This window comes from Eurosta solidaginis, chromosome 5 (assembly GCF_040869045.1).
Source record: "Eurosta solidaginis isolate ZX-2024a chromosome 5, ASM4086904v1, whole genome shotgun sequence".
Classification (NCBI taxonomy): Eukaryota; Metazoa; Arthropoda; class Insecta; order Diptera; family Tephritidae; genus Eurosta; species Eurosta solidaginis.
This window is the reverse complement of record NC_090323.1, coordinates 40,292,469-40,432,806: the sequence shown is the minus strand read 5'-3', so window position 1 is coordinate 40,432,806 and position 140,338 is coordinate 40,292,469. Positions and strand designations below refer to the sequence as shown.

Genomic DNA, 140,338 nt, shown 5'->3' with positions numbered 1-140,338 from the left:
GCGCAAAAATACTATGGATCCCACCCCCGGTTTCGGAAGTACCCGCGGGTCTTTTTTTGGTTTTTCGTTAATATCTTTTGAACGGGTAAAAAAAGTTAACTTCCGCTTTCGCATTCTTGATCTAGACGTGAATACGCGTGTTTTGATACCTCACTCAAAAAGAGGCCCAGTTTTAGGGTGGGGCCCCTAAACTGCACAATTACCGTTATTTAGATCCACAAATTGTCCACTAAACAAAAAATTAACTCAATACAAATTGTAAATAAACAGCTGTCAAAAATATAGGGATCGTATTTTTTATCGATATCACGTCGACATCAATAGATTGCCTTAGTAAATACCATGATACAAAAAAGAAGGTAGTTCCACTCAAAATTTTCTGACGTATTTGGGGATTTTTGAAGTTTCATAATGTTTGTTGTTTTGCCAGAAGCGTTGCCATACCGTTACTGTTTAAGGCGAAATTGTGTTTTTTCGTGATGGAAATTTCCTTTAGGATGAAAACGCAATGGTCATTTCAGACAATGATAATGTGCTTTAGCACGATTTATTTATTTATTTATTTATTTCAAAGTAAATCTAGGACAAATTAAAATATCCTTACAGACTATTTACAAATTATTAGCTTAAATATTATCTACCATATCAAGTCATTTAGTATAAGTTTAAACTTTCATTTATTTACTGAAAAATCAATTTCCGTGGCATTAGTAAGAAGATTGAATTCCTTCAATGCCCTAGCAATAGGCGAATTAGCGACATATGTCGTTCTGGCTCTATCCAGGTTGAGAATAAAGTAAAACATGCAATTTTATTGAAAAATAGTGGATAATGACTCATACATTGGTTAATGACTCATATATTTATGGCTGCATGACCCGTAGACAGAAAAAAAAAATACACGAAAAATCCTGGCGTTCTAGCATGGCCCTATTATCATGCCCCTACAGTAAATATTTCTGAAAGCATGTTGATAAAAAGTGTACCTCCAGAGTCTGCACATCTATGTCAACGAGAAAAGGGCACAGAATGTGTATAGGCGGGGCTGCCCCCTGGTACAACTGGCAAAAACACTCTCATAACTAGTGGCTAACCTGCAGAGCTACAGGGTAATGTTCTCCCTAAAAATGGTTTGACAATTCTTTCCTAAAGCGAAACGCTTGAATTATACAATAAATAAAAAAAATAAAAATTGTGGACTTGTAGCCAATTTATCAAGACATTGCGGTGTCGGTTTATAAAGACCTCCTTTGAGCAAGCAATTGACAAACGTGTATGTTTTGTCAAAATGTTCTGAGCAAACGTGCGGACACTTAAGAAGGCTATATTCACTTGCTTTACATACTTGGATCCATGTTTCTTCCACCAAAACAATTTTCAGGAGCTCGAAAAACTTATTAAAAACATTCGTTTCTAGGCTGATATTTTGTATTGAAATGTTTCCAAGATTCATTTTTTTCTTTTTTTATTTAAAATAACTATGAAAGTAATTTAGTCGTCTTCGTTAAAATGAAATCCATCAAAATTAGAAAAATTCGTAACATTTTTCAATCTGGTAGCTTGTTTTTGTGATATTGTCATAGTCCCCTCAAAAGTCAAGTGGCTAATGACACACTAGATGGAACTACCTCCTTTTTTTGTATCATGAGTAAATACCAATTATGCATTGACGTGACATTGATCCTTATACGACGTGATGTCGACGACGATACGAAGTGATGGTTGACGTTGACAACCGTAATAGGAGTGAATATTAACTAATGCCGTCTTTCAGTGAGTTTTACAGCTCCGGCTCACGCTCAATTCTCACGGGAATGCTCTGGATCATTGAGAGACTTGAGAAGCAGATGTCGTGAAATTTTCGCACACATGAAATGTGATAGGCAGATGTCGCCGCTGTTTTTCATTTAACTCATACTGTGAAAGGCTAAGCAGCGACATCTATTTTTTTAAAAGTAGGTATATTAAAGGCCGCGTTGCCAACCTAAAAAGAAGTAATTAACAAATTATCTGGCTCACAAATTGAACCAGACTTCTATCTGGATTTATCTGGCTCAAATCTTTGCTGTTGCATTTACATGCAAAATTATTTCTGGCTCATGATTTTGCCACCGGATGATAGCTTAAGTGTAGAGAGTACTCGTGTACTGGGTCTGGCGACCATTGTGTAGAGCTGGATTTCGATTCGATTCTTAAACGATTTAATCGATTTTTTTACTATCTACTTTACGGATGCTGGAGGAAAAATATTGTAACGAATTTGCTGCAAATCCTCTTATTTGCAATCCTCTGCTAAGTTCGAATCACTAAACTGTTGAATAAATAACTCCAATATTGAATAATGGAAAAATGGCCTTTATAAAGTACTTCACAATAACACTTATACTTTGCTACTCGCTGGCTTAATAATCAAACTGATTGATAGCTCAACTCAAACTGAATTCTTCTTACTCGCTCGCCGCGCTTTTATAGTTTACGCTGCATACTTTTAGGCTCTTCGATTTCCAGAACTTACTAGTTGTTTCGGCTACAGCCACAACTACGTGCACAAATTATTGCTCTCTCTTGTGACAACTCAGATAAGATATATGCATGTGTTTGTGCATTGCCGCTCCGCTGCTCGTATACGTACATATGTGTAGACGCAATTATTTATTCGTTTATGTAGATACATAAAGATTGAATTATTGATGTGAATGTTTGTAGTTTACAGTCTCTCGCGCGCACATAGGCATATAAGTAAATGCATCTGTGTGTGACATCTCTCTGGGCTGCCTTATATATGTGTATACTTGATTTAATTATTAACGTAAATACTGCTTGGCATGGCCTTAGCATCGCCTTAGTGATGGGATAATTTAGTGATGCTAATATCCGTGACAATATATTCTGTAATTTTTTTGACTTTATAAATTTAACTTTATTGTGTTGGTGGCTTCGAGAGAAAGGAGAAAGATGAAGAAATTTCTTCGCACTTCTACCAAGCAATATATTGAACATGTGTTTATCTATTTTGTGGCATGACATTGTGTTCAGTACGAAATTAATTCCACAGTTTTAGATTCTAGTAAGTCAATTGAAAGTGACTGAAGGGGAATTCAATCTTATAAGTAATCCAAAGATTCGCAGATCTGTTGTTTGGAAGTATTTTAGTGTGCAGGGCGATTCTGCGAAATGCAAATCGTACGGAAAAAAATGCAAAACAGGTGGAAATACAACCAATTTGTTAAATCACTTGAAGCGGTTACATTCAACGTTGATGGAAATGTCTTCATCAACAGCTCTTATAGAATCCTTTTTTGAACCTAATAACAACAACATAAGGAAGTCTCAGTTTGTAGATGAGCGAAAAAAGCAGCTGGATTGTGCTTTAATTAGAATGATTGCCACAGATATGCAACCCTTTAGGATTGTCGAAGATAACGGATTCAGATATTTTACACAATGCTTAGATCCTCGGCACGTTTTGCCTTAACGAGTAATATTAAGAAACACACTTTTAACAAATATATAAAATCAATACTTTTTATGACTTTGACAGCAGCAAACACGAAAACAGAAGTGGCAGTTTTTATGAAATTTCGTCAATTAAATTCCTTATTCCTTTTTATTTCCAATAAGCTTAGAAAATACTTCCATAAAGTTTGTAACTGAAACTACGTAAACCATGACACAAATTGAATTATGTTGTCAATTGAAGGTTCCGTATACCTCATTGGTTAAAAAGCTGCAGACGTATACTGAGACCATGTTACCTTACGTATGTAATAAATACTTCCTTTTTATATGACGCTGAACATAGATCGATTCTAATGCAGTAAACGAAGCGAGAACATTATACATATTGTAATAATAAGTATTAAAGAAGAAAGTATATTGGTTAATGTTCCCAAGGTTGGCTTCCCTACATTTTGAAATAAGATTAAAAAAAGAGCTAAAAGTATGACATTTCGGTAAAGACTATACTAATTATCTCACTCCGATGAAAGGATCAAGTGAAGATCCATGTGGCATTTCTTGATGTTTCCAATTTAGTCGGCAGGCAACGAAACGAGAGAGAAACTGTCTAGCTTGACTTCTTTCTGACAGGCACTCGCAGTGTTGCCATTTTGGTGCTTATGGAGCCAGATCTCTTTTTTTACGTTTAGCTCCAAAAATTCCGATTTAACCCCTAGCTCTTTTTTTGGACCTCTTCAAAATGTTTGCCCCTTTTTGGCTTTAAAACTATTTCGGCAACTCGTATTGTGAAATTTGTAATGTGTTTTACGTGTGCCGAAGTTTTATTTTATTTGTCTCGTTAAGTATGATGTGGCAACTCGGTACTAACTGATAACCAATACCTTCACCGATAAACTGTGTCAAGTACCATCCCTATCTCAGGCTGGACTGGGTCGAGAGCGATGGAGCCTCGAAGCGCCAGCGGTCTATGGATGAATCCGACCCTACGGCACCGAAAAGGGCCAAGACGCAGGGAGGCTGGACGCGGTCTTTCGCCGAAATAGCCAAGGATCGCCAGATCATTGGCGTTATAGATGAGAGCAGCGAAGATGGCAGAATCCCGAAACAGCAGTGGAGGTGGATTGAGGCAGCGCTCGCTACTGTGGCCGTTAAGGTCAAAAAAGACAACCCTGGTCCACCGCCTTCTTATACCGATGCGGGGTGGTTCAAGGGCAATATTAAACTAATTGCATGTGACGACGCCAGGTCGGTGAAGCTTTACAAAGCCGCCGTCTCGCTGATAGGTGAGGTGTATCCGGGCGCGCGCCTCAAGGTAGTGGAGGCGTGTGATATCCCCTCACGACCAAGGGCGAGAGCCTGGGTTCCAGTGACGCCAACTGACCCAGGTGATATCCTGGAGCTTCTCCAGGAGTACAACCCGGGTCTAACGACTCAAAACTGGAAGGTGGTTAACGTGAAGAAGACTGAACGGGCCACGATGCAGATAGTCCTGCTGCTCGACAGCGCAATCGTCGAAGCGCTGAAAAGGCAGGATTTCAGGGTAAGCTACGGCTTCAAGAATATAAGCCTTAAGGTTTATAAGGCTGACGTTGAAGCCTTGGTAAACCTTGCGTCTCGTACGGAGATGGTTGAACTCCCCCCCAGTGAAGACGAGATGGAGGTAGACGAGGGCGAAGAAGCTGGTGGCTACGCTTCGTCAGGCTCGAGCGGAAGCTTGGCTCTCAGAGGGTTGTACTCTGAGGGTCAGCTTCTGTAGGATGGCGATTCGGACGCGACGCTCACGGAGGAGAGCGCGAACAAACAGTGATTCGGGTCCTCCAAATAAACCTGCATCACTGCAAAGCAGCATCAGCTGCACTCCTACTGCACCTTTCTTCAGGTGCGGTAGACATCGTACTAGTCCAGGAGCCGTGGATCACTGGCAATAGGATCTGTGGCCTGCGGACATCAACGTATAAGCTTTATAGCGCTCAGGAAAGGGGTAAGCCTCGCACATGTATATTGGGTAAGTCTACTCTTAATGTTTTTCTTCTACCCAATTTATCGATGGAGATCTAACAGCGGTTAGCGTCGAGGTGCTAGGGAGGAGCTTTAAACTTGCTTCTTTCTACCTAGCGCACGATCACCAAGGCTCATTACCACCGGATAATTTCAGGGAGTTCGTGAGAGCAGCAAATCCACGAAATTATTTCATCCTACTCGGAGGCGATGCCAATGCTCACCACGCCCAGTGGGGCAGCAGTGATACAAATGACCGAGGTGAGTCTTTACTTAACTATCTTTTGGGCACTAATCTAAGTATATGTAATAGGGGAAATGGCCCCACTTTCATAACGAGGAACCGCGAAGAGGTCCTTGACATAACCCTGCCCAACAAACATTTAGGTTAGAAAACGATTAGAAGACGAATCGAGTTCTAATGTATTTCTCAAAGGTAGAAGGTTAGAGGACGATTTGCGAAACTGTCGCGAATTATAGCATTCTCGACAAAAAGGGGACTTCGTTCTCGCTATCGAGAAAAGGGTTAGAATTCTAATCGAATTCTAACGTCAAATTCTACTGGGTTTCTAATGAGAATTTTGAAGTGATGCGCAATTAAGTTCAATTATTTAAAATCAGCGAAATTTTCATTGTTTCATTATATCAAATACGTTTATTTGGTTATAATCTTATGTATTAAGAATGAACATATTTCAAAGGCTTTTTCAGTTATAATAAATTAAAACCGTACCTAAAGATTGAGGTCAGCGTTGGCTTGAGGTACGGATCAGGAAGCGTTTTCTTCATGCCATTCAAATAGCACTTCAATAATCTGCTCGCTTTCCTTTTTTAACCTTTTTTGATTCATTTTCCCTTACTAGTATTTATTATTATAAATAAAAAAACTTATTTCGCAACTTGTAATATTTCCACTATTTTTATTTTGTTTGTATAGCACTAAGAATGAGTGATCATGGCATGCAAATAATCGATAACTGTGACAATAATCATAACATCGCAGTTCTAGTGGTATTCGAATCGTTTCACAGTCGACTTCTAACCTAGTCCTCTAACCTAGTTTTCGATTCGAATTGCATTAGAGAACTACATTAGAATTCTAATGTAAAATTACAATATTTCTCTAACGTGAGAAACTATGTTTGCTGGGTGGTCACAGACTCTTTCAGTGACCTGATCGTTTCATGGAGAGTTCTAAAGGAGCACTCCTTTTCTGACCATAGATATATAAGCTTTTCTATATCACAGGCGCACACAAGTCCTAAGTACATACAAAATATTCGAAGAACGAACTGGGGCTTATATAAGAAGATAAAAGGTAAAAATCTATCTGAAGAGGTGCGTGCCCCAGAAAGCGAGGAGGAGCTAGACGTGTTTGTAAATAATTTCAGTCAAAAATGTCGGAATGCTTTAGATAGGGCTTGCCCGACTAAAAAGGTTTTGGAACCTCACAAACCACCATGGTGATCGTCCGATCTTGATAAGCTTAGGAAGTCATGTAGGGCGGCCTTTAATAAAGCAAAGCATAATGGACATGAATCCACATGAGCTGCTTGTAGGGTTATATTTATATTCAACTTTAACATACTTTAAATAAATTGAATTTTTGGTTCTTGTTACGGCAGTAATAACGAGCGAACGAAAATAAAAACAACGTATATCATAACATGCCATTTATTGTGTACAGCAAAGTTTTAATATCTATAAGATAACATATGGTATAATAAAGAAAAGGTTTTGGCAAAACTAGAAAACTTATTCTTCGTTTGATTCCTTCGCACGTTCGTTATAAAATGAAATTAAATTTATGGAATACATATGTATAAGTGATGCTTCGTTAAATTGTATACATTAACGAAACTAACTATAGTGATGCCATCTTAAAATAATCAAAGTTTTCAAAGTATACTATCTTAGCAAATATCGATAGAGAAATGTATAATAAAATGTAAGTGTAAGTTTAATCGGCAACATCCCGGCCCCCGTGAATCGATCGGGCTACCGAAGATTCACGAACCACGTCTAAAACAGCTAACTTGGAAGCCGGTCTCCGCAAATTGCCCGTACTTGTCGTTACGACAGCTGAACGCACTTGGCCATCTGGTGCTGGAAATACCTCCACTATGATGCCTCGTTTCCATTCTCCTCGACGTTCATTCTCATCGCAGATGAGCACTACATCGCCCACTTTTATTGGTTTTTCCTTTTGACACCATTTGCTCCGTCTCGTAAGCGTTGGAAGATACTCTAACACCCACCTTTTCCAAAAAGTCTGTTTCATTTGCTGCAGGATGTGCCATTGCTTACGTAAGCATATACGTTCATCTACGCTCGGCGTCTGAACATCGTTTGCACAACCCAAAATAAAATGGTTTGGAGTCAAGGGCTCCGCACCATCGTTTTCTAAGGCCAGATAAGTCAATGGTCGGGAATTGACCAGATTCTCTGCTTCAATTAATAAGCTTTGCAATGTATCTACTTGTGGCACCTTTGTCTTAAGCGTGAAGGACAGCACGTTCTTTACGCAGCGCACCATGCGCTCCCATGCCCCTCCCGCCGATGGATCACCAGGTGAATTGAATATCCATTCAATACCCTGCCGTGTACCTTCTTCGACCAGCCCTTTCTGTACCAACACCAAATCCTCCTTACTAGCTCCCACGAAATTTGTACCCCTGTCGCTGCGGATCCTCAGAGGTACTCCTCGCCGGTTTATGAAATTTCTTAGGCATAGTATAAAAGCGTCTGCAGATAAATCCCTGGCCAACTCAATGTGTATTGCCCTCACTGTTAAGCATGTAAAAAGGCAACCCCATCTCTTTTCTTGACGGCGACCGACTGCTACCAAGTACGGTCCGAAAAAATCGACTCCCGTATAGCTGAACACTCGAACGTAGGCAGTGAGGCGATCCCTTGGGAGTTGTCCCATTAGCGGCGGCTTTGGTTCTGATTTTCGATTTTTACACAACTGGCACTCCCTCGCAGCGGAAGTGACTATACGACGTATATTGGAAATCCAGAACTTTCTCCTAATGGCACATATTATTGAATCCTGGTTCTGATGTTTATATTTCTCGTGGTAGTAACGTGCAATCATGATGGATATTGGATGTTTACTCGGCAAAATAATCGGTCTTTTCGTATTCATGGGTACGCATTCAGCGTTATCAATCCTCCCGGAGTGTCTCAAAACTCCGTCTTCATCGATCGTTGGTGTGAGATTATATAAGGAACTGTTTTTTGAAACATGTCCTCCGTTCGTCAAATCACGTATTTCATCATGGTACATTTTACTCTGAACAAAACGACAGACAAATATTTCTGTTTCATTAACGTCTTTCGCTTTAAGCTGTAGAGTTGATATCGAACACACTTTCTTTCCTTCTTTTCTTATAAAAGTGTTAAACTTTAATATGGCCAGCCTTACCCAACTCATAACCCTGAGCAACTTATAGTAATTCGAAAATTTGTCTAAGTTTATTACTGTAGAATCAAAGTTGACCGCCACTACATATTTTGAACGTCTTTCAATATCGCAAACCTTTTCAACATTGGCCTCTGATAAGACTGGCCAAGTTCCTTCAGGATCCTTTAGGAATTTTGGACCACTTATCCATCGAGAATTGGCAGAAACTTTTGCTTGTAGTTGTTGTTGTTGTAGCGATTAGTTACTCCCCGAAGGTTTTGGGGAGTGTTATCGATGTGATGGTCCTTTGTCGGATACAGATCCGATACGCTCCGGTAACACAGCACCATTAAGGTGCTGGCCCGACCATCTCGGGAACGATTTATATGGCCACATTAAACCTTCAGGCCATCCCTCCCTCCCCACCACCAAGTTCCATGAGGAGCTTGGGGTCGCCAGAGCCTCGTCTGTTAGTGAAACGGGATTCGCCGCTCGAAGGTGAGGTTGACAATTGGGTTGGAGAAGCTATATATTGCGCTACACAACCCCTTGAATCCCTTGCTTGTAGTCTTGTTGCGTCGTCGGCGGGATTATGTTTCCCGGCTACCCAACGCCACTGATTAATATCAGATGAGTCCAAAATCTCGGCAATTCTGTGCCCTACGAATTGTTTATAGCAACGGCTGTCTGATCCGATCCAACTCAATACGGTCTTTGAATCAGACCAAAATGTTACGTTCTGCGGCTTCACTTCATGACCAATTAATATTGACTCCTTTAAACGGACACCCAGTACTTCGGCTAAGAGTTCCAGTCTAGGTACAGACAAGGCTTTAATTGGGCTACAGCGTGATTTTCCCGCTACAAATACTAAATGGACATCGTCATTAATAACTATACGCCAATAACCTACGGCGGCATATGCAAGTTCGCTGGCATCGACAAAGACATGCAAGTCTACCTTATCTTTAGTAAAGCTTTCGTGATAACAACGAGGGATTTTAAAACTCCTGGCCTGGTCTAGATCCTTATACCAGTCATACCACTCTGAATAAATACGCTCTGGAATGGGTGACTTCCAGTCTATATTTAAACGCCATAACTGTTGTAATATAATTTTTGACTTAATCGTTACATTTGAAAGATAGCCAAATGGATCAAATATTGACATGGTAAGACTTAAAACCTCAGATTTCGTTGGGCGTCGGCTTCCAGACAAAACAGCTTGTGGCGTTCCAAACAATGGAAGCCTTCTTCTTCGTACGCCTTTACAACGCTCCTTCATTTTTGGGAGGACGCCGCCTCCAAACTGTTGCCATTTTTTTTGGTTTTGGCAATTAAATCCACCGAGGGGGCCTTCTTTTGAAAAGCATCAAATATTTGTCACTTTCAATAAAATGAAAGAACTTAAAAATGTTCTTTTTTAATTTTTAATTTATTCACGAAAAGTTTCAGCTATACACGATGTCGGTCAAAATTGGAATGGCCGCTCGTATTTTATTTTTTTTTATTTTTCTTTTGTGTGACGTTGGCTGCAGTTGTACTTGCCATGCGTGTTGCCACTGCGTGCGCCTGTCAAGTACAACTACCCTACAAGAAACGCTGATAGTTTACGAATACACTCACACTTGTAATTGACAATGCTGATCCTGCGATGACGTAAACATTGATAGTCAAATTTATGTATGTTCCTTTGTTCGCTCACGCATGTCCGCATGTTCCCAACGACAGCCTATAATCATGAAAAAGGACTCAAACTGAAAGCTTCGGACACCTGGTACAGAACAAAAGAACATACAGCAGATACCATTATGCATGTGAGACAGATACATAACTCTCAACGGAATTTTATGTATGCGAGAACAGTTTATCCGATTTAATCATGTTGTCAATACTGACTGTCATATGACAATTAAATGATTATCACGGTTGTTTTGTTATTTTTTAAATTCCGTAATTTTCAACCGACGAAAACCATATAAAAAATAAGTTTAAAAAATGAAAAAGAGACCATTTCAAAGCTCCATGCTAAAAGAAAAAAAATCGAAAATAATATTAAAAAATACCAAAAGCTGTCGGAATGTATGGGGCGCACTCAAAAAATTGATACGCGAAAAATAATAGTGGTTAGTGGTGAATCATTTTTAAATGTGTTTCCGCATGAGGAAAGCGCTCTTCTGTTGTTTTGTTATTTTCTGAATTTAAATTGAACATTCTGAACTCGGATTCTTATAAAACTATTTATTTTAAACAAATAAGAAACACGTATGCTTTTATCACGTACAAGATTAAAAACGTAATGAAATAAAGTAAATAAAAAGCATTGTTTCATTTTTGGTGGAATATAAGAATGGTCATTTATGATAGTATAACAGTCAAACCTGATATCTACAGTAAACTATCATTTATGACACTTTTTGATAGTTAGAGTGTCAGCATTAATCCAGGAAAAGGAATGAGAGTGAGCAGTACGGCTATATACTTAATCAGTAGGCCATGTTGGTGTATAAGAAGGAGACAAAAACTCACACGTACACAGTTGTTTACATCACATTTGCGCAATTCCCCTTAAGTTTGTGATAGAAAGTTTGTATGAGGCGCTGATCGTTAGGTTGACATTGCTGACAATCAGATGATGGTCATATGAAAGTCAGTATTCTTGTAGGGTAAAGCCCCAACCACATAAGATACCTTACTATAATGTTGCTAATGCTATATCACCCTTCCTTTGAAAAAAGAGGAATTTGGCAAATTGATTATTTTTGCCACATTCTTCTTTTTGCATTCTATAAGTTAATTGGTTCCAATGAACGAATATATTAGGGTGCACCTTCCTTTTGAATTCGTTCATTAGAAGCAATTTTAAATTTTTATTGTTATCTAAACTTTACATTAGAGTTTTTGAATTTTCGTTTTGTTTTTTTGTTTTTTTTTTGTACATATATAAATCTTTTTGTATGAATTTCCTCTTCTTACATTTATATTAACATATATATTGGAAAAATTTTACAAATTGTACATATTCAATTTAGTATAACGATTTGGTTCATATTAAATATTTCATTTTCATAGGAAATAAATTTTTTAGATACTATTTAAATAGTTACCATTACATTATACATTAGTGATTATTTTTTTGTTCTGTCATTTTTGTTAATACAATTTAACTTTGAATTTTCATTTTCTTGATTTTACATTAGAAAAATATAAGTATATACATTTTAAATTAGTTTTGTTTTGTGCCTTCTTGGCTATTTAACAGTGCTTATTTACCTAACAATTAAATTATTAGAATATTTTGGATTTTTTTTTTTTTTTATAAAATATTACTTTATTTTTATAAGTCGGTTTTTGTGTACTTCTTTTTCCTTTTTATTTGTTTCATCAAAAATTGTTGCATTAGGCCCGTCTATTTTAGTTACCGTAAATGGACCTTGATATATATTTTCGTGTTTTTGATGAGGCTCTTTTTGTAAAAGAACCTTGTTGCCTACTTGGATAGATAACGGACGTGCCGTTTTATCAAAATGTGTTTTAGTTTGAATTTTATGCTTATTTATTAAATGTTTTGCCAATTCATGTGATTTTTGCATTCTAAATTTGACTTCTTTACTATAGTTTTCCACGTTATAAATGGGATCTATTTGTTCTTTTTTTAATTCGTGTGGCAATGTAGCCTTTTTCCCAAATACTAACTCAAAGGGAGTAAATTGGTTATTGAAAGCTGTATGTGTTGTTGTGTTATGGAAAAATGTGAAGTATTTCAGGTATGTGTCCCAATCGGAAAATGTTTCATCTAGGTATGCCCTTAAATATTCATTAAAAACTCTATGATTTCTTTCAATTGAACCAACCGTTTCATGGTGGTAGGCCGTTGAAAAATCATGTTTAATATTTAAAAGTTTGGTTAATTCGAAAAATACTTCATTTTTGAACTCTGTTCCTAAATCAGATCTAATGGATTTCATTATTCCGTAATTTAAAATGAAAATCTGCGAACCTGTTACCATATTTGGATTCTGGTAAAGGTCCTATTGTGTCTATTATTAAAATATCAAACGGTTTGCAAGGTGTAGGTGTAATAACTAATTGTTCCTTTGTTTTAGGTTTCGCTTTATTTAAAAGACATTTATTGCAATTTTTTACGAATTTAGCTATATCACGACTCATATATTTCCAATAGTATTTAGTTCTCAATTTTGCATATAGTTTTTTCGTACCGCAGTGTCCGCCTAGAAGTGGGTCATCGTGAAAAATTGTCATCAGTTTCTGTTTTTTGTCGTTCTCTGTTACTGTTTCTACTGGGTCTGTTAGTATAATTTGTAAACTTTTTAAAATTTGATTTCCTCTATCTTTTAAATTTGTGATTGTGAAATATTTGAAAAATATATCATTTTTTGGCCATTCTAACTGCTTAATCTTGTGAATGTCGGCTACTTTTTCAAGCCTCAAAAGTAACTCATCTAAATTCGTTATTTCGTTGGCATTCGCAAAATTAAGTAACTCAATTTTTTTGTGTTTTAAATGTGCACATAGTTGAAAATTTGAAATTTGGTCGCTTTTATCGTAGGTTATTTGTGTTTTCACTCGCGGTATTTTCTTCGAAAAGTCGTACGAAAATTTGTCGTAAACCTGTACTGCTTGTGTTTCACTACTTTCGTCTGTCTTGGGTTTGTCGTAATTTTGTGGTTTTGTCTGTCTTGACTTTGACCTTGTTGTAACCGCTAAAACATGTTTCGTCGAGTCTTTTATTTCGCCTATCGTTATTCGTGAAAGCGCGTCAGCCACAACGTTCGATTTGCCTTTAACGTATACTATTGTAAAATTATATTCTGCAAGTTCTAATCTTATTCTTGTAAGTTTGGATGACGGATCCTTCATATTAAAAAGATAAACTAATGGTCGATGGTCGGACTTTACTATAAAATGTGTACCGTAAACGTACGGACGAAATTGTTTAATTGCGAAATATATTGCTAAAAGCTCTAACTCAATGATAGGTTTTTTCTGTTCTGCTTTGTTGAAAGATTTTGAAGCGAAACAGATTGGTAAGCCAGCGTCTTCATGCTTTTGACTTAATATAGCACCGCATCCAACTTTTGAAGCATCAACTGTAATTATGAACTCTTTACTAAAATCAGGATACTGTAAAATTTGAGGAGACATTAGAGCTGATTTTAATTTCGAAAAAGCAACTTCACAAGCTTCGTCCCAAACAAAGTCCACTTTTTTTTTACTTAAACGATTGAGAGGTGCTGCCAGCAATGCGAAATTCGGAATAAATCGTCTATAATAGTTTGCAAAGGCGACAAAGCGCCGAACGGCATCTTTGTCAGTAGGCTTTGTATATTTATTAATCGCATTTATTTTAGAATCGTCTGGCAACAATCCTTTCGAGGAACATTTGTGTCCTAGGAAAGTTACCTCGGAACGAAGAAAATTACATTTGTTGGGATTCAGCTTTAAGTTGAATTTTCTACAAGTTTCAAAAACTTTCTCTAAATTTTTACAATGATGTGTTTCGCTACACCCTATGACGATAATATCGTCGATATACATGAATGCTTGATTAGGCGCGTTGCCTGAAAATGCTAGTGACATCATACGCGAAAATGAATTGGGTGCTACATTTAAACCGAAAGGTAAGACTTTCCACCGAAAAGCTCCTCTATCCGTACTAAAAGATGTTACGTCCCTGGAGTTAGGATGCAATGGAATTTGATGGAAACCAGAAAAAAGATCTAAAGTTGAAAAATATTTTGCCCTACCAAGGTTGTCAAGTATATCGTCCACGCGTGCTAACGGAAATTTGTCAGCGATAAGCTTTTTATTAACCGCTCTAAAATCTACGCACATACGATATGCCTTTTGACCTGTGGGATCTTTTTTTGGAACTAAAATTAGTGGGCTATTGTAATTTGAAAAACTTGGCTCTATTAAATCGTTCAGCAGTAAATTATCAACCTGTCTATTTATTTCTTCCCGTTGTGAATAAGGCAAACGATAGTTTTTAATGTAAACCGGATTTTTGTCAGTCAATCTAAGTTTCTGTTCGTAAAAGTTGTTAAGACTCATACGGTCCGTTTTTAAAGCAAATACATCGGCATATTTTAGGCATAAATCAAGCAATTGGCATTGGTCATATTTTGGCATTTGTTTTTGTAGAACACTTTTTAATTCTTCCAGACGTTTTGTATTTTCTGAAGTTTCACTGATTTTGTATACGTTGAAGTTGGTAATTTCTTCGGTTACTATATTGCCTTTGTTGACATATTTTACCTCATCGGTTATATTTAAAACTTTTAAAATTGGGTTATTTGTGTCAACAATGCACTTTGCGGTAAAAACACCACTACAAATTTCTTGCGCGTCTACAAAAACATGATTTTTAGATTTCTTCAAATTAAACAACCGATAAACTTCACATCTTGGAGGAATCACTAAAGTGTCTGTGGTCATACCATGTAAAATTTTTATACTATGAGTTTCTGTGCCAATGCTAATTGTTATGCTATTGTTGGCGTAGTCGATTATGCACTTATATGTTTTTAGAAAATCCTTGCCGAGTATGCCGTCCGAAGGTATGTTAAAATTGTCACTTACTACGTGTAATTTATGCGGAATGAAAAAATTTGATGCAATTAAATTTGTATTTACTGTACCTAACGTTGAAACCGAATCTGTTGTTACACCTGTTATGTTAATAATATCTTTTCCGTTGATTTGAACTCTATTTGTTAAACTTGAAAATTTAATTAAGGAAATATCAGCTTGAGAATCTACGAGAAAAGTGCATGGCTGATGAGAATCACTACATTTTAATTCGATGAAATCGGAATAGTTGAGATTCAAACAGTAAACAGCGTTTTTAGGAAAGTTTTCATCTAGTATTCTAGCTCTTGCTCCCCCAGTGTTCGCTCCTGAGGGGCATCCGCGTTTAAAGCACGCACATGAGCATTATTACTCGCATTTCCACGTCTGTTACTATTGTTTCCCCGAGAACTAGATCGATTGCCCGAATTATTGTTATTAGAATTATTACTGTGGCCTCTTCTACTATTGTTATTAAACCTATAACTGTTTCCATTATTATTGTATCTGCTGCTATTTTTATTGAAACGGCTGTTATTATTATTGAAACGACTGCTATTGTTATTGAACCTATTACTGTAATTATGTCCCCTAAATCCGCCTCGAAAACTATTTGGCCTATTAATACGCGACTGAAACGCTAGCACTTGACGTTCTTTAACTTCATTATTACGCTCAACTATCATCTTTGCAACTACGTCCTTTGAGTCGCTGAAAGTAGTTGATGCTAAAATTTACTTAACTAATTCTGAACGAGTGTTCAGCCTACATACGTTAACTGTTTGCTCTACCGCCATTTCGTGAGCTTTCGCTTGCGTCATACCTTCAATGATCAGGGAACGTTCTAATGAGTCTGACAATTCTTCAACACGCTTGGCAAATTCCGAGTAGTTATTGTTTACCACATGTAAAGACGCGATTTTACCCGCGACAACTTTTGAATTGTCGGGTTTAATTCTACTTCGTAACGCGGCTTTAATTTGACTAACGGAATTTACCTCAGTTGGAATTGCTTCGCGTGCTTTACCCTCCAGTTTCGATTTTAGAAATGATATGAAAGTACCAGTTAAATTTTCATCAGCGAACTCTTCAAGTAATTCAATTTTGTCTATAAAGGACTCAAGCGCTAACGGATCGCCGCTGTAGTTTTCTCTAATAGAAGTAGCACACATGATAATGAAAGATCTCTTTTGCTCGAGTGTTGCCATGATTTGATCGTTAAGATCTGAAGCTGAATTAGAAGAAGTTGAGGCAATGTTTGGACTAATTGGATCGTTAAGATCTGGGTTTAAGTTAGAAGAAGTTGAAGTTAATTTTGCACTATTGGAATCGTTGAGATTTGACTCTAAATTAGAAGTTACATTTTTGTTAGGAGAATCTTCGAAGCCTTGGAAATCTGCTGATAAAGATAATTTATTTTCCTGTCTTGTCAATTTTTCGGTCGACGATGAAGTTAAGCTTTCCGAGCTTGACGTTAATTTGTTGGAATCTGTTTCTGAGTCTGAAGTTTTGTGGGCTCGCTTCCTATCTTAAGGTTGTACATGTAGTTATAAGAAGAGCAAAAGAATTAAGTTTTAGCTACTATGAAATTAATGAAGGATGTACACTTGAAGTTGAAATCTCGAAAGGAGAGAAAAAAAAAAAATTGCAAAGGGAACTGGTTTACAGTGAATTGTCGCTAACGAAGTATTTGTAATTTACTGGAGAATCTAATTGAAACAAAAATATTGATACTAGAAAGCTGAAAGAAGAAATTGAATTTAGAATGGGCTCAAAAATTTAAAAGTATGAATGGCAAAAAAAAAAAAATCTCGGTAATGTGGTAATCACGGACGCACCGCTTTGTAAAAAAAAATCTCATTTGGTTTTTTACGGGACCACCGTTTTTAAAAAAAAATCTGAATTAATTTTCCACAAACAAATGTTTATATCAAAATTCCAAAATTTATGGATTACACATGAACTTAACCAGTTCACTTATATAGTGAAAAATAATTTTGGATAATGTAAGTATTAAAAAACTGAAGTATAATGAAAATTTGAAAAATGGAAATATATACATGTGCAACTTTGAAAGCAAAATGTGTGAAATGATTTGAAAATTTGAAATTAAAATTGAAGCTTGAGAGTATGGGAATTTGTGAAATGTGTTGAGAATCTTTTAAATTAGAAATTTGAAGAAAATGTGAATTCGTAAAATGAGTTGAAACTTGAGAGAAAAATTTAAATGTAAATTTGCAAATGTTGAATTTTATAAAATGGTTCGAAAATTTTAGAATTGTTGAATAAATGAAAAAGTATTAATTGTTAAATTTAGACGGACGCACCGCTTTAATCAAAAATGTATTTGGTTGTTCAACAGTACCACCGTTTTAATCGAAATCCAAAATATTTTATGTATATACGTAAGTGTGTGTATGTCGAAAAAAAATTTTTTCACAAAAACTACATATACATATGAAATTGATATACTTAAATGCTGCTTCCGAGGTTCTGTTTAGCCGCCGCTGCTTCCTCTGCTGCGCTGCTGCCCCGCTGCTGCTACTGCGCTGCCAGTATTATGCGCTGCTGTTGTATAAATTTTATATGGCGTCGTTTTCGCGCCGTTATGCGTCTATATGTATGTATGTATATGGCGTGGTTTTTGTGCCGCTATGTGAGCAAGTGGAGGAGTGCCGTTATGAATTTTGGTGACTGGTGGTACAGTTTGCGAATTAATTCCGCACTTTAAATTATTTTCGTATTCGTAAATTAATATTGAAAATTTTTCTGCTTTTCTTAATTTTGTATTATCTCTGTTTGTTTTATTTGGTTTTATTATATCGATGATTTTGTGTTATTTCCGTATCAATTAAAATTTTGTATTATGGTTTTACTCTTTTGTTAAATTTTGTTACCTCCTTTCTCATTAAAGATTTCGTTTATAATTGTCTTATTTCTGCCGTACTTAAATTTTGTACTTTAATTTTTAAAGTTTTGATTATCTCCGTAGAATTTAGGTTTTTTGTATATTACAAATTAATTTATATTCTTTTATTTCTGTAAAATTTAGTCGTTGGTATTATTATTTTTGATTATCTACGTAGAATTTAGATTTTTATATTACAGGTTAATTTATATTCTTTTATTTCTGTAAAATTTAGTACTTGGTGTTATTATTTTTAATTATCTCCGTAGAATTTAGATTTTTATATTACAGGTTAATTTATATTCTTTTATTTCTGTAAAATTTAGTATTTGACGTTATTACTTTGATTATTTTAAATTTATTAAGTTGTGTTAAATTTGGTTGTATTTCACTGCACCACCACTTTTCACTTCCTCACTCCACTGTACTCACTTTTTGACTGCCAAAATAAAATTACCGAGGCTCCAGCCTCACGGTCGCCATGTGGCGTTCCAAACAATGGAAGCCTTCTTCTTCGTACGCCTTTACAACGCTCCTTCATTTTTGGGAGGACGCCGCCTCCAAACTGTTGCCATTTTTTTGGTTTTGGCAATTAAATCCACCGAGGGGGCCTTCTTTTGAAAAGCATCAAATATTTGTCACTTTCAATAAAATGAAAGAACTTAAAAATGTTCTTTTTTAATTTTTAATTTATTCACGAAAAGTTTCAGCTATACACGATGTCGGTCAAAATTGGAATGGCAGCTCGTATTTTATTTTTTCTTTCTTTTTCTTTTGTGTGACGTTGGCTGCAGTTGTACTTGCCATGCGTGTTGCCACTGCGTGCGCCTGTCAAGTACAACTAAAGCCCCAACCACATAAGATACCTTACTATAATGTTGCTAATGCTATAAGCCTTTGGTACTCTCGAAAACTGTAATTTGAAACAAAATGTGTCATCCATGGAACGCCAGTACATCCCAAGCACCTTCTCAGTCATAGATTCACTGGCGCATAAATTAATCATATCGGTAGATGGTTGCGGTGAGGATTCATCTGAAAGAGCTAAGCGGACATCCGCAGAGTTAGATAGAAACCCACGTAGTTCGAATCCAGCAGCATCATTAATTCGTTTTACCGCTCTTGAAACCTCTATCGCCTCTTCTATAGTGTCGAAGCTATCTACGTAATCGTCAACGTAATGACAATCGATAACCGCGCGGGCAGCCCTCGGATACTCGGGTTCAAATTTTTTTGCATTCAAATTTTTAACATATTGTGCTGAACATGGTGAACACGCCAAGCCGAATATCATGGCTGTCATAATGTAAACCTCCGGTACCCTAGTTGTATCTCCATCCCTCCATATAAAGCGTTGCGCTTCTTGGTCTGTTTCACGGATTTTAACGCGGTGAAACATTTCACGTATGTCAGCACATACACCTATTTGACCTTGTCGGAACTTAAATAAAATAAATAAAAGGGGTTTCGGCTGATAAGTTTCAGGGCCCTTCATCAACCTTGAATTAAAGGAGACTCCATTAATAGAAGCAGCGGCATCGAATACTAGGCGCCGCTTATTGCCTTTGTTCACATTAGACACGGCGAAATGTGGCAGATACCACTTTTGGGGTGTAACTTTTGCTGCTGCCGAGTCCGACAATTTTCGTGCATAAGATTTGTTTATATATTCGGCTATTTTGTTTTTATACCAATCCGACAGTGTCTTGTCTTTTTCCATTTTTGTCTCAATTATTTCTAGCCGTCTCAGTGCCATCTGATAACTGTCGACGTGTTTAACATTGTCATGCCTCCATAATAACCCCGTTTCATACTAAGTACCTACTTGCTTTGTCGTTTCCGAAAGAATTCTTTCAGCTCTCTTATCAGCTCCGCTTACGACTGGTGGCAATGGTTTGATCCCAAAATTTTCTATACTAAAATACTCGGTGACTTGTTGTTGTATGTCCCTAATAGCATTATCCTCTAAATCTATGCTACAAACTACTTCATCAGCACTATCCTCATTTGACCCAAACAATATGAAGCCTAAATTAGATTTATGAATGGAGAAGCAATCGTCTAGATTGATTACTTCCAATGGTCGGACTAAGTTTGTATGGGGCATGCCGATAAGCATTTGTGGAAAGGCATTTACATAGTCGTCGAGTGGCACATTCTTCGCCACCTCGTATTTGGACTTAAAACTCTCGAAATTTAAAGTCTGTGCCGGCAATTGTAACTTTTTCGTTGTTCGTACGTTTCGCATTTGATAACTTCTTCCGTTATCCCTAACACCAGAGACTTCAACCTCTAAACGCTGTGACATTTCACTTGTTGTTTTTCCTCCTATCCATCTTAGTGATAACAAATCTTGTGGTCCTTTAGAACCAACGGCTTTGGCAACATTCTCTTCGATTAAAGATATTTTCGGCCCGTCATCAATAAATGCCATGATTTTACAATTACCTCTTGGTCCTTTTATTTCAACAGGTATAAACTTAAATAATGTTTTTTTTATTAAATTCCTTCTTATAAATTGCGTTGACATTAATGGTTTCATCTACCATCTGCGGTTGAGCATCCTCATCCTTATTCGAAGTTACCCTTTCAGCTACAACTCTATAATTTTCATGTAGTAATCGATTATGGAATCTTTTGCACGAGTTAATACTGCATTCGCGACGACTTCCACAGTTTGCAGCGCTGTGTCCTGAGCGCATACAACTAAAACATAAATGATTTTCTTTCACAAACTTCCATCTTAGATCGCAATCAACATCTTTGAACTTCGAGCACTGATTTAAGGGATGATTACCTTTACAATACCCGCACTTTGTTTCTGTTATTACCAACACTGGCTTTACAGACCGGTTCGACTTTGAAATCAGCTGTTCATTCGAGTTAAAATTCTTATGTGGAATTACATCTGCTGCTATTGAAATAAACATTGATATTTCTTTCAACCAATTGCTAAAGTGTCGAATGCTTGGATACGCTAAATTCATGGAAAAGGTGTGGCGAGCCCATTCCTCGCGTTTAATCATTGGCAGCTTCCTCACAAGCTCATCGACAAGAGTTGAATTTGTCAAATGGGCGGCTGCGCCAGCATTTTCCAAAAAGGCAGTCAAGTTGTTTACCATCGTGCTGAAAGCTATGATATTAGTCAGTTTTCCACCACTAATAATCGTTGGAAATGCTCGCGCCTTAGTTATTTGACTACGAATTAACAGCTGCGGTCGTCCAAAGTGAAATTCCAGTGTAGATATCACAGCGTTCACACTTGATGGATGAATAAGCAATGATTCCACTCCTTGTCTAGCTGGTCCCTTCAACGCCTTTTGTAGGCGAAACAAATTCTCCAAATCAGTGTACATATACATGGCTGTCGTTTCTTTGAATGCCGCAAAGAACATTGGCCATTCTTCCGGCGATCCACTAAATTCTGGTAAGTCCAAAAGTTTTCGTATGTATGGCTGTGGCGTAGTTGTCGATTGTACAAGCTGGTTCGGTTGCGATCCAGGTAATCGTGTTGTAACATGGCTGGAGGCGAACGGTGGGTAAAATCCATAAACATTTGGTGAATTATTGTTAGCTGCTATGTAGCCATTACTTGCAACGTTTTGAAAATGTTTCCGGTTAGCATAATGAACGCTCCTAGGATTTGTAGTCTCGGTGTGGCTGATGTAGTTCGGTGGTAATACTGAACATGCAACATTCGAAGGCTGGTAACTATTGTGATTGGCGAAAATAACATTAGTGTTGGGAGTTATATTTGAGAAGTTACCAATAGTTGATGTAACGTTGGCGATGTTACGACTAGTAGAAAGAACGTTGGCATTGGTGACGTTGGCAGGGTTAATGTCGGCAGAACTGAAGTTGGCAAAGACGGCATTAGAACTAGTTATGTTGGCAGAATTTGTGTTAATGGAGGCTGTATAAGGAAATTGGCTGTTTATATCTACTACATATGGCGAACTTAAATTGGCAAAAGCTGCGTTGACAGCGGCGGCGTTGGTATAGTCAGGGCTGGCAGAGGCAACGTCGGCAGAGCTGACGTGGGCAAAGGCTATATTAGCACAACTAGTGCTGGCAGAGGTAACGTCGGCAGTGTTGACGTAGGCAGAGGGTGTATTAGCACAACGAGTGCTGGCAGAGTTAACGTCGGCAGTATTGACGGATGTATTTGTATTTGCCAACTGGGAGTTGGTAAAGGCTGCGTCGGCAGAATTAACGCTTATGGTACTAATCTTTGACTGAAAAGCAATTGATTGCTTCAAATCTAGCTTTTATTCTTCAGACTTTGCTAATGAGCGCTGTAAATCTTTAATTTGTTTTTTTAACTCACGTATACACTTGTCTACTTTGGTGGGTGTTGAGTTCATCTCTCCTTCGCTGGCAGATTCCATCTCGGTGCTTCCTTGTGAAGTATCCATTACATTATTTCCCACTTCGGTAGACATATTCGTTTTCGGTCTTCGAAGATTGTAGCGTCCCATTTGTTTCTTCGTATATTGTGAGAAGAATATTAAAAAATGTTACGGCAGTAATAACGAGCGAACGAAAATAAAAACAACGTATATCATAACATGCCATTTATTGTGTACAGCAAAGTTTTAATATCTATAAGATAACATATGGTATATTAAAGAAAAGGTTTTGGCAAAACTAGAAAACTTACTCTTCGTTTGATTCCTTCGCACGTTCGTTATAAAATGAAATTAAATTTATGGAATACATATGTATAAATGATGCTTCGTTAAATTTTATACATCAACGAAACTTACTATAGTGATGCCATTTTAAAATAATCAAAGTTTTCAAAGTATACTATCTTAGCAAATATCGATAGAGAAATGTATAATAAAATGTAAGTGTAAGTTTAATCGGCAACAGTTCTTGTTAATTTTTTATATTTCAATTTTGAAATTATTGTTTCAAAAATTTTCATTCTGATATAAATTTTTAAAACGAATTGTTAGCATACATTTAGGAGTGATTATAATAAAGGTATTTTATAAAAATAAAACGGTGTGTGTATAATTTAATAGTGGTATATTTATCGGCTACCACATTGGCGATCCTGCCAGTCACAACAGTCGTGAATCGTGGAAATAACTTAATTTATTCGAAGAAAATGCGTGATTGAAAAATTATATAATCTACTAATTATTTAAATAATTAGATAATAGTAAAATAAAACAAGAAACCTTTTTCGTGTGTGTGTGCTAAATTATCATATGGAGTAGCACTGCAGTTGAGCAACAAATCACAAGATAATAAGATACCATCAGTATCCATTGATTCACCAGCTGGATTACATAGTTTACTTAACATTCTAAAGCCGTATACGCAACCGATCGAATGTGATTTGAATCAACTACTACATTGAGAATTTGGAGCGTCAAAATTCGTTCCATCCAGTATTTTTGAATTATTTCAAAACAACATTATATCATCGTACCTTGAATACTATATTAAGTGCAAAACAAAATGATGGTTTAAATGAAGTATTGCAAATTATTGAGGAATTAAAGTCAGAGAATAAGGGCAGATTTATTTGACAGTTAGTTCGATCCAAGAAAAACGACTATTAAACTAAAACGTGATATCAACAAATTCCACTGCGGGATTATCAACAACCAACACAATAAAAAGTACTCAAGTGGCGCCAACACGTTATCATCGCACCAACTTCAAACAATTGCTACCTTACATCATCATCGTTCAGAGGAAGAGATTTCAAACGTTAAAATAAACAAAAGCAATATCGAATAACTTAAAGGAGCAGCAGCAGCAACTACAACAACTAGAATAGAAAGCCGGAACACACAACAACAACAAATGTAATAGAAACAACAGCTGGCCCGTGAGTACAGAGAACGTGTGGGAAGGCTCTGAGGAAATTTGTTACGAAGTTTTGGGTCTTCTGGACAAACACCTTATTTCAAAATCAGTAAAAATATACAATTGCGACAACTATCAACAACAAATAAAGGAATTTGGTGAGCTGTATCTAACATTTAGTTTATTTAAATTTATATTATTTATATGTATATTAAATAGATTAAACATTTTTGTTTTGTAAACGCTCCTTTCCGGACATTTTTTATTTCTTCATATAATATAATTTTTGTAATTATTTTTATTAACAATGTTTCATTCACCACCAAATAATACACATACATCTACACCACCAAATCAAGTAAACGATTCGCTTATTGATTTGGATAATGAAAATTATCAAAATGATTTACCAAATCCATATGCGAATCAAAATAACGAAATTTTTGCTACATCGATAAAACTTCCCCTATTTTGGACTAATTGCCCTGAAGCATGGTTCATCCATGCTGAAATGCAATTTAGTCGAAAGAACATTACTCAGGGACAAAATATGGATATGTCATAACTGCACTTACGCAGGATGTAATTATAACAATTCTTGATTTTATTCAAAATCCTCCTGAAGATGACAAAATTTCTGCATTAAAGAAAATTTTAATTGAACGGCATTCATTAAGTTAGAATGCCAAGTTAGATCGAGTGTTATCCGATTCAGAAATGGGAGAGCGTAAACCTTCTGAATTTTATCGGTCTCTAGTGCTACTCTCTGGAAACAATTTTAGCAAGGAAATTCTTAAAAAGCTTTGGATAAGGAAGTTGCCAAAAAATTTAAGTATTATCCTTGCTAGTTCGAATTCGACTGAAATAAGTGAATTATTTAAATTAGCCGATAATATTTGGGAAGCTTATAATAAAAATGAAATAGCTTCAGTTAGTAATTTTCCAAATTCTAAAAGCGAAAATACAACGTTTCAAATTTAGTTCAAACAACTAACATTATTTGCAAAAATTTTGAAAAATTATCATTAGAGATCAGTGAAATTAAAAATCATATGAGTCAAAATTATTCAAGGTCCCGATCTTTTAGTAGGAATCGCTTTAGAAGTCCCTCTAAATATAGATCAAAGTTTCGTGACAACCCAAATTGGCTCTGTAGGTATCATTATAAGTTTGGTAATCAGGCTATGAAGTGCGAACAACCATGCGCTTTTAAAATAGTTCGTCAAACTAAAGTCATCCGTTGTTGCGGCGGCAAACAACGGAAATTTAGACACCTTTACACGTTGATTATTTGTTTTTGATAAAACAAACAAATTGAGTTTTTTAATAGATAGTGGAGCAGAGATTTCAGTGCTTCCGGTTTCAAAATCTTCATGTTCCAAGAAGTCATCAGATATTATTTTAACGGCAGCTAACGGTTCAACGATTTCGACATACGGTAAGAAACTTTTAAATATAAATTTAGGACTGCGTCGCGAATTTCCGTTCACGTTTTTAATAGCAGATATAGCTAAACCAATTATGGGTGCTGATTTTCTGTGTAAATATGGTCTCTTAATTGATGTTAAACGCAAATGCTTAGTAGATCCGGTAACAAGTCTTTCAGTTAACACAATTTAATGTGTTTGTAATGTTTCGCTACCAAAAGTTTTCGCTGTTGATAATAAATTTACAAAGTTATTGAAAGAATTTCCTTCTTTATTTTCTGAACCAGATTATTCACAACCAGTTAGACATACAACAGTTCACAGACTTGTCACTGAAGGAAATTTGCCATTTTCTAAACCAAGGCGTTTAGACCCTATTAAATTCAAAGTAGCTACAACTGAATTCGATTTTTTAGTAAAGACAGGGATATGTAGGCCTTCTAATTCAGCGGTAGCATCTCCTTTGCATCTTGTACGAAGAAGGAGTTAAATGACTGGCGTCCTTGTGGAGATTTTAGAAGATTAAACGTTGTAACAGTCCCTGATCGTTATCCTTTGCCTCATGTTCATGACTTCAACATGAATCTCAGAAATAAGAAAGTATTTTCGAAGCTAGATTTGGTAAAAGCTTACCACCAAATTCCAATGGCAGAAGAGGATATCTATAAAACTGCAATTACTACGCCTTTTGGCATGTTTGAATTTGTACGAATGCCTTTCGGGCTTAGAAACTCCGCATAAACTTTTCAACGGTTTATTAATGAAGTAGTTAATGATTTAGACTTTGTTTTTACATATATTGATGATCTCTTAGTGGCAAGCGAAAATGAGGAACAACATTTTAAAGATCTTCGCGTACTACTTCAGCGCCTCATGGAGTACGGTTTAAATATAAAACCAAGTAAATGTACTTTTGCCGTAACAAATGATGACTTTTTAGGACATAATATTTCTGAAACGGGAATTAGGCCCTCGGAAGAAAAAGTTTTAGCCATTCGAAATTTTGATCGTCCAAAATCTATTCAGCAGGCACAAAAATGTATTGGTATGGTTAATTATTACCATCGATATATACCAAAATTAGCAGAGTTTAACTGTCGTAATGATGTCGTAGTGATTTAATTAATAGAACAAATAAGAAACAAGACAAGATTTTAATTTGGGACGATACATCTAATAAAGCTTTCGAATGCATTAAAGAAAAGTTAGCATCTGCGATATTGTTAAATCATTTTAAAAAAGATGCAAAACTTTCTTTAAATGTAGATACATCCAATACGGCAATAGGTGGTGTCATACATCAAAGGTTTAATAATAAATCAGAACCACTTGCATTCTTTTCAAAGAAATTGTCTCCATCCGAAATTAAATATAGTGCATTTGATAGGGAACTGTTAGCTATTTATTTGACCATTAAACATTTTCGTTACCTTCTAGAAGGACGTCTATTTACAGTTTTCACAGATCACAAGCCTCTAGTATTTGCCTTAAATTCAAAAACAGAACGCAGTCCAAGACAAACTAGACATATGGAATTCATTGCACAGTTTATGAATGACATTAGGTATATTAAAGGACAGGAAAATGTTGTAGCTGATACATTATCTCGTGCGTTTGAAGTAGAAGCGATTAATAATGCGGACATTAATATAAAAATTTTACAAAGTGAATAACAACAAGATAGTGAATTAGGCAAACTTACCTCACAGCAAACATTTTTAAATTTGAAACTAATAAAAATTCCTGTTCTTAACTTTAATATATGGTGCGAAGTGTCAGGAGAAAATCCTAGACCATTCATTCCAAACAATTTAAGAAAAGTAATATTTGATATGTTACATGGGATTTCACATCCTGGTAGTAGAGCTACACGTCGTTTGATAGTTAAGAAATATGTTTGGCCAAAAATGAATAAAGACATCAATACTTGGTCCAAAGAATGTATAAGTTGTCAAAAATCGAAAGTACATCGTCATACAAAATCTCAAGTTGTGAAAATTCCAATTCCAAAAGCTAGATTTGAACACATTCACTTAGATATTGTCGGACCCTTGCCTGTTTCAAAGGGATATCGTTACATATTAACTATAATTGATAGATTTACACGTTGGCCAGAGGCCTTCGCGCTAAGAGATATTTCTGCAGTTACCGTTGTAAATAAATTTTTTAAGGAATATATTTCACGTTTTGGGTTCCATTGGAAATAACAACGGATCAGGGATCTCAGTTTACTTCAAACTTGTTTTCAGAATTAATGAAACTTCTTAGAAGTCATCAAATAACGACTTCTTCCTATCATCCCCAAGCTAATGGAATGATAGAACGTTTCCATAGACAGCTTAATCTTCAATAATGGCTAGGAATGGGTCCAGAGATTGGTATGAAGAGTTACCAATAGTGCTTATGGGTTTGCGATCGATTTTTAAGGAAGATATTTCGGCAACACCAGCTGAAATGGTTTATGGCCAAAATTTAAGATTACCTGGTGAATTATTTGTTTCAACTACAGAGAATGTAACTTCAGCGGATGTTTTAAGTAGTTTGCGTGAACATTTTAAAAATTTTAAATCAAATTTGGAACATCATCAAAATTCTAGCGGTATTTTTGTTCCAAAAGATTTAAAAGATTGTCATTTTGGTTTGCTAAAATGAGCATTTGTGGCCATTTGTTCCCGACGCGTTTCGACGTTACCTTACGTCTTCTTCTTTGGGGATCTATTTAATGTTAAGTATATAAAATTAAATACATTAAACTTTATTTTAGGCTATCTAACAATAAACATAAAACTGACACATCACTTAACACTTATTTAGCTACTTGCATTAATATTCACATTAATAATTTTGTTTTTGTACGTGTAATAACAAACATTCCTTGCAGCATCCGTATGAGGGTCCTTATAGAATTATTGAAAAAGATATTAAAAACTTTAAAATTGAGATAAATAATGAAATTAAATCTATTCCTATTGATCGTTTAAAACCAGCAATGATTGATAAAATACAGATACCTAACACAAAAACAAAAAAGAAAGTTACTTTTAATTTATTTAACGTTAAATCTCCGGAAGGGGGAGTATTGTAGGGTTATATTTATATTCAACTTTAAATGTATCTACTTTAAATAAATTGAATTTTTGGTTCTTGTTAATTTTTTATATTTCAATTTTGAAATTATTGTTTCAAAAATTTTCATTCTGGTATAAATTTTTAAAACGAATTGTTAGCATACATTTAGGAGTGATTATAATAAAGGTATTTTATACAAATAAAACAGTGTGTGTATAATTTAATAGTGGTATATTTATCGGCTACCACACTGCTTATAAAACGAAAATAAATATATATATAAAAGCAATCCGAAATGGAAAGCGATCCTCCTGGAGGGATTTCTGCGGCAGGATTGAATCTACATCCGCGGCCTCCCGGGTAAGGAAGGTGCTATCGAAATCTCCAACTCAGCTAAGTTACGTCCAAAAGCCGGATGGGCACTGGACGGACTCCAGCGCTGAAACCATAAACTTGCTAATGGATACACACTTCCCAGCAAGTGCGGGCGTGTCTTCAAGTATTATCAGCGGAGAGTCACCTAATGATCAGCTAATAAGCGAAATCACAGATGATAAAAGGATAGATTGGGCTTTACAGACCTTCAAGCCCTATAAATCGCCGGGCCGGATGGAATTTTTCCAGCTCAGCTACAGTATACTGCCGAACTTATAAGGCCCTGGATAAAAGGAATGTTTATAGGTTGTCTTAGGCTCAATTACGTACCAGTATCGTGGAGGGAAGTCAAAGTGGTCTTTATCTCCAAGGCAGGGAAACCCTCCCACTCTAAACCAAATGATTATAGGCCTATAAGCTTATCTTCTTTTCTGCTTAAAGCACTCGAAAGACTCCTAGAGGACTACATCAGGAGGAGGATTGAGCCGTCGCTTCTTTCGCAGGCTCAATATGCCTATACTAAGGGCAGGTCAACTGACACGTCCTTGCACTCACAGGTATCCGTTATCGAAAGGTCACTAGATCTCAAGGAATACACATTGGTGGCATTTCTAGATATAGCGAGTGCCTTCAACAACGTTCTCCCGGAGGCCATCACCTCGGCGCTGACCGATCTGGGGGTGGACGCGTGCCGGGTGGACTTTATATACAATCAGCTTACGCGTAGCCAGATTAAAACTGAGTCAGGTGGATGAGTAATCCGCAGACCGGTCGGCAGAGGCACTCCGCAGGAAGGTGTTCTCTCTCCGCTACTTTGGGTGGTTAGCGTCAACCAACTACTACGCCTCATGGAATCAGAAGGTCACCAAGTGATCGCGTATGCAGATGACATCTGCGTCACCATGCGGGGGAAATTTCCGCAAACTCTTTGCAACCTAATGGAAGGGGCATTATCCAAAATTTCGCACTGGGCCACAGCCACATGTTTGGAAGTCAACCCGGATAAAACCGAGCTTGTCCTCTTCACGAGGAGGTACAAAGTACCAAATCTAACAACGCCAATAATTGGGGGTACGTTTTTAGCGTTTAGCGATCAAGTCAAGTATTTGGGAGTCATTCTAGATAGGAAGCTATTATGGAGTGACCATATAGTGGAGCGATGCAAGAACGCAGCAGCAGCGCTGTTTACCTGCAAGAGGGCAATTGGCACCTCCTGGAGATTCTCCCCTAAGGTGGCCTACTGGATTTATACAGCCATTGTGCGCCCGATTCTTCTTTATGGTGCCTTAGTCTGGTGGCCTGCACTAGCTAAAACTACCTATCTTAAAATGCTTCAAAAGGGCAACGGAGTTCGGAGCTCTGCTTCACCGGGGCTCTCGGCTCCACTCCATCTGAAGCAATAAACACAATGCTATACCTTCCACCTCTTGACCTGGTGGCGAAGGAAACAGCGGTCATCGCCGCTCTACGCATAAGGGAAACAGGTCTCTGGTCAAATGGATCTAGTAGACACGCAACAATCCTGGGCACGAACGCCCCAGTCCCAATACCGGTGCGCTCTGACTACTGCACGCCAAAGAACGTCTTCGTTAAAAACTATAGTATATATATACCGGCCACCGTGTTGTGATAGTAGCGTGCTCCGCCTATCACACCGTATGCCCTGGGTTCAACTCCCGGCAAAGCAACATCAAAATTTTAGAAATAAGGTTTTTCAATTAGAAGAAAATTTTTCTAAGCGGGGTCGCCCCTCGGCAGTGACTGGCAAGCGCTCAGAGTATATTTTTGGCATGAAAAGCTCTCAGTGAAAACTCATCTGCCTTGCAGCTGCCGTTCGGAGTCGGCATAAAACATGTAGGTCCCGTCCGGCCAATTTGTAGGAAAAATCAAGAGGAGCACGACGCAAATTGGAAGAGAAGCTCGGCCTTAGATCTCTTCGGAGGTTATCGCGCCTTACATTTATTTATATACATACCATCGCGACAGGACTGGTATGCCAGACAACATACGGTACCGGGTGCCATTAACATATTCACGGATGGTTCTAAGCTTGACGGGAAGGTGGGAGCAGGCCTCTTTTCACCGGATCTGGGTCTAGAGGTCTCTTTTCGCCTACCAGATCACTGTAGTGTTTACCAAGCGGAAATGCTGGCAATACACAGGGCTGTGAACCATCTCGGGTCTATGCCTAAGGATGGTAAACGGGTGTTTATTTTCTCAGACAGCCAGGCCTCATTGAAGGCCCTGCACTCATTCGTCGACAACGCAAAGTCGGCCACTGAATGCCGCAGATCTCTTAACGAGATGGCTCAGCACTTAAGTATCAGCCTTATATGGGTACCTGGGCACAGGGATATTGAAGGCAAGTGCAGAGCAGACGAGCTGGCCAGAAGAGGCACCACCGACCATATCCTTCCGGGAAATGATTCGGTAGGTATACCCATGGCCACTTTCAGGCTTCGTGTGAACACAAGCTCTATAAGAATTGCAAATGGACTATTGTCAGCCATATCATCGTGTGAGACATCCAGGCAAACCTGGCCCTCATATGATAAGGGGCGCACAGGAGCGCTTCTGATTTTAAACAAATCAGTTCTATCGTCTCTGATAAGGGTTCTAACAGGGCATTGTTTAGTAGGCACGCATGGTGCTAGAATGGGGGCAACGACCTTCGACTATTGTCGCAGCTGCAGATGTACAGAAGAGGAGGAGAGTGTCCAGCCTTTCTCTGTCATTGTCCAGCGCTTAGTAGGCGTAGGTTGGCCATCCTTGGTAAACCTTTTCTACATGACCTCGCTGAGGACTCTAGCTATGAAGTAAAGGCTCTAGCAAAGTTTATAATTTCCATGAGGTGGTTTGACCCGCTTTAGGCAGGGTAGGGGTCCTCTTTGAGACCGTATAGGGTATTACAATGGGCCCATTGGTAGCCTAAGTAGTGAGCTGTTACCATAGTGTCCAGCTCAGCCCTTGCAACCTAACCTAACCTAAACATCCCTGTCATGACTTTGAAATAAACATCAATTTCTTAAAGTTAATGAACACAAAAATATTTATGAATATGACAATAATAACAATTCATCTTCTGAGGACGAAATCATAGAATTTGAAGCCTAAGGCCCTTTATATATATCTCGTCCCAACATAAACATGAATATCGCACACGTGTATTTTAAAGGCGATTCGTACACCCGTAGGACGTTAAAAATTTAATAAAAAAAATTGGAAAAAATGTAAATTAATTTTCATCGGCCGACATTTTAGCACGTCGTATTTTTGACGAACCTACAATAATCGTGCCGTCATCGTAGCAGTGTGAAAAATACTGCTTACTTTTTAACAATACCCTATCGCCAAATGTCAAAACAAGAGTTGAAAAAGTTGAAAAATATACATACATAAACTTTTAGTTCTTTTTGTAACAGATTTTGGATTTTCTTTCTTTTTTCTAGATTCTAGCCCCTAAGAAATGTTTCTTCTGGCAACACTGGGCACTGTTGTTGTTATAGCAATGCTCGCCCCACCTAATAGCCGTGACCGATCACAAATTGTCATCAATATCCTCTAACGGGAGTCCAAGGAAACTTGCCGTTTCAACAGGGGTGGACCATAAGGAAAGGGGTGTTAGAGGCGTTGGTTCCACATTACAATTGAAGAGATGGTTGGTGTCATGTGGGGACACATTGCAAGCGGGGCATACATTTTGTATGTCGGGGTTGATTCTGGATAGGTAAGAGTTTAACCTGTTACAGTATCCAGAACGAAGTTGAGCAAGAGTGACACGCGTTTCCCTGGGGAGTATGCGTTCCTCTTCCGCAAGTTTTGGATAATTTTCGTTAAGCACTGGATTCACCGGGCAATTCACGGCATAAAGGTCCGACGCCTGTTTATGGAGTTCACCAAGGACCTGCTTGTGTTTTTCCACTTCATACGGCTGGGTTCTCAGGTGCCGTATTTCCTCAAAATGCTTACGGAGATGACTCCTTAAGTCCCTAGGCGGTGCTGGTTCATCAATCAGATGTCTGTTGGGATGCCCAGGTTTCTGGGTATTCAACAGGAACTGTTTGGTCAGCATCTCATTTCTCTCCCTGATGGGGAGTATTCTCGCCTCATTATTTTGGCAGGCCTGTAGTTTCTTCCAGTGGGTGATTTTTAGGCTTGGCGACCATATGGGTGACGCGTAGCACGTAATCGGCTAGCTAATTGCTTTGTATGTAGTCATGAGCGTTTCTTTATCTTTTCCCCAAGTACTGCCAGCGAGGGATTTGAGGATTTTGTTACGGCTCTGAATTCTCGGAACAATCTTTGAACAACACTGGGCACTCGCTTAAGTTAGCATAACGGGAAAATCTGGGTTGCTATTGTTCTTTAGGTTGAAAACGATCAATTAGGGTTCTGTGCAGGGACGTAAAAGATTGAAACAGGGTTTATGTAGTCACAAAAGTGTTACACAGCATTTTAATTTCTTTTTCATGCGAAAATTGTTCAGTTCAGAGTTATTGATTTTCATTGAAAATTTAATTTATTACGTGAGGTTACTCCTCTCAGTGTGTAAAAAGCGTAGAAAACGTAGTTTTTTTAATTATTGTGAAAAACTTTTTAAACACAACAAAGAATATCGGTAAAATATTTTCTATGATTTCTAAATTTCTGTACCTAAGTTCATTATATTTGTATGATACAATAATCTGGTAAATGAAAAAACAGCAATGTTACACGTGTGGCGCTTTATATTTTGTTAGGTTTTCTAGACTTTTTTTGACTCTAATTTAAATAAATTTTGCTATATCCGTATGTTTCCGCATTGTTGGTGGCTATTATTTATATTTCCGTGGATATATATGCAACTATTTCAACTGTAAATACTACAAAGTTTTATTAAACTATCAAATGCAACTCAGCGTAAAGTACTCGTACGTACCAAAAATGCAAATATAGACCTGAGATTTGCATCAGGTGAGCGAGGCTGTTTGTAATTTTGACGTTTATCGATTAGTTGACACACTTGGTATTGTACACTATGAATGAGAATGGCAAATATGAACATGTATGAAATGGAATGTCAAAACGTATATGCACATGGTTGTATTTATATGCACAAAAATGCTTTAAAAACGCATGAAATTCTTAAAATTGAAAAAAATGAAAAGTTTAATATAAATAATAGCCGTGTTTTTTAACACGCGTATATCCGTTTACGCTTAAACTTTATATTAGCCGTGTTTTTTAACACAAGTATATCCGTTTACGCTTAAACTTTATATTGACTGCTAAGCGACAAACTATAAATACACCTCTGAAATTGCTGCGCATAAATTTTGTCCTACTAAATTTCAATACGCATTATACTCAGATGTAACTGAAATATGTGTCTTTGTTTCACCCTCTACACTAATTCTATGTATTCTATGTGTGTCCACAATACTTGGTAAGATTTACAATAGCCGTGTTTTTTAACACGCGCGTATACGTTTCGTTTGCGCGTGTAAAAAAACGCCTATCTTCGCTTAGATAATGCTTAGGAGACCCATCTAGCGGCTGTGGTTAAACAACTAGCTTCAGCAACAGGGTGTACCGAAAAGCGGAGACGCAACGCTCTGATGGCCATAGGGTATAACATATAGCTGAATCAGTTGCGATGAATTGTGGACACATATAGAATACATAGAATTAGTGTAGAGGGTGAAACAAAGACACATATTTCAGTTACACCTGAGTATAATGCGTATTGAATTTTAGTAGGACAAAATTTATGAGCGGCAATTTCAGAGGTGTATTTAAAGTTTGTCGCTCAGCATTCCATATCAAGTTTAAGCGTAAACGGATATACGCGTGTTAAAAAACACGGCTAATACATTCAAGTCTCTTTTCCGCAGAACACTTTTATGCATAAAATTTAAAAAATTTTTTTCTTTCAAATATCTTTTGGCATCAGTGAAATCTTTCAGGTTATTGATGCCGAAGTAAAAACTTGTCTTTTGACACCTCTGCCGACATTTTTGGTCGGTTATAAGCATCGACCGACCACTGTCCTATAATATTACGAGCAAAATTTATGCGTTAAAAATAAATTTATATGCTGCAAACGTTTCAAAATTTAACAAGTAAGGAAGGCTATGTTGGTGTGTAATTGAACATTACATACTCAGCTGCCAAATTACAGCTTGCTCAATATATTTTTTTCGGTCGGGTCCTGGTCCACTTCCCAGAAAAAAATTTCTCTAAATATTATGCTTGCTGGCAACGGACAAAAAATGCTGCTGGTAACCATGGCGGAACGATACAAAGTGGCAGCATGGTGACATACCTGCAAACATAAATACAATTTCCATGTACTTTGTTTTTGTAAATTCGATGGTCAAAATCGTACTGCGTCGGAAGTTGATGTATCAAATCAAAAAATGTATAATCAGCTGTTCCATGCTGCCACCTTGTATCGTTCCGCCATGCTGGTGACCATAGCAACGGGCGATCGGCGCACAGTGTAACTTTTTTCACTTTTAGGATGCCAAAAGTCCAAAAAACAATGTTCTCCAATCTCAAAAATGTTTTGACATGCAACAGATTAATAACCAACTGTTAAGAAAATGTATACACAGCAAAGTAAAAAACCCACGATCACCATGATAAGCATTATGAAACTTTGATAATTGAAACAAGTGTAAAAATCATTTCACAGTCCAAAATTGTTGACCAATTTTGTGGCCACGTGGTGGATTTTTCGATAACTGACTTCAAACTATTTTAGTTAACATACTTGGGTAATTTATAACAGTATTGGTAAGTTTGAACCACGTAGGCATTTTTTTTTTAATTTTATTTTATTTTTTTCTTTTAGACAGCCACTAAAAGTTTGGTAAGCTTGAAAATTTTTCGTTTTCAATAGAATAAAACTTGCCTGATTCCGTCCAATTCCATTGAACGAATACATACACATTAAGGGAATTTCATATATTTTCAGATAAAAAAACAAACCATTGCGAAATTTTGCGTTTTTCTTTGTAATCGCCAACTAAAGGTCTCTATGCCCTCGCTCGCGTATGAAGCGCAGTGACCTAACAATGGAATGTCCTCAATTCAAGTCTACAATACTAGATCCCAAAAAAGGCAGTTATACGTCAAATGGTAAAAACCAGAAAAAGGAAACTTGTGCACTGAATAGCCTTCATTGTTTGTCATATGAGTTTTCCCATAGTTAACGAGTTGTGCATTTATCCCATAAACTTGTTATGTATGCACGCCTACCTGAGGGTCGTCTATTATGGGTGATACTTCTAAGCAATTGAGTGCTTCCGAAATATACATATGTATGTATACATCACATAAACGTCTACCTAACGCTCTGTCGGCATATACATCATCGCAAAAGTGCTACATATGTGGGGCTTCTATAAAAGATATGAACAATATGCGAGCCCTGTCAGAGCGAAATGTTGAAAAAAGCATGCTTGCTTTCGGAATTTCCCCTTTACATTCTTAGATACGATGCATGGAATGTATGCTACACATCGCTTATCGAATGGAAATGAAGACCTGGTGTGTGCAGGGCAAAGAAAATAAGGAAAAGATGAAATCAGGAAAGAAGTTGGTCTTTTGATTGATATGCCAAAGCAAAAAACCTACAACACAAATGATGACAACACTGCGAGAAGATTCTTTGGAGATCCTGAAATAACATCCGACATAACCGGCATAAACATCAATCTTTTGGTTTCATACAATACTTTCATGCATAGGATGTGGGTTTCAAATAAATTCTGAAGCTTTTGACCACTATATGACAGAGACAAGGGTAATATATTTATCGGAATATGCTTGGTACAATACACCAGTGAGCGTACATAAAATTCTGTTTCATGGAAAGAGTATAATCGTGTCTGCTAGTCTTCCTATTGGTCAACTTTCGGAAGAAACTCAAGAGTCCAGAAACAAAGATGCACGACATTATCGTGAACTTTTCACCACAAAAAAGTCAAGAATTTGTGGTAAATTGGATTTGCTCCACAGATTGCTGATATCGTCAGACCCGTTCATAAAGAGTTTGCGAAAAAAAACCCCTAGGTCAAAGCGGCGAGCATTAACGAGTAAAGTTATTGGCTTATTATCTGAACCAGAGCATGTCGACGATATTGACTCCGACTAACTTTATACCAGTTAAAATATCACTTTTTATTTATAAGTATGTATTTCGATTCAGTTTTTACAAATATACATACTTATGTACCTATGTTGTTTGACTTTGAAAATACAATTTTTTAAATATTAATCAAAAGCTTCTAAGCTAAAGTTAAGAAATATAAACAATTTTTATTTATATTGGCACTGGAAAATGCGTTTAAAGTAGAAAATATGATTATGTGAAATTTCACCTTATATGAGGGCGAGGAGAAAAAGTGGGCCGATCACGCCCATTTTTATTCTCAAATCAGATTTAGGTATCTGCAACCACACTGAAAAAATTTCAAATGAATTGCTCCATTGGTTTGGCTGTTATTAATTTTGGCATCCTAAAAGTGAAAAAAAGTTACACTAAGCGGCGGTAGTTGTGCTCACACTTACTTGTTGTCGGCTTCGCGTTGATGGAAATCAAAATTTTTTGATTTTTTCGCTTGACAGCTGGTATATTTGCGTGGCCAACGTGATTGATATGCATTAGTGTGTTAGTTTTGTGAGAACGTGAAATGAGCAAGTTCGCAGAAGAAAAAGATTTTACGTTGCGGTTTATCGAAACCTACGAATGCAAAGGTCGGATGGAAAAAAAATTGCCAAAAATCAGGTAATTTTCTTAGTGGCTTAAGATTAGCATCTTATTGTATTAAAATTGACTAAGCTACAAAACTGCATACCTACTCTAAAAAATTCTTAGAAAAAAGTTCAAAATTTTTTTTAAAAAATCGTCATCCGATGACATGTATACCTCTGCACGCTACGAATTTTCAATACAAATGGCGCTTGATGCTTTCTTCTTGTGTGGTGGCCGAGCACGCGACAATCACCCGATATGCACACAACTACCGTTGCTATGCAAATTTGTGCGTTTCCCGGCAGCTTAAGCAAAAAGTTACCTATGGACCAAATTTCAACAAAATCACCAAACAAGTAAGCCTTCGCCATTCAAACTAAATAATACACAATTCGAGCTTCTCCAAGTATTTAATTTTTTTGCGTTTGATAACGTTCATCTTAATGTCGAATACTGCACAAAAGAATTATGTTGATGCACACTCTGATCCTTATAATATAGTAATTGAGGGCAGCTAATTATTATATTATTATTATTTTATTTATTTATTTACCAGGGGAAAAGAAGCGCCAATGCCTTCTTTACCAAAGATAAGGAGCACTAGTAAGAACACCTTCGGCTCGCTTTTATTTATGTTTTTTTTTTTTTTTTGTATACATTTGGTAGGAGTTAATTAGATTCACTTATAGATAATTAACACTATATTAATTTCTTAAGACTCGTTTATCTATGGAATTTATTAATTTTATCTATGGATGCAACATCTGGAGTTTTAACAATCTAGTAGGGCTCATTTTGTCGAATAGGTTTGCCCGGTTGCAGAGAAATGTTGACATCTGTCGAGAATATGGATCACAGTTTGCTTTCGTGTTACAGAAAGGGGCACTGTGTTTTGAACATACCTTTGAAAATTTGCTCATGTGAAATAATCGTGTGCCCTATGCGTAGTCGGATGAATGTTTTCAATTTGTTACAGCTGACTTCGAAAGGTCTTCCGTTAGTGTTTATGTTTGCGCAGTGATGTGTTTTTCAAGTTTTCCGGGTTTGTGTTTTGCAACTCGATTGTGCCAGCCTGACAATGTCTAATTTTGAGATTATGTTTTGTACCATGAGTGGCTCGTGTTTTTCCAGTTTTCCGATTTTGTGTTTTGCAACTCGATTGTGCCAGCCTGACGATATCTAATTTTGAGATTATGTTTTCTACCTGAGTGCCTCCTTAGCTGCTAATTTTACTCTTTGGTCTGCGACTTCATTTCCAGGTATTGATACGTGGTTTAGACCCATATAATCTTTATGAGGTTATTTCCTTCTAAAAATGTTTTACGTATTGATAATACCAAATAAATTAGCTAAGTTGCGATTGGCATTTGGAATGGATACAAGTTTCTGAAAACCGTAATGTGAGCTTGCATAGTTTCCATAATTCAAGTTATTTCCAACGTCTTTATTCGTCATCACTCCCTTCGCTTGCCAATTCATACTCTTTGGCATTTGCATCCTTTTGCAGGTTTTCATAGAACTGACGATGTTCGGGACCAATAAATTCCATCAATTTCATTAAATCACTGAATTTTGCATCGGTAATTGGCCTTCCTAAGGGAAACAGTAATGGAGTCGAAGCCAATTTGAGTGCATCGTCGGAAACATTATTCCTATTTATCTCAATTTTTTTCATTACTTTAAAATCGTCGAAAGCAAAAATAGTCATCGGATGCCCACGGTGGCTTTGAATTTTTCTGATTTTTTCATTATTTAGGTCTTTTTTGACGTTTATTATCAATTTGTTTAGTTCTTCGGCAGATACAAAATCGTTCATTTCCATTTTTATTACGGTAAATTGCGGATGTGTCTGTTTTGCATTTCTTATAATATCAATCCACTTATCAGGCGTTTCAATACACTGGTATCTTTGAGATATTCGCTCTATTATTCCGAATTGTTTGTCACACATATTGTAACAGTGTCCAGAGAAGAAAAATTTTTGCTCAATTAAATCAATGTCACTATTCGCCAAAAAATGTTTGATTAAAAGCGTTATTTTTAGGCTTCGATTGAGACCACCACACGAATTGGAATATAATATAATATGTTTCACATCTCTCGATAAATGCATTCGGAAATGTTTTATAAGGCATGATGCGATTTCTTCGGCGCCACGACACGCTATGTTCTCGGACCAGACGTACATGTAAGCTTTATCATGCCCATCAGCTCCATTGACTATGCACAGGTTGTAAGTCCAAAGCTGGTGCTTGTCAAATGCAATGTTGCTTGAAAAGGACGGAGTTTCTAACGATTTCTGTAAACCAAAAACTAAAACCACCGTATTATCTTCAAGTTTTGATTTCTCGATATCTTCCGAAAACTCTTTCCGAATTTGTTGTGGAAGTTGATTGTGCAGCTTTTGATTTTCCTCAATACTGTTTCTTTCATTTGCAGTTAAATTCTCCTTTTTTAACATTAGATGAAACCTATTGCAAGTCATACATTTACCTGAACAAGAGTCTTTAAATGTCAAATTAAATTCATTTTTTAATATTCCAGAAATAAAATGTTTGGAAACAGGTTTTTGTTCTTCTGGTTGTCTGGAAGATGTTTCTATTTTCCATCTACGTGAATATTCGTTGTAAATTTTAATTAAACTCAATCCATCCTTAAGGTATTTCTTTTTGGTGGAAGACCGCCCAAAGCGTGACTCATAAGAGGGGAGCGATTTTATAAAATTTCTGACAAAATTTACTTTTTCATCGCTTGGCTTCAACCTAGGGCCGCGCTCTGGTTTATAGTACTTTTTAAAAGGGTCCTTTAGCCATTTATAAAAAGACCCTTCTATGATTTGATAAAGATTTATGATAAAATTGCGACATATTTCGTGAGAAATACCAAAGTTATCAGTTAAATGATACTTATAGGAACGATCAAAGTTGCTGTGTTTATTCTGTGTATGTCTCTTAGCTGTTGATGATATCATCAAAATTCGTTCTTTAAGGTTTGCATTGTTATATGTTTGGAATAACTCTTCTTGTCGTTGAGGTGTTATCTTGCTGCTACATTTAAATCTGCAGTGACATGAAACTTGCTTAAAGCTTTTTTTATTTGCCATCTTTACTTCGGTAGCTCCTTTTTGCACGTTTTTAAGGTTTTTATCCACTCGGGGGGGCGTATATGCTTCTTCGTCCGATAAAGCTAAAAATATATTATATACCATGTAATGGATGCAAATATTTGTTTTGTTGATTCAATTAAGTCAAATACCTTGAGAATTTGTAGAACTGTTAGTTGTATTTGATGAAATTTTAGCATCAAGTTCTCCATCATCTGAAAAATTATTCAATTCTTTATCAAACAATTTTGAAATACTTTATCATTATTTTTTAAAAAAGGCGCTCAACTTTACGACTTTTACATTCTCCCAATAAAGTTCTTTAATAATCTCTTCCCTTCGTGATAACTGACGACCAAATCATTCTCCAACTGTTTTCTTAAACGCAACAGGGACATTCTTTTACCCTACTGCCACCGGTGCGTGAAATCGGACAAACCCATATACACGAAACAGCATTGCTACAACAACATATAGACACATAGCATAAGCTTAATAAGGGGTAAGACCGTTATTTACTTAAAAGAAAGTTAAACTTACAGCTGAATTCATTAAGCCGTCTCTGGTTACCATCAGAGACGTTTTAAGATGAAAATATGTTTTGAGACAACAAAAACGGTCACTAATTTGTGAGCTGGGCAGATCACAAATATAAAAATTACAGCAAAGTATGAAAATTATTTGCCAAAACCGCTTTATAGATACTTATTTCATTTAAAAAATTTTAAATCGACAAAGAAAAGGTTAAAAAAAATTGTAAAAATCGATTTCAATGTGCCGCCGCTGAGTTTCGAAAAACTTGCCCTTTTCGAGGGGCACGCCAGGGACGACGATGACCAAACGTCAAGAAAGTGAAGAAGTATGCGGCCAACAAAATCCAGCACTACAGCGGGCATTGCACCACCAAGGCAGATAGCGGAGAAAAGCAACACCGCGGTATGTTGTGTTGTTGTTGTATAAACGATAAAGACACTCCCCGAAGGCTTTGAGGAGTATTATCGATTTTGATGGTCCTTTGCCGGATATAGATCCGCTACGTTCCGGTAACAAAGCACCATTAAGGTACTAGCCGAACCATCTCGGGAACGATTAATATGACCACACTAAACCTTGTAGGCCATCCCACCCTCCTCACTCCCTAGTTCCATGAGGAACTTGGGGTCGCCAGAGCTTCGCCTGCTAAATACGAGTATGATACATTCATATTTGTAACTGGATTCCCCTATCGTAGATGAGGTTGCCAATTGCGGAAGCTTTGAAGCTATAAAGCTTTGTATTGCACTTATCACCCCTTGAGTCCCCACCGCGGTGGGTCAATCACCACCGTGAAGAGAATACGGCCATCGAAACTCAACACCACAGTGGGCAAAGTACCACGAAAACGGAGAGCTGCGCCAAACCACACCAAGGTGGGTTGATCACCACTGGTTAGTTAGCTAGTTAGTTATTTTATTTATTACAGTCTTTAGACTTTAGACTTGGATTAAATCTATGAGTTCACATTTATACATTATACAGATTTTGCATAATTAGTTTTGAGTTATAAAATGTATTTCTTTTTTACCTAATAGGTACTCCTTTACAATATTCGTATAATGGCCTCTTGAACTCTTTCATATTTTTACAATCTTTTAAGTCCAGTTCATTGTATTCTCTTAATCCCTCAAAATATATACTCTTTTTATCAAATTCGGATTTTACAATTGGCAAGTGGATTTATTTTTGTTTCTTGTGTTATAGTTATGGACATCGTTGTTGTATTTTACACGATCATTTAGATAATTTGGTATGTTTCCTAATTTCATGTTGTGTATGAATTTCAAAGTATAATATAACACAAGCTGTTTTACACTAAGCCAGTTCAAGTTGTTTAGTAGCTCTTGTATGGGAGTATCAAAACGCTTCTTTAAAATAAATCGCATCACCGTATTTTGTTTATTCTGCAATGTATTTATCCTTGAATAAGCTATTGTAAATAGAATCGTTGGGCAATATATAAAATGAGGTTCAACGATAGACTTATAAACCATTATTTTATAGTATCGGCTTACGTGCTTGCACGTCCGTATCATAAAACCTATCTTCTTTGTCAAATGAAATTATGGTGAAATTACTTGAAATTGAATTGAAAAATAGGTTTTTCCACACCACCCGGAAGTTCCCCGTTGGCGCGCTACCGAAGTTAGTTTTGGGAGCTCGGTTCCCCCAGTAGGCCTAAATAACCCATATACATATATCGTACATTTACTTCAATAGTGTCATAATTCAAAAAACACGAACTTTTAGTTAAAAACGAAGAAATTTGCTAAAGGAATTTAGCCTATTTCACGCCACCCGTTTAATTTTGTATAAACACCTATATAATATGTAAGTGTGACACAAAACAAAAATTTCGAGTAGAATAGAGGATACCTTCATAAAAAATAAAATAAAAATATAAAAAAATTATGTAATGAGAAGAAAGCAGAGTTTACTAAAAAATGTTTAATTAAAGAAAATAATAAGGTACTTATATTGCGAAAAAATTAAGTGAAATGAACAAACAGTTCCATATAAAAACTCAATAAGTGCACTTAGACTTTTTCCGGGGTTTAATGTGATCATTGTGGAAATATGAAGATTCTAATGTTCGGATATTTAATGTTGGTATTTCCTATTACCCCACTTTCGAAGAAGAAGTTTAGACCCCAGTGAGGCTAAACCAGCGCGTTTGCCTAATGAAACGCAAGATGTCGTTTGGGTTTATAGATTCAAGCTCCGCAAGGCACCCAAAAGAGTGTCTGTGGAGGCATTGGTATCTGGTTTTTGACAGTGCGGGACAGTGGCACAGATAGTGCTCAACGCTTTCTATCTCCTCCTCGTCCCTACAGCTGCGGCAGAAATCATTTGTCTGCAGGCCCATATAGGCACCGTGAGTGCCCATGAGACAGTGACCTGTAAGAAGGCCCACTAGTGGGCTTATAGAGATACGGTTTAACAATATCACCGATCGCGATCTCTTTTCATCCAGCTTAGGCCAGATTTGCTTGGATATACTACATGTAGGTTCCCTCGCCCATCTGGCGTTTGCCTGATCCGTGAAAAGAGATCGCAGGTGGTATTTGCAAGTGTTTAGAGGAGGGCTGGCCCAACCAGCGGAGGTTGTTGTTTGCAAGTTGGTGCCTTCCCTAGCTAGCTCATCCGCGGCGCAGTTTCCAGAGATGTAACAGTGGCCAGGAACCCATATTAAGCTTAGGTTGCAATTTTCAGCTAGTTTGTTGAGGGTTTCTCTGCACTTCAATGCCACTAGTGACGAGGTGTTACTGCATTGCAGGGATTTTATGGCAGCTTGGCTGTTAGAGAAAATTGAAATAGAATTGGTAACCTGCAGGTTAGTAAGATAGCGGGCTGCTTCCCAGATAGCTATGAGTTCAGCCTGAAGAACACTGCAGTGATCAGGTAGGCGAAAGCTCTCGCTTAGATTGAGCTTCTCCGAGAATATCCCGCTGCCGACTCTGTTGTTTAGTTTAGAGCCATCTGTAAAAACGGAGATTTCGTGTGATCCCGGCTCCACGCCGTTTGCCCACTCGTTCCTCTCTGGGATTCTTGTGGAAAATTTGTTGTCCCAGCAAGGGGGCGATGTTGTATGGTCCAATTTCAAGAAGGTTTCGGCGACTTGCTTCAGGATCCGGGTGTGACCAAACCTGCAGTCCCTCCATGGTTCGATAGCGTTGAGTCTTGCCGCGTTGCAGGAGGCACAGTATCTACCATATAGATCAGTTGGGAGAAGCAATAATATGGTTGCTTTGGTGGGAGTGGAGGGAAGGGCACCGCTGGTGAGCATTGCCGCCATCCTCTGCACTCTCGTTACTTTACTCTTGTTAGATTCGATATCGAGTGCCGTCCACCATACGGTGACGGCGTAGAAGAGTATTGGTCTCACCACTGCCGTATAGATCCAATGGACTATGCGTGGCTGGAGACCCCACCTTTTTCCGATTGCCGACTTACAAGCGTAGAGAGCAATTGTGGCTTTCCTGGATCGTTCCTCCACATTTCGCTTCCAGTCAAGCTTCCTGTCTAGAATAACTCCGAGATATTTAACCTCGGTAGAGAGTTTGATATCCTTCCCGTTTAGGGACGGGAGGGTAAATTCCGGTATACTGCGTTTGCGGGTAAAAAGCACCATCTCAGTTTTTTCACTGCTGATGCTGAGTCCGCATTCCATAGACCACGTGTTTGTTAGATTAAGAGCATTTTGCAAGAGTTCGCCAAGCACCGGAAGGTGTTTGCCGGTAACTGTCAAGGCTATGTCATCGGCATATGCAATGACTTGGCATCCGGTGGGCTGTAGTATAGATAACAGAGCGTTCACCGCCAGGTTCCATAGTAGAGGAGAAAGAACGCCCCCCTGGGGGGTTCCTCTGTTGGTGTACCTTATTACCGATGAGCTGCCCAGCTCAGAGATAATGATTCTCTTGTTTAGAAGGAGCTCGACGAATTTCACAAGAGGCTCTTCCACCCCTAGTGAACGTAGAGATTTTGTGACCGCTGCTGGGAGAACGTTGTTGAAGGCCCTTCTATGTCGAGAAAGATACCCAGCGTAAATTCTTTAAAGGCAAGACCCTTCTCTATCTTAGTAGTGATAGCATGTAGAGCTGTCTCTACGGATTTGACCTTAGAGTAGGCGTGTTGGTTGTTAGAGATTAGTACCTTATTTACCGATCGTCTAATGTAGGCGTCCAGCAATCGTTCTAGAACTTTTAGGAGGAAAGAGGTCAGACTTGTTGGTCTTAAATCCTTCGGACTGTTGCCCGATATCCCGCTTCCTTTGGGTATGAAGACTACCTTTGCCTTGGTCCATTCCGTGGGGATATAGACCAGGTTGAGGCAAGCCTTGTAGATTTTAGCTAGCAGCGGGCTTATAAGATCGCTTGCAGCTTGCAATTCAGCGGGAAATATTCCATCCGTTCCCGGAGATTTGAAGGGTTTAAAGGACTTGATTGCCCAGATAACTCCTTTTTCGCTTACAATGTGGTCCAGGGGTTGAAATGGCCCTGAGTTAGATTGCGTGTTTAAGATGTATGGTTGAGATCTGCAGCCTGGAAAGTGAGTGCTGATCAGGGTTTCGAGAATTTCCGTACTAGAAGTGGCCCATTCTCCGCTCGTTGTGCGAATGCAGCTTGGAGGTATGGGGTTTTTGGAGAGGACCTTTCGTAGGCGATTGGCCTCTGAGACTTCTTCGATGTCATTGCTGAAGTTCTTCCAAGAGTCCCTTTTGGCATTCTGGATTAACTCCTTAAAACTTCTAACTATTATAGGTAAGTGGCAACAATGGGAAACCATGTTTTAATCTTTCACCGTGTAGCGCGTACGCTTATGTAGGTTTGTGTCTTAGAGCACTTACATAATTTGTCAAAAGATGGCGCGCTTTTGTGCAAGAAAGTAAATATCCATATTTGGAGAGACTGTTGGATTTACGAAAAAGTTTTCTATTAATTATAAACAAATAGAGTAATATTTGTTAACAAAAATAGGCCTATGCACTGCGGCTGATCTATACGAATCGATTCATATCACTTTTATATGATTTTACGTATGCTAACTATGCGAAACCGCCTGTCAATTGTTTGTATGGAAATTTTGTTAGCGTATTAATATATAGATTAGCGTATTAATATATAGATAGTGGGTAATATACTGCCTATGCAATACGGCCGCTATGATGCCGGTAACCGCTTTGACCTAAAATCAAAAACGTTTTTGGGACGTTTTTTTGTTTCGTTTAATATACAACGTGAAATTTTCCGATTCAGTCAAGTTGCATTTAAATATTAACAAACCAATTTGAAATAAGAGAATATATAATAAAATAAAATAAGAACTAAAATAAATTAGCATAAAAGGCAATATAAAAAATGTTATGTTATATTTTTGTAACTTTTTTTTTTTGTTCAGTATAAGACGTACTTTATCTAAAATGAGGATTAAATCTGCAAATTCAAAAATATTTTCGGGCAAATTTGCCAATAATTTTTATAAATAAATTAGTTAGTTTCAACAAAAGTTAACTCAGTATTTGTGATTTCATGTTTTTTTGAAAACAACTAAAATAAAAAACAAAGAATCTGTTAAATAAAGACTTATGTATTTACGTTTAAGTGAAATTTGCCACAAAAAATGGGCCGGTCAAAAATTAATTCTTTTTAAGATTTTTTGGTACGCTACAAATTACTTTGCAACAATTTTTTAGGATTTTGGTAGAGACTATTATAGGTAAGCGGCAACAATGGGGAACCATATTTGTATGTAGGTGAAACATTTGTGCTTTCGAATTTTGCGAGTATACATAAAATTTGAAATTCACATTAGAAAACTTAGATAATTGTTCCCAAAGACGGCGCGCTTGTGCATAAAGGTTTAGGTCTTTGAAATTCGCATTAAAACACTTAGATAATTGTTCCCAAAGATGGCGCGCTTGCGCACGAAAATGACTTACCATATTTGTATGAATTGTTCGAATTTACAAAAAACTTTTTCTATTAATTATAAACAAATAGAGCAATATTTGTTAACAAAAATAGGGCTATGCACTGCGGCTGATCAATACGAATCGATTCATATAACTTTTATATGATTTTACGTATGCTAAGTATGCGAAACAGCCTATCAATTGATTGTATGGAAATTTTGTTAGCGTATCAATATATAGATTGTGTCTTTTTATACGTAAAGAGTGATTAAAGTTGCTTGTATTATTGTGAAATGTGTCTTTTTTGATGAAATAATTGTGAATGTACGAGTAGTAAGTTTTCTTAGAAATAGTCATAATTCAAAACTGCTATATATTTTGTTCGTAAACAAATAATTACAACAAAATTTCGTCAATTCATTTTATAATGAAGGTATCCTTCTTTGTAAAACTGGACTTCAGTATAATATTACAGACGTTTTCAAATAAACCGTTTTTCTTCTCTCCTGAACATTTACATTTTTTCAAGTTGTGACTCTTTTGTAGTTAGTGTGCGATATGTTTATACGCGCGCTTACGTCGCTTTGATATAATGCGATTACACTCGAAAACGCATGCATAAACAGTTTTTCAAATCGCTTTGAAAACACGAAGCGGTTCGACTCGGCTTCGTTTTCAAATCGGTAGTTCATATCTCCAAACGGTTAGAATGACAGTATAAACACTTTACGGAGACAAAGCGTATTGAGAATTAGCTATTTACCACAATTTCTTCACTGGAATCTATATATTAATACGCTAACAAAATTTCCATACAATCAATTGACAGGCTGTTTCGCATACTCAGCATACGTAAAATCATATAAAAGTTATATAAATCGATTCGTATTGATCAGCCGCAGTGCATAGGCCTATTTTTGTTAACAAATATTACTCTATTTGTTTATAATTAATAGAAGAAGTTTTTTGTAAATTCGAACAATTCATACAAATATCGTAAGTCATTTTCGTGCACAAGCGCGACATCTTTAGGAACAATTGTCTAAATGTTCTAATGCGAATTTCAAAGACCTAAACCTTTATGCACAAGCGCGCCGTCTTTAGGAACAATTATCTAAGCTTTCTAATGTGAATTTAAAATTTTATGTATACTCGCTACATTCGAAAGCACAAATGATTCACCTACATACAAATATGGTTCCCCATTGTTGCCGCTTACCTATAATAGTCTATACCAAAATCCTAAAAAATTGTTCCAAAATAATTTTCGACTAAACTGAGATTTTATAACAATTAGTATGCAGAAGTTGGGTAAAGGGGATAGTGACCCGTTGAACCCCTTTAATACTTTTTTTACACACGCTACTACAATTCACTAACACTAACAAAGCCCGCGCATGCGCAGAACATACATTTGCACAGTTTCAGCAAATAATGATTGACAGAAATTTTGCACATTAGGAAGATAGGAAGGTACTGATATAGAAGTGTTATATATGTATATGCGAATAAATAAGTTAATATATATACATATGTATGTATAATTAACTTCAAAAAAAGTTAAAAATTTCGGAAGATCCAGGAAGTTAAAAGAGTACAGACACAAATTGTAAATATGAACTTTTCAAGTTTAATAAATGTAATAATTAGTTTCTTACAAAAGATGTTTTTCATAAATATATACACACATATCGCATAAGTGGTATCATCGACATTCGTGCTCACTGTGAATTTCTACGTATGTATGTATGAAACGAAATCGAAGATCTAGTTCACTTGTTCAGTTGAGAACAAAACGACCCAACTCTATACATTGCGCTTGCAAGTGCGAACGACCTCAAAAATATTTCGCTTTTGCTATTTTGTTTGTTGGTCAGGTGAAGGCGGCGAGGAAAAAGAAGATTTTTTTCTCCTAATTCGAAACTTCGAAATATCAGAAAAGAAATGGAAATATGAAGTTTTGTATGGTATAGCCTCATGCGTAAAAGGAATGGCATATGTGCGTACGAAAGCCAAAAAACAATTTTCATACATTTCACACACGCGCCAATTTTTATGAGTGCCTGGGCCCTATTCGCACCAAATTGGCAATTTATACTATTTGGGCAATTTATTACGCAATTTATCATATAATAAATTCTAATAACAAATTGCCAATTTAAAAAAAATTGCGTAATAAATTGTTTCAAACTGCAAATGCAACCTTGTATAGTGTGTTTATTGAGTAGATTTCAACGTCAGTTGCGCATGGCTGAACTATATGGTTGGCGCATCTCATCAGCAGATTTTATGTCTTTCATTTCACTGGAGTAGGGATTGTCAAAAGAAGATGGCAAACTCAAAATGAAACCTAAACATTGAACACATTTTCTTACAACACACAAAAATTTCAAAGTTTTATGTTTTCATTCCATTTCATTCGCCTAATACCAACACGCACATTTTGACAGTCTGAACAAAGGTATATTCTTGCTGTAGAGATGAGCCAACCAGCTATCAAATTACTATTGTGTAAGCTAAATCGAGTTGTATGAACAGCACTCAATTCAAATCGAAATTTCCTCAATTTATTTTTCTGTTTGAACATAGTATAACTGTGAGTTTTAAAGTGTACACAAGAAATTGTGTAAACTGTGAAATTCTGATTCTGTAAAGCAAAACTGTGAAAAAAAACTCACTGATAAAAACTTCGTGAGTTTTCTTGGCAGCCAGTGTACACTATTGTGACATTCAAAACTCATACGCACTGTTACAGAATGAATTTTTTGTTTTCATGGCGTTTGATGAATATTTTCTCACTGACATAAGACTTTTACATTCAGCGCTCATACAGCAAAACAATGTACACAATAATTTACAGAATCGCATGAAAATTTAAAGTGTAAATTATGTGTGCAAATGAGTTTTCAATGAGTGTACATTTTTCATTTTTTCACAGTTATGCAATTGACCCCCCCTGGTAACAAAAAGGATAAATATAATAAGAGCCGTCACTCGTTATTTTTTAGGCATTTACACGATGTAAACTGTGAGGTAGTCGCTACTTTTGTTTTATGAGGGACATTTTTGAATTGCCGTCCATTTATCCATGCGGTGTTGTCACGTTATGCAAACGTGTTTTTTGGAAAGAGAATTAAATAATTAATTTAATACAGTCGAAAAAATAAACACAAATACCCCATGAAAATGTATAGAAGACATTTATAAACATCTCGCCCAAAAAAAAGTAGCGACTACCTCACAGTTTACATCGAGTAAATGCCTAAAAAATAACGAGTGACGGCTCTTATTATATTTATCCTCGCTGCTGGTAACATAAAAATGTTTCTTGCCTAATGATTCTTCTTTCTTGAACTTTGAAGACAAGGCAACATAGGATTTTTCACAATGTCTTTGAAAAAATAAATTCTATAAGTTTGTTTTTGGACAAGGTGTAGTAGCCGGGAATGGAAGTTTTTCTTAGGTTATAGTAGTTTCGGCCTATATGTACGAGGCCAGACAAAAAATTTGAATGTGTTAGTAAGCGGAATCGAGTCGAAATAAAAATTTTGTCTGACTTCGATTTTTTGTTCTTCCTCTTATGTTTGTGATTTTGTTGATGAGACGTAGGCGGGAATTTAAGATTTCCTCGCCAAAATCTAAGGTTGTGTTAGTTTTGGCCTATATGTACGAGTCCGGACGAAATGTTTGAATGTGTTGGTAATAAGAATCGAGACAAAATTTAAAAAAAATTTAAGATTTTGTCTCTGGTTTGACTTTTGTGCTTGTGGATGAGGCGATGGCGGGTATGGAAGTTAGGAAAAATGTTTGGGTATTTTTAGCGACATTTGCTATTTTGTATGGTCGCCTATTACCATGTCAGCTTTCGATGGTCTTGAAATGCCCTTTTTAGCTTTGAGAACAATTTCTAACAATTGAAAGTAATTGTTTGAATTTGGTTAGCTTTTGATTTTGTCAAATGGTTTCAGCACATCATTATATTCTTGCAAACAATTTTGCTTTGATATTGTAAGAAAACGCGCTTATCGGCAAAATTTTTATATTTTGGCGCATTTTTCTAATTTCAACTAAAAAAAAAATAGAGAAGGTTTAAAACCATTGAGCGGGCTTCGAACCCACGAAATCATACAACAATGCAGTATCCTTACAGCTGTGCCATAATAGCTTATACCGTTTGATAGCCTAACAGGCAGTTATCAGCATGAGTTTCAATCTAGTGAGTGGGGAGTGAATGCGTGGGACATATATATAACTAACGGTAATTTTTGACTTGGAAACATATTTATATCTTGTACAAAGGAGATAGCTCTATTATCCTCTTTGGTTTGTATACTACTTTTTACTTAGCAGCATTCATTTAGTAATTGCGAAATGCGAAATGCAATTTATATTACTCCAGTAACCCTACAAATTTTTATGATGGCCTTGTGAATCGGGCTCTTTTTCAAATTTTCTCCTTCCTCTGTGGCTTATAAAAAACAACTTTTTATTGATTTTCAACCACCAAAGTTGAAAAAAATACAAAAATAAATAAAAATCATGGAGTCGACGCGGTAGTCAAACTCAGAGTTTATAAAAGCTGTGCGCACAGCATAAGGCACTTAGCCATATCCCCAGGGCCGTAGAGAGAAAATCCGGGCCCGGGACTAAGCAATTTACGGGCCTCCTATAAAAAATCCACTAATACATTTGATTAACTTGAATTAATGACGGCTCATTCATGAATCATTATTGATGGATTACATCAAAAAAAAATGTTTTCCACATCAACTAAATGATTTTTGGACTAAGAGCTAACAATAAAATTAACACAGAATATTTACTATTTATACTATTGTTACGAATATTAGCAAAACTAAGGGGTGCTGCCAACTCTAAGCCGATGCTAAACAGTGATATCATGCACGTCCATAGATCAATCATTACGTATCTACTACATAAACGAATCAATAATTGCGTCTACACATATGTACGTATACGAGCGGCGGAGAAACAATGCACAAACACATGCATATATCTATCTTATCTGAATTGCTCACAAGAGAGGGCAATAATTTGTGCAAGTATTACTCAAATGAGAAGTTATAAACGTAGTTGTGGCTGGCGATTTTGTAGCTAAAACTAACTAGTAAGTTCTGGAATGGAAAAGCCTGGAAGTATGCAATGAGAAATCAAAAAGTATAAAAGGCGCGACAGTAGAGGCGAAGAGTGAGTTTCATTTGAGCTATCAATCAGTTTGGTTGTTAAGCAAGCTAGTTGCAAAGTATAAGTGTATTGTGAAGTACTTTAATAAAGGCCATTTTTCCATTATTCAATATTGGAGTTATTTATTCAACAGTTTAGTGATTCGAACTTAGCAGAAGGGCAAATAAGAGGATTTGCAAGTAAATTCGTTACAATTGGTGCCAGAAGAGGAATTGTTGAATAAATTCAAGAGGACAACAAGGACATGGCAAAGTTCAGTGAATTGAAGATCCAGCAACTGAAGAAGGAGTTGGAGAGCCGTGGATTGAATACAACCGGCATTAAACTCGAACTTCAGGCACGACTACGAGAGGCAATGGAAGCAGAAGGAATTAACGTGGAAGAGTATGTCTTTCATCTTGATGTCGACGAGACAACAAAAATTGAAGAGAAAAACGAAACATCGCAGACAGTTACGAGCACAGACTTGAAAATGATATTGGCTGCAATATCTGCTCAAACATCGACAGTAACATCCAAGATGGAAGCACAAGAGACGCGTATTTCAGAAATGTCGACACAGATTACATCCAAGATGGAAACTCAACTGGAAGAACAGAAAACGTATATGACATCACAGATGGAATCACAGGAGACACGTATAGCATCTCAACTGGAATCGCAGGAGAACCGTATAACATCGAAGATTGAAGCACAAGAGGCACGAATATCCGAAATGTCGGCACAAATATCAGCGCAGATCTCTGCACAACTGGAAGAGCAAGAAGGACGTATTTCTTCGAAGATGGAGGCGCAAGACACACAAATTTTGCAACTTGAGAACAAAATCGATGCAGAGATTGAAACATTGCGAGGTCATATACAGGAGTTGCAACTAAATCGCCCAGTTGTTTCAGCAAGCAATACGAAGGTAAAAACTCCATCTTTTGACGGATCTGTTCCTTTCCAGGTGTTTAAGATTCAGTTTGAGAAGACCGCAGCAGTGAACAACTGGAGTGCTGAAGATAAAGTTGCTGCACTATTCGTGGCATTGAAAGGATCTGCTGCTGAAGTCCTACAGACTATTCCCGAGAGAGAGCGGATCAACTACGAAATATTGATGAGCGCTCTAGAGAGGCGATACGGAAGCGAACACAGGAAGCAGATACACCAAATAGAGTTGCAAAACCGCTACCAAAAAGCTAATGAAACTTTGCAGGAGTTTGCGTCAGATGTCGAAAGGCTTGCACATTTGGCGAATGCCGACGCACGTGGAATACACCGAAAGAGTAAAAATTCAGAGCCTTATAAATGGCATACGGGACGTCAAAACGAAGCGAGCCACATACGCAAACCCAAAGCCAACATTTGCAGAGACGGTATCACATGCATTGACTCAGGAAACTGCCTCACTATTGAGTAAACCAGCATACAAAGCTCATCGTGTGGAAGTGGAAAGACCAGATTGGGTAGACACAATTTTGGAAGCACTGAAGGGATCACACCAGCAAATGCCGGAGTTATTAAATGTTTCAAGTGCGGCAACCCAGGTCATATTGCACGACATTGCAACACCAACCCTAACAGTTCCAACAATGTGGGTGGTCGTAAACGCAGAGCTGAAGGAGATGAGCAAATTTCAAGTCCACTCAATCGTTAAACTAAAGAGAGTCAGCTGCAAGGGGCGACAGCTGGCTCCCTCAATTGAATGCCCCATAATCTCTATCTCGTAAATTGGAAGAAGGTCAAGCAATCTTACTGTCGGAGGACATGTGGATAGAAAGGAACGGTTACTGACTATAGATACGGGTGCATCCCATTCCATCATTCGATCAGATTTAGTCAACAAGAAGATAATACCACTGCTTGGAGCAAGATTATGTACAGCCACGGGAGAGGACACCCAGGTAATTGGAGAAGTAGAATGTGAAGTAGCAATTGGGAACGTCACGGTACTACACAATTTAGGAGCAACATTTCTTGTCACTACCGCCTCGAAAACTAGAAGAAACATAGCTGTCAACTTTGACTTCGCAGATTGAGCAGAAAAACAATCAAAAGCCATTGCATAAACATCAGTTACAGCAGCAAACGTTGATTTTCAGGCCATAACATTTCGTATATGTACAGGTATTAGACCATCTGAAGAACAAGTAATAGTTATTCAAAATTTTGAGCGCCCGAAGACAATTAAACAGACACAAAAAATTATTGGGATGGTTAACTACTACCACCGGTGCATACCAAAATTAGCGGAGCTTATGTCAAAATTATATGACTTAATAAATCAGACGAGTAAAAGACGTGACAAGACTTTAATTTGGGATGACATATCAAATAAGGCTTTCGAGAGCATTAAAGAAAAGTTTGCCTCTACGACATTGTTGAACCACTTCAACTAAGATGCAAAATTTCTTTGAATGTAGATGCTTCTAACACAGCAATTGGTGGTGTCATGCATCAAACGTTTAATGGGATTTCAGAACCTCTTGCTTTCTTTTCAAAAAAACTTTCTTCATCTCAAACTAAATACAACGCATTTGACAGAGAACTACTAGCTATTTATTTAAGGATTAAACATTTCAGAAACCTTTTAAAGGGCGAAATTTTACAACTTTCACTGAAACAAACCTTTAATATTTGCTTTAAGTGCAAAGACGGAAGGAAGCCCTATACAAACTAGACATATGGAGTTTATTGCACAGTTCACTACTGATATTCAGTATATAAAAGGTAAATAGAATGTTGTAGCTGACACATTACCTCGAGCTTTTGAAGTCGAAGCTATTAAAAATATAGAATTAAATTTCAAAATTTTGCAATTTGAACAAAGTTCAGACAAAGAATTTTAAATGAGTTAAAATCTTCAGATAAATCGCACAATCTTAAATTTCTTGAAGTTCGATTATTAAATTTTAATATTTGGTGCGAAATGACAGTTGAACGTCCTAAACCATTTGTACCGAATAATTTACGAAAGACCGTGTTTAATATGCTATATGGGATTACGCACCCTGGGGTCAGAGCTACACATCGTCTTATTATCAAAAAATATTTTTGACAAAAATGTGCAAGGAAATTAACATTTGATCGAGAGAATGTATAAATTGTCAAAAATCTAAAGTAAATCGTTATACCAAATCTCCAGTTACCAAAATTCCAGTACTTTACAAAAGATTTGAACATATCCATTTAGATATTGTCGGACCACTGCCTAGTTCGAAAGGACATCGTTATATTTTAACAATAATTGATAGATTTACAGGTTGGCCAAAGGCTTATGCATTAAGAGAAACATCATCAACAGTAGTTGCAAAAATCGTCTCAACGTGCTGTCGCACAGTGCATTATTTTCATGTTCTAGAGAATATTAATTAAAAAAAGTATATTATTGAATTTCAAAAATTCTTTTGAAATTCTATTTAGAAATGCGTAGTTAAGCGAAAAAATAAAAAACTAGGAAATTTTAACTAAGTTGAATCGACTAACGGAGCTTTATTTGGAAGCATATCAATTGAGAAAAAGTTTTAACTCGAATTTTTGCCATTGAATGTGAAAGTTTAAATTGCTGGCATGCTGTGAGTTATACTTCAATTGCTAAAATATTGTGACGAATATTAGCGACACTAAGGGATACTATCATCTCTAAGCCGATGCTAAGCAGTGACGTGTATGCACATCAATAAATCCATCATTATGTCTACATATATGTACGTACACGCAGCGGAGAAATGTCGCACAAACGCATGCATATATCTTATCTGAGCTGCTTCCAAAAGTAGGCAAATGTAATTGTGCAAGTATCAGTCACATCTACACGCGAATATGAGAAGCTATAAACGTATTAATTTTATAGCTGATAACTAACTAGTAAATAGAATAGCCTAGAAGTATGCAACGAGGGAACCAGACAGTATAAAAGGCAGCAACAGTAGAGGCACGACAATCAGTTTGATTTAAGCAAGCTATTGGTTGTGAAGTATCAGTGTTATTGTGAAGTACTTTAATAAAGGCCATTTTGCATTATTGAATATTAGAGTCATTTATTCAACAGTTTAGCGATACGAAAGTTAGTAGAAGGTTGCAAATAAGAGGAATGGCACTAAATTCGTTACAATTGGTGTCAGCAGAGGAATTGTTGAATAAATTCCGAAGACTTCGAATACAACTTGGACTTGGCAAAGTGGAGTGAATTGAATATCCAGCAACTGAAGAAGGAGTTGGAGAGCCGTGGATTGAATACAAACGGCAATAAACTCGAACTTCAGGCACGACTACGAAAGGCAATGGAATTAGAGGGAATTAACGTGGAAGAGTATGTCTTTCCTTTTGATGGCGAGGAGACAATAAAAATGGAACAGAAAAATGAAACATCGCAGACAGTTACGAGCACAGACTTGAACATGATTTTAGCTGCAATATCTGCTCAAACATCGACAGTGTCATCCCAACTGGCAGAACAGAAGACATATATGGCATTACAATTGGAAATACAGGAGGCACGCATTTCAGAAATTTCATCTCAACTGGCATCGCAAGAGACTCGCATAACATCCAGGATGGAATCATAAGAAGCGCGTATTTCAGAAATGTCGACACAGATTACATCTAAGATGGAAGCACAAGAGGAGCACTTATCATTGCAGGTGGCACAAATGTATTCGCAGTTAGAAGCACAGGGAGCAAGGGTAACATCAAAGCTGGAAGCACAGGATTCAAAAATTGTACAGCTCGAGGACAAAATTGATGCCGAGATAGAAGCTTTCAGAGGTCGTATACATGTCGCCGGTCCTTCCTACTAGCAACGGCGGAAACAAATATGTACTGGTAGTTATGGATTATTTCAGCAAATGGCCAGAGGTATACCCAATCCCAAATCAAGAAGCGGAAACAGTAGCAGAAGTGTTTATAAACAATTGGGTTGCAAGGTATGGTGTACCAATGGAGTTACATTCTGACCAAGGCAGGAATTTCGAATCAGCTGTGTTCCAGGAAATGTGTAAATCATTGGGCATTCGAAAAACACGGCAACTGCATTGCATCCTCAATCCGATGGTATGGTAGAACGATTCAATAGAACATTGGAGGAGCACTTAAGGAAAGTAGTAGACAAGTACCATAAAGAGTGGGATACCCGCATACCATTATTCTTGATGGCTTACCGATCAGCAGTGCATGAGACAACGGGCGAAACCCCTGCAAAAGTAATTTTTGGCAATGACCTTAGACTGCCAGCTGATTTTAAGTTTGGTATAGATGCCAATGCGGAGAGAAATGTCAAGAAATCCACTAGTGATTTGGAAGACGAGCTAAGAGAAATACATGATCTGATAAGGTAACGAACAAAGATTATGAGTGACAAGATGAAAGCCAGATACGATAAAGCAATTAATTCGGAAGGTTTTCAGGAAGGAGATTTGGTGCTGTTATACAACCCACAACGAAAAAAAGGTTTGTCCCCGAAATTTCAGTGTAATTGGGAAGGCCCATACAAAGTTGTAAAACGGATCAACGATGTAGTGTACCGCATACAAACCATCGGTAAACCACGAACCAAAATGAAAGTGGTCCATTTGGAAAGGCTGGCAACGTTAAGATCGGGAGATTTGTCTGATCGGGACGATCAGACTTAGGTGGAGGGCAGTGTTATGAATATTAGCAAAACTAAGGGGCGCTGCCAACTCTAAGCCGATGCTAAACAGTGATATCATGCACATCCATAGATCAATCAATATGTATCTACTACATAAACCAATCAATAATTGCGTCTACACATATGTACGTATACGAGCAGCGGAGAAACAATGCACAAACACATGCAAGATATATGATAAGATATATTCTGAATTGCTCACAAGAGAGGGCAATAATTTGTGCAAGTATTACTCAAATGAGAAGATATAAACGTATTTGTGGCTGACGATTTTGTAGCTGAAACTAACTAGTAAGTTCTGGAATAGAAAAGACTGGAAGTATGCAATGAGAAATCAAAAAGTATAAAAGGCGCGACAGTAGAGGCGAAGAGTGAGTTTCATTTGAGCTATCAATCAGTTTGGTTTTTAAGCAAGCTAGTTGCAAAGTATAAGTGTATTGTGAAGTACTTTAATAAAGGCCATTTTTCCATTATTCAATATTGGAGTTATTTATTCAACAGTTTAGTGATTCGAACTTAGCAGAAGGGCAAATAAGAGGATTTGCAAGTAAATTCGTTACACTATTTTATTGTAACGTAGAAATAAAATTCTCTTTTAACAGCCACATATTGTTTCAAATAATCATTTCTAGTTATTTGGTAACATTTTAATACATTTCTGATAAATTTAATGATGATTATTAATTTTAATTATTCAATATAGAAAGTTCGGATATCAAAGAGTGGCTTTACTTTCTTTTTTCGCTGCAAAATTTTTATAATAATATCAAAATTTAACTGTCTTGACAAAACGAATTCAACACAAAGCGTGGCAAGTCCTGAAACTCGCTCTTGAGATGAAAACGATCTATGACAGTTTTTGAACCGTTTAAACGGTTAAGCACCAATTAAGTAAGTTTTTATTGTCTCCTCAGGCGCAGGCAAAAATTTGCAGATGGAACAACTAAAAAAAACTCTCCTGAATTAAAAAAATGTGTTAGTAGCTCTAAATCGCGGGCCCCTGAGAAACACATTTTTGTTTGATGTTTTTATTGTCTTATCAGGCCCAGGCAAAACATCATTATCAATATTAGTTGCTTTTGAAATTCGGCTTAAAATTTGCACATGGAACAACTAAAGACTCTCCTGAATTAAAAAAAAATGTCTTAGCACCTCTAAATCGCGGGCCCCTGAGAAACCCCGGGCCCCCGCTCCTCCCCGCCCCTCTCGCCGGGCCTGCATATACCATATGATTTCGATAAATAAGATTAATGATGCGTTAGGGAGGAAGAGGGAAAAATAAAATTGTATGCAGATGAGGAAGATGACAAGACAATATGGCAATGAGGAAATTCGATATGAATAAAATTGTATCAGATTGTATGCAAATAAGTAAGACGGTAACATGAGTTGTCTGCAAGGGAGGAAGATGACAATATGGAAATTCGATATTCGAAAGTTAGTTGAAGATGGGGAATTTGTGGTAATATTATTCGAGCAAATATGTTGTTGCCTTTTTCTGATGGCCTGGTAAAATCGGCTGTTTTGGGAAAAATGGGGCACCTTTCCTGATTCATAGTAATGAATGGATGGGACAATATATAAATAAAAAACAACGAGCGGCATTTGAACCACAAGTTGAAAATAGAAAAAATAAATTGAACAAGTGCTGTACACCTGCACCAAACATACTATTGAATAATTGCCTCCTAAGACCCTACTTAATGGGGCAAGTCAATTTACAATGAAACAATACCAATCATCATAAATTATTTACAAAAACCACAGAATTAAAATTTGCAATAATATTTTCTCTGATCAGAGAATGTTTTGGTAACAGACGAACAGGGAAAATCGTTAAGAGAATTTGCTGTTACGTCTTGCTCCATGTTAAGTGTGGTACAATCGGTGCAATAACAACACCACCAACAACAAACGCCACATTCACAAATTGGTCGTGGTTTTCGTCATTCGAACTCGCAAGCGCAAATCTATCGCGTTATAGTGCGTCCAACAAAAATTTCTGAAAAGCGTCATTCGATTGTGCAGTTGTTTAGGTTGACCGTTATTTCTATCAGGCAAACAGAGTGAGAATAAGGAGCAACATTTCTTGTCACTACCGCCTCGAAAACTAGAAGAAACATAGCTGTCAACTTTGACTTCGCAGATTGAGCAGAAAAACAATCAAACGCAATTGCATAAACATCAGTTGCAGCAACAAACGTTGATTTTCTAGGCCATAACATTTCGTATATGTACAGGTATTAGACCATCTGAAGAACAAGTAATAGTTATTCAAAATTTTGAGCGCCCGAAGACAATTAAACAGACACAAAAAATTATTGGGATGGTTAACCACTACCATCGGTGCATACCAAAATTAGCGGAGCTTACGTCAAAATTATATGACTTAATAAATCAGACGAGTAAAAGACGTGACAAGACTTTAATTTGGGATGACATATCAAATAAGGCTTTCGAGAGCATTAAAGAAAAGTTTGCCTCTACGACATTGTTGAACCACTTCAACAAAGATGCAAAACTTTCTTTGAATGTAGATGCTTCTAACACAGCAATTGGTGGTGTCATGCATCAAACATTTAATGGGATTTCAGAACCTCTTGATTTCTTTTCAAAAAAACTTTCTTCATCTCAAACTAAATACAACGCATTTGACAGAGAACTACTAGCTATTTATTTAAGCATCAAACATTTCAGAAACCTTTTAAAGGGCGAAATTTTACAATTTTCACTGATCACAAACCTTTAATATTTGCTTTAAGTGCAAAGACGGAAGGAAGCCCTATACAAACTAGACATATGGAGTTTATTGCACAGTTCACTACTGATATTCAGTATATAAAAGGTAAATGAATGTTGTAGCTGACACATTACCTCGAGCTTTTGAAGTCGAAGCTATTAAAAATATAGAATTAAATTTCAAAATTTTGTTGAACAAAGTTCAGACAAAGAATTTTAAATGAGTTAAAATCTTCAGATAAATCGCACAATCTTAAATTTATTGAAGTTCCATTATTAAATTTTAATATTTGGTGCGAAATGACAGTTGAACGTCCTAAACCATTTGTACCGAATAATTTACGAAAGACCGTGTTTAATATGCTATATGGGATTACGCACCCTGGGGTCAGAGCTACACATCGTCTTATTATCAAAAAATATTTTTGACAAAAATGTGCAAGGAAATTAACATTTGATCGGGAGAATGTATAAATTGTCAAAAATCTAAAGTAAATCGTTATACCAAATCTCCAGTTACCACAATTCCAATACTTTACAAAAGATTTAAACATATCCATTTAGATATTGTCGGACCACTGCCTAGTTCGAAAGGACATCGTTATATTTTAACAATAATTGATAGATTTACAGGTTGGCCAAAGGCTTATGAATTAAGAGAAATATCATCAACAGTAGTTGCAAAAATCGTCTCAACGCACAGTGCATTATTTTCATGTTCTAGAAAATATTAATTAAAAAAAGTGTATTATTGAATTTCAAAAATTCCTTTGAAATTCTATTTAGAAATGCGTAGTTAAGCGAAAAAATAAAAAAACTAGGAAATTTTAACTAAGTTGAATCAACTAACGGAGCTTTATTTGGAAGCATATCAATTGAGAAAAAGTTTTAACTCGAATTTTTGCCATTGAATGTGAAAGTTTAAATTGCTGGCATGCTGTGAGTTATACTTCAACTAGCCTTTACCCGCGGCCCCGTCCGCAAGGAGAAATTTAAATATATGGGCTATTCGCGTTAGCCTGCTTATCAAGTTATCTGTTTAAAATTTTGTTTTCTGTCTAATGCATTTTATTTTTGTAATTGAGTAAAAAAAAGAAATAATGAGCTGATAACCTGATAGGATCCCAAATGATCCCGAAATTATCCAGAAAAAGCTACGAAATGAGCCCCACGCTATCGTGGACGGATCCCGAAAACCGTCCAGAAATGCCCCGAAAGGGTCTCCAAAAGTTCCCGGAATAGTCCCAAAAAACCAGAAATGACAACGACACGATTCTAGACGTATCCAGAGAACCACACAGAAATGATCCCTGAAGGTGTTCCAAAATGATCCCGAAAAGGTTCCGAAATTACCATGATGGGCTCCCGGGCGGAACTCAAAAACCATCCAGAAAATATCCAGGAAGGGTCCCTAAATTATCCCGACATACTCCACAAAAAGTTCCGAAATGGCTCCGAGGGGATCCACGACGGATCGCGAAAACCATACAGAAATGATTCCGGAAGGGTCCCAAAATGATCCCGAAATAGTCCGAAAATGACCCAAATGGGATCCCGCACAGATCCAGAAATGATCCCGGAAGGGTCCAAAAACTATCCCGGAAAAGTAACAAAAAATCCCGAAATGGCTCCTACGGCATCCCGGACAGATCCAGAAATGATCTCGGAAGGGTCCCCAAATGATCCAGAAATGACCCTGATGGATCCGGCAAACCATCAAGAAATTATGCCGGAACGGTCCCCAAATGATCCCGTATTAGCCCCGAAAAGGTACCGAAATAACCCCGACGGGATCCCGGACAAATCCCGAAAACCATCCAGAAATAATACCGGAAGGGATCCCAAATGATTCCGACAAAGTCCCGCATTGATTCCGACGGGATCCCGATATAGTCCCAAAGAAATCCCGAAATGACCCTGACGGGATCTCGAACGCATCCCTAAATGACCCTGACGGGATCCCGGACAAATCCCGAAATCCATCCAGAAATGATCTTGGGAGTGACCCCAAATGATCCCGAAAAAGTCCCGCGATGAAAACCATCCAGAAGTGATGCCGGAAAGGTCCTCAAATGATCACCTAATAGTCCCAAAATGACCCTGACGGCATCCCGGGCAGATCCCGAAATCCATCCAGAAATGATCTTGGGAAGGTTCCAAAATGATCCCGAAATAGTCTCGGAAAAGTCCAGAAATTACCCTGACGGGATCCCGGACGAATCCTGAAAACCAATCTTAAATGATGCCGAAAGTCCCGAAATGACCGTGACGGGATCCCGAAAGGATTCCGAAAACTATCCGGAAATGATGCCGGAAAGGCCCTCAAATAATCCCCTAATAGTCCCGAAATGACCGTGACGGGATCACGGACGGATCCCGAAAACCATCCAGAAATGATGCCGGAAGAGCCCCCAAATGATCTCGAAAAAGTCCCCAAATGACCCCGACGGATCCCGAAAACCATCCAGAAATGATGTCGGAAGAGCCCCCAAATGATCCCGAAAAAGTCCCCAAATTACCCCAACGAGATCCCGGACGGATCCCGAAACCCATTCAGAAATGATGCCGAAAGGGTCCCCAAATGATCCCGTATTAGTCGCGAAAAAGTCCCGAAATGACCCCGACGGGATGCCGGACGAATCCCGAAGACCATCCAGAAATGATGCCTAAAGGGACCTTAAATAACCCCGAAAAAGTCCCGTAATGATCCCGGGAACCATCAAGAATTTATCTTTCGAAGGTACGCAAATGATCCCGATATTACCCTGATGGGATCCCGGACGGATCCCGAAAACCATCCAGAAATGATCCCGGAAGGGTCCCAAAATGATCCCGAAATAGCCCCGAAAAATTCCCGAAATTATCCCGGCGGGATCCCGGACCGATCCCGAAAACCATCCAGAAATGATCCCGGAAGGGTCTCCATATGAGGTGAAGCTAATTATAAAACCATGTTAATAAGGCAGCAGGCGCATTGGAGCGAATGAAAAGTTACATAGAAACATACAGGTAAAACTAATAAAAGCGTGCTAATAAAAACAATTGAAGGAGGGCGGATGGCGGGAGTAACAGGAGAGGACCACTGATCGTTCCTCCAAAATTGTCTAGATCTCGATCTGTATGTGCCAGGTACCAAAAACTATTGATTTAGGAGAAAATTTATATTGAGTTATAACAAGCGGCGGAGGGTGTCACTGCTTACTTTGTAAGCCCTCGACTTATTTGACCCCTTGAGTCTGTGATAGTGGTGAAGGCCAGTATACGTAAAGTTATAATGTGTAAAAATTATTAAAAAGTAATTGCTCGAAGAGGTCGTGGGGCCCCCACCCCTCTTTCCATGTTCGAAAAAAATTTCGCTAGTAGACTACTGTCTGTGTCCCAAATTTCATCAAAATCCGTGTAGCCATTCTGGCGTGATTCAGTCGCAAAGACGAAAAAATATAATAATTAAATTATAACTGTTCCTAGGGGGCGGGGACCACGCCCCTTTCAAAAATATATAGTTAGTAGATCCTTCTAGACTATTGGCTATATGTGTGCAAAATTTCATCCAAATCGGTCCAGCCGTTCTTGCGTGATTGAGTCACAAAGACAAACGTCTGGACAAACATCCAAACATCTTAACATCCAAACTTAACTATTTATAATGTATATTAGATTAGATTAGATTAGATATTAGATTGCTAAAATATTGTGACGAATATTAGCGACACAAAGGGATACTATCATCTCTAAGCCGATGCTAAGCAGTGACGTGTATGCACATCAATAAATCCATCATTATGTCTACATATATGTACGTACACGCAGCGGAGAAATGTCGCACAAACACATGCATATATCTTATCTGAGATGCTCCCAAAAGTAGGCAATTGTAATTGTGCAAGTATCAGTCACATCTACACGCGAATATGAGAAGCTATAAACGTAGTAATTTTATAGCTGATAACTAACTAGTAAATAGAAAAGCCTAGAAGTATGCAACGAGGAAACCAGACAGTATAAAAGGCAGCAACAGTAGAGGCACGAAAATCAGTTTGATTTAAGCAAGCTATTGGTTGTGAAGTATCAGTGTTATTGTGAAGTACTTTAATAAAGGCAATTTTGCATTATTGAATATTAGAGTCATTTATTCAACAGTTTAGCGATACGAACGTTAGTAGAAGGTTGCAAATAAGAGGAATGGCACTAAATTCGTTACAATTGGTGTCAGCAGAGGAATTGTTGAATAAATTCCGAAGACTTCGAATACAACTTGGACTTGGCAAAGTGGAGTGAATTGAATATCCAGCAACTGAAGAAAGAGTTGGAGAGCCGTGGATTGAATACAAACGGCAATAAACTCGAACTTCAGGCACGACTACGAAAGGCAATGGAATTAGAGGGAATTAACGTGGAAGAGTATGTCTTTCCTTTTGATGGCGAGGAGACAATAAAAATGGAACAGAAAAATGAAACATCGCAGACAGTTACGAGCACAGACTTGAACATGATTTTAGCTGCAATATCTGCTCAAACATCGACAGTGTCATTCCAACTGGCAGAACAGAAGACATATATGGCATTACAATTGGAAATACAGGAGGCACGCATTTCAGAAATGTCATCTCAACTGGCATCGCAAGAGACTCGCATAACATCCAGGATGGAATCACAAGAAGCGCGTATTTCAGAAATGTCGACACAGATTACATCTAAGATGGAAGCACAAGAGGAGCACTTATCATTGCAGGTGGCACAAATGTCTTCGCAGTTAGAAGCACAGGGAGCAAGGGTAACATCAAAGCTGGAAGCACAGGATACAAAAATTGTACAGATCGAGGACAAAATTGGTGCCGAGATAGAAGCTTTCAGAGGTCGTATACAGGAGTTGCAAATAAATCGACCTGCAATTTCAGCGAGTAATCCAAAGGTAAAGACACCATCCTTTGATGGTTCTGTTCCCTTCCAGGTCTTTAAGCTACAATTTGAAAAGACATCAGCAGTGAACAACTGGAATGCGGATGATAAAGTTGCTTTACTGTTTATGGCATTGAAAGGGCCTGCAGCAGAGATCTTACAAACCATTGCAGAGGGCGAACGGAACTGTTATGAAGCATTGATCGGCGCTCTAGAGAGACGATACGGAACCGAGCATAGGAGACAGATATACCAAATGGAGTTACTGAACCGCTTCCAGAGGCCTGGTGAAACATTGCAAGAGTTTGCGTCTGATGTTGAAAGGCTGGCACATTTAGCGAATGCGGACGCATTCGTGGAATACACTGAAAGGGTAAAGATTCAGAGCTTTATAAATGGCATACGGGACGTCGAAACAAAGCGACCTACATACGCAAACCCAAAGCCAACATTCGCAGAAACGGTGTCACATGCTCTGATTCACGAAACAGCGTCGCTTCTGTGTAAGCCAGTTTTCAAAGCACGCCGTGTGGAAGTAGAAAGGCCAGAGTGGGTAGACGCAATACTGGAGGCGCTGAAAGGATCGCAAAAGCGGAGTGAGAGAGTTATCAAATGCTTCAAATGCGGTAAGCCCGGTCACATTGCTCGCCATTGCGACCTTGGTCCTGGTAGTTCCAACTTGGGTGGCCGTAAACGCAAAGCTGGAGGAGATGAGCAAGAGCGAGTCAGATGCAAAGATCGAAAACTTGCCCCAGCTATTGAATGTCCTGTGATATCTGTGTCGCAAATTGGAAGGAAATCAAGGAGTCTTACCGTCAGAGGGAATGTGGATGGAAAAGAACGTGTACTGACTGTAGATACGGGCGCATCACATTCCTTGATTCGATCTGATTTAGTCAACAGAAGAGTAAAACCGTTACCTGGAGCAAGGTTGCGTACGGTCACAGGTGAGTATAACCAAGTCCAGGGAGAAGTGATATGTGAAGTCTAAATTGGGAAGGTCATGGTTCTACAAAAATTCATTGTGACGGGGACTGTTGATGAAGTCATATTGGGAGTGGACTTCTTAGTTGACTATGACAGCAAGATCGATATGCAGAGAAGGGTTATGCGTTATGAGAACCAGGATGTGACACTTAACTTCAGATTGGAAAAAGGGTTCAGCAGTAATCGAGTACTGATGGAGAAAAACCGACAAAGACCACGAAAGTCAAAGGTAAACGTTGATGGAACGATTGGGCCAAACAAAGCAAAATCAGAGATACCTGCGAGAGAAACACTGGCATTGACAAATCCAAACGGACGCACTAAAACGAAGGAAAGAATTTCGCAGAAAAAATGCAAGGGTGGTTTCAAGCCAGGGCTCACTACTGTTGTGCAGCGTCGGAACGATATGATTAAGCCCATCCGTCAAGCGCAAGCTCTGCGAAGTAGTTCATTGGCCAAAGAACACAGTGCGAGGGAACGGCCCAGGGTAATGAGTAGTAGGATGAAACACAGGTACGACAAGAACTATAATTCGGAAGGTTTCTTGGAGGGAGATTGGGTACTGCTATACAACCCTCACCGGCGGAAAGGTGTTCCGTCCAAATTTTGGTGCAGTTGGGAAGGCCCGTGCAGAGTTGTGAAGAGGATCAGTGATGTCATCTACCGCATACAAACAATTGGGAAACCACGAAATAGAAGTGTGGTTCATTTGGAGAGGCTAGCAGCGGTTAGATCGAGAGATTTGTCTGATCGGGACGATCAGACTTAGGTGGAGGGCAGTGTGACGAATATTAGCGACACTAAGGGATACTATCATCTCTAAGCCGATGCTAAGCAGTGACGTGTATGCACATCAATAAATCCATCAGTATGTCTACATATATGTATGTACACGCAGCGGAGAAGAGACGCACAAACACATGCATATATCTTATCTGAGATACTCCCAAAAGTAGGCAATTGTAATTGTGCAAGTATCAGTCACATCTACACGCGCATATGAGAAGCTATAAACGTAGTAATTTTATAGCTGACAACTAACTAGTAAATTCTAGAATAGAAAAGCCTAGAAGTATGCAACGAGGAAACCAGACAGTATTAAAGGCAGCAACAGAAGAGGTGCGACAATCAGTTTGATTTAAGCAAGCTACTGGTTGTGAAGTATCAGTGTTATTGTGAAGTACTTTAATAAAGGCCATTTTGCATTATTGAATATTAGAGTCATTTATTCAACAGTTTAGCGATACGAACGTTAGTAGAAGGTTGCAAATAAGAGGAATTGCACTAAATTCGTTACAATATTATATTGTTTTTATTTTCTGAGGTATGCTAATTTTCGTAAATATACATTTTTGTGATTTTAATTGAACAGGAATTAGCTTTTCATGTTACTGTGGGATAATGTTAAGTAAAATTTTTGAAATGTTTTGAATTCATAAGACGAGCAATCTCGTTATCCGCGTTTATCCGCTTTAATTTTTATTTAAACTTCTTTCCTACTATTTGTATAACAAAAATAGTACAACTTTAGCTGCAGGAAAATGCAGGTTTTCATGTAATACTTTGTTTTCAGGAAATATGGCAATTTAAAAGGACGAACTTTTCGAGATTCGGTATAAGCAAAATAACGGAAAAGAAAAAAATGAAAGCTCAAAGTTGACTCCAATAAAAAAGCCGTTTCTAAATTTGTGAGTGGAAAAGTTGCAGACATATTTTAAAGATGAAGGGATGAACACTGATCTCTTTTTCGGAGACTAGTCATTAGTCCAAAAGGAAAAAGTTATCACATTTGATAAGAAACTATTCAAAAGAAGAGTTGGCTTTTGCAACTGCTTCTAGCTTGAGGTTATGAGGTCAGCGGGATGCAGCATTAATGATAGAAGCCATCACCAAAAATGCAGACGCAACTAAAACATAACGCGCCCTTACTCTTCCAGCCTCAGTGATAGTTAAATATACTCCAGAAGAGGCAGTAGCTCTATACATAAACCGAAAGTTTACAGTTAAAACGTATTTAGAAATACGATCTGGGGTTAAATAAAGTTATGCTGAAATTTACCCAGCATTCCTTAGAAAAGAAAAAAATGCATGCTATCCTCCAAAAGAATCCATTCTTATAACTGACCTGTCAGCGGAAGTCCACCTGCAAGCGTTGGTGAACAAAACTCTTGAAGGAACCGAAAAAAGATACGATTGTTGAAAAGAGAAAAAAAGATTTAAAGAAGACATGGAGTTATTAGTAAATCTTCCAAAACAAGGCTTTGGGACGACCAATGATGGCAACACAGCCAGACGTTTTTCCAATGCCCTTCAAATGCTGCGGAAATAACGGGAGTTGACGAAAATCTAATTAAGCGATATACTTCAAACAATGTCATGTGGATTCGCCGTTGAGTCCGAAGCATTTCGAAAGTATGCCATTTTGACCACACAAATTTTTGTAGATTTGTACCCATGGTATTACATGCCATCGAGCATTCACAAAATTTTGATTCATGGGGCAGATATTATTAATAAAGCATTACTTCCAACAGGAAAGCTCTCAGAGGAAGCACTGGAGAATAGAAATAAAGATTTTAAGAGCTTCAGGCAAAACATTATAAATATACAATGGAAGATTTATTCAATATTTGGTTTTTGTCGTCGATCCCCTAATATACTCTATTTCAGAAAAGAACTCGAACGAATTTAAGGCAAATGAGGCATTCGACAAAGAAGTTCTTAAGCTATTGTCAAACCCACAAGCAAATTTTGAACAAGGCTCGACATCTCAGACCTAGATGAAGAGTTCGACTCAAGTTTCAGCGATTAACTTAACGTTATCGACTTAGATTTTTTTGATTTTCATTAGAGTTCTTAGATTATTGAAATTACTTATTACTCCATACAAAAATATGCTTTTCTTCACGATAATACCTTTTCTCTAATGAATTTTTTTAACTTCGATATAACATTTCTTAATTTAAATTTATTTAGCTCAATGAAAACTTAAAAGGTGGTGAAATAATAATAAATGTTTACAAATAATATATTTATTTTTATGCTTTTGGGTTTTGTTAATAGCCTTATACGTGTATTTAACTTTCTGGTTAATTATTGAGCTCAAGGCCGCAAGGATAAATAAAACACCATGTATTTTGTGGTATTATCATTTATATAATTGGTCGATATTCCGGTTTCAATCTGAAACCATCATCAGGACTAAAAAAACACAAAATATAATAACAAACATTAGGCAAACATAAAAATAGCAGGTGGATATTTTACATATGGGCATATTTCATAAACAAATACAACTTACACAAATGAATGTACTTGATCGACTAATCATATGTTTGAACAGATGAATGAGCAAAGACAAAACAGGAGAAAAGGTAAACAAAATTAAAGTACAGTAAGTATAAACAATTTTCTTAAAGCATGTACAGTCAAGTATAAACAAAATTAACAATATATGCAACAACAAACAATAAGAACAAATTTCCAAATCATCTTCTTGCTATTTTTGTTGTTGTCGCCAAGTATGTGGGTAGCGGGATATTCGCTGTCGTGTGATGAACACTGCTCAACTCACATTGTATGTTGTTGTTGTTGTTTCAGCACTAAATTTCGATAGACGTGCGCACAGCTTTCTGTGTCAGATTTATAATTCAGTCGCTCTCATTAGGGGTGTTCATAATATGTAGCATTTCTAAAATAAAACGCTTCTTATAAAATTTTCCCTTGTCCAGAATGACGACATTTTCAAAATCAGGGAAATGTCCAGTATCATTGCAATGGGATGACAAGGCCGTCTTATTGTCCGAGACATAGTTCCTTAACTTGATGTTAGACCTGTGTCCGGAAATCCTTGTCTTTAATTTTTGTTTAGTTGTCCCTACTTTTTTGCATACGTTGGACCCGTCACCACTGCATGGAATTTGGTAGATTATGTCGGATCTCTCATATTTTGGGATTCGGTCTTTCGTATTGCTGTAAATTTGTCTCAGTGTGTTGCTATATGAGAAAGAGATTTGCTACTTTTCCCGGTCGTATAAATTAGATGTTTTTATCCTCTCTGCTATTCCTGGAATATATGTGACAGATTTGTATATTTTGGCATTTCTATTGCTAGTACTTTCTTGCGAGATTGTCTTATAAAAGTTTCGGATCAGATTGTTAACTAGCTCTCTAGGAAATTCATTTTGTTCCAGGGTTGCCTTGATGATGGCAATGTTTTTCTTGTGATATATTTTAACGCTTATTTTAAGTACTCTCGATATAAAATTCTTCGCGGTGTTCAAAATGGTTCTTTCTTCGTGCTTCGAGTTGTAGTTAATTAGCCTTCCGGACGCACTAGGCTTCTTATACCAGTCGATAAATAACTTATTATCCTTTCTGATTATCAGTGTCCAAATATGGCAAACACTCATCTTTTTCTACCTCTGTTGTAAATTGTATGGACTTGTTGTAACTATTGAGCTTCGTGAGCATGTTGCCGATTTCATCCGTTCTGACAACAGCGAAAAGGTCATCCACGTATTTCGTTAACAATCGTGGCAGTCTGGTGGTGTCCGTCTCCAATTTCATTAACAATTTCTCCATAACAATGTCAGCTATGACCGGGGAGGCTGCAATGATACTGGACATTTCCCTGATTTTGAAAATGTCGTCATTCTGGACAAGGAAAAATTTTATAAGAAGCGTTTTATTTTAGAAATGCTAAATATTATGAACACCCCTAATGAGAAGCGAATGAATTATAAATGACACAGAAGGCTGTGCGCACGTCTATCGAAATTTAGTGCTGAAACAACAACAACATACAATGTGAGTTGAGCAGTGTTCATCACACGACAGCGAATATCCCGCTAGCCACATACTTGGCGACAACAACAAAAATAGCAAGAAAATTATTTGGAAATTTGTTCATATTGTTTGTTGTTACATATATTGTTAATTTTGTTTATACTTGACTGTACATACTTTAAATTTATTAACTTTATTTAAATTGTTTATACTTACTGTACTTTAATTTTGTTTAACTTTTCTCCTGTTTTGTCTTTGTTCATTCATCTGTTCGAACATATGATCAGTCGATCAAGTGCATTCATTTGTGTAAGTTGTATTTGTTTATGAAATATGCCCATATGTAAAATATCCACCTGCTATTTTTATGTTTGCCTAATGTTTGTTATTATATTTTGTGTTTTTTTAGTCCTGATGATGGTTTCAGATTGAATCCGAAATATCGACCAATTATATAAATGATAATACCACAAAATACATGGTGTTTTATTTATCCTTGTGGCCTTGAGCTCAATAATTAACCAGAAAGTTAAATTTATTTTTATGTAAAAGCGTTAGTTGGTGAGTACCGCTAGAAAAATTATTTATTTATTCCAATCGTGACTTTATATTAGCTAGTTTGATGATATATCAAACTGTGTGTCGTGCTGTTCGGACGTGTTTTGTCTGTGCTTATGTCCCTATTTACTTTTATCTAAACTAACAAATCAGTTGATCATAGTTGATGGAACGGGGCTATTTTTGGTTTGCCTTTACATAATTCTAACGTGATTACTCGATTGAGATAGTGACTCTATTAAGCTGTGGTAAAAAATAAAATTCTATGTGCAATATAAGCATACAATTTTATTATCATGCCTTGTATGTGCGGACAGAATGTGGACACAAGCCATTAACCTAAAAAGCAGTGTGCAGAGTGCAACAACTTCTTCTACATGAAATGTGTTGGTATCTTACCGGCAGATGTCAAATTTCTGCAAAGCTCTGAATAAAATATGAGCCACGAACTGAGGTAGAAACAAACAAGTAAGGACGGGACTTCATACTGTAACGAATTTGCTGCAAATCCTCTTATTTGCCCCTTTTGCTAGGTTCGTATCGCTAAACTGTTGAATAAATAACTCCAATATTAAATAATGGAAAAATGGCCTTTATTAAAATGCTTCACAATAACACTCAAACTGTGCAACGAATAGCTTAATAACCAAACTGATAGCTCAAATGAAACTCCACTAATCAAAATAATACTGGTATTGCTCGCTAGATATCGTCTTACTCGTAACTGCTTGACAATTCAAATCAAACTGAAACTTCTTACTCGCCTGCACCGCTTTTATAGTTTATGCTGCATACTTCTAGGCTCTTCGATTTCCAGAAGTTACTAGTTGTTTCGGCTACAAAATCGCCAGCCACAACTACGTGCACAAATTATTGCCCTCTCTTGTGACCACTGAGATAAGATATACGTATACGTACATATGTGTAGACGCAATTATTTATTCGTTTATGTAAACACATAAAGATTGAATTATTGATGTGAATGTTTGTAGTTTACAGTCTCTCGCGCGCACATAGCCGTATAAGTAAATGCATCTGTGTGCGACATCTCTCGGCTGCCTTATATATGTGTATACATGATTTGATTATTGACGTTAACATCGCTTAGCATCGCCTTAGTGATGGTATAGCTTAGGGATGCTAATATCCGTGACAATACCTTTCATGAATGGGGTTGAACAATAATCTTATCCCGTTCGTAATCTCTAAATAATCGGATGTATAAGATAAGAAATATATAGTGAACAGATGTACATACCTACACGATTTTTAAGATAAATATAAAATAAACAAGTAAGGAAGGTTAAGTTCGGGTGTAACCGAACATTACATACTCAGTTTCGAGATATCGCCATAAAGGTGGACCAGGGGTGACCCTAGAATTTGTTTGTACAATATGGGCATCAAACGAAAGGTGTTAATGAGTATTTTAAAAGGGAGTGGGCCTTAGTTCTATAGGTGAACGCCGTTTCGAAATATCGCCATAAAGGTGGACCAGGGGTGACTCTAGAATGTATTTGTACGATATGGGTATCAAATTAAAGGTATTAATGAGGGTTTTAAAAGGGAGTGGTGGTTGTCGTATAGGTGGCCGCATTTTCGAGATATCGCCATAAAGGTGGACCAGGGGTGACCCTAGAATTTGTTTGTACAATATGGGTATCAAAAGAAAGGTGTTAATGAGTATTTTAAAAGGGAGTAATCCTTAGTTCCATAGGTGGACGCCGTTTCGAGATATCGCCATAAAGGTGGGTCAGGGGTGACTCTAGAATTCGTTTGTGCAATATGGGTATCAAGCGAAAGGAATTAATGAGTATTTTAAAATGGAGTGGGCCTTAGTTCTATAGGTGGACGCCTTTTCGAGCTATCGCAATAAAGGTGGACCAGGGGTGACTCTAGACTTTGTTTGTACGATATGGGTATCAAATGAAAGGTGTTAATGAGTATTTTAAAAGGGCGGGGGCTTAGTTCTATAGGTGGACGCCTTTTCGAGATATCGCCATAAAGGTGGACCAGGGGTGACTCTAGAATGAGTTTGTATGATATGGGTATCAAATTAAAGGTATTAATGAGAGTTTTAAAAGGGAGTGGTGGTAGTTGTATATGTGAAGGCGTTTTCCAGATATCGACCAAAATGTGGACCAGGGTGACCCAGAACATCATCTGTTTTCTTCTACTTAATATGGTAGGTGTCACAACCATTTTATAAAGTTTTTTCTAAAGTTATATTTCGCGTCAATAAAACAATCCAATTACCTTACCATGTTTCATCCCTTTTTTCGTATTTGGTATAGAATTATGGCATTTTGTTTCGATATCGAAAAAGTGGGCGTGGTCATAGTCGGATTTCGTTCATTTTTCATACCAAGATAAAGTGAGTTCAAGTAAGCACGTGAACTAACTTCATTAAAGATATGTCGATTTTTGCTCAAGTCATCGTGTTAACGGCCATGCGGAAGGACAGACGGACGACTGTGTATAAAAACTGGGCGTGGCATCAACCGATTTCGCCCATTTTCACAGAAAACAGTTAACGTCATAAAATCTATGCCCCTACCAAATTTCAAAAGGATTGGTTAATTTTTGTTCGACTTATGGCGTTAAAAGTATCCTAGACAAATAAAATGAAAAAGGGCGGAGCCACGCCCATTTTGAAATTTTCTTTTATTTTTGTATTTTGTTGCACCATATCATTACTGGAGTTGAATGTTGACATAATTTACTTATATACTGTAAAGATATTAAATTTGTTGTTAAAATTTTACTAAAAAATTTTTTTTTTAAAGTGGGCGGGGTCCTTCTCCGATTTTGCTAATTTTTAGTAAGCATACATATAGTAATAGGAGTAACATTCCTGCCAAATTTCATCATGATATCTTCAACGACTGCCAAATTACAGCTTGCAAAAGTTTTAAATTACCAATTTTTGTTGTTATATCGGCCTACTGATTTTAAGATCGCGGGTTCGAATCGAGCTCAAGGCCTAACAATAATTTTTTATCATTATTATTGTTATGATAAATTTTTTCTTAATTGAAAAAATTTTTAAATTAGAATAGAAGAAAGAAAAAAATTTTTTTTTAGACAACTGCCAAAGCTCGTTGTATAGATCCATTTCGGGAACTGCTAAATTCCTTCATCGGCAACGTTTAGGCGCCGCTGCTATAACCATTCAGCCACCACAGCGGTTTTTTGTTTGTCTTCATTAATCCTACTTCCATTCTGGTTCGTGCCAATTGATATTCACAACACTGCGACATCTGTTGCAGAATAGCTGTGAAAATTGGACTTGTTTGTTGGCAATGCTGCCATAGTGTCATATTTTATTGACACTTTTTTCCCCGTGCTCTGGGATGTATTAACAATTTTTGTTGTTATATCGGCCTACTGATTTTAAGATCGCGGGTTCGAATCGAGCTCAAGGCCTAACAATAATTTTTTATCATTATTATTGTTATGATAAATGTTTTCTTAATTGAAAAAATTTTTAAATTAGAATAGAAGAAAGAAAAAATTTTTTTTTAGACAACTGCCAAAGCTCGTTGTATAGATCCATTTCGGGAACTGCTAAATTCCTTCATCGGCAACGTTTAGGCGCCGCTGCTATAACCATTCAGCCACCACAGCGGTTTTTTGTTTGTCTTCATTAATCCTACTTCCATTCTGGTTCGTGCCAATTGATATTCACAACACTGCGACATCTGTTGCAGAATAGCTGTGAAAATTGGACTTGTTTGTTGGCAATGCTGCCATAGTGTCATATTTTATTGACACTTTTTTCCCCGTGCTCTGGGATGTATTAACAATTTTTGTTGTTATATCGGCCTACTGATTTTAAGATCGCGGGTTCGAATCGAGCTCAAGGCCTAACAATAATTTTTTATCATTATTATTGTTATGATAAATTTTTTCTTAATTGAAAAAATTTTTAAATTAGAATAGAAGAAAGAAAAAATTTTTTTTTAGACAACTGCCAAAGCTCGTTGTATAGATCCATTTCGGGAACTGCTAAATTCCTTCATCGGCAACGTTTAGGCGCCGCTGCTATAACCATTCAGCCACCACAGCGGTTTTTTGTTTGTCTTCATTAATCCTACTTCCATTCTGGTTCGTGCCAATTGATATTCACAACACTGCGACATCTGTTGCAGAATAGCTGTGAAAATTGGACTTGTTTGTTGGCAATGCTGCCATAGTGTCATATTTTATTGACACTTTTTTCCCCGTGCTCTGGGATGTATTAACAATTTTTGTTGTTATATCGGCCTACTGATTTTAAGATCGCGGGTTCGAATCGAGCTCAAGGCCTAACAATAATTTTTTATCATTATTATTGTTATGATAAATGTTTTCTTAATTGAAAAAATTTTTAAATTAGAATAGAAGAAAGAAAAAATTTTTTTTTAGACAACTGCCAAAGCTCGTTGTATAGATCCATTTCGGGAACTGCTAAATTCCTTCATCGGCAACGTTTAGGCGCCGCTGCTATAACCATTCAGCCACCACAGCGGTTTTTTGTTTGTCTTCATTAATCCTACTTCCATTCTGGTTCGTGCCAATTGATATTCACAACACTGCGACATCTGTTGCAGAATAGCTGTGAAAATTGGACTTGTTTGTTGGCAATGCTGCCATAGTGTCATATTTTATTGACACTTTTTTCCCCGTGCTCTGGGATGTATTAACAATTTTTGTTGTTATATCGGCCTACTGATTTTAAGATAATGATAAAAAATTATTGTTAGGCCTTGAGCTCGATTCGAACCCGCGATCTTCAAATCAGTAGGCCGATATAACAACAAAAATTGTTAATACATCCCAGAGCACGGGGGAAAAAGTGTCAATAAAATATGACACTATGGCAGCATTGCCAACAAACAAGTCCAATTTTCACAGCTATTCTGCAACAGATGTCGCAGTGTTGTGAATATCAATTGGCACGAACCAGAATGGAAGTAGGATTAATGAAGACAAACAAAAAACCGCTGTGGTGGCTGAATGGTTATAGCAGCGGCGCCTAAACGTTGCCGATGAAGGAATTTAGCAGTTCCCGAAATGGATCTATACAACGAGCTTTGGCAGTTGTCTAAAAAAAATTTTTTCTTTCTTCTATTCTAATTTAAAAATTTTTTCAATTAAGAAAAAATTTATCATAACAATAATAATGATACAAAATTATTGTTAGGCCATGAGCTCGATTCGAACCCGCGGTTTTAAATTACCTTCTTTTAAAAGTGGCGGTGCCATGCCCATTGTCCAAAGTTTTACTAATTTTCTATTCTGCGTCATATGTTCAACTCATCTGCCAAGTTTCGACGCTTTATCTGTCCTTTGTAATGAATTATCGCACTTTTTCGGTTTTTCGAAATTTTCGATATCGAAAAAGTGGGCGCGGTTATAGTCCGATATCGTTCATTTTAAATAGCGATCTGAGATGAGCGCTCAGGAACCTACATACCAAATTTCATCAAGATACCTCAATATTTACTCAAGTTATCGTGTTAACGGACGGACGGACATGGCTCAATCACATTTTTTTTCGATCCTGATTATTTTGATATATGGAAGTCTATATCTATCTCAATTCCCTTATATATTTACAACCAACCGTTATCCAATCAAACTTAATATACTCTGTGAGCTCTGCTCAACTGAGTATAAAAATAGGTAGGTACTTTGTGTGAGGATGCAAAGTTTCAGGTTTTTTGTGGTCTGCATGTAAAAACTATGACTACGAATCACGTATATCAACAATATATGACGTAAACGTAACTATTTGATGAAATTTGTTGAAATTTGAAGATTCTAGCCGTAAAAAAGGGGCAAACATTACAGTTTATATGGGGTATATAATATAAATACCACCGATCTCTATAATTTTTTCAGACAACAATATACGCTATATACGTAAGCAATTGGTAAAATTTTAAGCTTCTAGCTGTTAAAATGGGGCAGAAATTGCACAAAGTTTCTTATCTGAACAATCGGTTGTATGAGATATATACTATACTAGCTATACCCGGCGTACGTTGTAACGCTCGAGATAGAATGAGTGTTGCGTTATTTTTTCTGTTTTGTTTGTTGATAATTTAGTTTATTGTTTTGTAAATTGAATTAAATTTTGTACGCATATTTGGTCAAATTTTCGTTTAAAACATTTTATTATTGTATCTTATTGTAATGCATGTGGGTACACAATATTTTTGGTTTTTTCGTTCGGTGCAAAGATAAACACGTTTTTTGGCGTTCCAACTCTAGAGCAAGCAACATATAGCTGGCCATGGGAAAATCATGGATTCTCTAATCTCTTTAATCCTGCGACAGTAAGCGATTGTCCTTGTGCTTTCTTGATTGTAATTGCAAAAGCAAGGCGTACAGGAAACTGTAAGCGCTTAAAATTGAATGGCAAATCTGTAGGAATCATTGGGATCCGTGGTATGAGCATATCTTCACCTTTGCTTTTACCGCTGATGATTGTTGCTTCGATTACATTCGACATTAATGGCGTTATTATGTATAACGCAAAGCGACGTGAGGAGTCACTTTCACCCAAGTGAAACCAAATTCGTATCATATAACAGCATTCATTCACTTTGGTGACTATCGGTGACTACAGGTGATTGTCTTACGTTTTTTCCTATTATATAGCGACGCAAGGTGTCACGAACACTCATTTTTGCTGTCAAAATATTCACTTGCTTCTGGGTCGCGTTTGCTTCATTCACTTCGCTTTTTAATTGTCGTTTTTTATAATTTTTGAGTAAAAATTGAGAATCTTAACATTTCGTGAAACAAAGGTTGAAATTTTTCATAGACAGCCGATAAAGGTTATATTTAGAGCTTCGTTCAATGTGTATGCTTATTTCGTCAAATTTTACGGGAATAAAAAAAAAGCGAAACCTATAAAAATTATAACCAGGGACCCAAACTGTTATTCCTTTTGTAATAAAAGTCCTTCAGAAAAAATTATTGGTGGTATGGCCTCAAACAGGCGTCGGATCTCTATGCCAGGACTTGTCCGGCAAATCTGGTACTTAAAGAAAAATTCCCAGAACTAGCAGAGGAGGAAATCACTCTCCCTAGGGAAATACTCGTCACTCTAGCTAAACTTCGATCTGGGTACTGTCTCATGTTAAACTCTACCTATCTAGAATCAACCCCGACATACCACTTGAAAGAACATTGAGGGAATTTAATAAAATTCGAACACAAAATATTGAAAAAATAAATGAGAAATTTGGTAATACTCTAGAACAGTCGACTGCTAATACGCGTCCAAAAATATCGTGAGAGGTGTCAAACGAAAATAAAAATATCAATTCGTTCAAAATTTATAAACGAAAAGCCGAAAAATTACCCCGGATCCCTCCGAAACCGGGGGTGGCATCCATATTATTTTTGCGCAGAACACCTTTCCGCATTGGCATTCTTCAGCCGCGCGAGTTATGTACAATGTATAAATAACAAGTAAGGAAGGTTAAGTTCGGGTGTAACCGAACATTACATACTCAGTTGAGAGCTATGGTGACAACATAAGGGAAAATAACCATGTAGGAAAATGAACCGAGGGAAACCCTGGAATGTGTATCAAATGAAAGGCGTTAAAGAGTATTTTATGAGGGAGTGGGCCATAGTTCTATAGGTGGATGCCATTTAGGGATATAGCCATAAAGGTGGATCAGGGTTGACTCTAGAATGCGTTTGTACGATATGGGTTTCAAATGAAAGGTGTTAATGAGTATTTTAAAAGGGAGTAATCCTTAGTTCCATAGGTGGACGCCATTTCGAGATATCGCCACAAAGGTGGACCAGGGGTGACCCTAGAATTTGTTTGTACAATATGGGTATCAAAAAAAAGGTGTTAATGAGTATTTTAAAAGGGAGTAATCCTTAGTTCCATAGGTGGACGCCGTTTCGAGATATCGCCATAAGGTGGACCAGGGGTGACCCTAGAATTTGTTTGTACAATATGGGCATCAAACGAAAGGTGTTAATGAGTATTTTAAAAGGGAGTGGGCTTTAGTTCTATAGGTGGACGCCGTTTCGAAATATCGCCCTAAAGGTGGACCAGGGGTGACTCTAGAATATGTTTGTACGATATGGGTATCAAATTAAAGGTATTAATAAGGGTTTTAAAAGGGAGTGGTGGTTGTTGTATAGGTGGTCGCCTTTTCGAGATATCGCCATAAAGGTGGACCAGGGGTGACTATAGAACGCGTTTGCACGATATGGGTATCAAATGAAAGGTGCTAATGAGTATTTTAAAAGGGAGTAATCCTTAGTTCCATAGGTGGACGCGGTTTCGATATATCGCCATAAAGGTGGACCAGGGGTAACCCTAGAATTTGTTTGTACAATATGGGTATCAAAAGAAAGGTGTTTATGAGTATTTTAAAAGGGAGTAATCCTTAGTTCCATATGTGGACGCCGTTTCGAGATATCGCCATAAAGGTGGAGCAGGGGTGACCCTAGAATTTGTTTGTACAATATGGGTATCAAAAGAAAGGTGTTAATGAGTATTTTAAAAGGGAGTGGGCATTCGTTCTATAGGTGTTCGCCTTTTCGAGATATCGCCATAAAGGTGGACCAGGGGTGACTTTAGAATATGTTTTTACGATATGGGTATCAAATGAAAGGTGTTAATGAGTATTTTAAAAGGGCGTGGGGCTTAGTTCTATAGGTGGACGCCTTTTCGAGATATCGCCATAAAGGTGGACCAGGGGTGACTCTAGAATGAGTTTGTACGATATGGGTATCAAATTAAAGGTATTAATGAGAGTTTTAAAAGGGAGTGGTGTGAAGGCGTTTTCCAGATATCGACCAAAATGTGGACCAGGGTGACCCAGAACATCATCTGTTGGATACAGCTAATTTATTTATATATGTAATACCTGCCAAGATTTTAAGGGTTTTTTATTTCGCCCTGTAGAACTTTTTCATTTTCTTCTACTTAATATGGTAGGTGTCACAACCATTTTATAAAGTTTTTTCTAAAGTTATATTTCGCGTCAATAAAACAATCCAATTACCTTACCATGTTTCATGCTTTTTTTCGTATTTGGTATAGAATTATGGCATTTTTTCATTTTTCGTAATTTTCGATATCGAAAAAGTGGGCGTGGTCATAGTCGGATTTCGTTCATTTTTCATACCAAGATAAAGTGAGTTCAAGTAAGCACGTGAACTAAGCTCATTAAAGATATGTTGATTTTTGCCCAAGTTATCGTGTTAACGGCCATGCGGAAGGACAGACGGACGCCTGTGTATAAAAACTGGGCGTGGCATCAACCGATTTCGCCCATTTTCACAGAAAACAGTTAATGTCATAAAATCTATGCCCCTACCAAATTTCAAAAGGATTGGTTAATTTTTGTTCGACTTATGGCGTTAAAAGTATCCTAGACAAATTAAATGAAAAAGGGCGGAGCCACGTCCATTTTGAAATTTTCTTTTATTTTTGTATTTTGTTGCACCATATCATTACTGGAGTTGAATGTTGACATAATTTACTTATATACTGTAAAGATATTAAATTTTTTGTTAAAATTTTACTTTAAAAAAATTTTTTTTTTAAAAGTGGGCGTGGTCCTTCTCCGATTTTGCTAATTTTTATTAGGCGTACATATAGTAATAGAAGTAACGTTCCTGCCAAATTTCATCAAGATATCTTCAACGACTGCCAAATTACAGCTTGCAAAACTTTTAAATTACCTTCTTTTAAAAGTGGGCGGTGCCACACCCATTGTCCAAAATTTTACTAATTTTCCATTCTGCGTCATAAGTTCAACTCATCTACCAAGTTTCGTCGCTTTAGCTGTCTTTTGTAATGAATTATCGCACTTTTTCGGTTTTTCGAAATTTTCGATATCGAAAAAGTGGGCGTGGTTATAGTCCGATTTCGTTCATTTTAAATAGCAATCTGAGATGTGTACTCAGGAACCTGCATACCAAATTTCATCAAGATACCTCAAAATTTACTCAAGTTATCGTGTTAACGGACGGACGGACGGACGGACGGACGGACATGGCTCAATCAAATTTTTTTTCGATCCTGATTATTTTGATATATAGAAGTCTATATCTATCTCGATTCCTTTATATATGTACAACCAACCGTTATCCAATCAAACTTAATATACTCTGTGAGCTCTGCTCAACTGAGTATAAAAATGACAATGTTAATATGTTAATAACATGACTTATGTATGTACAATGTACAATGTAAGTTAACAGAGATATCAAAGAAAGTGAGCTATGTTAATAACTTAATCTTGACATGTTATTGTTTCGTTCCCATAATTTCACTGTTATGTTAATAAGTTTTTTATATGTTAATGAATGAATGAAAGTTGGGGAGAACGTAAAACAACAATGTAATGAATTTTTGTATATTGGAGAGTTTTGGTAAACCAGTTTTAATAACAACAAATTAGTACGTAAGTGAATATACATATTAGAGTAAGTAGATGCCAATGGAACTAAGCAGTTAAATGGTGTGATGCTTGTTAACTGTATAATCATACGATGTACATTTTTGTAGGTAATAAGCAATTTACTTTAATATAATAAATTAGTTTTGTAGCTGATCTCATGGAATAAAGACTCGTTGTTTAGAATCTCGCAGTTAACATTTTCATTGATTTAATTTCCTGACATTTTTGACAATTGCCTATTATAAGTTGAATTTCTTCTTTAAATTTTGTCTTTTAAATTATTATATGTTTCATTTATACCACTATGCATAGATTCATTGTTATGATACAATGATATTTGTTTATGAAGATCTTCTTCTTTTTCAATTTCTATTCTCAGGCTTGTTGTATTTAGGTCATTCGTTTGGCTTAAAAGTCGTGTCCAAACGACTAAGCATTGTTCAATAGTCGGCTTCGTTTTCCATTTTTAAAGTTTTTTTTTTGTTTTTTTTTTTTTATAAATAATAACTAGTGAAGTTCCACTAAAGTTTTAGATGAATTTAAATGTTGATGATTTTGTTTTTAATAATTCTAGGTTCTTTTCTTAAACGTTTTACGTTGTGTCTGCAGCACTAAAATATTTGTATTTTTTTAATGCCTTTGTTAGCAACGCTTTGTTTAAAACACGACGACTGCGCCAATTAAATCAATGAAAATGTTAACTGCGAGATTGTAAACAACTAGTCTTTATTCCATGAGATCAGCTACAAAACTAATTTATTATATTAAAGTAAATTGCTTATTACCTACAAAAATGTACATCGTATGATTATACAGTTAACAAGCATCACACCATTTAACTGCTTAGTTCCATTGGCATCTACTTACTCTAATATGTATATTCACTTACGTACTAATTTGTTGTTATTAAAACTGGTTTACCAAAACTCTCCAATATACAAAAATTCATTACATTCAATGAAAATGTTAACTGCGAGATTGTAAACAACTAGTCTTTATTCCATGAGATCAGCTACAAAACTAATTTATTATATTAAAGTAAATTGCTTATTACCTACAAAAATGTACATCGTATGATTATACAGTTAACAAGCATCACACCATTTAACTGCTTAGTTCCATTGGCATCTACTTACTCTAATATGTATATTCACTTACGTACTAATTTGTTGTTATTAAAACTGGTTTACCAAAACTCTCCAATATACAAAAATTCATTACATTGTTGTTTTACGTTCTCCCCAACTTTCATTCATTCATTAACATATAAAAAACGTATTAACATAACAGTGAAATTATGGGAACGAAACAACAACATGTCAAGATTAAGTTATTAACATAGCTCAGTTTCTTTGATATCTCTGTTAACTTACATTGTACATTGTACATACATAAGTCATGTTATTAACATATTAACATAGTCATTTTTATTTATTGGAAAATAAACAAGCAACTGATAAAATAACATTCAAACAATATTGTAATGTTATCTTTTTTACCATTGTCAGCAGTGTTTACAATGATTGTCAGGTGTTTCGCTGAAATATTGCCAGCTCTTTGAAACGATGTTATTCCGAAAAAATTGCACTGCAAAGTTTTCCGAAATAACAAAAGTAATAAGTGGCTATACTGGCTACGTATTTGGTTTGACAGTCTCAGTGAATACGTAGTGACTACGTAAGAGAACGAACGCGAATACGTAAGAACTTATAAAATACGAATTCTGGGTGAATGTGAATGTGAGTGAAAGCGACGCAAACATTCACGGTGACATACATAATAAGGGCCTAATTTCTTAATACAAAGTCTGGTTCCATTGCATTATTTTGGTGGGGCTAAATTCCGAAGAAGCTTGATTGGTGAGCCAATTTTCAAAGTTAATATATGCGCAGGCATTCCAGGTGGTTCTAAAGAGTTTAAAAATTCAATTGGATAATTCACAATTTGATCTTCATCTGTAGCTGTGTCGATCGACTTATATTTCGTCACTTCACCAGGAATTTGGTTTTGAATGCGATCATTGACTTTGTATACATGATCATTTTGAGCTAAGATTGCTCGTTCGCATAGCCAAAAAAAAAATATTTTAAATTCTTAATTCTGAAATATGAAAAACATCCGTCTTGATCGAAGGAACCTATACCCAAAATTTGGTGATGATTGAGGTATGGGAAATACGTTTCCATAAGGAACACACACACAGAATTTGATTTTTATAGAAGATGTAGATACACTGAAGCAAACAAATTTTTTTAACGGCGGCAGATTACTAAACGTCCAAAAGGAATAACAGCCAAACTCAACAATGCAGTCAAACTTTAGGTGTTAAAATAACCTAAGTTTGTACGGCAGCCATAGTTCTGAAAAATGCCAATTGTAGGGAAGGTGCCACGCCCCTTTTTCCCACATTTTACTGGAGGTGTTAGGACTTAACGTCATATAGCTCCTTACCAATTTTCATTCTCCTACTATTACTACATCCAGAGATATGCAGTATGATATATTCCATTTGTATGGGAGGTGCCTCCTTTTAGATCTCGGTTATATTTTAAATATCTTGGTATAATGAATAATAACCACTTTTTTCCATATATATAGGTAGGTGTACGTTGCAGTTTTGTACTAAAAACCTGAAGGAAAAGAGGTAATATGGTGATCAGAGCTAAGCTAGACGTTATTTTGAGTTTTATAAAACCGTTCCACTGCATTGATTTTCTTCCCGAATAATTGTTGAAAAAATAAGGTTTCTTTAGAAAACTTCTATAAAAATCTACCACCTATTTTTAAGTTTGCGTGGTAGAAGTGGTAGAACTTGTATTTCAGGAAAAAAGGTGGTAGATCTACCACTTTAGTGATAGAAGTCCGAACACTGCTCACAGTTGAACTGCATATAAATTAACGGAACATAAGCGCCGTTTGTATAACAAATATGACATGCGCTTGTGTATGTGTGCTGAAGCATCTCTCATAAAAAGTGTACAAAACTCGGTGTTTATGTTTACTCTCCTTCGAAAAAAATTTGCAACATAGCAGCACGACACAAATCGAAAAATTCGTATATTTATTCAAAAAATGTTGTACACATGAAATGATCTAGAGACGCTCGTCACCGAGAGAAAAATTACCACTCATCAGCACAGCTTCCTTGTGATACCCATATTGAAGTACTCATTAACAGCTTCCATTTGATACCCATAATGTAAAAACACATCCTAGGGTTATTCTGATCCACGTTTTGGGCAATATCTCGAGGCCCTAGTCACCCAGATGTATGAAAATTACCCTCTGCTAAAGAACTCATCATCAGCTTTCATTTGATATCCATATTGTATAAACACATTCTAGGGATATCTGTGTCCACGTTTTGGCCTATATCTCGAGACCCTAGTCACCCAGGGGTACGAAAAATTATCATGTACTAAAGCACTCAACAGCTTTCATTTGATATCTATATCTGAATATTTCGATAAGGTACTTGATTCCTCTTTTTGGCCCAAGCATACTTGTTCACGAGAAAGGCGAGGGCCGAACCTGTTTTATTACAGCCAAAAAACGGTATGACGAACACAGTAATAACAACACAAAGGTAATTGCTGATCTGTCCCGTCTTCTCATTAATTACCAAAATGTTCGTGGTTTACGATCAAAACTTGTTCCATTCTTCCTTAATTCTTTCAACTTTTCTGCACAAGTTGTAGCTTTTACGGAGACCTGGCTAAAGCCTGATAATTACAATTCTGAGGTTTTTTCAAATAAATATGCTGTTTATCGGCGTGATCGCATCTCTAGAGCGGGAGGTGTCCTTATTGCTGTTGAATCTAACCTATTGTCTGAGTTGATTTCGCTGGACAATATCTCTCATATCAAATTCATAGCAGTTAGGCTTTCATTCGGTAGCTATATCGTAATTGTTTGCTGTTCGTATATACCACCTCGTTCGGATATGGATGTTTATGTTAGTCATAGCTCTGCCATCTGTGATTTGCATTCGCAGTTGGGAGATAACGATCGACTTGTTGTTGTTGGTGACTTTAACTTGCCAACAGTTAGTTGGCTTAATATAAGTGATTCAAACTTTTTAACTCCCACTGCTCAACATGAGTTTCTCAATTGCTTGTTAGACTCATCTCTTTTACAGATTAACAATGTTCCAAATAGTGGAAATAAAATGCTGGATTTAGTATTTGTGGATGGCTCGGTGGGTACTGCCCTTACGCGAATACCACCTTTATCACTTCCAGAAGACCCTCTTCACCCTACGATAGAGATATCACTTGATATCAGCCTACCCCGTAGGATTCAAGTACAGTCTCGTCCCCGATCTAGATGCTTCTACAAAGCGAATTTCATTATGCTCAATGATCTGTTGGCTTCCCATGATTGGTCGGATCTCTATGCTTGCACTGATGTCGATTTGGCTATCTCTATATTTTACAGTACGCTTGATGGCTTCTTTGATACCTGCATTCCTACTTGCTATACCCTATGTTCGAATAAGCCCCCTTGGTTTTCAAGGCAACTTATCAGACTTAGTAACATTAAATCTAGGCTTTATAAGAGGTTCAAGAAATCTGGAGCATCTGCAGACCTCTCTAAATATCTAATAGCTCGTTCTAAATTTCACCGTCTTAATCAGCTTTGTTATAAAAATTACTTGAGTTGTTGTAAAGCCCAATTTTTTAGAAATCCAAAAAAGTTTTACAGTTTCGTAAATTCAAAGCGGAAAACTTCTGGGTATCCTTCCTCATTAACCTTTGGAGGTAAAAAAGCTTGCACTAATGACGACGTTGCTGAACTATTTTCTGAGTTCTTTAAGTCCGCGTATTCATCCAGTGGTTTTCATTCCGGTCAATATCCCTATCACTTAGATAGCTCAAATTACATTGGGAATCCTGCTATTGATGGTAATATTGTTCTTCAGAGTCTTCAATCTTTGAAGCCCACCTTTTCTCCGGGACCGGACGGTGTTCCTAGTTGCGTGCTTAGGTACTGCGCCGAAAACATGTATGAGCCTATTTTAAAATTATTTGAGCTATCTCTGGGATCTGCGTCATTCCCGGCACTTTGGAAACAGTATTTTATTATACCCCTGCATAAAAAAGGTAGTAGGTCAAAAGTTGAAAACTACAGGGGTATTGCTAAACTTTCAGTCATTCCTAAAGTCTTTGAACAGATTGTCACCAGTCAACTGCAATATCAGTGTTCTAGTCTTTTATCTGCATGCCAACACGGTTTTATTCGTCAAAGGTCAACCACTACAAATTTGCTTGTATTCACCTCTATAGTTATGGAAGGATTTTTAGCGAACAAGCAAACGGATGTCATCTACACGGACTTCAGCAAAGCATTTGATACCGTCAACCATGAGTTGCTTATTCATAAGCTTGATTTACTGGGCTTTCCGTTTCACCTATTAATGTGGCTGAAAAGCTATCTTTCAAACCGGACCCAAAAAGTCCTGTTCAAGTGCAATCTGTTGGAATCGTTCGGAGTTTCCTCCGGCGTACCCCAGGGAAGTCATCTAGGCCCTTTGCTCTTTGCCCTTTTCATTAATGACTTGCCACAGACGATATTATATTCCCATACTAAATGTATGCGGATGATGTAAAACTTTGCTACACTTACTGTCCTACCGATTTGAGTTCCTTGGATCTTCTTCAGGGCGACTTGGACTCGTTCCAATGTTTGTGCACAACAAATTTACTAGCTTTAAATTGCTCTAAATGTAAGCATATGACATTTCACCGAGTGAAGCCAGCATTGAAATCTTATGTAATAGATGGTACGCCTTTGGAGCGTATATCTATTGCAAATGATCTAGGTGTCCTTTTTGATCCGAAATTGAATTTTAACATGCATATTTCATCTATAGCCAACAAAGCGTTGGGTTTACTTGGATTTGTTAAAAGATGGGCTAAAGAGTTCGATGATCCATACCTCACTAAGGTTCTTTACACATCGCTGGTTCGTCCAATACTCGAGTATTGCTCATGCGTTTGGTCCCCTGTTTCTCAAAAGCATATAAAGCGTCTTGAGTCAGTTCAAAAGCAATTTTTGATATTTGCATTGCGCGGCCTTAATTGGGACTCAAGTCTCCACCTTCCTCCATACAGAAGTAGACTTCTTCTTATTAACTTACCCACTCTGGAAAATCGGAGAATATTACTGGGGGTATTGTTCATCCATAAGCTCATTATTGGGGAAATTGATTCCGCGGACCTCCTCAGCCGCTTGTTTTTTGCGGTTTCCCCTAGAGTATCCAGACACTACGTTCCTTTCTATTTACCCCTTTGTCGACGAAACTTTGCTAAAAATAATCCTCTTCTTATCTGGTGCGCGCACTACAATGACTTGTATAGCTGCATCAGTCTGGAATGTACTTTTGCCACTATACGTAATGCAATACTTGCCTATCTAATTTAAGAGATACAAGCTAATTTAATTTGCCGGCATTTTCTTCCTTCGATAAAAAACATGAACTATCTCGCTTAAGGATGGAGGAACATTTATCAACATGTATCATTAAGAAGGAACAAGACAGTACTGTGTTGATTGGAATCTGGTGCATTCCAACAACGTAAAAAACATGCTTTTTCATGAGTCACTGACCGGAATCGTATGCATTCCGGCAGTATAATCTTATGGGTCAGGCATCGAGCTGATTGGAATCCGGTGCATTCCAACAACACAGGTCATGTTACTTTTTTATGCCTTGTGATGGCGTATCCTCATTACACTACTCTTAGCACTGCCGGATTCCCATGACATGCTGATTGGAATCTTGTTGCATTCCAACAGGGAGATTGGAATCCACTGCATTCCGATATCATGCTGAGCGGAATCTGATGCATTCCGCCAGTATAAGATTTCGGCATAAGATCTTATTTCTACTCATATTTCTTATTATTATTATATTTTGAAATTAAATAGTAATGTTCATTAATATTTCTTTGTTTGTAATATAACATTGTTGAAATCTCGATATATCTTAAATTTTATCTTTTGAGTTGTATATTTATATATCTTTTATATTATGCAGTCGACCATAGTTTGTCGTCGACTTTAAATAATAAATAAATAAATAAATAAATATTGTATGAACACATTCTTGGGGTACCCTGGTCCATACTTTGGCCTATATCTCGAGACTCTAGTAACCTAGATGTACGAAAAGTACCCCATATTAAAGTACTCATCAGGCGCTTCCATTTGATACCCATATTATACAAAGACATCTTAGGGTTATCCGGGTCCACGTTTTGACCTCTATCTCAAGACCCTAGGAATTTTTTAAAATTTTTTTTCGCTAAAAACCTTCCCCTATTTGATCCCTATAATATGAAAGAAGAACGAATAAAATTGGCCTTGTATCGGCCCCAAAACATGGACAGGAACGAACATCATTTCATTTTTATATATATAGATATATCACCGATCTCTATGATTTTTTCACACAACAATATATACTATATACGTAAGCAAGCGGTGAAATTTGAAGCTTATAGCTGTTAAAATGGGGTAGAAATTGCGAAAAGTGTCTTGTCTGAACAATCGGTTGTATGAGATATATACTATTGTTACGAATTTACTGCAATTCCCCTTATTGGCAATCTTCTGCTAACGTTCGAATCACTGAACTGTAAATGCAATAATGCAAAATGACCTTTATTAAAGTTCTTCACAATAAATAACTACTACTGCTCGCCAGGTGGCTTCTCAAATCAAACTGATTCTCGCGTCTCTACTGTTGCCGCCTTTTATAGTGTTTGGTTTCCTCGTTGACATTTCTAGGCGGTTCTGTTCTAGAATCTACTAGTTGGTTATCTGCTATAAGTTTCTCAGCTATAACTACAGATGCACAATTTTTATAGCTCCTCTCACAGCTCATGCGCGTGTGTTTGTGCGTTGCTTCTCCGCTGCGTGTACGTATATATGTGTAGACATAATGATTAATTTGGTTATGTACATACAAGGCGCTGCTTAGCATCGGCTTAGAGATGACAGTACCCCTTAGTGTTGCTAATATTCGTAACACTATATATACCACGGATCTCTATGATTTTTTCACACAACAATATATACTATATACGTAAGCAATCGGTGAAATTTGAAGCTTATAGCTGTTAAAATGGGGTAGAAATTGCGAAAAGTTTCTTATCTGAACAATCGGTTGTATTAGATATATAATATATATACCACCGGTCTCTATGATTTTTTCAGACAACAATATATGCTCTACACGTAAGCATTTGGTGAAATTTGAACATATCTAAACGATTTTTAAGATAAAGATAAAATAAAAAATAGGTAGGTACTTTGTGTGAGGATGCAAAGCTTCACGTTTTTTGTGGTATGCATGTAAAAACTATGACTACGAATCACGTATTTCAACAATATATGACGTAAACGTAACTATTTGATGAAATTTGATGAATTTTGAAGCTTCTAGCCGTCAAAAAGGGGCAAAAATTACAGTTTATATGGGGTATATAATATATATACCACCGATTTCTATAATTTTTTCAAACAACAATATATGCTATATACGTAAGTATTTGGTGAAATTTGAAGCTTCTAGCTGTTAAAATGGGGCAGAAATTGCGCAAAGTTTATTATCTGAACAATCGGTTGTATGAGATATATACTATGTATACCACCGATATCTATGATTTTTTCATACAACCATATATTCTATACACGTAAGCATTTGGTGAAATTTGAAGTTTCTAGCTGTTAAACTGAGGCTGAAATTGCAAAAAAAATATATATCTATATATATAAAAATGAATGCCATTTTTCGGTGTGATTTTATAACTCAAGAACGGGCTCACCTATCCAAACCAAATTTTTAGGCTTTGTTCTGACTACTCAGTAGATGGTTTGTGTTTTAAAATTTTGAAAATCGGATACCAGGGTCTCGAGATATAGGCCCAACCGTGGACCCGGGTAACCTTAGGATGTGTTTGTACAATATGGGTATCAAATGGAAGCTGTTGATGAATGCTATAGTATAGAGTATTTTTCATGCCGCTCCGTGACTAGGGTCTCGAGATATAGACCAAGACGTGGACCCGGATAACTTTAGGATGTGTTTGTACAGTATGGGTAGCAAATGGGAGCTGTTGATGATTGCTATAGTATAGATTATTTTTCATGCCCTCCGTGACTAGGGTCTCGAGATATAGAACAAAACGTGGACCCGGATAACTTTAGGATGTGTTTGTACAATATGGGTAGCAAATAGGAGCTGTTGATGATTGCTATAGTATAAATTTCCAGGTGAAACGCGCGGCATGTGTTGTGCTAATGGCAAAGTGAGATTGCCAGCATTAGAAACTCCACCCGAACCATTGTCTTCATTAATTTTTGGGACGAAGCACTTTTGAAGTCATATTAAACAATACAATTCGGTATTTCAAATGACTTCTTCTGGTACTACTAACATTATTAGAGATAATTTTATGCCGACGTTTAAGGTAAATACTTAAACAAGATTGTCCCAATCAATGTGAGTCATAAAAGTATTCAATAGTTTTAAAAATTATTATGCAACATATCCCTAAAATTGCATACATGTTGCAGATTCAGGGCCAAATTTATCATCAAGCTGGTTCGTTATTGCCATACCCCGACGCTGATTATAAATTTTTGCAAATTTATTTTATTGGTGATGAAAATCATGAATTGGATCAACGTTGATCAATTTCTTTGAATACAAGACGAGAAATTATTTGTGAGCTACAAAGGTTTTTCCATCAGCATAACGCATTAGTTCAATTGTTCAAAATTGCTCTCGATCGTATGCCATCTGATAATCACAAAATCGTAAAAAGGGCTGATAGAACACCTTTTGGAGAGCATGAAAGGGGATTCAATGCACCAATTGATGAGGTTGCAATTGTAATTCTTGGTGATCAGTTTCAATCCCGTGATATTATACTTCATCGTAGTTACGACGCATTACAATACCCAATATTGCATTGGAAAAGTGACGATGGCTACCGTATCAATATACCAATGATTGATCCACGAACAGGTAAATAATATTTTCAGTGTGTTGATATTTCATCGTTTGTATAAATTTCTTAAGTCACATTTTGCAATTATTTTCAGGTCTACATGTACAGAAAAAAGTTAGTGCCATGAATTTTTATTCGTATCGATTGATGGTTCGTCCACAAGAACAAAATTATATCTTGAGATGTGGTAAACTATATCATCAGTACATCGTTGATATGTATGCAAAAATAGAAACAGAACGTCTTAATTTTATTCGTTTCAACCAAGCAAAATTAAGATCTGAACAATATATTCATTTGCAAGATGCGATAGCGAATGATGCTAATATTAATGACATCGGACGTTGAACTATATTTCCATCTTCGTATATTGGTAGCCCACGGAATATGAACGAATATGCACAAGACGCAATGTGTTATGCACGAAAATACGGTTGACCGGATACATGTAACCCGCAGTGGGATGACATCAAAAAAATTTATTTGCAGGAAAGTCAAAAACCGATCGACATCACATTACTGCGCGTGTTTTTTGGATTTAATTGTGAAATTATATGTATTTGGGGAGGTGCGTTGCCATATGTACTCCATCGAATGGCAGAAAAGGGGATTGCCGCACCCACATATACTAATTTGGCTGGTACATAAAATAACTCCGGATCAAATCGATAACCTTATATCAGCTGAAATTCCATATCACACTGCTGATCTTGAGTTATTTCAAGTTGTCGTTATAAACATGGTACATGGACCGTGCGGTGAACTAAATGTGAATTCACCATGTATGATTGATGAAATGTATTCGAAACGATACCCAAGGCAATTTACTTCAGACACAATAACGGGCAATGACGGATATCCGTTGTATCGACGTAGATCACCTAATGATAATGGCAAAACGGCAACCATTAGAATGCATAACCAGGAGGTTAAAGTTGATCATCGTTGGGTGGTTCCGTATTGTCCATTATTATCGAAAATATTCAATGCTCATATAAATGTAGAATATTGTAATTCTGTCAAATCCATTAAATATATTTGCAAGTAGGTAAATATAGGGAACGATATGGCAATTTTCGGTGTTGCTAGTGATAATACAAATGATGAAATTACTCAGTATCAAATGGGCGCTATATTAGTAGCAATGAAGCTGTCTGGAGGATTATGTCGTTTCCAATGCACGAAAGACATCCTGCGGTTGTTCACTTGGCTGTACATCTTGAGAATGGCCAACGTGTTTATTTTAATGTAGCAAATGTATTGGAAATAGCAGCACAACCACCAGCAACTACGTTAACAGCTTTTTTCAAATTATGCGAAACTGATACATTTGCGACAACTTTGTTATATTCTGAAGTGCCTCAGTATTACACATGGAATGTGTCTTCGAAAAAATTTCAAAGACGTAAACAAGGAACAGCAGTTCATAGGCATCCTGGCATTTTCCAAACAGATGCAATTGGGAGAATATATACTGTAACGAATTTACTTGCAAATCCTCTTATTTGCAACCTTCTGCTAAGTTCGAATCACTAAACTGTTGAATAAATAACTCCAATATTTAATAATGCAAAATGGCCTTTATTCAAGTTCTTTACAATAACACTACAACTGATTTTCAAAATAATACTGCTATTGCTCGACAGATAGCATGCTTAATCGAAACTGTTTGTTGCCCTTTTTAATCTGATTTCCTCGTTCGCATCTTCTAGGCGCTTCCATTTCCAGAATCTACTAGTTGGCCATCAGCTATCAAATTTCTCAGCTGTAAGTACAGATGCACGATTTTATAGCTTCTCTCATTGCATACTTTCGGGAGTATCTCAGATATATGCATGTGGTAGTGCATTGCTTCTCCGCTGCGTGTACATACATATAGGTAGACATAATGATTGATTCGTTTATGTAGATACATAATGACTGATTTATGGATGTGCATACAATCACTGCTTAGCATCGGCTTAGAGATGGCAGTACCCCTTAGTGTTGCTAATATTCGTAACACTGCCCTCCACCTAAGTCTGATCGTCCCGATCAGACAAATCTCTCGATCTAAACGCTGCTAGAATCTCCAAATGTACCACTCTTCTACTTCGTGGTTTCCCAATGGTTTGTATGCGGTAGATGGTATCACTGAAATTCTTCACAACTTTGTACGGGCCTTCCCAACTGCACCGAATTTTGGATGGAACACCTTTCCGCCGGTAAGGGCTGTATAACAGTACCAAATCTCCCTCCAAGAAACCTTCCGAACCATTGTTCTCATCGTACCTGCGTTTCATCTTGCTACTCATTATCCTGTATCGTTCCCTGTTGTTGTTGTTGTAGCGATTAGGTTACTCCCCGAAGGCTTTGGGGAGTGTTATCGATGTGATGGTCCTTTGTCGGATACAGATCCGATACGCTCCGGTAACACAGCACCATTAAGGTGCTGGCCCGACCATCTCGGGAACGATTTATATGGCCACATTAACCCTTCAGGCCATCCCTCCCTCCCAGAGCCAGAGCCTCGTCTGTTAGTGAAACGGGATTCGCCGCTCGAAGGTGAGGTTGACAATTGGGTTGGAGAAGCTATATATTGCGCTACACAACCCCTTGAATCCCGTATCGTTCCCTCGCACTCTGTTGTTTGGCCAAAGAAGAGCTACTTCGCAGAGGTTGCTCTTGACGGATTGACTTTGTATCATCAGTATCGTCTTGACGTTTCACAACAGTAGTGCGCGCTGACTTAAAACCACCCTTGCATTCTTTCTGGAAAATTCTTTCAGTCGTTTTAGTGCGTCGATTAGGGTTTGTCAATGTCAGTGTTGTTCTCGCAGGTACCATCGATTTTGCTTTGTTTGGCCCATTCGTTCCATCAACCTTTACCTTTGACTTTTGTGGTATTTGTCGATTCTTCTCCACTAGTACTCGATTACTGCTGAGCAATTTTTCCAAACTGAAGTTAAGTGGTATATCTTGGTTCACATAACGCATCACCCTTCTCTGCATATCGATCTTGATGTCATGGTCAACTAAGAAGTCTTCTCCCAATATGACTTCATCAACGATCTCTGCCACAACGAATTTGTGTAGAACTGTGACCGCTTTTGCGATCTTTTAAGCGCCTCTAATATTGCGTCTACACACTCTGGCCTTTCTACTTCCACACGGCATGCTTTGAAAACTGAAGCGACGCTGTTTCATGAATCAGAGCATGTGATACCGTTTCTGCGAATGTTGGCTTTACGTATGTAGCTCGCTTTGTTTCGACGTCCCGTATGCCATTTATAAAGCTCTGAATCTTTACCCTTTCAGTGTATTCCACGGGTGCGTCCGCATTCGCTAAATGTGCTAGCCTTTCAACATCCGACACAAACTCTTGCAATGTTTCACCAGGCCTCTGGAAGCGGTTCAGCAACTCAATTTGGTATATCTGTCTCTATGCTCAGTTCCGTTTCGTCTCTCTAGAGCGCCCATCAATGCTTCACAACAGTTCCGTTCGCCCTCTGGAATGGTTTGTAAAATCTCAGCTACAGGCCCTTTAAACGCCATGAACAGTGCAGCAACTTTATCTTCAGCATTCCAGTTGTTCACTGCTGCGGTCTTCGCAAACTGTAGCTTAAAGACCTGGAAAAGAACAGAACCTTCAAAGGATGGTGTTTTCACCTTTGGATTACTCGCTGAAACTGCTGGGCGATTTAGTTGCAACTCCTGTATACGATCTTTCAAAGCATCCATCTCGGCCTCCAGTTTATCTTGTCGTTCACTAAAAACCTCCAGCTGCGATGAGACTTTTGTTTCCTGTGCCTCCAGCTTCGTTGAGATACGCTCTTCCTGTGCTTCTAGTTGTAATGTTATGCGTGCCTCTTGCTCTTTTAATTGATCTGCAATTTGTGACGTCATGTGTGTTTTCTGTTCATCCAATTGTGTTTCAATCTTCGCTGTTATACGTTTCTCCCGCGATTCCAGCTGACATGACATTTGCGACGACTTTTCGGATATACGAGTCTCCTGTGCTTCTATCTTGGATGTTATACGGTTCTCCTGGGATTCCAGATGGGATACCATATACGTCTTCTGTTCTTCCAGTTGAGATGACATTTGCGACGACATTGACGTTACTGTCGATGTTTGTGCAAATATTGCAGCCAATATGATGTTCAAGTCTGTGTTCGTAACTGTCTGCGATGTTTCATTTTTCTCTTCAATTTTTGTTGTCTCCTCGCCGTCAAGCGGAAAGATATACTCTTCCACGTTAATTCCCTCTAATTCCATTGCCTCTCGTAGTCGTGCTTGAAGTTCGGCTTTAATGCCGCTTGTATTCAATCCACGGCTCTCCAACTCCTTCTTCGGCTGCTGGATCTTCAATTCACTCCACTTTGCCATGTTCAAGTTTTATTCGAAGTCTTCGGAATTTATTCAACAATTCCTCTTCTGACACTAATTGTAACGAATTTACTTGCAAATCCTCTTATTTGCAACCTTCTGCTAAGTTCGAAACAGTAAACTGTTGAATAAATAACTCCAATATTTAATAATGCAAAATGGCCTTTATTCAAGCTCTTTACAATAACACTAGAACTCATTTTGAAAATAATACTGCTATTGCTCGACAGATAGCGTGCTTAATCGAAACTGCTTATTGCGCCTCTACCGTTTTTTCCTTTTATACTCTCTGATTTCCTCGTTCGCATCTTCTAGGCGCTTCCATTTCCAGAATCTACTGGTTGGCCATCAGCTATCAAATTTCTCAGCTGTAACTACAGATGCGCGATTTTATAGCTTCTCTCATTGCATAATTTCGGGAGTATCTCAGATATATGCATGTGGTTGTGCGTTGCTTCTTCGCTGCGTGTAAATACATATGTGTAGACATAATGATTGATTCGTTTATGTAGATACATAATGATTGATTTATGGATGTGCATACAATCACTGCTTAGCATCGGCTTAGAGATTGCAGTACCCCTTAGTGTTGCTAATACTCGTAACAATACAGTACATCCAAACAATGTTGAGTGTTTTTATTTGGGATTGTTATTAGTTAACGTGAATGACCCAAAATCATTTCAAGAATTGAGAACAGTCAACGGCCATTTGTGTCAAATATACCGTGTGGCATGCCAACTTTTGCATTTGCTGAAGGATGATGCACATTGGGATTCAACACTTCATGATGCATCTATTTCGGCTCATCCTCAACAAATATGAATGCTATTATTTGCCATTATATTATCAACATGTATGACATCAAATCCATTTGAATTATGGAACAAATATAAACATTATATTGCAGAAGATATTTTAATTCGTATGCGTCATCATGTAAGAAATCCAGATTTGTTGATAACTTTGGAAATGTACAACGAAGCTTTGATAATAATTGAAGATATGTGTCTAGCGATTGCAAATAAAACATTAGTACAATTGGGTATGATCGCACCAAATCGTGAGATGCATGATCTGTTTGATCGTGAATTGCAACGTGAGCAGGAATTCATTTCTAATGATTTGCGTTTATTTGTACAATCGAATATAACCAAATTGAATATTCAGCAAAAACATGTATACGACACAATCATGCAAGCCATTTCCAATAATGCAGGTGGATTATATTTCTTGAATGCACCTGGTGGTACAGGCAAAACGTTCGTTATATCACTGATTTTAGTGAATATTCGATCGGAACAGAAAATTGCATTGGCACTTGCATCTTCGGTAATTGCTGCTACATTATTAGAAGGTGGTCGGACAGCACACTCTGCATTAAAATTGCCATTGAATGTACAGGTGGTTGGAACTCCAACTTGCAATATTTCAAGAAATTCTGCTATGGCAAAAGTTCTACGATTAACGTCAATTATTTTATGGGATGAGTGTACAATGGCGAATAAAAAATTACTAGAAATATTTAATCGAACAATGCAAGATTTACGTGGTAATCAACAGCTTTTTGGTGGTGCTATGGTATTACTGTCAGGGGATTTTCGACAAACATTGCCTGTCATTCCTTGATCAACTCCTGCTGATGAAATAAATGCCTGTTTGAAGTCAGAAGTTCTTTGGAGATATGTACAAAAATTGACACTGAACATTAATATGCGTATTCACCTACAAAATGATCCAGCTGCCCATGAGTTTTCAAAGCAATTGTTAGAAATTGGTGATGGCAAAATACAAATCGACAGAACCAACGGATTGATCACTGTACCGAACAATTTTTGTACAATTACTAAATCGATAGATGAATTGATTGAATGTGTTTTTCCAAATATTTTTCAGAATTACAGAAATCATGATTGGTTGAGAAAACGTGCCATTTTAGCACCGATGAACATTCATATCAATGCCATTAATTTTCAAATTCAAGCAAAACTCCCAGGTGTAGTCACGACATATAAATCAATTGACAGTACTATGAATCAAGATGAGGCAGTGAATTATCCAATTAAATTTTTAAATTCAATAGAACCGGCTGGTATGCCACCGTATTGTTTGAATCTGAAAGTGGGTTATTTGATTATGTTATTGCGAAATATTAATCCACCAAAACTGTGTAATGGCACCAGATTGGCAGTGAAAATTTTATTGCCAAATTTGATTGAAGCTACAATCTTAACTGGTAAATCAGAAGGAGAAGTTTGTTTAATACCGCGTATCCCTATGATTCCAACGGATATGCCATTTGAATTCAAACGATTACAATATCCTGTGCGTTTATCATTTGCGATGTCCATCAACAAAGCCCAAGGGGAAACACTTAACGTTTGAATCATGTTTTTCCCATGGCCAACTTTATGTTGCCTGTTCCAGAGTCGGTACCCCCAGCCGTTTGTTTATTCATTCTCAAAATGGAAAAACAAAAAATATTGTTTATCCAAATGTTTTGGATTAAGTTTTAAAATAGCTATCAAAAAATAAAATATCTTTTTTTTTTTTGTAATAAATGAGTTTGATTTAATATTTCACTTTATACGTAGCGAAGCACGTACCCGGCCGCTAGTATACTATATATACCATCATATATATATTATATTACGAAAAGTTTCTTATCTCACCAATCGGTTGTGGGGATATATACTATATATACGACCGATCTCATTAATTTTTTCAGACAACAATATGTGCAATATACGAAAGTATATGGTGAAGTTTGAAGCTTCAATCTGATAAATTGAGGAAGATATGACAAAAATCCTCTTTCTCTGAAAAATCGGTTGTATGGAGGATATATGCTATAGTGGCCCGATCCGGTCGGTTCCGACAAATGTCTAATCGGACACGCAAATACACCCGCTCACCAAATTTTATCAAGATATCTCAAACATTGAGGGACTAGTTCGCATACAAACAGACAGACGGTCAGACGGACATGGCTAAATCAACTCAGCTCTTCATCCTAATTATTTCGGTGTACTTAATGGTGGGCCTATCTATTTTCCTTTAAGGACTTACAATTTTGGGATTCGTGACGAAATTAATATACCATTTCATTTTCATGAAAGGTATAAAAATGTTCCAAATATTACAGATGTTTGGCTAGCAGGCGTTATCGTGCTATTGACCATTGCAATAGCTACGAAACTCAAAAACTATATGAAAGTTAAATATAGGCAGTTGAAAAATGTTCAAGCACGTACTTAATATTCAAATTTAGCACCCTTAACCCTTTAGAACTCAACCCAATTTTGAGGAAGAGCAGCAAACCATTGCAAACAGTAAACCACGAAATGTTTCATTTAAAAGCAAAGTTTCTTAAGACAGCTTTACCAACGCTGTCTAAGTCCGATTGCAAATCAAGAATTTGCATAATTTTCTTTTCGATCATGAGCAATTTTTCTTTGAGAAGACAAAATTTAAAAAGATAGAAGTGTAAAAAAAGAATTTTTAAAACAAAGTAAAAATTGGTGAGAGTGTTTGCCACATTACACTCTTCCTAGTTTAACATAAATTAAATGAAACAGATTTAACCTTTGTATTTGTAAAAACTGATAATGAACATAAAAAATTAGTATTGTAACGAATTTACTGCAAATCCTCTTATTTGCAACCATCTGCTAAGTTCGAATCACTAAATTGTTGAATAAATAACTCCAATATTTAATAATGCAAAATGGCCTTTATTAAAGTTCTTTACAATAACACTACAACTTATTTTCAAAATAATACTGCTATTGCTCGACAGATAACGTGCTTAATCGAAACTGATTGTAGCGCCTCTACTGGTGTCGCCTTTTATACTGTTTGGTTTACTCGTTGACATTTCTAGGCGGTTCTGTTCTAGAATCTACAAGTTGGTTATCTGCTATAAGTTTCTCAGCTATAACTACAGATGCACAATTTTTATAGCTTCTCTCACAGCTCATGCGCGTGTGTTTGTAAGCGACACTTCCACAATTATATTGCATATCTCAGATAAGCTATCTGCATGTGTTTGTGCGTTGCTTCTCCGCTGCGTGCACGTACATATGTGTAGACATACTGATTGAATTATTGATGTGCATCAAGTCACTGCTTAGCATTGGCTTAGAGATTACAGTACCCCTTAGTGTTGCTAATATTCGTAACACTGCCCTCCACCTAAGTCTGATCATCCCGATCAGAAAAATCTCTCGATCTAAACGCCGCTAGCATCTCCAAATGTACCACTCTTCTACGTCGTGGTTTCCCAATGGTTTGTATGCGGTAGATGGTGTCACTGATCTTCTTCACAACTTTGTACGGGCCTTCCCAACTGCACCGAAATTTGGATGAAACACCTTTCCGCCGGTGAGGGTTGTATAGCAGTACCAAATCTCCCTCCCGGAAACCTTCCGAATTATTTTCCTTGTCGTACCTGCGTTTCATCTTACTACTCATTATCCTTGATCGTTCCCTGTTGTTGTTGTTTGGCCAATGAACTACTTTGTAGAGCTTGCTCTTGACGGATTGGCTTCACGTACTCAGTATCGTTTCGACGTTTCCCAACAGAAGTGCGCGCTGGCTTGAAACCATCCTTGCATTCTTTCTGGAAAATTCTTTCAGTCGTTTTAGTGCGTCCATTAGGTTTTGTCAATGCCAGTGTTTCTCTCGCAGGTACTTTTGATTTCGCTTTATTTGGCCCATTCGATCCATCAACCTTTGCTCGATCTACTTTCCTTGACTTTCGTGGTCTCTGTCGAATCTCCTCCACCAGCACTCGCTTACTGCTGAACCATTTTTCCAAACTGAAGTTAAGTGGCACATCCTGGTTCTCATAACGCATCACCCTTCTCTGCATATCGATCTTGATGTCATGGTCAACCAAGAAGTCCACTCCCAATATGACTTCATCAACAATCTCCGCCACAATGAATTTGTGTAGAACCATGACCTTTCCAATTAATACCTTACATACCACTTCTCCTTGGACTTGATTATACTCGCCAGTGACCGAACGCAACCTTGCTCCATGTAACGGTTTTACTCTCCTGTTGACCAAGTCAGATCGGATTAAAGAATGAGATGCGCCCGTATCTACAGTCAGTACACGCTCCTTGCCATCCAGCTTTTCTTCGACGGCAAGACTGCTCGATTTTTTTCCAATTTGCGACACAAATATCACAGGACATTCAATAGCTGGGGCAAGTTTCCGTTCTTTACATCTGACACGCTCTTGCTCATCTCCTCCAGCTTTGCGTTTACGGCCACCCACATTGTTGGACTATTAGGACCAAGATGCAATCACGCGCAATGTGACCGGGCTTCCCGCATTTGAAGCATTTGATAACTCTTCCACTCCGCTTTTGCGATCCTTTTAGCACCTCCAATATTGCGTCTACCCACTCTGGCCTTTCTACTTCCACACGGCGTGCTTTGAAAACTGGCTTACACAGAAGCGACGCTGTTTCCTGAATCAGAGCTTGTGACACCGTTTCTGCGAATGTTGGCTTTGGGTTTGTGTATGTAGCTCGCTTTGTTTCGAAGTCCCGTATGCCATTTATAAAGCTCTGAATCTTTACCCTTTCAGTATATTCCACGGGTGCGTCCGAATTCGCTACATGTGCCAGCCTTTCAACATCCGACGCAAAGTCTTGCAATGTTTCACCAGGCCTCTGGAAGCGGTTCAGTAACTCCATTTGGTATATCTGTCTCCTATGCTCAGTTCCGTATCGTTTCTCTAGAGCGCCCATCAATGCTTCATAACAGTTCCGTTCGCCCTCTGGAATGGTTTGTAAAATCTCAGCTGCAGGCCCATGAACAGTGCAGCAACTTTATCATCCGCATTCCAGTTGCTCACTGCTGACGTCTTTTCAAACTGAAGCTTGAATACCTGGAAAGGAACAGAACCGTCAAACGTTGGGGATTTTACCTACAGGGTAGACGTTGAAGTGATTGGACGGTTCAATTGTGACTCCTGAATCCGATCTTTCAAAGCATTCATCTCGGCCTCCACTTTATCTTGTCGTTCACTAAAAGCCTCCAGCTGCGATGAGAATTTTGTTTCCTGTGCCTCCAGCTTTGTTGAGATACGCTCTTCTTGTGTTTCAAGCTGTAATGTTATGCGTGCCTCTTGTTCGTTTAATTGTCCTGCAATTTGTGACGCCATGTGTGTTTTCCGTTCTTCCAATTGTGCTTCAATCTTTGATGTTATACGGTTCTCCTGTGATTCCAGTTGAGATGACATTTGGGACGACATTTCTGAAATGCGTGCCTCCTGTCTTTCCATCTTGGATTTTAAACGTGTCTCCTGCGATTCCAGTTGAGTTTCCATCTTGGATGTTACTGTCGACGTTTGTGCAGATATTGCAGCTAATATTGTGTTCAAGTCTGTGTTCGCCATTGTTTGCGGTGTTTCGTTTTTCTCCTCAATTTTTGTTGTTGTCTCGTCGCCATCAAGATGAAAGACATACTCTTCCACGTTAATTCCTTCTGCTTCTATTGCCTCTCGTAGTCTTGCCTGAAGTTCGAGTTTATTGCCGATTGTATTCAATCCACGGGCTTCCAACTCCTTTTTCAGTTGCTGGATCCTTAATTCACTTAACTTCGCCATGTCCTGTGCTCTGCAACTCTGGAATTTATACAACAATTCCTCTTCTGAAACCAATTGTAACGAATTTACTGCAAATCCTCTTATTTGCAACCTTCTACTACGTTCGAATCACTAAACTGTTGAATAAATAACTCCAATATTTAATAATTCAGAATGGCCTTTATTAAAGTTCTTTGCAATTACACTACAACTGATTTTGAAAATAATATTGCTATTGCTCGACAGATAGCGTGCTTAATCGAAACTGATTGTAGCGCCTCTACTGGTGTCGCCTTTTATACTGTTTGGTTTACTCGTTGACATTTCTAGGCGGTTCTGTTCTAGAATCTACTAGTTGGTTATCTGCTATAAGTGTCTCAGCTATAACTACAGATGCACAATTTATATAGCTTCTCTCACAGCTCATGCGCGTGTGTTTGCGAGCGACACTTCCGCAATTATATTGCATATCTCAGATAAGATATCTGCATATGTTTGTGCATTGCCTCTCCGCTGCGTGTACGTACATATGTGTAGACATACTGATTGAATTATTGATGTACATCAAGTCACTGCTTAGCATCGGCTTAGAGATGGCAGTACCCCTTAGTGTTGCTAATATTCGTAACAGTATTGTTTACCGACAAAGATTCTAAAAAAACTGGTTTTAATCTGTCGATGGAAATTGTATCTTCTTTTTGACCAACTTGAATTTTAAAATATTTGGAATTCCGCTCAACAACTTTGAAAGGTCCATTATATCGAAAATCTAAACCCTTTTGATGTTCTGATCTCACCCAAACATATTTGCAATCTTGTAAATCTTTATAAACAAAAGGCTTGAGACTTGAATGGGTACTAGCTGGAATAGGTTTCATTTCTGCCATGAAACGTCGTATATTGCTGAGAACTTCACCTTGCATATCTAATCTTTCAGATATTGCGTCAGTAAAAAACTCACCAGGCAAATGAATCGTCTAGCCATAGACGAGTTCTGCTGCTGATGCTTGAATGTCCTCTTTAAAAGAAGTGCGTAATCCCAACAACACTGTTGATAATGCCTTTGTCGTAAAAAATTTCAATTCTATATTATGAGAAAGAACAGGTCAACGTTACAAACAGTGTAGTCGACCCCTGTTCTAGAGTATTACCAATTTTATTTTAAACTTCCTTCAGTGTTCTTTCAAGTTATATGTCGGGGTTGATTCTCGATAGGTAGTTTAACCTGTTACAGTACCCAGATCGAAGTTTAGCTAGAGTGACGCGCATTTCCCTAGGAAGAGTGAGTTCTTCCTATGCTAGCTCTGGGAATTTTTCTTTGAGTACCACCGGATTTGTCGGGCAATTCCTGGCATAGAGGTCCGAAGCTTGTTTGTGGACATCACTGAGGATCTGTTTGTGCTTTTTTGCTTCATACGGGTGTGTTCTCAGGTGCCGTATTTCCTCATAATGTTTATGGAGATTACCGCTTAAGCCCCTGGGCGGTGTAGCCTCATCAATCAGATCTCTGTTGGAATGCCCAGATTTCTGGGAATTCAACAGAAACTGTTTGGTTAGCATTTCATTTCATTGTTGTTGTAGCGCTAAATAAACTCCCCGAAGGTTTCGGGGAGTGTTATCGATGTTGATGGTCCTTCACAGGATATATATCAGGTATGTTCCAGTAACAAGCACCATTAAGGTAAAAGCTCGACCATCTCGGGAACGATTTAATATGACCGCATTGAACCTTCTAGGCCATACCACCAATAAATTTTTCTGAAGGACTTTTATTACAAAGGAGATAACAGTTTGGGTCCCTGGCTGTAATTTTTATAGGTTTCGCTTTTTTTATTCCTGTAAAATTTGACGAAATATGCAAAGCTCTACATATAACCTTTATCGGCTGTCTATGGAATATTTCAATAATTTTTCTAACGAAATGTGAAGATTCTTCTGTATTTACTCAAAAATTATTAAAAAACTACAATAAAAAGCGAAGTGACTGAAGGTATGCCTGTCGTAAGAGGCGACTAAAATACCAGATTCAAGGGGTGTGTAGCGCAACCCTTCAGGTTGCCAGCGCAATATATAGCTTCTCCAAATCCAATTGTCAACCTCACCTATCCGCGGCGAATCCTGTTTCACTAACAGACGAGGCTCTGGCGACCCCAAGCTCCTCATGGATCTTGGGGGTGGAGAGGGAGGGGATGGCCTGAAGGTTTAATGTGGCCACATAAATCGTTCCCGAGATGGTCGGGCTAGCACCTTATTGGTGCTGTGGTACCGGAGCGTACCGGATCTGCATCCGGCAAAGGACCATCACATCGATAACACTCCCCAAAGCCTTCGGGGAGCAACCTTATCGCTACAACAACAACAACAACAACAAGTGACTGAAGGAAAGGCGACCCAGAAGCAAGTAAATATTTTGACAGCAAAAATGAGTGTTCGTGACACTTTGCGTCGCTATATAATACGAAAAAACGTAATACAATCACCTACAGTCACCGATAGTCACTGAGAGTCACCGAAGTGAATGAATGCTCTTATATGATACGAATTTGGTTTCACTTGGGTGAAAGTGACTCTTCGCGTCGCTTTGCGTTATACATAATAACGCCGTAAGTTTTAAAATGAAAAAAAAAAACATTTGATAGTTAAAGTAAGAAAATATAAATCATTTATCTTTATTAGTTAGAAATATCATATCAAAGACATAAATTTAAGTTTGGCCGGTCTCAGTTAGGAAACCTCGCCTCTAGAGAGGTCATAAGTTAGATAATAAATATAAGGGATCCTATAGAGTAAAAAATATCGATAAGAACAACAATTTTACGTTAATACCACATAAAATAGGAAATAGTAGCAAGAACAATAAAGATACGGAAATAATAATTCATAGGAATAGACTTAAACCAATATAAAATCTTTACAAAAAAAAAAAAAAAAACATAACCAACCTCACTATAAGCATTCCAATTTACTCATAATAATAAATATGCACACAAGCAAAAGAAAACAAAAAAACTAAAGTCACATGTGTCCATAAATAGGTTACTATTACTCTCTCACTAGGTATAATAATAATATGCTGACTTGGCATATATGCACTATGAATGTATGTACTTTTTAGTTTGTAAGTATTAGTGTAAACACATATTTGTAATGTAAGAAATTTTGTATAAAAGAGAAAGTATTTTCTAATAAATGGGCGGCCACAGTGGTGTGATGGTAGCGTGCTCCGCCTACCACACCGTATGCCCTGGGTTCACACCCCGGGCAAAGCAACATCAAAATTTTATAAAAAAGGTTTTTCAATCAGAAGAAAATTTTTCCATGTGTGCCATGAAAAGCTCTCAGTGAAAACTCATCTGCCTTGCAGATGCCGTTCGGAGTCGGCATAAAACATGTAGGTCCCGTCCGGCCAATTTGTAGGGAAAATCAAGAGGAGCACGACGCAAATTGGAAGAGAAGCTCGGCCTTAGATCTCTTCGGAGGTTATCACGCCTTACATTTATTTTATTTATTTTCTAATAAAAATAAATTATTGTCAGACGCTAACCAACTCCGCTCGTCTTTTAATTCTTTTAATATTTCAAAGGCTTTTTTTGCAAATCTTGTGCTACTCAGCGTCGCAACTCCCTCCGTTCACCCCCAAAACTAACAATATCTGGCGTGAGCGTAAATTTACCTAAGTCATCAACTTCTTTAAATTCTCCGATCGTAGCGAAACCGAAGCCCGGTGAATCTATCGCATGCATAAATTGGTTGCTGATCTGCATGATAATAGCAATAAACAGGTGTTGGAACTCAAGAGTATTAATTCCATTATTTTCTCTGTTCAGCGCAATTTGGCAGAAAAAGACAAGATATTTGCTGCTTTAACTTTTGATGTGAAAACCCTGCATAATTCATTTGACGCCGCTGTCAATACATTTGCTTAGACCAACGTTTTATTAAAAGACAATAACAAAGTTTTTTCCTCTCCTTTTGTTTTCTGAAAACATTCTGTCATGTACTGCTCCAAATGTTTCTACTCTTACGCCTTCTATTGCTATTGATAATGAGAATGATGAAAATGCAGTTCCTTGCACTACACCCACAACAACAACGTCGACAGCTGTAATTACCGATAATGCTCTCTCACTGGATTCTTCATCTACCGCTAATGGTTGTGCTAAAGCGAATTCAATTGTTTGCTTGGCCTCGACTGCTGTGCCTGCGCCGTCAGTAACTGAGTGCTCTGCTAGTGTGGCTAAACAAAAAAAAAATAATAATAATAAATGTAAGGCGCGATAACCTCCGAAGAGATCTAAGGCCTAGCTTCTCTTCCAATTTGCGTCGTGCTCCTCTTGATTTTCCCTACAAATTGGCCGGACGGGACCTACATATTTTATGCCGACTCCGAACGGCATCTGCAAGGCAGATGAGTTTTCACTGATTGCTTTTCATGGCACAAATACACCCGGAGCGCTTGCCAAACACTGCCGAGGGGCGACCCCGCTTAGAAAAATTTTCTTCTAATTGAAAAACCTTATTTCTAAAATTTTGATATTGCTTTGCCCGGGGTGTGAACCCAGGGCATACGGTGTGGTAGGTGGAGCACGCTACCATCACACCACGGTGGCCGCCAGTATAGTGTGGCTAGTGAGGCAAATATTGGACAATGGGCGACTGTGCCGAAAAAGAGCCCCTTAAAAACATTACAAATAATAATAATATTATTCAAGTTTGTATAAGAGGTACAAATTCTTCCGCAGAACTCGTCGTTGCTGCTAGCCTTAAATGGCTACACCTAGCTTCTGTTTGTCTTCAGTATCTGAAGATGACATCAAAGGTTATGTGTCTAGACAGATTAGCTTAAATATAACTTCGATTTCGTGTTTTAGATTATTAAAAAAAGACATCTCAATTTCAACTCGGCATAGAATTAACTTTAAACTGGGGGTGCCGGAGTCTGAATATGATAAATTATTAAGTTCGGATATTTGGCCTAAAAATGTCATTGTAAAGCCTTTTCAGTTTTTTCGAAAGGCTCAGAAAAAACCACAACAGAAGTAGTAAGGTGAAATAATAATGATTATGGACTTAAAATATATATCAACAACGTTTCCGGTATGAGGACCAAGTCTGATATCGTGCATAGCTTCAGTTCACAAATCGACTACGATGTCTTTGTTGTCATAGAGACGTGGCGTAATATTTACAATGTTTTTCGGAAAGATCGAGATGCTGGAAAAACCAGTTGCCTTCGTGGCGGAGGTTTTCTAATCGCAGTCAAAAGGCAGCTGTGTGCGTTTTTAGTTCCACTAAAAAATGGTGATTCTCTGCTTGATCAAATCTGCATATGTGTTAAAGGTCCTACTTCGCAACGATCTTTATATCTACTTGCATCGTATGTACCACCTGGCAGCTCACTTGAGCTATACAATGGACATGGTGATAATATTATTTCTTTTGTTTTCAACGATCTACACGATAGCCATCTCTGCGTGCTTGGTGACTTTAACTTGTCTAACGTTCAATGGTCAGTTAGTGCTTCGAATTGTGGTCTCACACCGAATAATCTTGCTTCAAATCATGAATTGTATTTCATTGGTAGTGTTCTTAGTCTTAACTTAAGTCAAATTAATACGTATTTTAATTCCCAAAATCGGCTATTCGATCTATTATTTGTTAGTGAAAATATTTGTTGTGAAGTCGGCGAGTGCACGGATCCAATAACTCCTAAGGACAGGCATCACTTTCCCCTGAATATTGAAATCAAATTCTACAATTTATTTAAGTACCTTTGGAAAGTAAAATAACTCGTTGCGACTTTCCAAGTTTCAATGATTTTCCACTTGATATAAATTGGGATCAGTTACTTGGGGGTCTTGATACCTTAGATAGCTTTTCTAGTTTCAAATCTTTCGTGCTTAAGCACTGCTTGTATAGGATTCCAGTTAAAAAGCAGGGTACTAACAAATTGCCATGGCATTCTAAGGATTTACTAAAACTGCGGAATCTAAAAACAAATACTCTAAAAAATTTTCGTTTGTCCACCTTTTGTTAAAAAGTTATAACAAAAATAATTTTTTTTCGAAAAACCCCAAAACTTTTTATACCTTTCATGAAAATGAAATGGTATATTAATTTCGTCCCGAAACCGAAAATTGTAAGTCCTTAAAGGAAAATAGATAAACCCACCATTAAGTATACCGAAATAATCAGGTTGAAGAGCTGAGTTGATTTCGCCATGTCCGTCTGTCCGTCTGTCTGTTTGTATGCAAACTAGTCCCTCAATTTTTGAGATATCTTGATAAAATTTGGTGAGCGGGTGTATTTGGGTGTCGGATTAGACATTTGTCGGAACCGGCCGGATCGGACCACTATAGCATATATCCTCCATACAACCGATTTTTCAGAAAAAGAGGATTTTTGTAATATCTTACTCAATTTAACAGATTGAAGCTTCAAAATTCACCATATACTTTCGTATATTGCATATATTGTTGCCTGAAAAAATTGATGAGATCGGTCGTATATATAGTATATATCCCCCACAACCGATTGTTCAGATAAGAAACTTTTCGTAATTACTGCCCTATTTTAAGAGCTAGAGGCTTCAAATTTAAACCAATGCTTACGTATATATCATATATTGTTGTCTGAAAAAATCATACAGATCGGTGGTATATATAGTATATATATGGTGGTATATATAGTATATATATATATATATATATATATATATTCGCAATTTTAGCCCCATTTTAACAGCTAGAAGCTTCAAATTTCACCGAATGCTTACGTATATGGCATATAATGTTGTCTGAAAAAATCATAGAGATCGGTTGTATATATAGTATATATCTCATACAACCGATTGTTCAGATAAGAAACTTTTCGCAATTTCTACCCCATTTTAACAGCTATAAGCTTCGAATTTCACCGATTGCTTACGTATATAGTATATATTATTGTGTCAAAAAATCATAGATATCGGTGATATATATAATATATATATGATGGTATATATAGTATATATATATATTTTTTTGCGATTTCGGCCCCATTTTAACAGCTAGAAGCTTCAATTTTCACCAAATGCTTACGTGTATAGCATATATTGATGTCTGAAAAATCATTGAGATCGATGGTATACATAGTATATATCTCATACAACCGATTGTTCACATAAGAAACTTTGCGCAATTCCTTCCCCATTTTAACAGCTAAAAGCTTCAAAATTCACTAAACGCTTACGTGTATAGTATATATTGTTGTCTGAAAAAATCATTGAGATCGGTGGTATATATAGTATATATCTCATATAACCGATTGTTCAGATAAGAAACTTTGCGCAATTTCTGTCCCATTTTAACAGATAGGAGGGTGGGGCCGTGTGTAGAAGTCCACGAAAGTGGGGAAAGCTTCTGACCGCCATTCACCTGGGAATGGCCAGAGCGATTCTTTTGCATGCGGTTCAAGCAGCTCACTACTGCCGGTCGCTTGCGGCCAAGTATCCTCTGGGTAGCCGCTAAACATCCGTTTAGCGGTGAGCTAATGTGAGAAGGCGACAACCTGGCTAGGCCACTCTGACATAATCGGTTTAAGGGCTAGCCGGGGGAGATCTCATCGACAGCGTCTGTACACCTCTAGGTGCGGCTGCAAGCGGGCGTCTGTCTTGGAGCAAGCGGCTCGCTATATAAACGTGCCAAGTAATATTTTCACCCCCGCTGAGCGGGTTGTGCGCTGGGCTTGGGACCCGCCACGTAAAACCATACTCCAATGAAATATAACAACAAGCCTCGGATAAATACACTCTCTATTGATGACGACCATGGCAAACGTTTGAAGGACAATGAATTGAGGGCATGCACCTGGAACGTCCGCTCCCTGAATGGGATTGGTGCAGATGCCCGGCTGGTTGATGTCCTCGTCAAAGCAAAATCTGACATCACCGCCATCCAAGAAATGCGTTGGACGAAGCAAGGAAGAAAAAAGATCAAAAATTGTGACATATATTGAAGTGGCCATGCGAATAAGCGCAGTTTCGGCGTCGGATTCGTGGTGGGAGAGAGACTTTGTCGCCAAGTGCTGGCGTTCACGCCTGTGGACGAGCGTCTCGCCGCTATCCGAATAAAAGCAAAATTTTTTAATATATCATTCATCTGCGCACATGCGCCGACAGAGGAGAAAGACGATGAGGTGAAGACACTTTTTATGAACAATTAGAACGCACATACGAGCACTGCCCCCGTCATGATATAAAAGTCGTGCTTGGCGAATTTAACGCCAGGGTGGGCAAAGAAGGTGTTTTTGGCCCTACAGTCGGAAAGTTCAGCCTACACAATGAAACTTCTCCTAACGGACTGAGGCTGATTGACTTTGCCGGTGCTCGAAACATGGTCATATCAAGCACGAGGTTCATGCATAAAAAGATACATCAAGCTACATGGCTGTCTCCTGATCGATATACTCGCAATCAGATCGATCACGTTGTGATAGACGGACGGCATGCCTCCAGTGTTTTAGATGTGCGCACGATCCGAGGACCTAACATCGATTCGGACCATTATCTCGTTGCAGCCAAAATACGCACCCGCCTCAACGCGGCTAAAAACAAGGAACAAAAAACACAAGGAAAGCTAGACGTCGAAAAGCTTCAATCACAACAGACTGCCAATGATTTCGCAACTCGACTCTCACACCTGCTCTCTGAGGGTCTAACTCATCCTGAAGGAATACAGGAGCAGTGGGAGCATATCTCCAAAGCACTTCGTACCGCCGCCGAGGAAAAAATTGGTTACCGGCGGCCACGAAAAAACAACTGGTATGATGAAGAATGCCGCGTTGCAACCGAAAGAAAAGACGCTGCCTACAGGGCTACGTTAAAAGCGAGCGCGACAAGAGGAGTGTGTGAACGCTATTGTGAGTTGAAAAGGGAAGCGAGACGCCTTTTCAGGAAGAAAAAAACAGAAGCAGAAAGGCGTGAGTGCGAGGAGCTTGAGCTGCTAGCCACCAGGAATAACGCCCGAAAATTCTACCAAAAAATACGGCGACAGACGGAAGGTTTTAAGACCGGGGCAAACTCCTGTAGGAATGAAAACGGTGACCTTGTAACTGATGTCCAGTGAGTGCTTAGATTATGGAGGGAACACTTCTCTGCTCTCCTAAATGGAGGCAGCAATTCACCGCGCAAAGATGAAGAACCCGATCCCGCAATCGATGATGATGGAATATACGTCCCCCCGCCCGATTATGACGAAGTTAGAATAGCAATAACCAGATTGAAAAACAACAAGGCCGTGGGCGCTGATGGATTGCCTGCGGAGCTATTCAAGTTCGGCGGCGACGAGTTGGTAAGGCGCATGCAGCAGCTTCTTAGCAAAATATGGGCGGACGAAAGCATGCCCGACGGTTGGAATCTAAATGTTCTTTGCCCAGTCCACAAGAAGGGGGATACTGCAAAATGCACCAACTATCGTGGAATCAGCCTTCTTAATATCGCATATAAGGTCCTTTCAAGTGTACTGTGCGAAAGATTGAAGCCCACCGTGAACCGGCTGATTGGACCTTATCAGTGCGGCTTCAGACCTGGTAAATCTACCATCGACCAGATTTTCACAATGCGCCAAATCTTGGAAAAAACCCGTGAAAAGAGAATCGACACACATCACCTCTTCGTCGACTTTAAAGCCGCCTTCGACAGCACGAAAAGGAGCTGCCTATATGCCGCTATGTCTGAATTTGGTTTCCCCGCAAAACTTATACGGCTGTGCAAAATGACGTTGAGCAACACCATCAGCTCAGTCAGAATTGGGAAGGACCTCTCCGAGCCGTTCGAAACTAAACGAGGTTTCAGACAGGGTGACCCCCTATCGTGCGATTTCTTTAAGTTGATGCTGGAGAAAATTATACTAGCTGCAGAACTTAACCGCACTGGAACAATATACTATAAAAGCGTGCAATTACTGGCATATGCTGATGACATTGATATCATCGGCCTAAACACCCGCGCTGTTAGTTCTGCTTACTCCAAGCTGGAAAAAGAAGCGGTAAAGATGGGTTTGATGGTGAATGAGGACAAAACGAAGTACCTGCTGTCATCGAGAAAAGAGTCAGCGCATATGCGCCTTGGCAACCACGCTACTGTTGGCAGCCATAATTTCGAAATAGTAAAAGACTTCGTTTATTTGGGAACCAGCATCAACACAAGCAACAACATCAGCACTGAAATCCAGCGAAGAATCAATCTTGCCAATAAATGCTACTTTGGACTAGGTAGGCAATTGAAAAGTAAAGTCCTCTCTCGGCGAACGAAAATCATACTCTACAAGTCACTTATCGTACCCGTCCTGCTATATGGGGCAGAAGCATGGACCATGACAACAGCAGATGAAGCGGCTTTGGGAGTGTTCGAGAGAAAAGTTCTTCGAAAGATTTATGGACCTCTACGCGTTGGCGATGGCGAGTACCGAAGAAGATTTAATGATGAGCTGTACGAGCTATACGCAGACATCAACATAGTCCAGCGAATTAAAACGCAGCGGCTGCGCTGGCTAGGCCATGTTATGCGAATGAAAGATGATGCTCCGGCCAAGAAAGTGTTTCTATCGGAACCCGCCTATGGAAGCAGAGGTAGAGAGCGGCACCCACTCCGTTGGAAGGACCAGGTGGAAAACGATTTAAACTCCCTTGGTGTGACCAATTGGCGCCGGTTGGCGGAGCGAAGGAGCGACTGGCGCGCCTTGTTGGACGGCCATAACCGTTTAGACGGTTAAGCGCCAATTAAGTAAGTAAGTTTAACAGATAGAAGCTTCAAATTTCACCAAATGCTTACGTGTATAGTATATATTGTTGTCTGAAAAAATCATTGAGATCGGTGGTATATACATATAGTATATATCTCATACAACCGATTGTTCAGATAAGAAACTTTGCGCAATTTCTTCCCCATTTTAACAGCTAGAAGCTTCAAATTTCACCAAATGCTTACGTGTATAGTATATATTGTTGTCTGAAAAAATCATTGAGATCGGTGGTATATATAGTATATATCTCATACAACCGATTGTTCAGATAAGAAACTTTGCGAAATTTCTGCCCCATTTTAACAGATAGAAGCTTCAAATTTCACCAAATGCTTACGTATATAGCATATATTGTTGTCTGAAAAAATCATAGAGATCGGTGGTACATATATTATATACCCCATATAAACTGTATTTTTTTGCCCCTTTTTTACGGCTAGAAGCTTCAAAATTCATAAAATTTCATCAAATAGTTACGTTTACGTCATATATTGTTGAAATACGTGATTCGTAGTCATAGTTTTTACACGCAGACCACAAAAAACCTGAAACTTTGCATCCTCACACAAAGTACCTACCTATCTTTTATTTTATATTTATCTTAGAAATCGTTTAGGTATGTAGATATTTCTTATCTTATACATCCGATTATTCGGAGATTACGAATGGGATAAGATTATTGTTCAGCCCCATTCATGAAAGGTATGAAGTCTTCGGCACAGCCGAAGACAGTCCCGTCCTTACTTGTTTCTTTTTGCTTTATTGTGCTAATTTTCGTTTGTCCACCTTTTGTTAAAAAGTTATTTCAAACAAGAAAAAAAAAAAAATGGTGTGAAGCTGGCACCTCCATTTGCGAGGAATTTAAAAAATCTAATGCCATTCGTTTGTCCATCGTTTATCCACGTTTGTCCAGGTAAATTATCGTTTGTCCACCTTTTGTTAAACTTTTTGTTTGAACAAAAGGTGGACAAACGAAAATATTTCCTGGACAAACGAATGTCATTTGATTTTTTTAATTACTCGCAAATGGAGGTGTTTCCTGGACAAACGAATGTCATTTGATTTTTTTAATTACTCGCAAATGGAGGTGCCAACTTCACATACGATTTTTTTTTTTTTTTTTTTTTGAAATAACTTTTTAACAAAAGGTGGACAAACGAAAATTTTTCCCTGACAAACGATAGGCAAACGACGGACAAACGATTTAGCACAATAAAGTGAGAAAAAAAATTTTGGGGTTTTTCGAAAAAAATTATTTTTGAAGGGGGGGGGGGGGGGGGGGGGGGGGGAGGTTCAGTATGATGAATATTACCATCACTATGCTGTTAGTAAAAAATCATAACAACAAAAACAAACAAAAAAGAGTGTAAAAGCAGCGCAAGCTGTGTAATAACTTATCAGTTTCGATTTAAACACGCTATTGGTTGTGAAGTATAATTGTGTGACTCACTCCACGTAATAAAAAAATATCTGCTGACTACCCTAAATACGCAATGATTTGGGTGGGTGGCTTGGAATCACGTACTTTTCAACCTCCCACTCTTACCACTAGCTCCAGTAACTTTGTTTAACTGTTAAATTTGATTAACTGTTAAATTTGTACACTAATAAATACATAAATAAAAGTACTACTCCCAAAGTAATCTAAATATGATTGCAATACTGAATATTAGAGTGATTTATTCAACAGCGATTCGAACGTTAGCAGAAGGTGCATAAATACCAGAAATCCCCAGAATTCGTTACAATATGCAATATACCACCCTTTTAGAAGAATGCACTTTACCCAGGGAGACACGAGTCACCCTGGCCAAACTTCGTTCTGGATACTATAACAGGTTAAACTCTTACTTGTCCAGAATCAACCCCGATATACGTAATGTGTCCTGCATGTGATGTGTGCCCACATGACACCATCAATTGTAATGTGTAACCTAACACCTATCTCCCTATGGTCCGCTCCTGTTGAAACAGCTAGTTTCCTTGGACTCCCGTTAGAGGAATTTGATGACGATTTGTGAGTGTTTGTGTCCATTGAATGGGGCGAAGCACTGTTAATACAACAACAACAGGAACTTGGGCTCGTCAGAGCATTTGTTGTTAAAGAAACAGGATTCGCCACGGGTAAGTGAGGTTGACAATTGAGTTGGAGAAGCTATAAATTGCGCTGGCCGCCTCTTACGCCAGGCATACCTGCCGCGGGTATTTTCTAATCCCCCTAACCCGATGTGGTGACACTTCCCTCAAGGTTGTTTGATAATGCGATGTACTACTTTCTAATTGGCATATATGTATTATTTGGCACAGCCAATACCGTTTAACGGTTAAGCGCCAATTAAGTAATATGTGTTATGGTAGTTAAAACAATCTTCATACCTGTATCATGTCCGTTTTTACTGTAAACCGTAGCTAGATCATCGATTGATGTTTGCATATATGATGCAGCTGTAGTTTCTTCATTCAGTTGATTGGAATACGTCGTGGGATCGTCAAGTCTAATCACTTTCATATATGTACAGTCATTTATAGCATAATTGTCTGCTCCAAAATAAGACATAGGACAGTCATTTTCTGCAAATTGTTCGTATGGTGGTTTTACGTCGACCTCTGTAATTGAATTAATTAAATGCATCGAGTGCATTCTTTAGTTTATAGCTATTATTCATGTAGTTACCAGCCGAGCTTTCAAAATTATGCAGAGAATCAGTCTCAAGTCTAATCACTTTCATATCTGTACAGTTATTTGTAGAATAATTGTCTGCTTCAAAATAAGACGTAGGACAGTCATTTTCTGCAAATTGTTCGTATGTTGGTTTTACATCGACCTCTGTAATTGAATTAAATAAATGCATGGAGTGCATTCTTTAGTTTATAGCTATTATTCATGTAGTTACCATCCGAGCTTTCAAAATTATGTAGAGAATCAGTATCAACTCTAAAATTTTGCACATCTTCTGATTTTACAGATACTGTGTGTTTAAATATTCCACTGTAGTGTGGAGTTTGTTGCCGCAATTTACTCTGCCCTTCCGCCACCTTGCTCAAAAACTTGTCCGTGCTTTCAGCATCCATAAGGCAGGCAGCGCATAGCCATTTTGACGATACACCATCTTCAATGAACTGGCATACAAAATGATAAATTAGATTTAAAAAATGCACTCAATATAAATCATAATTGTACCTCGATGTTTAAATATCCAAGAGTCCGTCTAAATAAAGTAATATATTCTTCGCAATCCTCATTTAAAATCTCGATCACATTCTCTCGCATTTCGGCACAAAGCTGACAAAGATGGTTTTCTTCAGATTTAGTATATACTTGAAATTCCATGATGTAAGCCACGATGTTCTAACTATTTTTATTTTTCAATAAATTTCCATTCTTTGCAAATACTTATATGACTTTTCAATATTAGAGTTGTGTCGTTTCGTTCTGAACTTGTTCAATTGACCGGGTCTTTCAACTGAACAAGTGAACTAGATCTTCGATTTCGGTTCTATTTGTTCTTTTAGTTCATTTGTTCTTTTAGTTCGTTTTATCTAATGTTATTCTTTCTCTCATCTCGTTCGCGAACATACATACGTAAATTCATACATACATACGCAGAAATTCACAGTGAGCACGAATGTCGATGATTCCACTTACACTAAAGATATATATGTGTGGTCATCTTTGTGTGTGGCACTGCTACACCAATTTATGTATGGACTATTTATGAAAAACATGTTTTGTAAGAAACTAATTATTACGTTTATTAAGCTTGAAAAGTTCATATTTACAATTTGTGTCTGTATTCTTTCAATTTCCTTGATCTTCCGAAATTTGTAACTTTTTTTTAAGTTAATTATAGATATATATATTAACTTATTTATTCGTAACACATTTAAATATACCTACACAAAGCATTGCCGCATACACACACCCATCTATACTTGTTGGCTTTTTTCGCGGGTGCGAGGAGCAGTGATCAAATTTGCTTGAAAAAAAAAAAGAACAGATGAACAAAAAGAACAACTTGTTCGTTCATCAGAAAAAGAACGAAAGATTCGAATCTCTGAAATGAACGAAAAAGCACAACTCTATTCAATATTAACTAGTGATGGAACGATATTTCGATATTGGGGATTGCACCGCCGTGAATGAAAAATCGCTAATAGCGATAGCTATTGCTATCCAAATATATCAGTGATTGGCATTTTGGCAACATTTCGCCAATAGCGACATTTCTTTATGAAGCTGTATTTTTTCACTCGGTTGTGTTTACTTTTAGCTAGTTTGCTCTATAATGCGACATTATTTCGAATTGGTATTTTTATAAACGAGTTTTTGATCTAGTTTGGCTGCAAAAAATTTGGTTGTATTAATTTATAAAAAATCCGTTTTAATACCGATTGAAAGATGAGAGCAAATTATAGTAAACAAAGAAGTGAAATGTGGAAATTTTATGAGCCCATAAATGAAGCGCATGCAAAGCCCGGTGATAATTGTAAAAGTCCCCGTTTCATATAAATGACTGAATTTTTTGTGAATCACGCCAAATAGACCTGCGTCTTTAGACTTGGGATAAGATTGGTTGCCTCTGTCATTCCTAAGATAATACTTCTAGGCAGTAGCCGTTAACAGTTTTATAAAAATTTGTGTTTTTTGATGGAAAAATAAAAGAATTATTGAAATATATACCACTCGTCTTATTGTAAACAGATTATCTCAAACTTTAGGTTTTTTGGGAGAATGTCTTGTCATATTATATGGTTGAATTCTCCGCCTAATTTCTAGGGCACTGAAGTGGGTGGCTAATTTTCTGTCAAAAAATATTTTTATAATAGTTTGAAGAATTTGTTATATTTTTCCTTTGCATTTTTCATTAAAAATTAATTTACTTTACTATAAAAACATTATGCAGCCAAATACAAATTTCAGAATAAATTCATACGGAGTTTTTCTGAATACTTCGGTGTAGTATAAAAATAATAGTTTCATCTGTTTGAGTGTAATACGAGACTGAACATAATATCGTCAGCCAGTTAATATTATATATCATAATATCTTAGAAAATTTGAATTTCACATTACATTAGTTTACAATAAAAGGTACATATTTTTTTTTATTCCCATTTTCGTTAATATATTTTGTATACTAAATTAAATTAATGTATAACATTCAATCTACTCCGGAAATATTCATTTTTTATATCCATGTATACAAATTGCAGATTCGCTTATTAAAAATAAAGTGATAGCTATAGCTGTAAAAACATTACCCCGATTCAAAAAAACGCAATATCTATTTTCACTGATAGCTGAAAATCGCTCCATCGTCCATAACTAATATTAGCTAAGTGTAGAGAGCATTGTGAATGATGACTAAGTGTGTGATATCTTCTGCATAGACGTCAAAATTCCAAAATGATTGGATCACCTGATTTGTAATTGACTATCGCTGTCTCATTCTGCATCTCTTTGTATCACCCGCTGAAGATAGGCGCCGCCATATTGAACAGCCTGTCAAAACGCTGAAAAGTAGCCATATTGTACAGCCTGTCAGGCAGTTGACAGGTAAGATAACACATTTCGACATCATTCACAATGGCAGAGAGTACTCGTGTACTCGTTCTGGTGACCATTGTGTAGAGCTGGATTTCGATTCGATTCTTAATCGCTTTAATCGATCTTTTTTTTTTTACTATCACTTTAAGCGCCAAATACACGACACTACGCGAACATTCCGCAATCTTGTTCGCAGCTTTGGCCATACACCATACGAACTTTTGGCCGAACATTAGTTCTCTTTCAGACAGTGATGAATACGGACAACAATTGTGCTGCAGCAATATTGCTCGCTGTGGCAATTAAGCGTAAAAAAAGAGAGAAGATCGCAAAAAATATTATTCTTTTTAATTCTATTACAATAATCTTTGCTTTTTTACTTGCCACAATGATGGCAAAGATTTACACATTTCAATAAATTCACTTAGAAATTTTTTTTTGTCCATTTTACTTTTCCGCGCACGTGTGTTCCGTTCAGAAATTACTACGATTATGAGCTATTTCGCCATACACGCACGAACATTTGCGCGAACTGGCAAACACCACCATACGCGATAGAAAAGGTCGCAGAAACATGACATAACGAGAATGTTCGCGGAAATGTTCGTGTCGTGTATTTGGCGCTTTACGGATGCTTGAGGAAAAATATTGTTACGAATATTAGCAAAACTAAGGGGTGCTGCTATCTCTAAGCCGATGCTAAAAAGTGATATGATGCCCATCCATAGATCAATCATTTGCCGTCTTTCAGTGAGTTTTACAGCTCCCGCTCACGCTCAATTCTCACCTGAATGCTCTGGATCATTGAGACTTGAGAAGCAGATGTCGTGAAATTTTCGCCCACGTGAAATGTGATAGGCAGATGTCGCCGCTGTTTTTCATTTAACTCATACGGCGAAAGGCTAAGCAGCGACATCTATTTTTGAAAAAGTAGGTATATTAAAGGCCGCGTTGCCATCCTAAAAACCAGTAATTAACAAATTATCTGGCTCACAAATTGAACCAGGGCCGGTATTACGTGTTACGATCAGTGACTGAAAACCATTTTCACTCAAGCAATAACTATGCAATTGTCAAACTTTTTTAAAAATTATAATAAAGAATGGATATAACGAGTACTATTTGTCGCTAGTACAAATATGCCATTAATCCGATCCACCTTTCAAGAGCTATTGTGATTTAAAAAATGAGTTTCGATCACGGATCGTAACACGTAATACAGGCCCTGACTTCTATCTGGATTTATCTGGCTCAAATCGTTGTTGTTGCATTTGCATGCAAAATTATTTATCTGGCTCAGGATTTTGCCACCGGATGATAGCTATTATGTATCTACATAAACATAGTTGCGTCAACATATGTACGTATACGAGCAGCGGAGAGGCAATGCACAAACACATGCATATATCTGAGATACTCCTATAAGTATGCAATGAGAGAGGCTATAAAATCGTGCAATTGTAGTTACAGCTGAGAAGTTTGAGAGCTGATGGCAACTAGTAGATTCTGGAAATGGAAGCGCCTAGAAGATGTGAACGTTGAAATCAGAGAGTATAAAAGGCAGCAAATGTAGAGGCGCTGTAATTCAGTTTGATTTTAGCTATCAAGCAGTTTCGATTAAGACGCTATCTAGCGAGCCATAGCAGTATTATTTTGAAAGTCAGTTTCATTTGAGCTATCAATCAGGTTGGTTATTAAGCCAGCTAGTTGCAAAGTATAAGTGTTATTGTGAAGTACTTTAATAAACGCCATTTTTCCATTATTCAATATTGGAGTTATTTATTAAACAGTTTAGTGATTCGAACTTAGCAGAAGGGCAAATAAGAGGATTTGCAGTAAAATCGTTACAATTGGTGTCAGAAGAGGAATTGTTGAATAAATTCCAGAGGACAACAAGGATATGGCAAAGTTCAGTGAATTGAAGATCCAGCAACTAAAGAAGGAGTTGGAGAGCCGTGGATTGAATACAGGCGGCCTTAAACTCGAACTTCAGGCACGGCTACGAGAGGCTACGACGAGTATGTCTTTTATCCTGATGGGGACGAGACAACAACAAAAATTGAAGAGAAAAATGAAACACCGCAGACAATGGCGAACACAGACCTGAACATGATATTGGCTGCAATATCGGCACAAATGTCCGAAATGTCATCACAAATATCTACATACCAATATGTCATCACAATTGGATGAACAGAAAACATACATGGCGTCACAAATTGCAGAACAATTAAAAGAGCAAGAGGCACGCATAACATTACAACTCGAAGCCCAGGAAGAGCGTATCTCAACGAAGCTGGAGGCTTTTAGTGAACGACAAGATAAAATGGAAGTCGAGATGGATGCTTTGAAAGATCGTATACAGGAGTTGCAAATAAATCGCCCAGCAGTTTCAGCGAGTAGTCCAAAGGTGAAAACACCATCCTTTGACGGTTCTGTTCCTTTCCAGGTCTTCAAGCTACAGTTTGGGAAAACCGCAGCAGTGAACAACTGGAATGCGGAAATTAAAGTTGCTGCACTGTTCGTGGCATTGAAAGGGCCTGCAGCGGAAATCTTACAGACGATTCCAGAGTACGAACGGAACAGTTATGAAGCATTGATGGCTGCTGTAGAACGACGTTATGGAAGCGAGCATAGAAAACAGATATTCCAAATAGAGTTGCAAAACCGCTACCAAAAAGCAAATGAGACATTGCAGGTGTTTGCTTCAGATATTGAAAGATTGGCTCATCTTGCAAATGCGGATGCACCCGTGGAATACACTGAAAGGGTAAAAATCCAGAGCTTCATAAATGGCATACGAGATGTGGAAACGAAGCGGGCTACATATGCGAATCCAAAACTAACATTTGCTGAAACGGTATCGCATGCACTGACTCAGGAAACAGCCTCACTTTTGAGTAAGCCAGCGTACAAAGCTCATCGCGTGGAAGTTGAAAGGCCAGAGTGGGTAGACGCAATATTGGAGGCGCTGAAAGGATGGCAAAAGCGGAGTGAAAAAGTTATCAAATGCTTCAAATGCGGGAAGTCCGGTCACATTGCACGTCATTGCGATCTTGGTCCTAATAGTTCCAGCAATGTGGGTGGCCGTAAACGCAAAGCTGGAGGAGATGAGCAAGAGGGAGTAAGAGGTAGTGATCGAGAGCTAGATACAGCTATTGAATGTCCTGTGATATCTGTGTCGCAAATTGGAAGGAAATCAAGCAGTCTTACCGTCAGAGGGAATGTGGATGGCAAGGAGCGTGTACTGACTGTAGATACGTGCGCATCTGATTCCTTGATTCGATCTGATTTAGTCAACAGGAGAGTAAAACCGTTACCTGGAGCAAGGTTACGTACGGTCACAGGCGAGTATAACCAAGTCCAGGGAGAAGTGATATGTGAAGTCCTAATTGGGAAGGTCATGGTTCTACACAAATTCGTTGTGGCGGAGATCGTTGAAGAAGTCATATTTGGAGTGGACTTCTTGGTTGACCATGACATCAAGATCGATATGCTGAAAAGGGTGATGCTTTATAAGAACCAGGATATACCACTTAACTTCATTTTGCAGAAAGGATTCAGTAGTAATCGAGTACTGGTTGAGAAGACTCGACAAAAACCACGGAAGTCAAAGGTTAATAGGTCGAATGGGCCAAATAAAGCAAAATCAAAAGTACCTGCGAGAGAAACACTGGCATTGACAAAAACTAAAAGACGCAGGAAAACGAAACAACGAATTTCCGAGAAAGAATGCGAGGGTAGTTTCAAGCCGGAGCGCACTACTGTTGTGAAACGTGGGAACGATACTGATTATACGAAGCCAATCCGTCAAGCGCATCTCTTCTAAGTAGTTCATTGGCCAAGCAACAGAGTGCGAGGGAACGATCCAGGATAATGAGTAGTAAGATGAAACACAGGTACGACAAGGAAAATAATTCGGAAGGTTTCCGGGAAGGAGATTTGGTACTGCTATACAACCCTCACCGGCGGAAAGGTGTTCCATCCAAATATCAGTGCAGTTGGGACGGCCCGTACAGAGTTGTGAAGACGATCAGTGATGTCATCTACCGCATACAAGCAATTGGGAAATCACGAAACAGAAGAGTGGTACATTTGGCAATGCTAGCAGCGTTTAGATCGAGAGATTTGTCTGATCGGGACGATCAGACTTAGGTGGAGGGAAGTGTTACGAATATTAGCAAAACTAAGGGGTGCTGCTATCTCTAAGCCGATGCTAAACAGTGATATCATGCACATTCATAGATCAATCATTATGTATCTACATAAATGAAACAATTATTGAGTCTACACATATGTACGAGCAGCGGAGAATCAATGCACAAACACATACATATATCTGAGATACTCCTAAAAGTATGCAATGAGAGAGGCTATAAAAACGTGCAATTGTAGTTACAGCTGAGAAGTTTGAGAGCTGATGGCAACTAGTAGATTCTGGAAATGGAAGCCCTAGAAGATGCGAACGGTGAAATCGGAGAGTATAAAAGGCAGCAAATGTAGAGGGGCTGTAATTCAGTTTGATTTGAGCTATCAAGCAGTTTCGATTAAGACGCTATCTAGCGAGCCATAGCAGTATTATGTTGAAAGTCAGTTTCATTTGAGCTATCAATCAGTTTGGTTATTAAGCCAGCTAGTTGCAAAATATAAGTGTTATTGTGAAGTACTTTAATAAAGGCCATTTTTTCATTATTCAATATTGGAGTTATTTATTCAATAGTTTTGTGATTCGAACTTAGCAGAAGGGCAAATAAGAGGATTTGCAGTAAAATCGTTACAATATATTCTGTAATTTTTTTGGCTTTATAAATTTAACTTTATTGTGTTGGTGGCTTCGAGAGAAAGGAGAAAGATGAAAAAATTGCTTCGCACTTCTGGCAAGCAATATATTGAACATGTGTTTATGTATTTTGTGGTATGATATGTGTTCAGTACGAAATTGATACCACATTTTTAGATTCTAGTAAGCCAATTGAAAGTGACTGAAGGGGAATTCAATCTTATAAGTAATCCAAAGATTCGCAGATCTGTTGTCTGGAAGTATTTTAGCAATTTTTGTTGTTATATCAGCCTACTGATTTGTAAGATCGCGGTTTCGAATCGAGCTCAAAGCCTAACAATAATTATTTTATCATTATTATTGTTTTGATAAATTTTTTCTTAATTGAAAAAATTATTAAATTAGAATAGAAGAAAGAAAAAATTTAAACAACTGCCAAAGCTCGTTGTATAGATCCATTTCGGGAACTGCTAAATTCCTTCATCCGCAACATTTATGCACCGCTGCTATAACCATTCAGCCATCACAGCGGTTTTTTGTTTGTCTTCATTATTCCTTCTTCTTGCCAATTGATATTCACAACACTGCGACATCTGTTGCAGAATGAATGTGTAAATTGGACTTGTTTGATGGCAATGCTGCCATAGTGTCATATTTAAAAAAAAAGGTAACTTAATTATAAGTAATCAACTCCTGTCGGAGGAGCAACAACCAACAAGCGATGAGGCGAGCGTAAGGGAAGTGGAATACGCTGAATCACCCTGTAAGTCTGGCTGTACTAGTAAAGGAGCAACAACAAACAGATGAGGAGGCGAGAATAAGGGAAGTGGAATACCCTGAAGGTTCAACTTATCCGGTAACAAAGTAAATTTCAAAGGATCGCTGGTGAGCAACAAAGAGTATTTGGTATACCAACCAAGAGTATTTGGTATTTGCTTATCCGCACACACACCCTAAAAATCGGATATGTAAGTTCGTCAATGTCGATGATATACCATTTTTTTTGCGTCCACGAGAACGGGTTATACCTGTACCGCATATAAAATCTCACCATATTAGGAGTCTCCAATTTACCGCAGCCTAGTCGAGCACCATAATCCGGACACTCACGACTATCACACTCCGAATGTGTAAAGGAAAAATCATAAGGGCCGCATTGTGAACAGTTGGCAGTCGGACGCTGATATAGCCCAATCTATTTGAAATATTGAACATTTTTGATTCCATGTAAATTAGCATTAGTGGTGTCAATCTTTAGTTTTTGAGATTGTGAACATTTTTATTATTGTACAGTGGTGTAACTGCTCCAAAATTTGTTAGTAGCGAGGGTTAGTAAAGATAGGTGAGCTGGAAAAAAAATATATATATTATCAGCTTAGGGAAACTGCAGGCCTTCTTAAGAGAGTTCTTTTAGGTAGGGAGTCAGGTTCTTTTCGGGCGAATTGCCTAAGAAAAACCCCGTTATTTACCCTTTTTGGCGGTGGTACAACGCAATTGAAATCGTTTTAAAGACATATATGTTTGTATGAATGTACCCCCAAAACTTATGCTTCCAAATAAACTTTATTATTACATTATAATGTGAAAATCCGAAATGCACAGGTTGAGCTAAATTTTTAATACGGATGATTGGAGCAAACGCCGAAGGGAACTGCATGTGAGTATAACCGGAAATGAGGGCTTCAAGGAAGGGAGTGTTATGGTTACGCATTTACAATGGAGCAGCGAGGAAAGCAGTCGGCATGATCTGGTGGTGCACAGTGGCTAGTCATGTCGGCTGGGCTGGGTTCTTGCCAACCTTGCTGTCCTGCGCCATAAACAGAAAAAAGGTCATATCATGCCCTTAAAAAAAACAACTGACAAAAAAGCGCAGAGGCGACTCAAAACGCTTATAATTTCAAAATAAAACGACATCCGGTCGAACCGGATGCCACGGACATACCGTTAAACATTCAAAAACGAAATTCCAAAAAAAAATTTAACCGCAAAGAACAAAGTTAACCGAACCGGAAATGACCGGTTATAATAGCTGAAAATCCAAAAATAAAAAAAACTGAAAATTGAAAGGAAAACAATAGGTCGAATATACATAGGGGGTGCCGCGGATGTTGTTGCGACGCCCGGTGCTTATTCCCACCCTCAAATCCATGGCCACCGACGCACCTATATTTCGGTGACCCCTTACCTGCCCTATGTGCCTTCTAAATGAGAAGAACCATCAGCATTCCCATTTTTTTTTTTAATTTATTGACAATTCAATTTGTTTAAAAAAAAGGAGTTGTAAATTGCAAAATACCTTGTACACTATATGTATTAACCTCTATACCTCTATATAAATTACAGTGTGCATGAAAAAAATTTTCCTCTTTTTTTCTTTATCTTTGTTTGATATTCATCTTTGATATATCGACAAAAAATTATTAATTCCCCGATAAAAGGAGCTTTAAATAAAAAAAACTGCACATTTACGCATAAGTTTTGGAGGTAAGTGTGCTTATAAACCTTATATGTATATATGTAATTAAGTGGTAGGTTAGCTAAATACTTATCGTATTTTATTCTATTTAATTTTTGGTATGTGTAGCTAAATTTTTATCGTGTTTAATTTCATTTTATTTTATTTTTATTATTATTGCATATTTATAATATGTGTTATTTCATCAAATTTTATTTCATTATAGTTAATTTAATTTTTGATTTATTTTATTTTTGTTTTATTTTATTTTATCGCTTCCTTTCTCTTTTGTTGGATTTATTTATTTGAATGTAAATTCATTTTATTTTAGGTTATTCCGTTTAGGTAATTTTATTTTATTTAAAAAAAATTTTTTTTTTTTGTTTCCAACTAACGACATTATAATTTACTGCTTTTTAGTGTCGTGATTTTTTTTCTTTTTTGTTAACTTTTTTTCGTAAATTGTAAAATAAAAAAATTTACATATTTATACACCCAAAAGCAGAAAATGTTTTATTAGGTGCGAAGATGTGTAAGTATGTATATATGTGTTTGTTAAGGTTGTCCGTGTGGAACACATCATAGCACTCACCTAGCTTCTGCTTACGCATGGAAATCTCCATCATGATCTCGTGGTCACTCTTCAGAGTCCCGAATTCTATTTTTAGTGAGTAGCACAAAAATGCATAAGTCGCGTTTGGGTTTTGTTTCGTAAACAAGCAGTACCACTCTTCGGCCCGCCCAGAAAGGAATAGTTGGAAGCTAGCCATTATTTGGTCGTCAGCACATTGTGTACGCTCACATAGGGTGTTTAGCTTAAGTAGGAAGTCCGCCACGCTCCCAGTACCGTATTTCCCACTCCTGGGGTTTTACTACTATGTTGCTCGGAGCAGGGTTCATTGGGGTTACAACCGCTGGAAGTCGGTTACGTTCCGTTCTAATCGCGTTCCGGTTGAAATTCATGGATTGTTGAGCAGACTCGAGAGCGGCGTTGAGCTGGTCCATGTTGTTTCGAATCGTCCCCATCTCCCTCCGCATTTCTTCCTGCGAGACCCGGAAAAGCTGGTGTAACACTTCCACCCACGAGTTCCCACGAGGAGCTTCGGTATGGATGACTGGGGTATTCGCCCTATCGCTTGCAGCTTCTCCAAAATTCCCATGATTTAGTGGCAAAGCACCAGCTCCTTCCAGTGCATATGTCGACACATTAGTCATTAGCCCCGAGATATCATGCGCGTTTATCAGGGGCGCGTTCAGGTTACTGGTGCTTCCCGGCCTATCCATTTTTTCGTACTGGTCATTTAGGGCCGAGCTTGCATTTGTCCCCGCGGGACCTCCATCTCGGCCACCTACTGGGGTATGCACCACCAGGGGACGCTTAGGCTTCGAAAAACCCACCCTATTATTACTGCCCCGGGACTGGTTCCCTCTAAAATTTCCTACACTCCCGAACGGAGTGTTCCGGCCCATTCGCCCATATGACTGGTCACGCGACATTATAATCAAGGAAAAATTGTAAGGTGTAAAACTTGAGTATTGGTATTATAAAAAAACTTCTATCTATCTATCTATAGCACAACGTCAGGTAGTCAGGGATTAAGGAAAAAGGTCAGAATTCACCCCCCCCCCCCCTCCACCCTATGTTATGGACGATAGTTGGTTTAAATAAAAAAAATATGATATATATATATATAAAACTTTTCGCGAAAGTTCAACTTAGTATTAATTCGATAATCGTATCGAATAGAAAAAATCAAAAGCTGGAAATAAAGTGGTTATTGAAATATACGTGTTATATAATCAGTAAGAAAACAGTATAGGTTAGAAGGCACAGGTAAAAAAGATCTTGTTGCAAAAAAAAATTCACTCTTACTGGTCCCTAGTGCTCCCAACCGCAGCGCAAAAGGGGTCTTGGGGACCTACCTCTGGGATTGGTTGGGGCCACTAGGGTCAGTTCCAGACACACACAGTTTAGTCCCAGCACACCCAGCCGCAACGCGAAGGCGATCTCCAGGCACTCACCTCTGGGACTGGCTGGGGGTGTTGGGGCCTCCCGTGCACTCAAACTGGGCACCCCTTCTGCCTCCGCCGCAATGGATGGAGCGGTTCAAGAAGCCGCTCCCCAGACTGGTGGGACAGGAAAGGGTGCCGCCTTGAATCCCAGCCCAACCCGGCACAATCCAGGTGGTATTCTTTGCTACCACCTGAGACGTAGGATGAGCTGGGGTCCTTGTAACACACACACACTCATACCAGACAACACAAATTCGGCAAAAAAAGAGAATAAAAAAAATTTACTAAATTTAAAAAAAAAAATCCAATTAGCGGACACATATCTTACCACGGCCGACTAACGGACAACATCCGGGAAAACTAAACCCCAATTACAAAAAAAAAATTAAGTGCGTGCAGCACTGCCTCTTCGGGTGAATACAAAATCCGGAGGACTTGAGGTGCAGTCACGTGGAACCCTCAGCTACTGCCCCCGAGACCACTCCGGACAACCTGATCCGTCCAACCATCCCACCTCAACGCAGGTGGCTGCTCCTGCGGCTGCTCACCTCGGACTGGTGGGATGGTCAACTTCACAAGTTGACCCGGAATGACCCTCGCGACCAGCGCCTCGGGTGCCACGTTGGGCGCCATCTGTTATGGTTACGCATTTAATGGTGCAGCAAGGAAAGCAGTCGGCATGATCTGGTGGTGCACAGTGGCTAGTCATGTCGGCTGGGTTGGGTTCTTGCCAGCCTTGCTGTCCTGCGCCATAAACAGAAAAAAGGTCATATCTTGCCTTTAAAAAAAACAACTGACAAAAAAGCGCAGAGACGACTCAAAACGCTTATAATTTAAAAATAAAACGACATCCGGTCGAACAGGATGCCACGGACAGACCGTTAAACATTCAAAAACGAAATTCAAAAAAAAATCTAACCGCAAAAAAAGGAACAAAGTTAACCGAACCGGAAATGACCGGTTATGGTAGCTGAAAATCCAAAAATAAAAAAAGAGCTGAAAATTGAAAGGGGAAAAATAGGCAGAATATACATAGGGGGCGCCGCGGGTGTTGTTGCGACGCCCGGTGCTTATTCCCACCCTCAAATCCATGGCCACCGACGCACCTATATTTCGGTGACCCCTTACCTGATATACCCTATGTGCCTTCTAAATGAGAAGAACCATCAGCATTCCCATTTTTTTTTTTTAATTTATTGACAATTCAATTTGTTTAAAAAAAAGGAGTCGTAAATTGCAAAATACCTTGTACACTATATGTATTAACCTCTATATAAATTACAAGTGTGCTTTAAATAAAAAAAAAATGCAAATTTACGCATAAGTTTTGGAGGTAAGTGTGCTTACAAACCTTATATATATGTAATTAAGTGGTAGGTTAGCTAAATACTTATCGTATTTTATTCTATTTACTTCATTTTAGGTATGTGTAGCTAAATTTTTATCGTGTTTAATTCCATTTTATTTTATTTTTATTATTATTGCATATTTATAATATGTGTTATTTCATCAAATTTTATTTCATTATAATTTATTTTTTATTTTATTTTATCGCTTCATTTCTCTTTTGCTGGATTTATTTATTTGAATGTAAATTCATTTTATTTTAAGTTATCCCGTTTAGGTAATTTTATTTTAATTAAAAAAAAATTTTTTTTTTTTTTGTTTCCAACTAACGAAATTATAATTTAATGCTTTTTAGTGTCGTGATTTTTTTTCTTTTTTGTTAACTTTTTTTCGTAAATTGTAAAATAAAAAAAATTTACATATTTATACACCCAAAAGCAGAAAATGTTTTATTAGGTGCGAAGATGTGTAAGTATGTATATATGTGTTTGTTAAGCTTGTCCGTGTGGAACACATCATAGCACTCACCTAGCTTCTGCTTACGCATGGAAATCTCCATCATGATCTCGTGGTCACTCTTCAGAGTCCCGAATTCTATTTTTAGTGAGTAGCACAAAAATGCATAAGTCGCGTTTGGGCTTTGTTTCGTAAACAACTAGTACCACTCTTCGGCCCGCCCAGAAAGGAATAGTTGGAAGCTAGCCATTATTTGGTCGTCAGCACATTGTGTACGCTCACACAGGGTGTTTAGCTTAAGTAGGAAGTCCGCCACGCTCCCAGTACCGTATTTTCCACTCCTGGGGTTTTACTACTATGTTGCTCGGAGCAGGGTTCATTGGGGTTACAACCGCTGGAAGTCGGTTACGTTCCGTTCTAATCGCGTTCCGGTTGAAATTCATGGATTGTTGAGCAGACTCGAGAGCGGCGTTGAGCTGGTCCATGTTGTTTCGAATCGTCCCCATCTCCCTCCGCATTTCTTCCTGCGAGACCCGGAAAAGCTGGTGTAACACTTCCACCCACGAGTTCCACGAGGAGCTTCGGTATGGATGACTGGGGTATTCGCCCTATCGCTTGCAGCTTCTCCAAAATTCCCATGATTTAGTGGCAAAGCACCAGCTCCTTCCAGTGCATATGTCGACACATTAGTCATTAGCCCCGAGATATCATGCGCGTTTATCAGGGGCGCGTTAAGGTTACTGGTGCTTCCCGGCCTATCCATTTTTTCGTACTGGTCATTTAGGGCCGAGCTTGCATTTGTCCCCGCGGGACCTCCATCTCGGCCACCTACTGGGGTATGCACCACCAGGGGACGCTTAGGCTTCGAAAAAGCCACCCTATTATTACTGCCCCGGGACTGGTTCCCTCTAAAATTGCCTACACTCCCGAACGGAGTGTTCCGGCCCATTCGCCCATATGACTGGTCACGCGACATTATAATCAAGGAAAAATTGTAAGGTGTAAAACTTGAGTATTGGTATTATAAAAAAAACTTCTATCTATCTATCTGTAGCACAACGTCAGGTAGTCAGGGATTAAGGAAAAAGGTCAGAGTTCACCCCCCCCCCCCCCATTCCACCCTATGTTATGGACGATAGTTGCTTTAAATAAAAAAAATATGATATATATATATATAAAACTTTTCGCGAAAGTTCAACTTAGTATTAATTCGATAATCGTATCGAATAGAAAAAACCAAAAGCTGGAAATAAAGTGGTTATTGAAATATACATGTTATATAATCAGTAAGAAAACAGTATAGGTTAGAAGGTACAGGTAAAAAAGATCTTGTTGCAAAAAAAAATTCACTCTTACTGGTCCCTAGTGCTCCCAACCGCAGCGCAAAAGGGGTCTTGGGGACCTACCTCTGGGATTGGTTGGGGCCACTAGGGTCAGTTCCAGACACACACAGTTTAGTCCCAGCACACCCAGCCGCAACGCGAAGGCGATCTCCAGGCACTCACCTCTGGGACTGGCTGGGGGTGTTGGAGCCTCCCGTGCACTCAAACTGGGCACCCCTTCTGCCTCCGCCGCAATGGATGGAGCGGTTCCAAAAGCCGCTCCCCAGACTGGTGGGACAGGAAAGGGTGTTAAAGTTAATGGTCTGTTTAAAGTGTTCATGAATAATTACTATAATAGCTATTTATGTAATTGCAATATATATATAGGGACCTACATTTGCCATTTAATTTGAAATTGAATCTATTTTTTTATTTTAAATTGCAAACCATTGAGCTCTACTCAATGTGACATTTATAATTTCTACTGTGTAATTAAAGTTAACCTGCCAATTGGTCATGGGGCTTATATATAACGCACCATTTACATTTTATTTTACGGATTTTTAATTTTAATAATCCGAAATTTTAAAATTGATCGGATTGATTGATTAATCATGAACAGATAGTGCAAAATTCAATACTTATTAATCGTCACAACAGTAGTTCACACCTTTCAAAGGTATGTTTCTTACCATCTAAGTATATTTAAAACGTATACGCCCTTGCATGGAAGTACATATGTAGCATGTAAAGAATACATTTTATGCAAAAAGATTTAAATGAAGTTCATATAATTTACTGTAATTCTTCCTACGATTCGTGCGTATACATATATCTATGTATATCTTAAATGGGGTGATCTCAAAAATTCATCGTAAGTTCATTACATTAAGTAATATAAAATGGTTGAACTGTTTACAGCAATGAGTTCGAAAACAGCGTCGAAAATTAATAACACTGCTTTTATGTTATTATCTCCCTTCACTTATTTCGTTGAAAGTTCGAAAGTGTTCAAAAAAAAAAGCTTCATTAGAAGTTCAAAAATAACGCTGCCTTTTAACCAGTTTTATGAAAATTTCTATGTCTTACTTAGGAGTTTTAATTAATTTCATCTAAATTGTAGCTGCAAGAGTCCTTACAAATTATGTGTAGGGAAAAAAATTAGGTTTTCCGTATCCCGGAACGAACTCACCGCTTAGGCTGTAGATGTTGTTGTGTTGTTGCTGTTATTGGCGTGGCAAGGCCGGACTAGTTGTTGCGTCTGCGGTTGTGAAAGTTGGTGTGGTTGCAGCAGGCCTATGTTCGCGGCCCTGCTGTGGTCGTTGCTAAGGCTGGTGGTAGTTGTGCGTTCGGTAGGCGCTGCAGATGGTGGCGCGCGGTGTTGCACACAGTGATGGTGTTAACGCGCGGTTGTTGGTGGTAACGCGCTGTTGCGCGATCAATGGTGGTTGTGCGCGGTTTCGCTGACGCTCTTGGTGGTGGTTGCGCTCGTGGTTGGTGCGACGAAGTGGTTGTGGTTGCGTCTGGTAATTAGCGCGTGGTGTTGGCGCTGTTAATAGCGGCCGTGTGCGGATTTGGCGCGTAATGTTGGCGCTGATGGTGGTGGTGCTATTGATAGTGGCTGAGGTGGTTGGCGCTTACGAGGTGGTGGAATTCGCTGTCTAATTAAAGAAATGCACTCACGGTTTGTATTTGTTGTTTGGCTGGTTTAATTTATTACCCGCCGACATAATCTCATGTATATTATATATCCTGGCTTGCAATTGACATGGTAATTATAGGCGATCTTCTTCTTCGTTGGCGAGCGACGTGAATTGTGCGACGTTGTATTGGCCGCTCATTGAATGGATTAATGCAACGGATTGGGTTTATTCGACACAAAGCATACGACTCCTGTCCAAGGTCCTACGAATCGCATATTGTGACACGCTTGGAAGTTCTCATTTGCTCATAAATTACAGTACAATCATGAATTTATGGGATTTAACACAATTATTTAAAAAAAATAAATAAATGTAAGGCGCGATAACCTCCGAAGAGATCTAAGGCCGAGCTCCTCTTCCAATTTGCGTCGTGCTCCTCTTGATTTTCCCTACAAATTGGCCGGACGGGACCTACATGTTTTATGCCGACTCCGAACGGCATCTGCAAGGCAAATGAGTTTTCACTGAGAGCTTTTCATGGCAGAAATACACCCGGAGCGCTTGCCAGACACTGCCGAGGGGCGACCCCGTTTAGAAAAATTTTCTTCTAATTGAAAAACCATATTTCTAAAATTTTGATGTTGCTTTGCCCGGGGTTTGAACCCAGAGCATACGGTGTGGTAGGCGGAGCACGCTACCATCACACCACGGCGGCACAATTATTTGGTTGTGTATTTATAACACTTCTCTGCTTGGCTGTTTATGGACAGTATGCCACATCACTTTGAGTTTTCTACTTAGTCTGCAGCAAATGCATTCGCGTGTACGCCACTAAAAATCCCCACGAGATTCTGTTCTTCAATATATTGAAGAAGTTCTGCAACACGTTTCAGAAAATTTTACACCGCGTGAAGACTCACACTTCTTAGAAGAAGATCGCAAAAGAATTTCCCTACACGCTAGTTTCATCCACCAATTCTCGACCACGACCCACCTGCTGATGCATGTACCAAGTAGGCTCTATATTAACACAGCCCGCAACAAACGCGACAATCAAAGAGTTGCATTAGCAACTTTTCATTTATTCTTTTGCCTTTCACAATTGGTATACCGTGCTGCCCCGGTGTTTACTTAAGTAGAAGCTCTGTTTTAGGGTTTGCCAATTTGTCGTATATTGGAGGCAGACAAATTTTGTTCGATTCAAAATGGAAGGGCAGCAGTAGCGGCAATTCGAAGGCCCCACCACAGCAGCGCGTTCTTCCTTTTTTTTTTCTAACCGTACAAACACACCGAAAAATAACTTTTTTTTCAAGCAATTTTAATACACTTACTCGCCACGGCGTTTTATCAGCTTAATAGCAAAAGATATATAAAAATTTTAGTTTTCGAAATCCAATGGTTTAAAACCATATACTTAATGTTAAAACCATTAAAAAACGTTGCACAAAATTTGCACCAGAAAATTCGTGTGTAAAAACACGCTTGTGTTACCTACGACCACCACCGACGATGACGCTTGCAATCTTCTTCATGCCCTTTTCTTTTTTCAAGATGGCCCCCGTGCTGTCATGGCGTTTAAAAAAAAATTCCCTTCCAATCTTGCGACTGCGCAGTGGAACGGCGCCGTTAAATCGCATGATTTAACTGTGGTTGCCTTGGTTGAACCATACAAGTGGGTAATCGCGGTGACATTCCTGCAGCCATCATTAAAAGTTACATATACTTTGTTTTTGTGAACCGATGGACTAATGTCAAAATCGTACTGCGCTGAAGGTTAATGTGTCAAATCGTATAAAAACTACAAGTAAGCTGTCACCTTGTATAGTTACGCCATGGTGGTTGCCGTTATTAGGAATTTTCCCACACCATTGGATTCAATCGCGATGCCACCTGCGCGAAATTAACAAAATTTTGTTTTAACCACCCCAGGCAGACATGAGTGAGGGTGAATCCTACCTTTTTCCCTATCACTAGCCAACTGGTACGTTCCAGGGTGAATCTCCCAAGTGGACCATCATCCTGTGGGGGAAACTCATGCCCCGTTAAGAGCGACCCATAATATGCACCCTTCTCAAGGCGGTAGGGTTAAGAATCGCGACCCGAAGTTCTGAGCTAGTCAGGGTAACTGTCTTGAAAGCCAACTAAGGGTGGGTACACATATGCGTAATAAAGTTACGAAAGAGAATAGTCCAACGTATGGCGAACGCTTGAGGAGGTACTTAAAAGCACGACAGCGTATCTTCGCGGAAAGTGCGCTTATAGGACGTCGACCTATATCTCGAAAGATGCAAAAAGCTCGGGATAGATTTCTGAAGCGCAAATCCTTGAGACAACAGGTCATAGCTTCTGTGAAGAATGTGGGCGAGTTTTCGCTGATGTCGAAATAAACGATGTTCCAAAACGTGGTTTATTAGATACGGGCGCATTAGTGAGCATTCTCGGACGAGGTTGCCGTGAGTTCCTAGAAGAAAACAGTATTAAAACCGAACGTTATGTATCGACTGTGCGAACATCAAGTGGCCGCGCACACAATGTGTTAGGCAAAGTTTCATTGCCCGTAAAATTTAGAGATTTGAAGCAAAATATAATTTTCTTTATCTGTCCTTATTTAGAGCAGGAGGTGTATCTAGGGGTGGAGTTCTGGCACGCATTCGAATTAGCGCCCGAAATCATATCCGTGAGTGAGATTGACCTAGTCAAATTGGAAAAAGACATGGTCTCGGATGAGGACAGAAGAGAGCGACGCGTATTATATGACCTATCTGCTGAGCAACGACAACGTCTGGATGAAGTTACGAGCAAATTAAGAACCTTCGAGCAGCACGGGCTAGGACGAACTCATTTGGGAAAGCACTCTATAAAATTAGTGGAAAATACAGTTCCTATTAAAGACCGGCATTATCCATTATCACCAGCCATGCAAAACATTGTATACGATGAAATCGACAAGATGTTGGCATTAGGCGTTATTGAAGGGAGTGAAAGCCCATGGAGCAATCGCACAACAGTAGTCCGTAAACCTGGTAAATGCCAGAAAGCTCAACTCTGTGACCGTCAAGGACGCCTATCCACTGCAGAACATTGAAGGTATACTTAGCAGGATTGATGACACATATTTTATCAGCAGCGTTGATTTGAAACACGCCTTTTGTCAAATCGAGATGGAAGAGAGTAGCAAACAATATACAGCGTTCACGATACCGGGACGACCTCTGTACCAGTTCGTGACCATGCCATTCGGACTATGGAATGCTGCACAGAGGTTGTGCCGCCTAATGGACCGCGTGATCCCTCAAAGGCTTAAAGCTAATGTATTTACCTATCTTGATGATTTGCTGATTATAGCACCAGATTTTGAATCGCATCTCAAATATCTGACTGAAGTTGCCATATGTTTAAATGAAGCCAACCTAAGAATAGGCCTTCAAAAATCTCAATTTGCTTTTAAGGAGCTACTTTATCTGGGGTTTATCGTAGGCGGCGGTATGTTGAAGGCTGATCCGGAGAAGGAAATGGCCATACAATATATGCCTATTCGAAAAAACGTAAAACAGGTAAGAAGTTTCTTAGGAGTCGCGGGGTGGTATAGGCGGTTTATTAAGGACTTCGCCGCATTAGCCACTCCATTGACAGATATATTAAAGAAAGGCAAGACATTTGAAATGAATGACCAAGCTCTGGAGGCTTTCAGCTACCTGAAAAGGGCACTTACCAGTGCCACAGTGCTCAAACACCCGGATTTCACCATGCGCTTTTGGGTACAATGCGACGCATCAGATTTTGGCGCAGGGGCGGTGTTGTTTCAGCAAGAAGAAGACGGAGCAGAGAAACCCATAGCATACTTTTCCCAGAAATTGAATGAGTGTCAACGAAAGTATAGTACCACTGAAAAAGAGTTTCTGGCGGCGGTGTTAGCCGTAAAGAAGTTCAGGCCGTATATAGAGCTAATGCCGGTAGTGACAGACCATGCTAGCTTAAAATGGCTTATGTCATTGAAGGATCTGAGCGGCAGGCTGGCCAGATGTTTTTTGCAGTTACAGGCATTTGATTTCGGAATACAACACCGTAAAGGCACTGAAAATGTAGTCGCCGATGCGCTTTCACGATGCATCGAAGAAGTTGCTAGTTCGCCCATATCCAATTTAGATACACTAGAATTTGATTCACCAGAATATAAAGAGTTAATAAATACGGTGGAGACCAACGCCAAACAGTTACCGGATCTGAAGGTGGAGGATATACTTCTGTTTAAGAAATCACCGCCAAAGGACATGGAAATGGAAGAAAATACGTGGTAATTGTGTGTCCCGGAAGCGTTAACTTCTACCCTGATTGAAAGTGCGCATTCCGATGAAACGTCTGCACATGGAGGGATGTATAAAGGCACTGCGTTACCCAGCCTTCACGCACTGAATACACCTCTGAGTGCAACTGGCATCTCTGTCAGCTGTTGCTGAACAGCAGTAGCAATTGTACTCAGCAGGGCGAATTGGATTCAACGAAATAGCAAAATGGAATTCAATTCGTTGCTGTGAAGAACAGAGTGCAGTCGTGCTAAAAAAAAAGTAGATTAAAAAAAGCTAACTAAGTGAAAATTAAAAGAACCAGTGTTAAAAGAACTTAATGTTTAAATAAAGAAAAACTATATTATAAAATATTAAAACAACATTTATTTATTTAAACAAAAAAAACTAAGGACAAATAAAAGTAAGCGTGGGCGTGAAGCAGCAGCGAGAGTGTGTGTGCACAACGTTTTCATGGTGTCTAAAATGGACACCTTTCATGGCGACCGTGACGCCAGGCCCTGCAATGGCGGCCATAGTGGCGAAGAGGCAGGCCTCTTAAAAACTAAAAATCAAAACGAAAAAAAACTTAAAATCTTAACAACTTAAAATCAAAAAAATTTTATTAAAAATGAATTAAAGAAATAAAATTTTTTTCCCTAAAGAATTAAAATTAAATTTACGAAAAAAAAATTTTTTTAATCTACAAAAAAAAAACCATAAAATCAAATAGAAATCCAAAAATAAATATAAAAATGCAAAAATTTTACAATAAAATTTTAAAATTCCAAAAACTACACAAAAAAACTAAAAAACACAAAATTTTGAAAACTTTGTAAGGGTACAAAAATTTTAAAATTATCTACAAGAAAAATATAAAATTTAACACAACATTTACAAAAAGTTTCAAAAATTTAAACATTCCTACAAAAATATAAAACATAAAAACCTTTATAAAAAAAAAATGTCAAAGTTACAAAATTACATAAATCATACTTTGGGGACTGTACTAAAAACCCAATAGGCAAAATAACGGAGCATCAGACCATATTTCAAGTGTACAAAAACACGCCACACCAAGTATAACGGCGCAACTACCACCACAAAACTACAAGTATACGATTATACATAAAAAACAAATATGCCAACCTACGGCTTATAGTGCGCTGAAGAAAACCAGCAGCAGAGGCAAACCCTGGGAGCAGCAGCAGAAATCGGTCATCAACGGAAGCGGAGCAGCGGTATTAGCAGCAGCATAAAACGAAGAAGTATCACTCGGTAAAAATATGTATGTATGTACAACTTTTTGGAATTTGCAACTTTAAATTTTAAAATTTTGATGAAATACACCTATATCGAATTTGTTAAACTTATATCACTAAAATTTCACATTTTCGACTTGCGACCATTCACAATAATCATTTCTAATTGCATACATATATCCGTAATTCTCATATGAATTACATACTAAAATTTTCGACTTTTTCTCTTTTTATAAGTAAACTACAACAAATAAATTAAACATTCTTGTGAATATGAATATTATATCATGATACCTAATTTGAGAATTGTGAGACTAGCCTACCTAAGATGGTCAGTAAATATTGTATTTTCACCAGATCAATACTTTTTGAACATTTTTTTTTTTTCTAATTTCACAAAACAAATTTTTTTGTCGATTGCACTTATCGCGTTTTGCTATGAAGCCCCTAATGTATAAATCAGAGTTGAAAAATATATAATTTTTGAGTAATCTTACATACTTACAAATATGAGATTTTTTTTGGAAATACGGTGCCTCCGTAAACAAACATACATATTTGTTTGCATAAAGCGGTGGTTCCGTAAATAACCAAAGAGATTATTTTTTGCATGAAGCGGTGGTTTCGTAAATAACCAAGAGATTTTTTTGGCGTAAACGGTGGTTCCGTGAAAAACCAATGAAATTTTTTTTTTAAATCCCGGTGCGTCCGTAATAACACAAACACATTGAGATCTTTTTAATAAAGCGGTGCATCCGTTATCAACAGCTAAGTCTTTTTACCAAAATAAAATATTTTCCTTTGAAATCAAATTAAATTAAATTACTTCAATATACATTCAATTTATCATTAAATTGCCGGATA

The 140,338-nt window shown here is 37.8% G+C and overlaps 1 protein-coding gene across 2 annotated transcripts; it reads right to left on the bottom strand.

The window, feature by feature from the left end:
- Nucleotides 1-38,376: 38,376 nt before the first annotated feature.
- LOC137253686 (uncharacterized) lies at nucleotides 38,377-117,824 on the bottom strand. 2 transcript variants are annotated; one of them, XM_067791057.1, is made up of 6 exons: nucleotides 117,548-117,824; nucleotides 117,261-117,486; nucleotides 117,041-117,193; nucleotides 116,743-116,973; nucleotides 41,055-41,135; nucleotides 38,377-40,985 (listed from the first exon to the last, which is right to left on the bottom strand). In XM_067791057.1, exons 1-6 carry the CDS (start codon nucleotides 117,695-117,697, stop codon nucleotides 39,244-39,246), a joined length of 2,583 nt encoding a protein of 860 aa, XP_067647158.1. In that variant the 5' UTR covers nucleotides 117,698-117,824; the 3' UTR covers nucleotides 38,377-39,243. The 2 variants fall into 2 exon arrangements, with proteins under 2 accessions (XP_067647158.1, XP_067647159.1); XM_067791058.1 differs by having other exon boundaries at nucleotides 41,055-41,117; nucleotides 117,548-117,820.
- Between the last annotated feature and the right edge of the window lie 22,514 nt (nucleotides 117,825-140,338).

Coding starts and splice junctions, on each gene's coding strand:
- LOC137253686 (XM_067791057.1), bottom strand. CDS start 117,697: ATGGAATTTCAAGTATATACTAAATCTGAAGAAAACCATCTTTGTCAG. Junction 117,194..117,260: donor TAATTTTGAAAGCTCGGATG/GTAACTACATGA, acceptor ATTCAATTACAG/AGGTCGATGTAAAACCAACA. Junction 40,986..41,054: donor CAGTTCTACAAATTCTCAAG/GTATTTGACTTA, acceptor ATATATTTTTAG/CTTTATCGGACGAAGAAGCA.